The sequence below is a fragment of the Canis aureus genome, chromosome 13 (genome assembly GCF_053574225.1).
Source record: "Canis aureus isolate CA01 chromosome 13, VMU_Caureus_v.1.0, whole genome shotgun sequence".
Lineage (NCBI taxonomy): Eukaryota > Metazoa > Chordata > Mammalia > Carnivora > Canidae > Canis > Canis aureus.
Window position 1 is genome coordinate 19,681,404 of NC_135623.1, and position 134,466 is coordinate 19,815,869.

The 134,466-nt window shown below is 52.2% G+C and overlaps 4 long non-coding RNA genes across 9 annotated transcripts; 1 reads left to right on the forward strand and 3 right to left on the reverse strand.

The window, feature by feature from the left end:
* Positions 1-53,403: 53,403 nt before the first annotated feature.
* On the reverse strand, positions 53,404-97,540 carry LOC144282002 (uncharacterized). Of its 2 annotated transcripts, none has more exons than XR_013350381.1 (3): positions 97,074-97,540; positions 57,793-58,030; positions 53,404-54,335 (listed from the first exon to the last, which is right to left on the reverse strand). It is a non-coding gene; the product is annotated as an uncharacterized LOC144282002 (long non-coding RNA). The 2 variants fall into 2 exon arrangements; XR_013350380.1 differs by lacking the exon at positions 97,074-97,540 and adding an exon at positions 63,206-63,442.
* Positions 94,971-95,528, reverse strand: LOC144281561 (uncharacterized). Its single transcript, XR_013350025.1, has 2 exons — positions 95,409-95,528; positions 94,971-95,091 (listed from the first exon to the last, which is right to left on the reverse strand). It is a non-coding gene; the product is annotated as an uncharacterized LOC144281561 (long non-coding RNA).
* LOC144282000 (uncharacterized) lies at positions 95,977-107,248 on the forward strand. 4 transcript variants are annotated; one of them, XR_013350376.1, is made up of 5 exons: positions 95,977-96,254; positions 97,055-97,126; positions 97,511-97,732; positions 97,894-98,890; positions 105,909-107,248. It is a non-coding gene; the product is annotated as an uncharacterized LOC144282000 (long non-coding RNA). The 4 variants fall into 4 exon arrangements; XR_013350377.1 differs by having other exon boundaries at positions 97,511-97,724; XR_013350374.1 differs by having other exon boundaries at positions 95,979-96,254; positions 97,937-98,890.
* Positions 107,249-116,339: 9,091 nt separating this feature from the next.
* Positions 116,340-121,173, reverse strand: LOC144282001 (uncharacterized). 2 transcript variants are annotated; one of them, XR_013350378.1, is made up of 3 exons: positions 121,027-121,173; positions 120,224-120,334; positions 116,340-119,605 (listed from the first exon to the last, which is right to left on the reverse strand). It is a non-coding gene; the product is annotated as an uncharacterized LOC144282001 (long non-coding RNA). The 2 variants fall into 2 exon arrangements; XR_013350379.1 differs by lacking the exon at positions 121,027-121,173 and adding an exon at positions 120,421-120,759.
* Positions 121,174-134,466: the final 13,293 nt, after the last annotated feature.

Sequence of the window (134,466 nt, forward strand, 5' to 3'; positions counted from 1 at the left end):
TTCCCAAAGTTTTCGTTTAGAAGATAAACTATCCCTTCCCCCAGATTGCCACCATAAATCTCCTTTCCAACATGCACTCAGAATGGCACAGCAAGGCATAGACTTGCTTCTCCTGCCAACTGGAGGAGTCTTATGCCCAACCACCCAACGGATGAGTGCCCAGGAGCTTCTTGCAGGCCGGGGCCCCCACCAGAGGAGCTGGGGGAGATGCCTGGCCCATGCCATCTGCTCTGGAGGGGGACCAGAGTTTCTCACCAGGAACAGGGAGGCATTTTCCCAAGCAGCAACAGGAAATGTTCATTTTGTCAACCTGAATAACCCTTGCAAGGCCAATTCCAGAGCACAGCAGACTGGAGGCTACAATTTGATCATCATCCAGGGCATCTCTCAGGGGAAGGAGCATGGAAATCAAGAGAAACCTGCAGAATGAAGTCATCATGCCACCCAGGCAGGCAGCAGACGGGGGTGGTTTCACACAAAATAATGTCTGTAGCCCACCAGGCCCTGAGCAGGTGCTTCATACACGATAATGTTGTCATTCGTCCTGATTCATTCCTCTGCCTTGAACTTACTCAAGAAATTCTCTGAGCACCCTAGGTCAGCTCCACTGTGAGTGCTCCCCAGGGTCTGGGGCCTGCTAGCCCCACACTAGTTACCAGTTTGAGTTTACAGAAATTGAAAGAAAGCAATTACAAGTAGTTGGCATTGGTGTGGCAACTTTGACTATATTTCACAAAAGTATCTGTGATCAGTGAAAGAATGAAAATAAAAAATAGTGCTTCACCACAAATAGAGTTTGAGAAGAAGCAGCTTAGAAGCTTCTGAGGCGGGTCCTATTATTACCATTTTATCCGTGAGAAGCTGAGGCTCGAACATGCCCAAGACCACCCATCCAAGTGGTCCAGCTGGTCTTCCAACCCAGGTCCTACTCACTCTGAAAGTCAGTTCCTTACAGTCATTCTACTCCAGGGGCAAAGAGAAGCACATATATGACCTCCATGTGCTGCTAATAAAAATCCACAATGATCAGAGACAAAATCATGGGCATCTTGTCTCACCTCTGCAGTCAGCTCACACCTCTGCAATTTCCTCTTTGGGGCCTTAGTTTCTCCACATGGACAATGAAGGAGGTAGCCCTGAATTATAGGGAAGGCCCCTTCCTGCTCTGACATCCTAAAAGTGATCATAGACTCCTTCAATAGAAAGGGACCTCTGGAGTCACGTGGCCAACCTCCCTTCCAAAGCAAGCTGGGATTCCTACAGCCCCTCGCACGCTCTCGGCGTGTGGCCGTGATTAAATAGCTCCGATTTTCAGGCTAGCATCTTCCTTCCAAGGGCTTCTCCATGAATGTTGGACAGAGTCTCTTTGTGGTCCTCAGGACGCTGACCCCATCACTCTTGCCCTGGGGATTGCCTCCCAGACAGGCCTGTCCTCAGTCACAGATGCTTAGCCTCAAGCCAAACCAGATACCCCTCGTACCTCAAGAAGAAACCCCACCTGCCCAGGGCATAGCTCACCTCTGGTGCAGGAGAAGGAGGGGACCACCCAGAAGCCACTTGTGCTTTTTCCTTGGAGAAAGCAACGAAACTCCCTTTTGCCCTCAAACACCCTTGAGGGACCAGAGACCCGGAAGGCTCCCATCTCCTTTCACGAGGGGTGGAAGGGACGCGGGGAGAACCTAACAGCTCTCCCAGGGCCTGTGCTGGCAGGAGATGCATTTGCGCTGTGTCCCTCCTGAGACACGGGCTGCATGGGACAGTGCGGGTGCCACTGGAGCTGCAAAGGCTGAGTCCCGCCACAGCCTGGCAAGTCCCCAGCCCCGCGCCACCAAAAGCTGACCCCAAAGACTGTCCTACCGCCCGCCTCTAAGTAGAGGAAATGAGCTACGAAGAAACTGGCCCAGCTCTGTGGCGTGCCACCCTCCCCACGACCTACCTCCAAATAGTGACTCTGCCAAGCTGTGTCTGCCACAGCTGATTAGAGAGAGGGAAGCTCAGTCTCTGTCTGTGCTGGGTCAAGCAATTAATTACAAACTCAGGGAGTCCTAGAAATCGCGATATACACCAAATTTCAGAGTAAGGGAATCACATAGCAAACATTTCTTGAGCATGTATTGGGGGGGCAGGGGGAGCCCTGGAGACTTGTAAGTGCGGGGCAGTCTGGAGTCGGAATCCTACAAACGTGGCATCATGGACTCATAAGATAAAGGAAATCCTGCACGACAGCCCCGTGTGAGGGATCCACAGAAGCACCAGGAGTTGTCGGAGGTTCCCATACTCCATGCTCTGGTGCAAGCAGGCCAGCCCAGCCCTGCGGCGGCAGCCGGGTTCAGAGGAGCACTGTTCCCATCACAGCGCAGGTGCAGGTGACCACCAGCAGGTGCCGAGGAGAGGAAATTGGCCTGAAGGCTGAGAACGGGGGCAAACGGCCGGAGCTCTGGCGAGGCCCGTGGGTGCCTCCGAAATACAGGTGGCAGAAGGACTGCTGATAGGACAAGGAGAGGCCACAGCAGGAAGCAGACCTTCTGGACGCGCCCCACTTCCTACTCATGGAGGAGTTCCTGGCTATGGGTGAACCTGAGGCAGGTGGCCCACTGCTGGGCAGCTCTGATGGCAAGAGTTGGCTTGGACGGAGCTGGAATCGACCTCCCCACCCTGCCCTCGGCAGACACCTCACTGATGGAAGAGGATTCCTGACTCTTGTCCCACACTGGCCAGGCCACTCTTGACAGGGACAAGCGTGCAGCAAAGGCAGGAGACCAGAGGTGTAGGGCATGTTCATAGGAGGTAGACACTTCAGGTGTCAAGGACAGGGAGGGCCCCTGAGAGAGAGAGACAGAGAGAGAGAGAGAGGATGGTGATGATGGCGATGCTAGAATGTGATGTGCTGTTAGGATCATGTGATAGAGGTCCTAGGGGGTCGGGGCTGGACCCTGCACATGTCTGCTGCATCTCTCCATAGTGTGGCCCGCGGCACAGCCAGAGGCCGAGGGTCGCTGATCACATGGTCCCCAACAGGGTGCTGGTAGGGACCTCTCATTCTCCCTGCGGTAGATCCGTAGGATGCCCTTTCTCTGCCCCTGGGTGGCTCAGAGAGGCCCTGGAGGAGCCATGCGGTGGGCTCAAGGTGTAATGTGCAGGCTTAAGTGTCTCTAAAACAACTAGTAAAAACCCTGACCAAATCCAAACCAGATGCCCCCGGGCGTGCAGGGTTGAGAGCTGTCAGCACCTCTGCATTTTCACCTGCTCATGTGGGTTGCACCTGTAGGCGGCAAGAACTCAGGACGGCCTCAGGCTGTCCACCGAGCTCAGCGCCACCGGTCTGCCCAGCCCGGAGGCACGGAGGGGCCGCAGGGGTGAGGTAGCAGGCCTCTCTTGGGCCAGCGCCCCACTCCCGTCTTCCTCCCCTTGCTCCCACTTTCCAGTACAGGACCTCAGGATTATTAATGCCCGAGCTAGGCTCCCTAGCTGTGAGAAGTTGTGCGGGTTCGCCTCTCCTGTGTCCCTATAAGCAACATGGACACATTAATAATGACCCTCGAATTTACTGGACGGTTCACTCGGTTGGACAAATATTTTCTAGGCATTTATTGTATGCCAAGCACTGGAATATAGTGATGAACAAAACTGACATTACCCTTGACGTCATAGAGTTTACAGCCTGGAGGTAGACAGGCAAAACAATCCTTCAGACAAGTAAAGGAAAACAATTTATGAATTGGGTTAATGCCTTGAAAAGAATATGCTTTGGGGGGCGGGACAGGGGTGAAGGAGTCCTCTCTGAAGAAATAATAGTTAAGCTGAGACCTGAATGCTGAGTAGGAATAAGCCAGAGGGAGGGCTTGGGATAGAGTGCTCCGTGCAAAAGAAGAGCATGTGCCAAGGCCCGGAGGCAGGGAATGCTCAACTCATTTCCTCCTTATGGGCAGAGAGAGCAGGCGACCATGAGAGTTTAGTCTGATGACAATGAAAAGCCCCCAGAGTGTCTTCAACAGGGCTTCTGCTCAATTGTCTACTTACAGCTTTAAAAGATGATCTCTGTGGGGAGCTCAGATCATGGGTGGAACCTCCTCACCACGAGCCTGCAAGAATCTAAGGCCCCAGAAATGAAGGGCTTGGCCATGGCCAGGAAGTGCCGGGGACCAGGATCCATGCAGCTCCTTCCCTGGCCCGGGCTGCCTCTAAAAACTAGGTCCCACGTGCCTGCCACCATCCTTGTCTTCATCCAACCTTCCCAACCCTTGGCGCACCAGACAGGCACCCTCCGCTCAAGAAACCCAGACCCAGAGAGGTAAGTGGGTTTACCATGAGTCGTGCAGCAAGTTAGTGACCTAAGTCCTCAGACTTAAAGCTGGGTCAGGTTGTTCCCAAGAACCTGCACACCCTCCAGAGATGCCTGCCCTACTGGAACGGACAGCCTCAAAGGGGGAGGTAAAACCTTGGGGGGCAGAAGGGAAGCTTTAGGGACTGAAGCCACTGTGTGAGGACGGGTATGAGGCCCCGAGTGCCACACAGAGGTGCCAGACAGAAGATCTGCAAGTGATATGGAATAAAAGGGGATGGCATAGGTGGGAACACCAAGGCAGCGGCTGACCACCATGCAAACAGCAACGAGGACAACCTCGACGGCCCCGTGCTGGCCCCAGGCCCTCCCTTGGGGCCACATGCTCCGGCACATCTCGTCCTTCTGCCCCAGAACATACCAGACAAGGTTTAAAGGCAGCAGCTTTGCCCTGAGCCTGAGCAACACCCGGCACAACCAGCGACTCTCGCAGCCACCACTGTGGGGACAGAGTCCTCAGGCCCCCCACCTAGTGTGGTCAGGGCAGCTCCGAGTCCACAGGGGCGGTGACCCTGTGTCTCGCTGATCCCCTCCCTGGGTGGACATCTCTGTTGGTGCAGCCGGGACTCAGCTCTGCTCCCCTGACCCCCCGAGGCTGCGGCAGCCTGGCCTGCCGTGCCCCCCTTGAGGCAGCCTGTGTCCTCCGTACACATCCACTTGGAGACTCAGCTCGGCCACCTCCTCCCCCTCATGCAAAGCTCAGAGCAGGTGTCCAGCCCTCCAGGAAGCCTCTCTCCTCTGGGCTCCCGCAGCCCCTGTCCTTCCCTTGCTTTCCCGGCTGGACTGGGAGCCTCCTGAGGGCAAGGTCTTCCTTGATCCTGTTCCCAGAGTCCAGCGCACAGTAGGTCAATAAACATCTATTGTCTTTTCTTATCCGGGAACAGAGTCCGGCAAAGGGTCTTGGGGCATGAAAAAATTAGAATTTGCATAGCGGCTGTTTCAGGCCTCCAGGGTCTACTAGAACCAAGTCCTCCTGACCTGGGTCACTGCTGTCCCCGCTCCCGCTCACACCGAGGCCCAGACCATCGTGGGCCATGCGTCCCGCCCCCACCCCCCGGGGGGCCCACAGGCTTCCGGCCTCCCTGTCTCCGCTCCTTCTCTTCCTCTTGGCCCGTGGGGCCAGGTGGGTGCAGGTTAGTGTCACGTCCTTCTCCGGGTGTCTCGGGGGGCCACGTGGCCACTCTGCAGCCCACCGACGACGCAGCCAGCTAGGGATCAGAGCTTTGGAAAAAGTCAGTTTCCCGTTTCCTGCCTTCTCTCCCTCTGCAGGAATAGTCTCTCCCTCCCGAGCCTGCGGCTTATGCGCCCCGCAGGAGCCTCCTGTGGCCCCGTCGTGCTCCCTCCTTTGGGGAGCTCGGAGACTAGGTGGCCTGGGCCTCGCCCCGCGCCCCGGACCCTGGACGGCAGGGCAGGATGGAGCCGCCCCCAAGCCCGGATGAAGGTGAAATCCAACAGTCGGGAGAGGTTATTTTTGGACCTGACACAAATGCTAAATGAAGAGCCCTCAGCCTTCCAAGCCATCTTTGCTTTGTGCTCCGAGGCCCAAAACTAACATTTTCATAATAATTTTCCAGTATCAAAGTGATAGTTTTGATTCAAGACAGCTGAAGCCTGCAAAACTGTGCGGCGGCCTCTCCCGCCCTCGAGCCAAACATGTGCCTCTGTCTCTATTTTAACACCTTTGATAATCATCGAAAAATGCGCGGCCCAAGCAGTTTTCTGGGTCCATGAGCGGCGCGGCCGCCCCTGCGAGGCGCGCGGGGGGCTGTTTCCCAGTGCGCGAGCCGGGCTCCCGGACAGGGCGGCCTCGGCTCGGCGCTCCACCAGCCGGGTCTGAGCGGGGAGCTGCCTTTGCAGGGCTATTAACCAGGGGGGGAGCCCAAGAAATACAGTAACACAATCTCATGGAAAACTGATATAATCTTTTCAAAACTATAAAGATCGCTCACCCGGAGGAACATCTGCATGGAAAAAGAAAAAGGTTTTAAACACATTGGAGAAGGGTCGGGTAACTTGTAAAGGCCGGAGTGTCAGGAGACTGCTGGCTCGTCCATGGCCCACTGTCACTCTGCGGGGGGAAGGCCATCCTCCGAGGAGCCAGCTCCCTCACCGAGAGCTCCCGCCATCTGGAATTCATTGCAGGAGGGAACACAGGCGTTTGTAAAAAGAACCTCGGCCTCACAGTAATTGTTCCTTAAATCATTGATATGGCCCAAGTTCCAGATGGAGAATCAAAGGACAGTAGGGACAGGCCGGGGGGCCTGGGGCCGGAGTCCTGCCTCATTCCCGCCCCGCCCCCTCCCTTGGAAGCCCCGACCACCTCCTCCCAGAGACAGGCTCAGGTCAGATTCTAGGCTCTTCCCCTAGAAGAGGGCTCTTCCCAGCTCTTCTGCTGCTCTGGAGAAGAAGCAGCTGGTGAATAGTTATTTGGCAAAGATTCTTGGGGTTCTTGGTGCCATTTGAGTTCAGGGGCTCCGAAGAGGCTGTAAAGTCCCTGCTGGAGGCCCGACTCCCCGGGCACCCACATTCCCCAGAGGACTCCAGGGCACCATGGGTGGTGGCAGTCTGCAAAGGAGCGTCTGTCACCAGGAGATCTGATGGGAGATGGGCTCACACAGAGGCTCCAGACAGAGCCAGCGTAGGCAAGGCCCCAGTGCATGACTCAGGCTGTTCAACTGCCAGAGGGCCGAGGTGGAAGAGGTTCTTGAGGGCCCCGGCCACGGGGTCTTAGGGTAACGCATCTGAAGACCTGCACCGAGAGGCCTGAATGTTGACCTCGTCGCCGCCCTCGGACATCCTGATTTGCTGAAAGGTAATGGGCGGCCCGCAGGCCCAGGGAGACCAGAGGGGATTGGGACCCAACCAGGTCTCTGAACATCTGGGGCCTGCAGAGAGGCCCTCCCCCCTGCACAAAATTGCCTCTGGGCAAGAGTCCCTGTCCCAGAGCGCTGGGCCAATCACAAAGTGCTGCCCTTGGGGTACTGGTGCTTCTGCACCTCCTTTGCTCTCTGCCCAGAAACTATCTGAGGGCCCCTGCTCTGAGGGAGCTGAGCAAGCTCTCCGCAGGTGGCTTCACTTACCACCTCTGTGCTTCTGACCCTCAGATCTCTACTCCAGCCTGTCTCTCTGTCTCTCCTGAGTTAGACCCATACACCCAACTGCCTATCAGACACCCCATGCGGGTATCTCACAGCCTCTGAGACCCAGCACATCCTCGCCAGAGCTCCTCATGCCCTGAGGTGATTCCTCCTCGCTGTCCCGACCTCTCGGGGAAGGCACTGCCATCTGCCAGGTGCCTACCCTGCAACCAGGGAGTCATCCCTGACATCTCTCTTGCTTTCTCCTCCCAGGTCCCAAGCCCCAAAGACCCATTCGTTCTTTCTTCTACAGATTTCTCAAAGCCATTGACGTCTTTCTGCCTCCACTCTCAGGCCTCACCGTTTCATGCCTGGACCACTGCAGCCTGTTCCAGACTCGTGTCCAGATCCCCCACCAGGCAGCTAGGGTCATCTTTCTAAAACACAAATCTTACCTAGTTTCTCTCTGCTTAAGACACTTGAGATAAGTATCCATAGGATACACTCCCGCTCTCACTGTGCTGGTCCGGATGGGTTAAGTTATGCTGCAGTTAACTAACATCTCAGAAACCTTAGAAGCTTAAAATATCAATATTTCTCACTCACAGAGACGCTGAGGGTTGACAGAGGGCTCTACTCGTCCTAGACTCCCAGGCTCTCAGGGTCCCTGGCTATTGGGGCAGCCACCATCCTGAGAGTTGCCAGTCAGCCACTGTGCTGGAAGGAAAGACTGCCATGGAAGGTTTCACACTGGTAATTAAATGCTTGAGCCTGGAAGTGGCACATGCCACTTCCTTTCACAACTCATTCTCCAGAACTAGTCATATGAAACCCTCCAACCACAGGGTGACCAGGAAGGGCAACCCTCCCATGTGCTCAGACGGGGAGAGCCAGAAATAGTTGATAATACCACAGTCGTGCACTTCCCAAGTCGTGCCCAGGCTTTCTCTCACGTCTGTGTTTCTCCAAAAGCTGTTCCCTCAGCCCGGAACCCTCATCCTCAGACCTCACTTAACCAACTACCACCCATCTAGGATCTCAGCTTAGACATCACTGGTCTTGAAAGGCTTATCCTGAGCTCCCCATTCTGGTACGAGCCCCTCCTCTGGGCTCTCAAGGCTTTGTTCATTTGCACTCTACTACCATTATCCGTTTGTTGTCGTCTCTTCCTTGGACTGTGAGTTCTATGAAACCAGAAGCTTGAATGTTGTATTTCTTACTGTATCCCCAGTGCCTGCCCAAGTGCATCCTTCCATGGAAGGATAAGCAGAATTATTGAATGAATGAATGAATGAATGAGTGAATGAGAGAAACATCAAGATCTCAGAGCAATCAGGAGTGACAAGGAGCCTGAAGTCTTCAGGAATAAAGCACCAGCCCACGCTGAGGAGTTGCAAAGGCAGACATCCACGGGCCGGTGGCGCGGAAGGAAAGGAGGTCTCTGGTAGTGCCCACGGGAAGGATGTGCCCCTTGGAGAATGTCAACTTACAGCTAACCCCCCAGCAGCCCATGGGAACCTCCCCTCCCCGGCAGTCAAGGGTGAGGAGAGGTTGGGGTGCAGGCCTGGACCCAGCTGAGAGAAGTAGAGTGCCCACATAAAACCTGAACCAGGGCTGCTCTCCCAACTTTCCTGAGCCCCCTCTCCCTTCCTCTGGTCCTCGGCAGCCTCCATCACCTGCTCTGGGGCTGCTAAAAGCAGAAAGTCTTCGTTTATTTTATTTTCAAAGCTGGGTGCTCTCCAAGGGCAAAGATGTGTGTCTCTCCAACTTCCCAGCAATTAGTACAGTACTTGGCACATAATAGCAGCTCAATAAACATTCAAATCTGACTCTGATCCACTCCCTACTCTGCAAGCCCTCAGGAGAGCTCAGCCTGCCCTGGCGTCTGCTGTCCCTCTGGTTGTCAAGATCTTGGCCTCTGTGGCCTCCCCCACTCCTGGCCCTGACAACCCTAGGAGCAGATAGGGATGTGTACACTGAGTGCCCAGACTTTACCCCTCGAGCTCCATGAATCTCAGCCAAGACCTTCTGGCATGGGAAGCCCCTAGGGCATTGCCTCTGAGGCCTGGAATGCAAACACACACACACACACACACGCACACACACACGCACACACACACGCACACACACACTCTAGCATCTGTTCAGTGTAAATAATATCAGGGGTTCCAAGCTGAGAGCTCCAGGGACAGGGTCCAGGTACTTGATGGGACCTACTGCGGTCTGCACTCAGAGCCCAAAGGCCTAGGAGTTCCACAATCCTGACCATTCTCACCCTGTCCTCCCCTCACCCCACCTCCCACCAACCCTATCAGTCACCAAGACCTGCCTGGCCTACCTCCTAAATGTCTCTGGAATCCACCCACTCTACCGAGTTACCTCTAGCTCACATCCCTGGCCCCAACGTACTCTCCTTCTGCAGCTAGAGATCTTCCTAAAGCCCCAAAGAGCTTAGGTCCTGCCTCTCCTCAAAACCTTCCCCTCTGGAGTCCAGATTAAGGCCCACAGGATTCTCCACTCTCGGCCCCTAGCTCAACTGCCCTCTGCCCCCAGCCTCACCTCCTGCTCCCTCTGCCCTGATACTCTACACCTTTCAGCTTAGCACATACCTTTCCTTCTACCTGGAACTCTTCTCTCCTAGAAAATACCTCCTGCTTTTAAATCCTTTGTTCAATTCTCACTCCTCTAGGAGGCTTTGCCTGCACTCACTCTGCCCCCTAAGAGTCAGATGCACCCTCCTTTCTGTTCCCCCAGTGTCCAGGCTTCCTCCTACCATAGCGCTTGTTACCATGTCATGTTTTTATTCATTCACCAGCATCTCCCTAAAAGTATTGAAGAAGGATGAGAGGGAGGAGGAACTAAATGGCTGAATCCAGCTGGGGCAGAGCTGAGCAGGACAGACAGGAGGGCTGGAGCAAGCGGAAGAAATCTCTGAGCACTGGGTGGGCTAAGCAGACTCCCTGGAAGGGGGGTGGCTGGAGTAGAGCCCAGAATGACAAGCAAGGCTCAGTAAGTGGAGAACGGAGGCTGGGCCAGTTTCAGGTAGGAGAAGGGGGGTGGCCTGGGAGTTGATACCAGGCCCCAGATACTAAGCTGGGGAGCTTGGACTCTCTTCTGAGGTTGACAACAAAAGGTTTTCAAGGAGATTATAAGGCAATGCTTAGAATTAAAGCATGATTCAATCTGCCTGTTTGAAGGGTCTCCCTGGCTACGCTGTGGTACGCAGAGACCAGTTAAGAGGCCACCCCAAGCCCCGCAGGGGGATGAGGACGGCCTGCATGGGAGATGCAATGAGATCAAGGGCTGGATGCGAGGCCTGCCGAGAAGGGCCAATGGCCAGGGCTTGGGCCCTGCCTGAGGAGGCAGGGAGGAGGGAGTGGAGAATGCCTCCGAACTGCCCCACCTGGATGACGACTACGTGCTGCACATGATTTGTTTTTCTCTGTACACATGACACATTGAAACCTCGGGGAGGACAGAGGAGCTGAAGGTGGCCATTAAGCAGCTGCTTCTCCTGAGCACCCTGCAAGGCCGGAGCCCAGGGCAGGAGGGCAGTTAAGGTAAGCCGACCGCAGTGGTGCCTGGGGTCCTCACTGCAGTAGAGCAGAGGCATTCCCCGCGCCCGAGCATCAGGTGGGCCTGTGGGCCACGTGGGGAGGAGGACCAGCCTATGCCCGGGCTGGAGGGGGGCACCCCCGGAGCGGGAGGGTCAGGTCGGCCATCCAGAAACACAGAGTGGACCGGCCGCCCTCCTGAGGACCCTGGCTTCATCTGATGGAGCACTGGGCGTGTTCCCAATCTGCCTGCCAAGGAAAGGGGTCCGGTGGCCCTTGCAGACAGAGAGCAGGCAGGCAGGGCTGGCATCCCAGGGCCGACCCACGGCATCCAGGCTGACTCCCGGAGCCATTCGGTGGCGGCTGGTGGGGAGCCGGTTCTCAGATCACGCAGACCTTTCTTTGTCCCGTGAGTTCCAAACTCCCAGCAGCACCCAGGATGGAGAGAAGTAGAGACCCCCCATCTGTGCTGCTCACCTCCCACCCTCAGCTCCAGGTGGTGGAGCCCTCACACTGGCCTGGGCCCTCCTTGCCTCCTCCTCCTCCCTGGCTTTTGCTCTGCTGTTCCTTCTTCTAGAAACCTATCCCTTTATCCAGCAGATTGTCACCTCCTCCAGGAAGCCCTTCCTGGTGCCCCCAGGCTGCAGTCGTCTTTGTGCTCTCACAGCCCCACTGCAGACCCCCGATCCACAGTAAAGATCACCCGACATGCCTGCCTTACTACCTCACCAGGGCCCCTCGCCTGCTGAGCCCCAGCTCCGGGCTTTTCAGCGCGCATTATGCCCCCCATCCCTGGGCCTCACGGCCGCCCTTCCCATCCCAGAGGCCCCCTCTTCTGATTCTGATTCACTTGGGCAGCACAGGGCCATCCCTCCTGGCTCAGGACAGCGGCTCCGTCCTCGGAGGCCTTTCTCAGCTGTCACACCATCCCTGGCGGGGCCCACTACAGCACGTTCCCTTAGCCCCTTGGCCACCGCCACCATGCTTTCCTGTCATTCCTGTTCCTCTGTATGCAGTGAGGCCCAGTGGCCGAGGGCACGGACCCTGGAGCCAGACGACCCGGTTCACATCCCAGCCCTGCCGCTCTCCAGCTCTGTGGCCAGCGATGGTCCCTTGGCCGCTCTGCACCTCGGTTCTCTCATCAGCAAAGGCAGGGGTGCTCCACGGGGCTCAGGGGATGCCTAGAAGTACACGTGGCCCCGTGGCCCTCAGCTGGCTGTCCACCAAGAGCCCCGTTACCGCTCCTCCGGGCTGTGGCGGGACTGAACTTCCCCACAGCCTCTGAAGTCCAGCGTGGCCATGGGGCCTGCCTTGGCCTGTGAACGACAAGCTGCGTTACGTGTGCCACTTCCAGGAGGAAGCCTCAGGAGTCACTGTGGAATCCGTCATGTCCCCTCGCCCTGGCTCTCCTCGTCCTGCGTCCCTGAGCAAGGAGGGTGTGCTGCATACCTCCGCTGCCCCATAACCAACATGTGACGTGAGTAGGGAATGAGCCGTGGTCACTTCAATCCACTGAGTTGGGGCTGACTTGTTTCTGCAGCCCACCTGTCCTACCCTGACCGACGGAAGCGTTTAGAATGGGACTTGGCGGAGAGTAAGCACAACGGTCACCGCGTCCCCACGTCTGCGTGCTAGACACCAAGAGCAAGGCCCACTTTCTCCTGCTCGCGGCCACAGCCCCAGCTCTAGGCACAGGGCACATAACAGTTGCTCAATAAAATAGTTGTTGCTGGTGAGGCAAGGGGCCCCTGCAAGCACACTCCCCCACCCCCACCCACTTGACCCGTCCCTACCAGTGGGTGACAGGGATCCGGCCACGCTCAGAATCACCCTCCCGCTCGGCCGTTCATTCCCAACGGCGTCATTCCTTTTGAACAGCCCCCAGAGTTCTTCCATCCTAGCAACGTCTGTCAGTGTGATGGAATAATCTGGTCTCGCCAAGGCTGTGGTCTGGCCCATCCACTGTGGCTCCCTTGTGGATATTCTTCCTGGCCTGGCATGGTGGGCGGCCTTTCCCCCTGGTAATTATTTGCCAAGCAGTTCCAGGTGGTTTCACTCAGCAAATCCAAACCACCCAGAGTCTGAGAAAATTCTAGATTCTGATAAAAGGAATATGTCTAATCTCCATCCAGCAAACGTCATCCCAGGAGGCAACAGTCACTGCTTGCACACCTCTGTTGATGGGGACCTCACTTCCTGAAGACTTCTAGCTCCACCGCTCTTCCCAATGTACGGCTGCCATCTGCACGTCTGTGATCTCACAGGGGGACAGGGGACACACTGATCATGGCACCTTCCCTGGCCTGTGATGACACTATCAGGCAGGAGTACCCTTGCCCCCTCACTCTCTTCTCCAAAGCATGATCAACTCCCTCTTTCTCCACATTTTTTCTTTATTTGAGACTTTATAAGGACATTCTCTGAACTTCCCATTTGTGGGATTTTTTGGTCAGAGTTTATCGTTGGTCCACTTCATTCATATTTTGGCCTCAAAATAAGGGCTGGCCCTCCATGCAGCCACCCACCCCACAGCCTGGGGGACTGGATGACAAAGCCTCAATACAAATGCGCCTCCCATGGTCTGTTCCTGGGCCCAAAATATTCACCAGCAACTCAAATCCAACCACAGAGAACTCTTGGTGCAAGATATTAATAGTTGTTCCTTTAGGAAAATCATAGAAGGCCTCAAAAATATCTCCAGAAGGATGGCCACTCATGAAAACCGTGGATGGCATTCAAGTTCCAGCCCTGACACTAATTGTGGGTGATCCTAGGTTAATCCCTTCCCTTCTTAGGGCCTTAGTTTCCCCACATCTTCACAGTAGGGAAGTGGCCCTCAGTGATCTCTGAAGGCCCTCCTGGCTCTATCAACCAACCGCTTCTTAGTATGAATTAGTATTAGTGTCTTGGCTTAGAGACAGCAATGATTAGGCCTTCAAATAGATCCATTGTGGGTGGTAGTTAGTTGCAAGTAACAGAAACCAACTCTGGCTAACCTAAGGAAAGATAAAGAAGGAGGAAGAGGAGGCGGAGGAGGCAGAGGGAGAGGGAGAGGGGTTTATTATGAAGCTTCTAAGTGAACCACAGAATTACGGGGAAAACTGAAGAACCATGCTCACAAAATGAGCAGAAGCCAGGGGAGAGAAAAAAGGCAGAGCTACAGCCAAGGTCGTTCCCCCAAAACAGCCTGGTTGGGGCGGCCTGGCTGCTCCTGCTAGGCCTGGCGCTGTTGGCCGTGCCCGCTTTCTTAACAGCTTCTCTTACCTTGGTTTTTGAGACTCTGCTCACTCCAGTCCTCCCGCTGTCCTCTTCATTGGCCACTTCCTTCTCCAACTTCTGAATATATTCGATTCCCCAAGGTTCTGTCCTCGACTCTGATCCACCTGCTGGCTGAGCTGGGTTCACGGCCAGAGCTGAGGGTAGCCTACGGGACGGCTGTCCTCTCTCCGGGGCCCGCTGTCCTCGCCTTCCTGACCTGGGACAAGTGGCTTCAGCTTTCTGAGCTGGGCCTCCTCATCATTAAACTGAGGACTGACCTGTCCCCTGGGCTGGGGAAATTTAGGGAGCACTAGGACAGAGGTGCTCAGGACACCAGCCTTGCCACCAGCTTCGTGCCCCCGCTGAGGGGTAGCTGAGAGTGGGGCACCCCCTCCCCTGTCTCGCCCCCTCCCCGCTATGGGGGCCATTTCTTTGACAGCTGGGATGCGGAGCTGACTTCGTGGCCCGGCCTTTAGCTCCTCCGTTTGAAGGTGGCCGCTGAGTGGGTAGGTGTGGTGGATGAGGGGGGAGTCTCACTTTTCAATCCCTCTTGGCATCTGAGCTAAGAACCCCTTCCTGAGGGCAGCTGGGGCTGGGGTGAGACCCCCTATGTCTGTATCACACTCTCCGTCTCTACCTGTGGCCCTTCGTTGAAGGCCTCTTGTGCCATCATCCAGCCAAGTGGGTGTTTTCCTGGCAGGAAGGGGGGCAAAGGAGCAGGGCCTTCCAGGCGGGTTTCAAAGAGCCTCTGGCTTATTGCGGCCTGTCCTCTCCCCTTCCCCTTCTCATCCTGGAGAGCCCATCCCCCTCCCGGGCAGAGGGAAATTATACCAGGTTGTAAGAGGGGGTTGAAGGGAAAGCGTCCCCTCTCTTCATCCCAGCGGCTGAACGGGCCTCTTGAGCACCCATTGTGTCCATCCTGCCGCCTCTGCCTCCATTGAGATCAGGTGGTCTGGTCCGACCCCCTCCCCCTGGCCTGGGACAGGAGGGGGCTCAGGCGATGGGCTGGCCCACAGACTTCTCTGTCCCTCCTCTCAGGGGGCTTTTGTTGCATAAAATAGCACCCGCCACTGGGCCACTTGAAACCAAGGCCAGGCACTTGAATGTGAAAATGGGGCCCAGGCACCGGGAGCGCAGGGACAATGGGTGCCCTCAATTAGCTCACTGAGGTGCCCCAAATGGACTCGAGGAGGGGCCCGGCCACAGCCCATTCATGCATATTTATCACAAGCTGCCGCACAGCGGTGTGCGCTGTTCCCATGGCAGCGCTGGGGAAGGGCGGAGGGCAAGGGGCTCCCCGGGCCCTGCAGGGGCCGGGGTTCAGGGATGCTCTGGGCCTCACCCCAGAAGACTGGAGATTGTCCCCAACTCCACATCCCCTTGCCTTTACCTGGCCCTCAGACTCTTGAACCAGCCTCACCTGGAAACCCTGGAAAATAAAAGGAGGTTTGAAAAGTACAGAGCACACCCACTGGACAGGTGGAGAAGTAGAGGCCCAGAGCAGAGGAATATGGATTTTTTCCTTTTTCCCATTTGCATCTAGGATGAGAGACAGCAGCAAGAGAATACATACGTATGTATGTGTGTGTGTGTGTATTTATAATAAAAGCATTTGTTGAGTGTTTACTGGGTGCCAGGGTCTATGTGTGGTGTGTCTACTGTCCCGTCAGTGCCATGAGATCAATGTTGTCCTATCTTCACTCGAGAAGACTGAAGCCCATGAGGGCGTAGGTCATTTTCCCAAGGTTACATGGTGGGTCTAAGCCGCAGAGCTGGGATACGTGCCATCGCTGTTATTCTCCACAGCCCACAGCCTGGCCACTGGTGAGGAAGTAAAGGAGGAGGCTGTTAGCTGGTCATCAGCTGCTGGATGCCAGGTGCTCTGCTAGGTGTCAAGTTCAAGTTCCCTAATTGGACATGAACAACACCAGTGAGAGCTCCATGTACAGAGGTGGAGACTGAGGCCTGGAGACATAAAGTGCCCTGCCCCAGCCACACAGCTGCCGAGTAGCCGGGCCAGGATGAAGCCGTGCGTGGAGGGATGGCTGTCCCCGGCTTGCTCTAGGGCACTCATTTCCTTCTTTTCTGGAGCTTCTGGAAATGGAAGGCAATTTGGCTTCCAGATTCTGTTGAGCTGTGAGGAATCTCAGTGTTGCCCTGTAAGAGCCTGTGTGGGAGGGGCCACGGCTGGGCCTGCCCTCATGGGGCTTCCTACGAGCCCATCTGGGGTTCAGGCTGGCGGAGGCTACTCCTTGTGGCTCCCAGGTGGAGCTCTGAGGCTCTCCTCTCTCTCTGTGTCTCTCTGTCTCTCTGTCTCTCTCTCTCTCAGGAGTCAAGCTCTTCCAAAGAACTGCAGCCTCAGCTGGGATGCAGGCAGGTCGCACACGTGGGCAGAGCTGTGTCCCCAGCCTGCATGGCAGCTGTGGCAGTGAGGCCCCGGGGCGCTCCCAATCTGTGTCATCTTAGCGCCGTCTCGCCCAGTGTCCCACCCTTGTCGGCCCCGTGCCCATCCCCACTGGTCCCCGGGCAAGCACCCCGGCCACTGTATCTGCTCACGCTCCTTGTCCTGCTTGGATTGTGATTTGAGTCGCAGTGAGTTGAGGTGAGCTGGAGAGGGGGGGCATGGGTTTGGTTTGGTTGGAGGGTGTCCACTGGGCCTGGTCTGCGGCAGGCTGAGCCGAGCTGAGTCCTGGGGCCTGGAGTTAAGCTGAGTTGAGCTAAAGTCCATTGAGCTGAGCGGAGTAAAAAATGAGCTGAAGCAGCAGTGTGGGTCAGCCTCAAGCTAGGAGCCTCCAAGGAACCCCCAACTCTGAAAAACTAGGATTCTGGGAATCACAAGTCCCCAGAAGCCGAGAGCCTGCTCATTCCCCTCATTTGCTGTTGGACGTGACTTCCCTTTGGGCTAGAAGTGGACAGGGGCCTCTGGGACCGTCTCATTCCTCTCATCAGCTCCTTTCAAGGTCGGAGGAAGCAATGATTGTGATGTCTGGTAGAAGTCAACGCAAAATCCTCAAACGCTGACTCTGGAGAGAACAGATTCACTGGAGTCCAAGACCTGCAGCAAACAGCACGAGAGACTCAAGTCCTCTCCCCACTGTCCCGTGTGCCCAAAGCCAGGGCCTCTCTGCAGCACCCCGGAAGGGGCCTACCAGCCTCTGCTTAGGTACCAGAGGCAGGATGCCCACCACCTCGAGGGACCACAGTGTCATCTAGTGGTAAAGAAGTCTGAGTCTGGCTTCATACTGGCTCCTTGGCGGCAGCATGGAACTAATAACCTTCCTTTTCTGAGATTTCTGTGAGGATGGGGATTTGTGGACGTGACTAAGACAAGATGTGTAGACCACTTAGCATTACACTGGGTGTTCAGTGGGGTCTTCGTCAAAGGGACTTCCTATCACTACCCCTATCCTGCTGCCCCTGGCTCTCTTATTACTGACAGTACTGACCACTGACTAGCAGCCTGTCAGAAAATGCTTCTGCGCTTTGAGCCGGACGCCCTAGCCCATTCCCTCACCCCTTCCCTTCCCCACAGTCTCCTCCCCACCGCACTCAGCAGCCAGGCACAGCACACTCCCTCTGCTCGGGCAGGCCCTCCTCCTGGCTTGGACATCACTTTGCGGGGTGACCTTGTACACGTCCCTGCTCCTCTCGACTTCAGAGCACACAGCTGTTCAGGGGAGGATCAGCTAAGCTGTCTGGAGGTCGTCCCAGCTCGCACCCCCCAGCCCTGTATCTGAGGCTCGTGTGCCTCCCTTCTCCTCCGGTGACCCGGGCCGGAGTCTGCATGGTCCTGCTTCTCTTGTCAGCCCCGAGTGCCTCCTCTGGCAAGGTGTGCACAGATACCCCAAACGGTCCTCACAGTAGGCACCCAAGGAGAGGTGTCAGACCTGGCTATGCCCTCCGCACCCAGAGGCTAGTGCTGGAGGTCTGACTCAGCATTGCTGTTTACTTCCCGAGAGCCAGCTGTCCCCAGGCGGGTATAAGGCCCCCTCAGGGCCACCCAGCAAATGGAAGGCACAGATCCAGGCCTCCTGACTTCCAGTGCGGTCCTCCTCTCCCCATCAGCATCCCCTCCATCCAGTGCACAGTAATTGAGCATCGACTGTGTACCAGGCACTGCTGGGCACTGAGAATATCAGGGTGAGAGGAACTTGGCCTATGCTCTTGAGGAATTTCCAGAAAGTTCCTGGAAAAAGATTCAGTCGTCCATCCACTCAACAAACATGCAAGCGCCTGCTTTGTCCAGATCGAAAGACCAGCTCGGACCCGAAGCCCGGCTCCCACTCCTCGCACGGCCCGGCCCCTGTGGTGGGGACGAGGCCTGGTGGTTTGGCAGGCCACCCACCGCCTCCCGGAGGGACTGGCAGGCATGAGCTCATGTCTGCGGAGCCCCGCGGCTCTCAGAGCAGCCTCGGAGCACAAGGCCTCCTTGTGATTCAGAGAGAGATGCGGCGGGGGCTGCTGGGCCCCGAAGCCCTGGGCGCTGGGGGGGCTGTCAGCAGACACTCCCGAAGCTGAGGGTGCTGGGCTTTGATACGGCATTAATGCGCTAATATCTTAATCCGGCCACCACCCGCCAGCTGCCTGGCCACACAGCGGGGCCCTGGGGAGCGGGCTTTCCAAATTACATTATTGAATGTTTACCTAGTGAGCTGGCCAAAGAGTGTTTAACACCAGCCGAGGGGAGCACATGTGCACGGGACAGCCCCACACCCACGGCCCTCGCGCGTACCACACACACTCACACGCCCGCCGCCCCGGCGCAGACAGACAGACGGATGGCAGGGTCCTCAGAAACACACGTGCGTGCACACCCAGGTGCCCGCGCCTCACGGAGGACGCACAGGCTGCGCACAGGCCCACGCGCACCCCCGTGCGTGCACGTAGTGCTCCCGCACGTGTCGCGGCCACCCGGGGGGGGGCCTGCAGGTGGCCCGGGCGGGCTGCGGGCTGCGGGCAGGACGCCGTCCCTCACTGGGCCAGGCCTCGCCGGGCCCCGGGGCCCAGTTTCCAAGTTCAGACACCAGCTGCCGCTGAGGGTGTCTCCAGGGAAGCAGGACAGATGTCCCCGCTGGCGCTGCCCAGAGGGGGACCCTCCTCCACTCCCCTCCCCCTGGCCTTCTCCCGCAGAACCTTCTCGCTACCTGCAGCATCCCCCTCCCGTTACATCCTCCAGTCCAAGCCATTCCCCCTTCACGGCAAGCTCACTGTCCCTCTTCTGGAAATTACCCCTGCTCCAGCGGAAGGAGGAGCCCTCCCGTCCAGGGTCCCCTCCTGTCCAGGGTCCTCTCCCCGGGAACCGACTGCAGCTCAGAGCAGGAGCTGCCTGGCCGTGAGGACGGTCGTTGGGCCTCAGGGGAGGCCTTGGCGAGAAGCGAGCGTTGCCTCGGGCCTGCCACGCAGTAGTCACTCAAGGAAGCCAGCGGCTGCGCTGTGATCAGGGGATGACGGTGCTGGTGATCGTTGCAACGGCGGAGGCTGCGGCCCCCTGCCGCCTGGGTCCCGTCTCTGCCCTGGTCCTGAGCTCCAAGAGACAGACCTGACGTCCTCTTGCTGCAACTCAGTTTCTTCGTTTATCAAATAAAAAGTTTGCGTGGCAAGGTTTCCAAACTCCTTCCAGCTCTGAAGCTCTGGAATTCAAGCCCTGGGCACAACCCTGCCACAAGGGCGGTCATCAAGTGGGGAAGCCTCAGAAGTGGCCAGCATCGGTCAGGGCCATCTGGAAGGAGGAGGAGACAGCGGAGGGGAGGCAGAAGGGGACGGCAGCGGTGGGCATAAAGGCTGCATCTCCCATGCGCTAGTCAGGCACCGGTGACTAGACCAGACAGGACGGAGGGTTGGCCCAAGGGACGTCCTGGATGGAGAAAGCCGGGGGGCGGATGGGGGCTGCTACATCCATGGCCCTGCAGGCTGCACTGAGTAGTTGTGGTTTCATCCTGTAGACCACTGTATTCCAAACTTGCCTGATCTTCAGAATCAGAATGTGGCAATTGTTAAAAATACAGATTCTTGGATCCCTACCTCAGCCCTGCATTTGCAAGGGACTTAGGGATCAGTATTTATGTTAGATGCTCTGGGTGATTCTTATGAATCCGGAGAGTTTGGGAAATACAATGGGATGAGAAGCTGACTCACTGAACAGTCCTATAGGTGGGAGGGCTTGGGCTCTGGCCCCACAGTCATTGCCTGGACTTTCTAGCACTGGCCTTGGGCAAGTGACTTGACCTCTCTTCTCCTCCCACCTGTAAAATGGGAATGATCCAGCATCTATCGTAAAGGTTGATCATTGTACATCAGATGAGCTCATGGGAGCCTGACCAAGGTCAGGAATGAGGAGGTTGTTTCAGAAAACAAATGCAAATATGCCACCCAAGAGACTTGAAAGAGGAAAGGCAACAGAGAGGCATCTGTGAGCGGAGGGCTGGGCCACGGTCAGCTGACAAGGAGATAACTGGAGAGTAGAAGCATCTGTAATCTGCCTCTGGCTTCCAGAGACTCCCTTTGGGCTGTGTGGATTTCATTCGTTCATCCAACAACACTTATGGCATACCTGCCACGTCCCTGTTGAGGCTAGGTGCTGGGAATACAAATAAGAAGCAGAGAGACACTATGTGTCTCCCTGCAGAGTTAACATTCTAGAAGGAAAGGTTAAATATGGACAAGAGATGGAAATAATTCCAAGTCATAACCAATGGCATGAAGGAAACCAACAAGGGGGTGATCAGAGAAGACCTCCCTGAGGAGGTGACGTTGATGAGAAGGGAGAAGGGATCCCCTGGGGAAGAATGAGAAACAACTGTTCTAGGCAGAGGGGAGAGCATGTGCAAAGGCCCTGAGGAGGAAAATTGCTTGGTGTTCTGCAGGAACAGAACAGTCTGGCTCGCATGGTGAGTGAGGGGCAGACAGCACAGATGACGTTGGAGAGGTTAACAGGGGCCAGGTCGTGCAGGCCATTCCAGGCCATGGCCAGAAATCTGGATTTTATTTAAGTGCAGTTGACAAGTTTTAAGCTGAAGAATGATGCGATTTGATTTATATTCTAAGAAAATCCCCCCAACAGCTGTACAGAGAATGGATTATAGGTGGGGTGAGAGGGGAAGCAGGGAGACCTACGAGAAAGCTATTAATCCAGCAGGGAGGCAGCAGGAGCAAAGAGGTGGACAAACGCAAAGGGCGTCCTGGTACAGGACTGACTGGACTTGCAGGGGGACTGGCTGGGGGACAGGAGAGTGAAGGGACAGAGGAATCGGGGATCAAGCTCAGGTTTCTGGCTTTCAAGGCTGGGGTTGACAATGCCACTTATAGAGCTGGGGAAGCCTAGGGAGGCTGGGGGTGCTGTGCTCTTGTCCACTGCACAAGACATAGGACATCCTCCAGGACCAAGAGACTCAGGCCAGCCCGATGCCGGGGCCCAGAACTGTTGCCTTTCCCACCACAGGCCTCGGGCCTTCCAGCCTCCCTGCCAAAAGCTGATCTCAGGAAAGAATAAGATAGTCATCACATGCCACTTCCTTCCAGGAATTCTGCAACCCCCCCGCCACCCTCCCACCCCGCGTCATCCCCTGGCCAGGCCTGTCCCCAGGGAATTTACATACAGCCAGTGTTTAAGATCATGGATTTTACCCAATATTGACTGGATTATTTGTTCTTTGGGTGTTGAGTTTGATAAGTTCCTTATAGATTCTGGATACTAGCCCTTTATCTGATAGGACATTTGCAAATATCTTCTCCCATTCTGTAGGTTGTCTTTTGGTTTTGTAGACTGTTTCCTTGCTGTGCAGAAGCTTTTTGCCTTGATGAGGTCCCAAGAGTTCATTTTTTAAAATTTTGTTTCCCTTGCCTTTGGAGACATGTCTTGCAAGAAGTCGCTGTGACCGAGGTTAAAGGGGTTGCTGCCTGTGTTCGCCTCTAGGATTTTGATGGATTCCTGCCTCTTTCATCCATTTTGAGTTTATTTTTGTGTCTGGTGTAAGAAAATGGTCCAGTTTCATTCTTCTGCATGTGGCTGTCCAATCTTCCCAGCACCATTTGTTGAAGAGACTCTTTTGTCCATTGGATATTCTTTCCTGCTTTGACGGAGGTTACTTGACCGTAGAGTTGGGGATCCAGATTGCAACGACATGGATGGAACTACAGGGTATTATACGAAGCAAAATAAGTCAACCAGAGAAAGACAAATATCATACGATTTCACTCATTTGTAGAATTTAAGAAACAAAATGGAGGATCATAGGAGAAAGGAAGGGAAAAGAAAATAAGATGAAATCAGAGAGGGAGATAAACCAGAAGAGACTCTTTAGGAAATGAACTGAGGGTGGGGTGGAGGGGCGTTGGGTGGGGGGTGGGGTAACTGGGTGATGGGCATGAAGGAGGTCACTTGATATAATGAGCACTGGGTGTTATATGCAACCGATGAATTACTGAACTCTACCTCTGAAACCAATAATATACTATATGTGAATTGAATTGAATTGAATTGAATTGAATTGAATTGAATTGAAATGAAATTTAGGGATGCCTGGGTGACTCAGCGGTTGAGCATCCACCTCCAGCTCAGGGTGTGATCCTGAAGTCCCAGATCCGGCTCTCCTCAGGGCTCCCCTCTGCCTATGTCTCTGCCTCTCTCTCTGTGTCTCTCATGAATAAACAAATAAAATCTTTTTAAAGAGTTAAATTAAATTAAATTTAAAAAGAAGGGATGCCTGTGTGGCTCAGTGGTTGAGCATCTGCCTTCGGCTCAGGTCATGATCCCAGGATCTGGGACCGAATCCCACATTGCGCTCCCTGCATGGAGACTACTTCTCCCTCTGCCTGTGTCTTTGCCTCTATCTGTGCCTCTCATGAATAAATAAATAAAATCTTAAAAAAAAAAAAGAACATGGATTCCAGAGCCAGATTACCTGTGTTCAAATCCAAGCTCTACCATTCCTGGCTGTGTGACCCCCCCCCCCCCGGCAAGTTATTTACCTTCTTTTCCCCATAAAATGTGGGATAATAATAGCACCTACTTCATGGGGTTGATATGAGGACCAAACGAGTGTAATGCTCCCCTTGAAAGTACTTAGAAAAGTGCTCTGGCACCGAGTGGGTGTTGGGAGATGTGAGCAGGTACTATGAAGTCATACCAGCGCTGTAGCGACGACCACCCTGATTTGTTAGGGATCCGAGGGTCCTAGGGGCCAGAGCTGGCCTTGCAAGTCTGGACTCCAGATCTGCCTCCTGCACTTGGCAGCTGCACGGCTTTGTGCAAGTTGCCCCGTGATGGTATAAACCATCCTGCCCCGTCGGCTTCCTCTGTGCGGAGAAGGACTCCGCGAGGTGGTGGACAGACAGGAGGTGGGACACGGAGCGCTGCGCCCGTTGGTTGGGCACATCCCCACGTGGGTAGATCGGTGACCATCGTGGACGGTGAATCCAGGACAGGCGCCCCCTCAGAGCTCCAGGACGGGCTCGGGCCGGGCTCACTCTGGGCCAACGGTGTCCCAGGGCCCAGGACCCAGCTTGACTGTCCCTCAGAGTAAGAACCCCAAACGCTTCCCTTTCTTCCTGAGGCTATCGCAGGGTGTTGCGACACCCCATAATCTCCTCTGACTCTCACAGCCAGGGCGCAGGTCAGGGAGCAGCCTCCGAACTGGGGGGGCTGCTGAGGACCCTGAGGGTGGAGGCCCCGAAAGCCCTGCAGAGTTGGCAGCGGGCCGAGGCACTACCCTCCCCCCCAGGCCCAGCCCCCACCATCTGCCCTCCTCTTTCCCAGCCCTGCTTCCTGCGGCCCTCCCCCTCTGGCTGTCTCCTTGGCTTCCTCCACTTCTCTTTCTTCTCAGGAACGTCCTCAGAGGCGGGAGGGCGGATCTAGACTCCCAGGGTCAGGGTCGGCTCAGCTCGCCCTCCCGGAGGTGCCCACTCTGACCCAGCCTTCCCAGCAGCGCCTGCCCGTGATGTTCCCTCCCCGCACTTCTCCCGCCCTTGCTGGTGTTCCTGTCTCAAGAGTTTACCGGGCGCTGGACAATTCCAGTTTAGTTCTTGGAAGACAAAGGCAGAAGAGAGATGGAAAAAGAAAAACAATTTCCCTACCCCCAGCCACACGTCTCTATAACCTGCTCCAAACTCCTCTGCTATAAACGACTTAATTTTGACTGTTTTACAAGCCATTTGGCCTTAAAATGGCTGGGAGAAGGGACGCGAAGGGGTGTCTCCGGAGACCCACCAAATCCCAAGAAGCAACACAGTGCTCACAGACCCCAGGCTCCACCAGCCGGCCTCCACCTCCGGCCTCCGCCTCCACCTGCACCTGCACCTGCACCTGCACCTCCACCTGTAACTGCAACTGCACCTCTACCTGCACCTTCACCCTCCCCCTGCACCTCCACCTGCACCTCCACCTCCACCTGCACCTCCACCTCCACCACCTCCACCTGCACCTGCACCTCCACCTCACCTCCACCTTCACCTGCACCTTCACCTGTACCTCCACCTCCACCTCCACCTCACCTCCACCTCCACCTCAACCTCTCCCTGTACCTCCACCTGCACCTGCACCTCCACCTGCACCTGCACTTCCACCTCCACCTGCACCTCCACCTCCACCGGTGGCTCTGGGCTCCAACAGGTAGAGCCTGGGGTGGGCAGAGTCCCCGCTGGGAGTCGGAAGACCCAGACTGCAGCCCTAAATCTGCCTTTCTCTGGATCTCAGTTTCTCCATCCATTAAATGGGGGTTTGGACCTGATGACCTTTAAAGACTTGTCCTGCCCTAGGGGACATGGTGTCTGGGAGGACTAGGACCTGGAGGCCACATGGGAATAAAGTGCATGCTGCGGGCACTGGACTGGCTGTGAAATACCCAGAGAGAAATTGCAGTGGCCCCTGGCCAGACCAAGGCCTGCAAGAGGGCGCGTTGCCAGCCACTCCCCTGCTTAGACCCTCAGCGGCTGCCCCCCCCCCCGCCCCCCGCCCAAGGCAGGGGAAGGGCAAACTCTCCTGGAGGCCTGCAGCACCTCTCAGCCCCTCTGCTCTGCGCCTCACCTCCCACCGTGTGGGCCTCAAACAGCAAATGCTCCATCCATCTGCACAAACTTCCCCTCTGCAGCCTCAGCCCGGCCCCTTGGCCTAGAATACCCCCTCCCGCCCCCCAGGATGCACCCTTGCTCCCTTCTCAGCCTCCGCTCAGGCACTACCCCGGTGGGAAGCACTCAGGGTCACCAGGCCAGAGGCCACAGGCCAGCGCTTATGTGCCAGCGCAGGACCCAGGAGGGAGGAGGAGGCATCCAGTCATCACAGGGACAGGGAGTGAGCAAGGGAGCTAGAAAGGTACACATCCTCCTCCCACAGCCCTCTGAGGGGAGTGACCTTGCCCGACATCATCACCCGGCTGCGGAAGTTTCGGGACTGGGATGTCCCCCTCAAGGCCCACACTCTTTCTCCTCCAATGTAGGACAGAGAACAAGGGAATCCTGGCCTCAGGTTCGAAGGTGTTCCGGCCAAGAGCACACTCTGTTAACCCCAGTAGACCCGGACTGGTTGACAGGGAGGCAGAGAGATAACCCCATTCCACAGATGGGGAGGTGGAGGCCGGGGAAAGCGAGGCGACTTGCCCCTGGTCACACCGCACTTGAGGGCAAAGGGTGGCGTTTCAAGGAGGAGGAATGCTTTAAAATAATATAGGCCTCTAAAAATAGTGCGTGGCCTGGCTGACTCGAAGGGGTCAGGTTTTATGGCCGCCCCCCTCTGCTTTTCTGGGACGGTGCAGCCCAGCCTGCTCTGGTTATAGTTTTTCCATGAGCTCGGCTTGAATTTCCCTGTCCCAGTGGTGAGCCCACGGGTCAGTGCCTAATTTTCCAACGTTTATCTTTCCCATTTACAATTTCCCCATGTAAACAACCAACTCCTTCGGTCCCCTGTGTTTCAGACTGCAGACCTAGAATTAGGGGTAACCAGGCACGCAGCGCTCCCACACTTCTCAGAAAGCCCCAGAGCCATTTGCAAGGGCTGCTTCCACCGGGACTGGGCCCAACAGGCACTGCCCCCGCCCCCCGTGCCCACCGAGGTGGCCCCCGGCCCCCCACGTCTCCGGGGCCAGGGCCTCGGGCTCTCCTCCAGCCACTCCTCTGCGGACCGGCTCCACGGTGAGCTTTACTGCCCGTGCTAAGGCCGCAAATGTGAATTGGGCGTCCTGCCTGCCCTCACGGCACCTACAGTCTAGAAGGAGGGGACAGAGAAGGTTGGCAGCTCTCGCCACACAGAAGGGGCAACAGGTGTGAAGGGAAGGCGGTGGGCTCGGCTGGGCCGCATGGACTCGGACGCTCCGTGGAGACATCTGCCCACAGCTGGGTGGGAGGGCCTGGGCCCCCCCGAGGCAGCCTGGGCTCATGTGCCCCTGGCTGTCTCTGTCCACTGTTCACCGGCCCCTGCCCAGAGGAGGGGTCCTGGTTGCACCCTCCAGGCCCACCTGCCCTTGGACCTGTTCCCAGCTGTATCCTGGGGGTCGTCCCCCTCCCCAGAGCCCATCCCGGGGTCTGCAGGGAGCAGAGCAGGCACAGGTGCACCTCACAGGTGGGCTGAATGGAGACCCCAGCGAGATCTCTCTGGCCAGCTCACCAACATCTTCTGGAAGGAAGACAAAGGGGTGGAGAGAAAGTAAGGGCCCCCAGGGCTGTGGGGTTGGCTCACCCACGTGAAAATGAGCACAGACCTGGCAGCTAAGAGGCCAGGCTGCCCGGACAACCGCTGTGGGCAGGCTGGTCCCTGAGACAGGGAGCACTGAGCTGCTCAGGCCTAGCTCCTTCTCCCGACCCTGGCACGACGTCCCCGCCGCCGCCCCGGCTCCCTCCCCCAGGGAGCAGCCCAGAGAGTCTCAAACGAGGCCACTTACAGAGGGGTTTGACGTTGCTTGGGATCTGCAGCTGGCAAGGTCTATTGAAATCTAGAGAGAAAACAGTTTTGAACCTGAAATCAAAATACCTGAATCACCTTGCTTCCTTCTCAGCACATACCTAGGGCGACAGTAAGGTCCCTCGTGCTTACGTCGTTTACGCCATCGTCAACGGCCCCCTTTCTATAGTGAACATTCTTGTTCCAATGAATAGATAAGTAAACTGAGGCTCCGGAAACTTCGGTCCCTGTAGTTAGGAATTAATTAGAAATAACAGAGCTGGTCTCCCTGGAGGCTCCAGTGTCTTCCCCACGGTTGCCCGGAAAGTTTCACATGAGGCTGCACTTTGGACTTGCTGGTTCTAGAGAGAACCATGCCCGACTCACGGATGTGCATCTGGTTCCCCGGGGCTCATTTCATCTCCCAGGTGATCTCAGCTGGTCTCTCAGCTTCAAATGTGGTCCACGTGCTGATGACACCCAAATCTAAACCCACAGCCATGGGCTCCATATCTTAGGTGCCCCTCCCCCACCCCACCCCACCCCACCCCACCCCCACTGCAACGAAAACACAATCCAATCTTCTTGTGCTGGTCTACCAGGCCCTATTATTTTTTTATTTTTAATTTTTTTAAAGATTTTTATTTATCCATTCATGAGAGACACACGGAGAGAGGCAGAGACACAGGCAGAGGGAGAAGCAGGCTCCCCATGGAGAGCTCAGTGTGGGACTCGATCCCAGGATCCCAGGATCACTACCTGAGCCAAAGGCAGACGCTCAACCACCGAGCCACCCAGGCGCCCCCAGGCCCTAATATTTAACCAGGCACCTGCCCCATGATCTTGTGTCCTCGCCTGCACCTCCTCCCCAACAATTTCTGGTCCTCAAACGCACCAAGACCGTTCCACTCCCAGGACCTTTGCCCTGGCCGCTGCCTCTGTTGCGAATGTTCCTTCCCAGGAATACCACCATGTGGTTGGCTTTTACCTTTGTAAATGCTTCCCCTTCCTACCAAAGTACCCATTCCCAACCAGCTTGGAGCTCCCTTGGTTTCTTAATTGAACCCCTTTCTGTCTGTCTCTGTCCCCAGTCCCTGGCCAGCAGAGACCTTGCCTGTCTTGCTCTCTGCTCCGACTTCCTGCAGACAGGTGTTCTGAGCACCTCCGACAGGCCAGGCCAGGGCAGGTGTTGAGTGACCAAATGGATGAGTGAATGAAGCAGCTCACACCTCCTAGCATGGGCATTAAATGCAATATGATGAAGAAATAGCCACAACCCACCCCTCCCTGCCACGCATACATGTGCAGACAATATATGCAATATCCACCAAGAAACAAGGGCTTGGGAGTCAGAAACATTTATTATTGATGTGACTTCGGAGGATTTTTTAAAATCTTTCTAAACCTCAATTTCCTTATCTGAAAAATGGGGATAATACTACTTCCCTTCCTGAGATCGTGGGAGGGTTTGACATCGGTTAATCCCAGTGACAGCACCTTACATGCGGCAGGTGGCTCCCTAGGTGGTGTCTCGCGTTATTAACAGCACGTGCCTCTCCGGTCCTTGGCTCACCCGGAGCCCAGTGACTCTCCTCTCCGGCCTATCTTAATCCCTCACTGTGGGTTGCTTTGAAGTCAGAAAGGAGCCAGATCAAGCCCCGCCCCCGCCACTTACAGCTTCCTGATCTTGGGCAAGTGTCCTGACTTCTCCGGGTTCTAACCGCTTTACTTTGAAATGCTGCTCACCGTAGCCCTCACAGCCAAGGGGTGGTGTGACCCCCGAATGCAGTCAAGTCGGGAAGCTGCCTAGCACCACGACAGGCACACGGCAGGTGTTTGGGAAGTGTTGTTCGTCCATACATACCTGCGTGTGCACACGCTCACACACACGTGGACTCACACATGCCTGCGCACAGAAGACTCTTCTCTTGGCTGGGTCAGAGAGCTACTGATTTGAACTCTAGGGATGGAATCAATTAGAATTATTTTTAAAACCTCATCTGTTTTTATTTAACAGGAAGCTTCTGTTCAATGAAATGCCGCATTAGTCAATGAAAAATCAAAGGCCCCAGATTTGGGGGCTCAGCTGTCCATGAAGGCAGATCCCAAAGACCTCCCAGGTCCAGCTCCCATTTACGTGGGTGCCTCTCCCTACAGCTGCCACAGGTGGCCCTTGGTGAGTTCCCAAGAGGAGACGCTCATCTGACCCAGGCCAGGGGCCTCTCTCTGCTGACCCTGAGCCATGTCCCACTGAGCACTGGGTGTCCCTCCCCGGGGATTCAATTACTGATATCTGTGTTTGTCTGCCCTGATCCCTGCTTACGTGAGGACGAGGGTTATCTGATTGATACCCATGACTCCAGTGCCCAACCCAAGGTCTGGCACAGAAAAGGCACCAGAGGAAATTTTTAGGGGGGAAAAAAAAAAACAATGATTGAATAAATGATAAAAGAACAAATGATTTGTTGCAATAATAATAATGATTAACAACTAATATTTCCCATTCCACTCCCCACGTGCTACGTCCCATTTTGAATGCTTTTCATATATGGACTCACTGAGTCTCCAGAACAATCCCTTGAGGCAGGCACCGTTCAGCTCCACTTTCCAGATGAGAAACTAAGGCACAGGAAGATCAGTAGGTGGAATAACTGGGATTCCAACCTAGGCAGCAAGAGCCCACGCCGGCCTTCATGACCAGAACGTGGAGTCACTCATTCATTTATTCATTCATTCATTTGTTCATTCATCAAACATTCACTGGACACCTACATTGTGCCCAGCCCTGGGTGGGGCTCTAGAAATGCATTCATGGACTGGACTCACTTCTCAAAAGAAGGTCACAGTTTAGGGTAAGAATCACAGACACAAAAATGAGCAATCACAGTGGGGAAGGAGCATGGGCGAGTGAAAATTTTCACTATATACATGGCAACACATACATGAATATACCCCCCCCATGAGTACACACACCCACCATACACATATGAGTGCACACATACCCATTTGGCACAAAAGTCAGGATATGGAAATTGTGGACTACAGATAATGACTTTAAACAGAATCCGCTTTGGCTCTCTGGAGCACGGTCCCTTCTAACTGAGGGGTGTGCCCTGAGCCCAGAGACATGTTCCCTTGCCACCATTCACCATCACACTAAGATATTTCCATCCCCACCTACTGAGGAAGTGGGCCCTAGCCTGCAAGGAAGAGTTCAGTGTGGGGATCCCAGTTGTCCAAGCCTGTGGTTAGTTAGGGTTAGCAGTCATGCCCCAGGCCAAGGTTCAGGTCCCAAAAGGTGAGGATGGTTGGAATGTGGAGGATGCAGCCTTAGATGAGGAAGGGATTCTCCAGGGAGCTACTGGGCTTAAGCATTCACAACCTGGAAGGAGAACCCGGAGACGAGACCAGATGACCCACTGCCCAGAGAGAGTTGGGAGCCTAAAGCAGGGAGCAGGCCAGGTCACTCCTGGAGGACCCTCTCCGTGCGGTCTCTGGGCTGCTGCTGCAAGATTCCACCACTGGGTCTGTGGCAGCAGCCTTTTTCCCTGGGTTCTGCACCCTCTTTCAGATAATAATTCTAACGTGATTGCAGCAGGGCACATTCGGGAATATTAGCAGGAAGAGCTAGTTTCGCAATCAGATGTCTCTAGATTCGAGGCTTGACCCCATCACCCCGGGCCCCAACTCTGTTTCCTTGCCAAGTTACCTCTCAGGGTCTCACTGTGGTTCTGTGAGCTGGAGTCAGCAATGCCCACCCTGTAGAGTAACTATGAAGATTACACAACACAGAATTCAGGACTCTGAAGACAAACCCACACTCTTCCCTACTGTCTGGCCTATCTCCATCTCACCGGTGAGTGGATCCCCAGGATCATGGATGGTGACGTATCTATTCTCCGCGTATGATTCTGTGCCCTCAACAGGGATGCAGTGTTTTGCATTAAGGAGTCTTTAACCTCATCCTAAAAAGCGCTCTTCACTTCCTGTGAGTAGAGATGCAGCCGATGGGGCAGGTGAAGCGGATGGTGTGGATGTCTACAAGGGCAGGGTGGGGAGCCCTCCCATAGCCTTGAGATCCTTGATCATCTGTCCCCAGGTCTGGGACCCTGTTCTCCTGGGGCTCAGCGTCTCAGCAGGGACTGGCCTGGGGGGAGCCTCAGACCTCATCAAACTCCACGGATTCTCCTGATTGAAACTTGCAGGGCCTGACACAATACTTGGGACTATTTAGGAACCTGTGGTTTTCCATGAGAATGCAGAGAATGAAGTCAGAATTGGAGGTGCCCAGCGAGCCAAAGGATGCCACTAGATTGGGAAAATGAAACAGTGCCTTGAAGGCTGACAAGCAAGTTCCTCCAGAAGAGGACATCGAGGTGCGCTTGGCTGAGTGAGGGAGAACAGGCGCTCTGTCCCTGTCCCAAGGAAGCCAGCAGACAGTCCCAAATGGAGCCATCTCCTCAGCGCCTCGCTATGCCCCTTCCCTTCTCTTCTCTTCCTTGCCAGGCCCTTTCACCACATTCCCTCTTCCTTCCCTGCCCCATCCCACCTTCTAGTCTTGGCTCAGCCACTGACTTCCTGGGCACCGTCGGGGAGACCCTTCCCTCTCTAGGTCCTGCTTTCTCCTTTTATAAATAGAACACACACACACACACACACACACACACACACATATACACACACCTGGTAAATAAATAACTTACTGTTAATTCTATTAACATTCGCACTACCCCAACCTTTTAGAAGCCCCCAACAAAGGCAAAGTGCAAGAGGCCACATCATGGGGTGTCTATTGAACCATCATAATTGATCCCATTTAATTCGTGTTTGCTATGTGTGAGATCCGTGCTCAGTGCTTCATAGCATCAGCTCATACAATGAAGAAACCATCAATCCAAGCCCCTGAGCACCTGCCTTCGGCCCAGGGCCTGGTCCTGGAGTCACAGGATCGAGTCCCACATGGGGCTCCCTGCAGGGAGCCTGCTTCTCTCTCTGCCTGTGCCTCTGCCTCTGTGTGTGTGTCTCTCATGAAAAAATAAATAAAATCTTAAAAAAAAAAAAGAAACCATCAATCACCCTTATCAAAAACTACAATGAGGGTCGCAGAGGAGATCATTTTGTTGGTACTACACTTGAGTTTGGCAGTATATTCTTTGTAGGTTAATTCCTAGATACTTAATAGTTTTTGCTGCTATTGTAAAAAAAAAAAAAAAAAAGGTATCTCACACCCTCTTGTATTTTCTAGCTAGTTATTACCATTATTAGGGAACATTTAATCTTTTCCAATTACAAAGTATGTCTGACTTCAAGAAGGCGTAAATAATGAGAAAACCAACACCCACATACCTACCATTCAGATGGGAAATAAAACAACATGCATAGGGCTGAAGACCTCTGAGCACCTCTCCCAACCCCACCTATTCCTTCCCCTCTCACAAGAGGTAAGTATCCTCTTTGATATGATATATTCTTTCCACCATCTCCTATGAATGCTCTTACACTCTTATTCTGTCCCTGACACGTTACTCAAGTTCCTACAAACATAAACACTGTATAGTGTCATTTTGCCTGCCCCTAAATGACACACAGATGTTATCATACTATATATCCTTTGGCAATTTGCTTATTTGCTTTTTGGGGTTTGTTTGGGTTTTGGTTTGGTTTTTGCTGTTTTTGTTCAATACCGTGCTTGTGAGATTTACCCACACAGATTTATGTAACTCTGCTTCTTTCGTTTTTCACTGTTACATATAGTACCTTTCAATGTGGCCACCACTTAGTCATCAGCTCTGCTCTTGAACATTTAAGTTGCATCTAGTGTTTTTTGACTCTTTCAGTGTTTTGCAGGGAATATTCCTGTGCATGTCTCCTTGTGTGGAAATTTCATATGCAAATGAAAGTGGTATGTGTGTGTGTGTGTCTGTCTGTCTGTCGGAAATCACCAAAACTTGTTCTTCGGGCACAATCCTCATCGGCTCAGGAGCTCGTATTGCTCCCTGTAGCTCCTGTAGCTCTTCAGCACTTGAAATTGTCAGACTTTCACATTTTTGCAAATGTGATGTGTGCCTAATGCAACCACAGCTTTTCACTAGCTAGCAGTATATGGAGTGTTGTTGCAAGTATCTACTGGCTACTCCATTTTTCTCTTCTGCAAACTGCTTCTTCCTATACCTTCTTCCCATACCTTGATTTTTCTGTGAGTCCTTTGTGTTATCTAACTGAATTGTAGGTCTTTTTATATATTCTGAATACAAAGCACTTTTTTTGGTTATGTGTTGCAAATTTCCCTCTCCGCCTGAGACTTCTCTTTTTTACTTTGTTTATAGTATCTGTTGATGCACATAAATGTTTACATTTTAATGGAGTCAAATCTATCCATCTTTTTCCAGTCTTGTTTCTGCTTTTTGGTGAATTGTTTAAGAAATCCTTTCATACCCTTAAGGCATAAAGATATTCTGTGTTTTCTTCCAAAACTGTTAAGTTTTTGTTTGCCATATTTTTCCATATTATTCTAAATTAGTTTTTGTGCAGTCAGAGTTAGCAGTCCAATTTACTTTTTCCAAGTAGATAACAATTTTCCTAACCCAATTGATTGAATCGTCCATTTTCCCACTGGTTTGGAATGCTGCCCCCACGGTGTTAAAAGTTTCCATATACGTAGGGGTCGCTTCCTAGTCTCTGTATTCTGATCCATTGCTCTGATCCAAGTATTCTATTTTTTCACTTATGAGATTTTCATAAATTGCATTACATTATTTGAATAGGTAACACATTGATACAGGACAGAATAAAAAGTATAAAATAAAAAATATCCCCCTAACATCTGTCCTCATCTCACTTCTAAACAGATAAGCATGTTTTTTGTATACTCAAGCAAGTATAGATATATATTCTTTCCTGTATCTTTTACACAAATGATAATGTACCATATACACTACATTTTTCACCTAACGTAGGTCCGGGAGATCTTTCCAAGTCAGTACGCTGAGAATCTCCTCATTATTTTGTACAGTTTTATGGTTTTCCTTTGAATGGAAACCATGAGTATACCCTAGTTTTTTTAAAGCCATTTCTCTGTTGATGGACACTTAGGTTGCCTCTAATCTTAGCTATTACAGAGAACTCTGATACGGCATTTCCTTTATGTACATACTAGGTTTTAGAGTCAATTCTTAGAATGGGATTGCCAGGTCAAAGAGTGTGATGGTTAATTGTATGTGGCAACTTGACTGGACTAAGGGACGCCCAGGGAGTTAGTAAAACATCATTTCTGGGTGTGTCATGAGGGTGTTCCTGGAAGAGATTTGCCTTTGGCTCAGTGGACTAAGGAAAACCGCCCTCTGGTGATTATGTGCAGGTTGCCAATATCCAATCCACTGAGGGCCCAAATAGAACAAAAAGATGAAGGGAGAGCAAATTCTCTCTCTCTCACTCTTTCTTCGTCTTTTCTTCTTCTTCTTCTTCTTCTTCTTCTTCTTCTTCTTCTTCTTCTTCTTTCTTCTTCTTCTTCTTTTCTTCTTCTTCTTCTTCTTCTTCTTCTTCTTCTTCTTCTTCTTTCTGTTTTTAAGATAAATTTAATTTTATTTATTCATGAGAGACAGAGAGAGAGGCAGAGACACAGGCAGAGGGAGAGGCAGGCTCCGTGCAGGGAGCCCGATGAGGGACTCGATCCCGGGTCTCCAGGATCACACCCTGGGCAGAAGACAGATGCTCAACCGCTGAGCCATCCAGGGGCCCCTCTCTCTCTTCTTGAGCTGGGACCTCCATCTTTTCCTACCCTGAGACATCAGTTCTTGGGCCTGCAGGCTTGGACTGAATTATCCCACCACTTTTCCCTGTTCTTCAACCTGCAAAAGGTAGATTGTAGGACCTCTTGGTCTCCATAACCACATGAGCCAATTTCTATAATAAATCTCCTCTTGTGTCTATTTTTCTGTCCACCTATCTATATCCTGTTGGTTCTGTTTCTCTGGAGAACCCTGACTAATACAGAGAATATGTACACTTATAGTTTGAATACATTTTTGCCAGACTGTCCTCTCTAGAGACTGTACCCATTTATACTCTACCAGCATTGTTTCCTTGGCCTTGCCAATGAAGCATGTTTTCAAACATCATTCTGACAGGCCAAAAAAAAAAAAAAAAAAAAGGTATCTTGGTGTAGTTCTAAACTGCATTTCTGTTATTATAAGTGAGGTGGGATATTTTTTTGTGACCCACTTGTTCACATCCTCTGCCTATTTTTCTATTGAGCATTTGGTTCTTCACTGATTGCTAGGACTGCTTTATAACTTAGAGAAACCAACCTTTTGATGAAATACAAGCATCAAGTATTATTTCTCATTCAGTTATCTTTTTTAAAGGATTTTATTTTTTAAGTAATCTCTACACCCAACATAGGGCTCGAACTCACAACCTCAAGATCAAGAGTCTCTTGCTCGACCAACTGAGCCAGCCAGGTGCCTCTCATTTAGTTATCTTCTGACTTTATATTTTGACACAAAGATTTCCTTAATGCAGCTTAATTTTTTTCTGTAATGCCTTGTCTACTTTGAGTCATAATTTGGAAGATCTTCCCTAATCCAAGATTACAAAAGGATTCTCTCATGTTTTCTTCTAGCGTATTTGTGGCATGATTCTTCCTTTTAAATCTTTAATCCATTTGGATTTATCCTTGTGTATGTTGCAAGGCCTGAACCTAACTTTATCTTTTTTCCACATGGTCAACCAGTGAGCCCAACCACATTTATTGAATAGTTAATCATTTCCCCCATTGATTTTAGAGGCCAGTTTTTCATACTAAACTCCCATATGTGTATTCTTCTATCTCTGGACTTTCTATTATGGTGGATTGGCCCGTCTTGCTATTCATGCATCGGTTCCTCACTGTTTGAATTATTGAAACACTTTTAATATGTTTTAATATCTGGTACAGCTAGTATCCTGATATTACTCTTCTTTTCAGAGTTTGCCTGAATGTTTTGTTGCTGTATTTTTTCATATGAACTTTGGAATCAGCTCGTCTGGTATTTTATTGGGATGGCATTAAGTTTCAAAATTAACTTAGGGAGAATTGACATTTTACGATGTTGAGCTTTCCCAGCCAAAAACATGGTCTTCTCATTTATTCAGGTCTTCCTTGTGTGCTCAGAAGTGTCACAACGTTGTCTTTGTTCAGGGCTCGCTGCCACATGTGAATTTCACCACAAAGTAGTTTATTTTGTCATTGTCATTACCCTTGGGAATGGACCTTTTCTTTCTTTATCTCTTCCAAATGATCATGTTTACGCATGAAAGTAATTGATTCTTGGTCATTAACTCTATATATCCCTTTTAGCAGATCTTTTTACGGTTTCTCAGTAGGTTCTTTAGGTTTTCCAGGAACATGATCATCTGCAAATAGTGGCAATTTTATGTCCTCTTTTCCAGCTTTTATACCTCTAATTATTTTTCCCCCAATGCATCATCTAGTGGCATTGGGGTCTTCGAGAATCCCAAGAAATAATATCTCTCTTTGCCCAAATTCTACACAGTTGGAGCATAACACAGAGGCAAAAATATCACTTTGTTGCTGATAAAGGTTGGGTCTTCGAAAACGGGTCAGTCAGTCTACCTGACGGTAGGTACTGACCCACTCATTCACAAGGAGCCTTGGCCTGAGAGCACCACTAACTATAATACCATGAGCTCAGATATGCAGTGTTTTCATCAGAACTAGTATTCTACATATCCTGCAATTTTAGTTTTTATCCCCTCTTTGACTCCAGGCTTTTGTTATCATTGTTGTTTGATTCAATTTTGAGGTAGAGGGACCCTTCTGTTTTCTGAGTCTAGTATTAAATTTCTAATTTAGACCAGGGAATATTGTCCAAAATATTTTTACTTTTTGTATTTTTTCAATGTTTTCTTTGCAGCCTGAATTAATATCCATGAATATTTTATGGGCAATTAAATAAAACAGGGTGATTATCTGTTTTTGGAATATAGATTTTATTTATTTACTCACTTACTTATTTAAAGATTTTACTTATTTATTTGACAGAGAGAGAAAGTGAGCACAAGAGGGGAATGGCAGGCAGAGGGAAAAGGAGAAGCAGACTCCCTGCTGAGCAGAGAGCCCCATGCGGGACTCAGTCCCAGAACCCCAGGATCATAATCTGTGCCTGGGTGGCTCAGTCAGTTAAGCCTTCAGCTGACCTGCCTTCAGCTCTGCTCATGATCTCAGGGTCCTGGGATCAAGCCCTGAGTTGGGAATCTCTGCTCAGCGGGCAGTCTGTTTCTCCCTCTCCTCCCATACTCCTCCCACTGTTCATGCTCTCTTTCTCAAATAAAATAAAATAATAAAATAAAATAAAATAATGGTTAGTCTTCTAAATCCTTAATTATTTCTTATCCACTTGCTTTATCATGTACTGAGATCACTGAATTAAGTCTGCTGTTACTAGTGTATTTATGATTTATTTCTCCTCATATTGCCTATAGTTTCAGTCTTATGAATTTTGATGCTGTATTATTTTGTGCATGGATAAGCATTTGTAACCGATATGGACAATGCTTCCTGGTATTCACATGCTTCTGTAGTCCTCTCCCATGTTACGTCAGGGATATGTCTACAACCAATAGGATATGGAAAGAGTGATGAGATGTTATCACTTCTGAAAACAGGTTATACAAGATAACCACCACTTTCATCTTGGGCTCCCTCTTTTTCTTCCTCTCTCTATCCTGCCACCGACCTGTCATTTGCTATGGGGGAAGCCAGCTGCCATATTTCGAGAAGGCCCACTAGGTGAGGTCCTGGAGCTTCCTCCCAGCAGCCAAGTGAATGAACTTGGAAGTGAACCTGCCAGTCCCCACAAAGCCTTCAGCTGCCTGCCACCTGGGCCAACAGCTTGACTGCAACTTCATTAGCTACCCTGAGCCAGAGCCACCCCACTAAGCCGCTCCAGGTTTCCTCATCTTCAGAAACTATGCGGTAACCAATGTTTATTGTTTTACACTGTTAAATATCAGCATAATTTGATATGTAGCAGCAGATAACTAATAAAAACGTTAATTGTAAGTTGCAATATTTACGTGATAATGTGTCTGTCTCCGACCATTTAATGCTTTTGGAGTCTGAAGCCAAATGAGCCTTCTTGTCTGATTATGTGTACCTTGTCTGTGTCTACATTTGGCTGATCTATCTTTGCCAAAAATTTTATTTTTAGCCTATCTCAATGGCTTTGTTTTATGTATTTCTTTTAGGTGGCATAGAATGTCTTTTCTTTGTGATCCAGTCTGAAAATCTTTTTCTTCCAACAGGTGACTTTAGCCTATTCACCTTTATTGATAGGACTGATATGTTTGGTCTTGGTTTATGCACATTTTTCTTTTTTTTTATGCACATTTTTCAATATTGAAGTTATTCTCAAGTTCTTTACTATGTGATCTCTTTGCTCTCTGTGTGTGTTTGTGTGTGTGCATGTGTGTGTGTGAAGTTATTCTGATAGCTGAAAAAATTATTTTTGTTTTAGTAATTACCTTCATAATGATAACTCAATAGGACTCCTTTAGTTCCCTATTTTTTTAGACAGCATCTATTAATGTCCTTCCACAGACAATGATAAAATTGGTGCACGTCTTCCTTCCACCTTCCCCTCTTCTACTTCACCTCTCAATTTCTGTCAGTAATATTACCCTTTTGGTACATACCTCTGCACTGTTAAATATGCATACACTTTAATTGCTTGAGTTGTCAGCTTCAAAATATATGTTTTTGCTCTCAGTTCTGGAGTCCAGGCACACAGCAAATGCTCTACCTCTGACTGCCTTATTCTCACCTCCCCCCCCAAATTTTATTATTTGTTCCATTTCTATTTCTTTGGAATGTAATTTATTTTCTGTTCTTCAACCCAATCTTCAGTTTTCACTTTTAAAGTCTTTTTGCTGTAGTTTCTGTTATTCACTGTTGATTGATTATCCTGAAATCATGCATGTCAAAATTGCTTGTCTAGAAGCCTTTAAAATTGAAAGGCTATTAATTGAAGGGCAGTTGGGATGGACATATAACTCCTTGGGTCTCATTTTCTTCCCTGGAGAGTCTTGTAGATACTATTCCACTAATAACACTAAAGTTAGTCTGAATGAGTCTGAGTCTGTTTGGATCCTTCTTCCTCATATCTGTGACCCAAATTTACCTGGGTTACCAAAAACTCCTTTCTTTCTCCTTGAAGTAGATTAAACTTACTAAGCTATGTCTTGGAATTACCATTCTGGATAAATATATAGAGTCAAGTCCACTTCGTTTCATAAAAACCCTTTTTGAATCCAGCCTTTCAATATTTATTTGGTGCTATTATTTTGGTATCTGCTTTAGGGACTCCAGAAGTACATAAGTTGGATCTTCACTATTTTCTATATTAGGCATCTTCTCTCAAAACCTTTTTTAAAACATCTCTATTTATGTTTTTCGTTTTTCTCATGTGTATTCTCTAGGTCATTTATTGTAGATTTTTTTCAATGTCCTTTCTCTTTTGTGCTCTAAGGTCTCTTCACTTCTAGGTGACTCTTTCTCTTCTACTCCTTTCTTGAATTTTACCAGCTCATGTATTATTTCCTCCAATGATCTTAACCTTTCTTCTCTAGGTTCTTTTATCTTTGCTTTGTTGTCTTACTTTATAGAGAAAACTTTTTCATTAGGATTTTTAAATTCATGGCAAAATGTTCCCAATTTTCATCAACTCTGTGGCAACCTTTCTCTCTTTTGCATTTTTCTGAATATTTTCTCCTCTTTTCCTATAGTATCTTTCTATTGATGCTTTGTTAAATCCTTGCTTATTACTCCTGATAATGGCACCAAAGATCCTTGTTAGCACTAAATGAATTGGGTTCGGTTTTCCTGGACAGAAAGGTGCTTTGGTCAGGAAAAGAAAGGGGGTAGTAAGAGAAAATCCCAGGGTGGCTGGTTTTCACAAAAGAAATTCTCGTCTGCTGTCACAGAAATAAATTGCTTCCACAAAGGAGTACACCCTCAGGATTCTTTCTGTCACCCTGGCTCCTCAGCTTCTCTCAACCAAATCAGATCCAGGAAGGCTTTCCGTGTAGCCCATCCATTGCACCTGTTTTTAAAAACAAGCGATATAGTTTGTGCATCTCTGCATATACCCCTTACCTTTTGGAAAAATATTTGTGCCTGGCTATCACATCAAAGAAATCTTTCTCCGTGCTTCTTTCTCTTCATTTCCTCCTATTTGTTTTCATCCTAATCTCAGCTTCTTTGGACAGTTCTTACACATATTTGGGAGTCTTGGATAATACCTGTCCTCAAGTTTTGCCAAAAATAGAGTTTATTTTTTCACTCCTTTTGTTGCTTTTGGATGATTTCTAGGAGAAAGAGAAAAATGTTGATTTATACAACCATATCTATTCCAGATGTACACAATGTCTTAATTACTAAGGTTTTCAAATAAGTCTTGCTTTTTGCTAGGGCAAATTTCACCACCCTATTCCTTTTCTTCACTTGCTCCTTAACTGTTCTAAGTCTGAACTCTTCCATATAAATTTTAGGATGCACTTTTAAAATTATACACACATGGACAAACAGACAAAGACATACATATAATGTTGAGATTTTTATTTTAATCATCAGATGTATTATTAATTTAGAGAAAACTGACATCTTTATGGCACTGACTCTTTCTATCCATTCATATGATATGTCTGTCATTTACTTGGATCTTCTTTAAAACCTTCAAGTTTTGGGTGGTTTTTTGGTCTTGTTTAATATTTGGTTCTTCTAATAATCTTATTTTTTATTGAAGTAAAATTGACATATATCAGTTTCAGGTGTACAACATGATGATTTGATATTTACATATATTGCAAAATGATCACCATAGTGAATCTAGTTAACATCCATTACCTCAAAGTTACCAAAAAAAAAAAAAAATGTGATGAAAACGTGTACAATCTACTCTTTTAACAACTTTTAAATATGTAATACAGTATTGGTATATTAAGTATAATTAATAATATGGTCACCATGCTGTAGAACCCCATAATTTATTTATTTTATAACTGGAAGTTTGTATCTTTTGAACCCCTTCACCCTTTTCTCCCACCAACAACCCCCCACCTCTGTCAACCACTAATCTGTTCTCTAGATTTGAGTTTGTTTTTGTTTTAGATTCCACATATAAGAGAGATCATATGGTATGTATCTTTCTCTAGCTCATTTATTTCACTTAGCGTAGTACCCTCAAGGTCTATGCATATTGTCACAAGTGGCAAGATTTTACTTTTTATGGCTGAATAATATTCCGTGTGTGTGTGTGTGTGTGTGTGTGTGTGTGTGTTTTGGCTATATATTAGTTGTTGTCTCTCAATTTATTTGGATTTCCTTTAATACCTTCAACTAAAGTCACCACCCCAGACTTATCGGGTCAGAATTTCTAAGGATGGGGCACAGAAGTCTGTTTTAACAAGCCCTCCAAGAGATACACACTAAAGTTTGAGAACTGTTCTATATTATCTCCTTTATCCTCATTTTCCAAAAGAAGAAACTAAGGCTTTAAAAAATAAAAAGATTCAGGAGCTCGCCCAGGTTTTGTTTTTGTTTTAAGATTTTATTTATTTATTCTGAGAAAGAGAGAGAGATTGAAGGGAGGGTCAGAGGGAGAGAGAGAGAGAGAGAATCTCAAGCCAACTCCATGAGGAGCACAGAGCCCGATGTGGGATTGAATCTCAGGACTCTGAGATCATGACCTGAGCCAAAAATCAAGAATTGGATGCTCAACTGACTGAGCCATCCAGGGGCCCCAACACTTGCCCATGCTTTGGAGCTAGGAAATAACAGAAGCAATGTTCCAATATGGGTATCGCTGCCTCTGGTTGCCCATCTGTGATGTTGAATTCCTTGGCCTACAGGTAAGCAAGTGGGAGCTGGTGCCCCCTGCTCATGGAGGGTCTTCCTGCCTCAGTGGTAACCAGCTGAGCTCAGCTTCTGGCCTAGGACTACACTGGAAGACAAGCAAGGAGCTCTTACTGTCAGGGAGTTGCAAGTGCCGAGGGCTAGGTTGGGGACATGCCGAGGAGTGTGCCCACAGCAGCCCCTGCCAGCTGCCCTCAGCACCGCCTCTCCTGGGGCTCCTCTCCCTGGCAGATCACTGCTCCTGCCCACAGTCCAGAGATGAAGTTCGTTGCCCTTCCCACCACACCAGAACTTCCCAAGTGTGTGGCTGTTCTGGCTCTTTCTCTGTCCCCAGTACCTACCTCAGGGCTTGACACCAAGAAGCTTCTCCGTGAAGCTGTGTGATCAAGTGAAGGAATGAATAGGTGACCCTCCTCTGGCTGAATGGCCACAGAAGACACCATGGAAGGCCTTGCGGACTTTAAGTGGGAGGTCGTGGGAAAGGTGTTCCCGGTGAAGGTTACAGGCTGAGGAAAGGCATAGCAGTGGGAGAACATGGAGTTTGTTGTTTCAGCTTCTCATGTTCTTGTGAGATAGGAAGCCGAGAGGTAGATTTGACAGCCATCGTGCCAGGCCTGGACTGCCAATAGGGGCACTTGGGGTTTCTTCTATGGATGCCCAGAAGCCACAGAAGACAGTGGAACAGGGAGGGCGGGGTCATATGGAGTCCTGAGCTGGAGAGGGATGGTTCAAGAGAGCACAGCTAGGGCGCAGTGGCACTGAATCTGCACCCAAGTCCCTCTGACTCCAGACCCAGGCCCTGGCTCCTCACCACCGCCCCACCCCTGTCTGGCTGCCTCCAGGGGTTGAGGTTGAGATCACTGGAGGCCGAGGTGCCCTGACTTCTGCCTGGAGCCTGAAGTCGGCCCTGGAACCTGGCCCCTCACCGAGATGCTCGCGCTGTGAATCTGGGGTGTGGAGGGGGGAAGCAGGTGAAGGTGCTCAAGAAACGGGGTCGGGAGCACGGAGGAGGAGAGACCGGCCAAGGCGTCGAGCACATGGCCCAGGCCCCTGCCATGCCTGCTGGTGCAGGCGCCCTACGTCCCGCGGGCGCAGTCCCGGGCTTCGAGAGCCACTCTGCTCCTGGCCAGGGGGCCGCCCCCCCGCATGGACAGGGGCGCGGTGTCCTGTGCAGAGGCAGAAAGTGGGGGGCCCGGCCAACCGGCAGCCCCCCTTTCAGAGGAACCGGGGAACTCGACACTCGACGAGGTTCTCGGTTCCGCGAGATAAGGAAGCCGGGACGGGTGGGGGCCCGGGGCCCGCGGAGCCCAGACACGCGGGCAGCGCAGAGGGGGCACCGCGCTCCGACGTGCACCGCCTTCGTCGCCGCGCGCCCCACGCGGTCCAGCCGGGCGGCAAACTGGAAACAGCTGCGGAGGTTTTGGGTTTCCGCCGGGCCTCCCCCGGCCCACGGCCCACCCGAGCAGTTCCCCCTAATCCCGCTCTCTCGGGAAGCCGCGCTGCGAAAATCCCCCGCCCCGCCGGCGGAGGTCAGCCCCGGAGGGAGGGGCGCGGCGAGGGGGGCGGGGAGGGGCGCGGGGAGCGGAGCAGGAGGGGGCGCGGGGAGGGGCGCGGGGAGCGGGGCTGGAGGGGGCGCGGGAGGGGCGGGGAGCGGGGCGGGGAGGGGCGCGGGGAGGGGAGCGCGGGGAGGGGGCGCGGGAGAGAGCGGGGCGCGGGGAGGGGCGCGGGGAGCGGGGCGGGAGAGGGGCGCGGGAGGGGCGGGGAGCGGGGCGGGGAGCGGGGCGGGGAGGGGCGCGGGGAGGGGAGCGGGGAGGGGGTGCGGGGCGGGAGGGGCTCGAGGCGCGCGGGCCGGTGGGTTGAGGCGCAGGCGGCGCGGGGTGGAGCGCGGGGCTCGGGGCTCGGGGCGGGAGGTCAGGAGGGGTTGGGGCGCGGGGCAGCGGGGGCCCAGGCCCTTGGGTTCGCAGGTGGCGTCGGCGCCCCCAAGCCCCCGGGATCTGGGCTGACCCTGCCTCCCTGGCAGGAGGGCCGAGGGAGGGAGGCTTTCAGGGAAGGTGCTGGAGGCCCGCCCCGCCCCGGCAGGTGCTCCCAGGACTTAGGGCCCCGCGTCGCTGCGACCCGTCCCCCCACAGGGGGCGCTTTTTCTACTTCTCACAAATCCTAGGGGCTGGCAGTGGCCCTGCCCCCTCCTTCTCTCCCGGAGCCTGGGGTTGGGGTGTGTCGGGCGGCTCCTCCGACCCTGGCTGAGGCCCCCTGGGTGCCTGGCCTCAGGAGCCTCGGACAGAACCGCTCAGCCGGCCTCGGGGACCGGGCCTGGCGGTGGGGCCTGCGGCCCACAGAGGCCTGGGGTCCCCTCCGAGCTTGGGCGGAGACAGCGTCCAGGCCGACCCGTCCCTCATCCCGAGGGGGCCAGGGCCTTTCCGGGGGTCACACAGCAGGCCTGGAACAGGGCCCCCTGGTCAAGGCCGGTTTGCTCGGCGTGGGGCGCTGGGCCGGCTCCTCCTCTGCGAAGCCACACTGGGCTTCAGGCCTCTGGCCACCCCACCGGAGGGCTGCTGCGGCCCCAGAAGGCCCCCACTCGGCAAGGCCCTGTCCTGAGCGTCGCCCCAGGCCTGGGCCTGGAGAAGGTGGGGCCAGTGCCGGTAAGGGGGCAGGGGGAGCCCACACCGGCTGCTGGGACCCCCCCAAGCACTGCCTGGGCCCGGGTGAGCATTAGTCAGGAGGGAGGAAGGTGGCAGGAGATGCAGGCTGGGGGTGAGGGCCGGCTCCCAGCCCAGAAGCCCTTCTGGGTCGGGCCTGCCAACGGCCCCCACTTCCAGGGAGTCTACATGTACCTGCTGGACAGAGAGAACGAGGTGTCTGCTCTCCATGACCACCTCCCCACCTCTACATGGCTCCTGGGTGTGCAGACACAGCACAGACGCTCCCACACCACACACGGAGTGACACACACATGCTCACGTTCACCTCCCAGTCTCACCCCTACACCCGGGAACATGCACACGTAGACATGGTCATGGCTGTGCAGCTGCATGGTCACACACAGCCTCACACTCACCTGCACGCAGTTCCACATGTGTCCTCTTGTGCTCACACACACCTCTGTCAGCGGCCACGCCCTCACATACACACACGCTCCACGTAAAGCTCCCCAGGGGCCCGCGGCCAGCATGGTGGGGTGACCTTGATCCTCTGACAGCTGCCCAGTGCCCAGCAGCCCACGGGGCCTGGCCCCACCTGGCCTTCCCCATTCCCCACACTGGCCCAGCAGACACAGCCCCGGGTGGGATCTGGGGCAGCAGGGTAAGCAGCAGCCCCATCCCGGGCCACAGGCTGGCCTCCTGCTTGATGCTCCCTAAATACGAGCTCCTTGTTGTCCCAAGGCCGAAGCCTGGTGATGATCCTACAGATGGTCCCCACTGTCCCCAATCCTGCCCTACCCAGCCGCCGGCCCACCAGCCCCCAACAAAGGAGAGAAATCATCCTCATGTCCCCATCCCTGCCTCAGACTCACACCTGCCAACCCACCCTCACTCGAACCGGAAGGGCCTTCCCAAAACCCAGTCTGAGCATGTCACACCCTGGGCCACACACCATCAAGCTATGTGCACTGCCACAAGGCTGTAACTTCTGACAAACAAGGAGGGGAGGGGGCTCCTCTTTCCAATTTGCAGGAAGGTACCATCCACTGTCCGCCAGCCCAACTGCTTACAGGCTGGGCTGTGACTGCTCAGGGGCCCATTTTCCTCATCTTCACAAGGTGGGTGGGCGCTGCAGGCTCTGGGAGTGAGTCAGGAAAGCTAAAGACGCACCCCCTTTCCAAAGATTGTAAGAAATGAGGAAGTCAGACCTCAAGGCAGCCAGGCATCTCCCTTAGGAAAGAGGCGCGAGTGTAGGCCGGAGGCTTTCTGTAGGAAGAAAGCTCTTTGGTACCCAGGATGAGGGTCAAAGAAATACCAGCCCAAGAAATCCTCCAGTTTAGAGTCCCTGACAGTTAAAACTGGGAGGGACCACTAGGCCATCTTATTTTGTCTTCTCATTTTTTCACATGAGATAAGAGGACCAGAGGTGGCTCCTCTCAAGTCACACAGCAGCGTTCAGACAGTGCCACAAGTCTTAACTCCCAGAGCTGAGTTTCTCTACTGCATCCCCCACCTGGCCCATCCAGGGAACCCCAATTTGAGGCTCCTGAGTAGGGTCAGGCCTTTGCCTTCCAGGGCCCAACAAAGGCACATACACACACACACACACACACACACACACACAAGTCTGGTGGCCTGGTGACTGCCACCAACACAGGATGAGCGCTGGGCTCCCTGCTACCAGCCTGTAACCCTTGGAGCCACTGAGTGGCCTCCAGGACCTCTCCATACCATCCCCTTAGGGATTTCAACTTGATCTGGCTTTTAACTAAATATGTTCTTGTGCCTTGTGTCGCAGGACACTTCTTAGCACCTCACCCAGGAGGCCGAGATGCCCAAGGGAGAGGCTGAGCTTCCCCAGGCCATACTGCCAGGTGGTGAGGGCCCATGGGATGGAAGGATGAGACGACCCCAGACTCTTCACACGCCTCCGGCTCCCTCCTCGGCATCTCCCCCTCTCCCCAGCCTGGCCCCACACCAATCCTTCCCCAAAGAGGAGCTGGTTAGAAAGCGGAGGTGGGCGGGGGGGTGGGGGTGACTGGGTGATGGGCACTGTGGTGGGCACTTGACGGGATGAGCACTGGGTGTTATTTATATGTTGGCAAGTTGAACACCAATAAAAAAATAAATTTATAAAAAAAATAAAATAAAATAAGAAAGCGATGCATCCATCTAGCTGGAGACCTGCAAACTCCATGGACAAGTTGCCTCCGTGGTGTTATTTTATCTGCTGGGGTTTTCAAGCAATGACTGTTCTCTGTCTTGGCCCCTTTTCTCCATTCTTTATCTCTTTATCTCTACATCTCAGAGTATCTAGGAGAAAGACCCTGACCTAATTCAGAGCAGACAACAGGCAGCCAGCACACACATATTGGCGTTTAAGAAGTAATATCAAAACCTTACATATGTGACTTCATCTTTTTCACGTTTTTATTATAAAAGCACAGGAACCCACACAAAGCGAACCCACAGTGGAATGGGTCCTTATAGGGGGAACACCCTTGCAAACATACCACGATCAGGAAACAGAGCCAGGCAGCACCCTACCCCACAAGCCGTCTGGGTGCCTCGTCCCAATCTCCACCTTCTCCCTTCGCCAAAAGTAATCACAATCCTAACTTTTATAAGAATCACTTTCTTGCTTTTCCTCGTGACTTTATCCCTGAAGATGTATTCCTGGATGCTGTCATATAGTCACACCTGTTATCTACACCTGAGCTGTCCTTTAGCTCTTTCCTAATCCCCAGCGTTCCCCACCCTCCCTTACTTTTCCTGGTGACGTGTCTGTGGAAGAACCCTGGCTCTTTGACCTGTACGTTTCCATAGTGTGGGTTGTACTAATCGCATACGCACGGTGCCCTTCACCGTAGGGATCTGGCCTCTGTTTTTCCTTCAGATTGGCAGCTGGATCCAGAGCACAGATCGGGCTCAGGCTCAGACTCCCTAGGCAAGACGGCGGGTGGGACTGTGCGGTCTCATCAGCAGCTCGAAGTGTCTGGCTGTCTCCCTCTGGGCCTGTCAACACCCATTGAAACTCAATGTCGAGATCCATTCATTCCTCAAGTATTACAAAATGACAGGTGATACCAGCCTTTGTCTTTTTTTTTTTTCCATTCATTCTTTCATTCATTAGTCGGAACACTTATTATGACCTCTTCTTGATGCCTTTCTTAATTTCCATCATTCAAGGTCGTGGATTTAGGTCCTGGGGAGGACGTGGGTTTCTCAGGGTTGGGCAATTATATGACACTGTAATCTCAACATCTTTTAGCAGTTTATGATGTGAATCCTGGAGTTACCTCTACGGTGGAGTCCACTCCAGTTACACCCCCCAGAACAAGAAACCACTCAGGAGCCTCCCTAATAGTTGGCCTTTCAGCCTCTGCTGCACACTTTGTGAATCATGAGGCTCACTACTGGGACGCCTAAGTGGCTCAGCAGTTGAGCATCTGCCTTCAGGCTCAGGACGTGATCCTGGGGTCCTGGGATCGAGTCCCACATCGGGCTCCCTGCATGGAGCCTGCTTCTCCCTCTGCCTGTGTCTCTGCCTCTCTCTCTGTGTCTCTCATGACTAAATAAATAAAATGTTTTTAAAAAATAAAAATTAAAAATAAAGGAGGCCCACTACTTTCCAACTGGACCTATTCCATCCTTGGGAAAATCCAACTTTGAGAAGGTCCTTCCTTCTGCTCAACAAGTGCCTCCTCGCCTCTCCCTCTGGGCCCCACAGGGCTGGTAGTGCTCCCTCCACCGGGAACCGGCCCTCTAAAAACTCCTCCCCCAGGAAGTCTTCCAGCTGCTCTTCTCCCTCTTTATCCTCTTCTGGCTATAACTTCACTTAAAATCCATAGCTGCAGAGCTGTGACTGATGTTTGCTCAAAATTCCAACAGGCTTATCTATAATTTTCAAATGGCAAATGATCATTTGGAGGTGATCGGGGCCAAGCGTCAAATCCTAATGCCTCAACTCCCAGCCCCATCTCACCACAGCCCGCCGGCCACAGCAGAGGAAAGCCTACAGGCAGGCCCTTCTCTGCATAACCCCCTCCACCTCCACACCAAGAAACCACATCTCATAGACACCCAGATGTAAGACAGCAGAGATGGATGAGGCGGCCAAAACGCCCTCTTCTCCTGGCGCTTGGCAGGACCAGACAACATGAATCAAAAATAAAATCAACACAACACAAAAAATGTGGGTCAAATTGTAATTGAAAGTTGCTTTTGAAAGGGAGGTCTTGAAGCCATCGTCTTTCCTTCTTCTCTTGAAACCCCCAATGTCCCCCCTCGGTTAATGACATCATTTTCCACCCCGACTCTCCAATGCATAAACTGACTCATCCCCAAAGCTTCCCTCCCCCTCAGCCTCCACATTCAATTACTCAGCAAACCCAGCCGTTAGGCCTCAGAAACATCTCTACAAACAAGATCTGCACTTTTCCACTTGCTTTGCTCTGGCTGTCCGATCAGCCTAGAACATACTACCATCAGCCCACATCTCTGCTAACACAAGCATCCCAGCCTTTAAAGCTCAGGCCACAGGCCACCATCCTAAGCAGCTATCCTGCATCCTGACTCCCTCCAAAAGCAACCTTCTCTCCACAAGACTCAGGGACTGGATTGATGGAATAAATGAGTGAGTTCACTAATTCCATAAACATTTCTTAATCTGCTCATGTGCCAGACACTATGCTAGGCACTGAGGACCTAGTAATAAAAGCTATAGACACAATCCCCATTTATTGGGTGCCTGGGGGGCTTGTTCAGTTGAACATTTGACTTTTGGTTTTGGTTCAGGTCATGATCTCATGACAGGCTCTGTTGTCAGCGCAGAGTCTGCTTCAGATTCTTTCTCCCTCTCCCTCCCCGAGCAGACTTGCTTTCTCTCTCTCTCTCTTGCTCTCTTTTGCTCTCTCTCGCTCTCTCTCTCAAATGAATAAATAAAATCTTTTTAAAAATCCCCACTTATTATAGTCAGCAGAGTCAGACAATGCATAAAACAAGTCAGAACATTAGACAGTATATTATGAAGGTGCTGGGGAGACAAGTAAAGAGAAAAATAGAAGGGCGTTGGAATGAGGAGCCTCTCTACAAATGTGCCATTTGAGAAAAAGGCTTAAAGAGGGGGAGAAAGAGGACATGCAGGTATGTGGCCAAAAGAGGAAATGAATGCATGAACAAATAAATACAGTGATGAACCACTGAATGAATGAATGAATGAATGAATGAGTGGATGAAGAGCTAGGAATTGTGTCTAGTGTATTTGTTATAATGAATTGAAGGGAAGCAAAGTGAAGTGAATCGGTCCCAGTACCCCGGCTGGAAATAAAGCACCAGCTATTTCTCTGACTTTCTGGAGCCCCTTGGGGCCTTGCCACCATGCCTGTGGAACTTGGGAACTTGGGCCTTTCTTCTCTTTAGAGGCCTCCAGGGATGCTGCAGGCTGCACCCAACTCGCTCATGGGGGCCGGGGCGCACGCAGGCTGGCGGCCTGGGAAGAGCGAGCACCTCCTTGGACGAAGCATGGGGCAAGGCTGCAGAGCCCCAGCCGGACCTCACTGTGTCCTGCATCCGCTCCTCCCAGGAACAAGGAAGTGGCCCTGCATACCTGCTCCGGGCAGCCGAGCTCCGGGGTGGACAGGGTGTCAGGAAAGAGGAGGTCCTGCATTAATTTCTTCCTCACACTCAAGAGGAGGTGCAACAAGGCAGTCCTGACTGACCAGAAGGATCCTTACCTGGGCTAGACACAGCCTGGAGTGCCTTCTAGAGATCCTATCCCTGTGCATCCCTGCCCAGGGCACGACGTTGTCAGTAAAGACCCAGGGGGCAGGCTGGAGACGCTACGGGCAGCCCAGAGTTGCAGAGGGGCAGCAGGGCTGTGGGATGACAGAGCAGGGCTGGAGTGCGCTGTGCCCTCCACGCCACACAGCCCCACCCCTGCGGGGGACACTCAGCAGCCGGCAGGAGAGCACACAGTACAGGATCCCAGGCTTCGAAGCCCCGCAGCACTGGTTTATACCCAAGCTTTGTGGCTTTGGGTGAGCTGTTAAACCTCTCTGAGCTTCAGCTTTCTCCAAAAGGGATATAATAATGATGCTTAATAAAGGATCAAATGAGACTGTTTATCGAGCACTGAGCAAATATTCAGTGGGTGATAGTCATCACTGTTAACATAAACAATGTGTTAGTGGCAATACTAGTATATTGTTACTTATAACATTGTATCATATATATTATGTTACCTGAGTAGGTGGTGTGTTGGGGCTACTTTTTTAAAGATTATTTATTTATTTAGAGAGAGAGAGTGCAAGCAGGAGGAGGGGCAGAGGGAGACAGAGGATTTCAAGCAGGCTCTGCACTGAGCTCAGAGCCCAGCACGGGGCTCGATCTCATGACCCGGAGATCATGACCTGAGCCAAAATCAAGTGTCAGATGCTTAACTGACTGAGCCATCCGGGTGCCCTGAGGCTAATTTTTAAAAAGCTAATGTGAACTCAGGTTAAATTAATAGAGGTCAAGGGTGCAAAAGAAGGGAGAGAATGAACTGCTTTCCTCTGAGCTGGCTGGTTAGATCCCAGAAGGTAAACTGAGTCGAGTCCTGGGCCTGCTCTTTCACAGAACAGTGAGGAAGCAGCTAGAATGTGAGGAGCTGGAAACCCATCCTGTGAGGAGTGGGGGCTGCTCAGCCTGCGGGAGAGGAAGCCACACTCATCCTCCTTTACCACTTCCAGGGCCGACCCAGAGTAGATGAAGCTGAGTGCCGGCGGGGGTCCAGAGCTGGGGCTGAGCAAAGAGAAAGAAGCTACAGGAAACGGCGTCAGCTCTGTGCGAGGAAGACCTGTCAGGTCAACAAGACCCCTCCCCAGAGACTAGTTTTGTAAGGAGGGAGCTCCCCACCACCAAAGGTAGGTCAAAAGAGGCTTGGACAAGCTCTGTAATACCAAGAGGGGGTTCTCCTCAGAAGGAGAGAAAGGAGGTCCCCGTCCACAACTAGCCCTTTTATTGACCTGACGCTCAGAGTCTCTGGCTCATGGCACATGAGTCTTAGGAATATAGATATTAATCATCCATCATTCATTTCTGTGCTACTGTGCTTAGTGCCAAGGACATAGCAAACCCAAACGCTGCCTTCCTGGGGTTTACATTCTAGAGCAGTGGCTCTCAGAGTCTGTGTGCCTCACTCCGGGGGAACAATTAGATAGTACCCACAAAAAAAAATGACGTTGGACCCTTACCTCATACCACATAAACCATTAACTCAAACTGGATGAAAGACTTACATGTAAGAATCAAAACTATCAAACATAGGATAGAAAACACAGGGTAAATCTCCCCAACCTTGCATCTAGCAATGAATTCTCAGATCTGACACCCAAAGCACAAGCAACAAAAGGAAAAAATGGATAAATTGGACTTGCTCAAGATTAAAAACTTTTGGAATTCAAAAGACAGTATCCAAAAACCTGAAAAATCAAGCCACAGAATGAGAAAAAATATATGTAAATCTTATGTCTGATAAGACACTTATATCTAGAACACAGAGAACGCTTGAAACTTTGTAATAAAAACAAATAACCCAATTTTCAAATGAGCAACGGATCTGAAAAGACCTTTCTCCGCATAAGATACACAAATGCCAACGAGCACATAAAAAAAATATTCAACGTCATCAGTCATCAAAAACTATAATGCAATAGGGCTTCACACCAACCAGGATGCCTGTGCTCGGAAAGTCAGACACTAACAGGTGTCGGCAAGGATGTGGAGTAATCAGAACCCTCACACGCTGCAGGTGCAAATATAAAATAGTGCAGCGAATATAGAATAGCGGAGAGCGGTCCAGCAGGTCTTCAAAAAGTTAGACACAGAGTTACCACGTGACCCCACAATTCTGCTCTCAGGTAAATACCCAAGAAAAATGAAAATATGGGTCCACCTGGAAACTTGAACACGGATGTTCACAGCAGCGCTACATAAAATGTACCTCAGCAGGTGAATAAACAAAATGTGTTCTATAGATTCGATGGAATATCATTCAGCCATAAAAAGCACCGAAGGACTGATACTTACCCCGACGTAGATGAACCTTGAAAACTTTATGCTAAGTGACAGAGGCCAGTCACAAACACCACATGTTGTATAGCTCCATGTGAGATGTCCAGAATGAGCACTCGAAAGAGACGGGAAGTAGATTCATGGTTGTTTGGGACTGAGGGGATGGGTACGAGTAGGTGATGATAGGAAACGGGTACAGGGCTTCTTTCTGAGATGATGAACTGTTCTCGAATTGATCGTGGTGATGGTTAGTTACACGATTCTGTGAATATACTAAAAACCACTACTATAAATGAGTGAATTATTTGGTAGAGGTACGATGTCTCGACGAAGGTATCACCAAAAACAGTCACCCAAGGAGCATTTTGAAGCATCGCTGCCAGAGCCACAGGCCCAGCTTAACTTAAAGCTGCCTGGATGGGGTCCGGGCAAAGCCCCTTGGGTCATTCCAATATGTAGCCAGCGATGAGAACCCCTGGCCTAGGGGAGCTGAGACCTCCCGTGCCCCAAAAGTCTGCCGGCTGCCTTACTTTCAGTGTCTCTTGCCATCTTAACAACCACCATATCACATTGATGTTACAGGTGCACAGTCTTTAATCCATAGTTCTGAAATCCAAGAAGCTCGGAGAAAGGAGCTTTTCCACAAATTTGCAGAAATCCATATCATGTCAAAAAACCCTAACTGAACCTATACAAGGGTACTTATGGTCTTTACTCGTCTCACATAATATGAATATTCATACACTGCACCACAGAAATCATTATGTGTTTGTTTCCCAGGCCATTCTCCTTAGTAGGGGTTTTATAAAGTATAGCATGCATCTTACTTTCTTTTTTTTTAAGATTTTATTCATTTTATTCACGAGAGACACACACAGAGAGAGAGAGAGAGAGAGAAAGAGAGAGAGAGACAGGCAGAGGGAGAAGCAGGCTCCTCCCCATGGGGAGCCTGATGCGGAACTTGATCCCCGGACTCCAGGATCACAACCTGAGCCGAAGGCAGAGGCTCAACCACGGAGCCACCCAGGCGTCCCTGCACCTTACTTTCTAAAAATCTGAACAATTCTGATTTCCAAACCACATTTGGCCCCAGGCATGTCAGCTAAGGGTCTATGGACCTACTTTTGTTTCTATTTTACAGAGAGGAAACTGAGTCTGAAAGGTAGAAGAACCTGCCCGACGTCCCGGAGAAAGGACCCGCTCGCCTTCGTCCTTCCAGGTTGCCCGGAGCCCCCTGTGGGCCTGGGTACGCCTTCCCTGCCATCCTCACCGGCCCGGGGCACTTGCTGGCTCCTCCGTGCGCCGCTCACCCTGCTGCTCCAAGCCCCTCTCCGGCCAGCTCCTGGCAGCTGTCGCCACACAGGAGGGGCCTGCCCTGCCCGAGCAGGAGCTGGAACCGGGGCCTGCTTTGTAATTTGCTCTGCCAGCCACCCTCCCAGCTGCAAACGGAAAATCCAAGAAGGTGGTCTGCTTTTCTGGCAGATGTCAGCCCCAGCCGGCCAGAGACAGTGCAGCTCAGCAGGGAAAGGCGGGCTGCGAAGTCTGGCAGGGGGACCGTGGCTGGGTTGGAAACACATTGTGGGGGAATTAGAATGTTCATTCTGCAACACCAAGACTGCCACGGGGTATCTCGTCTGCAAGAAACAGCAGAAAAGGTGACAGATTGAGGGCCCCTCCTTCCACTCCTCCCGCCCCCCCAGTGACATTTGCTAATATAACTAATGGCCTTAATAGGAGCCTCTCTGTGATGAGTCCCTGCTCTGGGCCTGGGCCAGGGCCAGACTCAGCCCTTTTCAGGCCTTGGCAGGCCCCGGGGGGGTGGGTGGTATTACCGTGCCATTTCTCAGAACCAAAACCGAGGCTCCAGGAGATGGTGTGAAGTGCCAGAGGTTACAAAGCAAGGCCACAGCCGAGCAGGACTGGATCCACTTCCTCCTGACTCTGAAGACCCAGCTGGCTTCCCCGCCCACACTCGGAGGCTGTAAGGAAGCTGCTCCATGTCTCCCCCAAGTCAGAATTACCCAGGGTAAGCCGCAGGGCAGCTGTAACTCAGTTTGCTCCTTTCCCTCGCCCAAGAGCATATGCTCCTCTGCAACTTTCCTCTCAAGAAGCTTCAGAGAGGAGTCGCCCAGCCCATTTCACAGATAAGGAGACTGAGGCCTACAGAGAGAAAGTAGTTACGCCAGGCCACAAACCCAGGTTTCTCTCCCCCCCAAGTGATGCCTGTGTGGCTCTCAGCTGGATGCCAGCGCCCTGCAGCTCAAAGCGGGGAGAAGCCTACACTAGAAGAACCACAGTCCCTTGACTTCGGTGGGCAGAAAGGCAGGCTAAGACTACAGGAGTCACACGTAGGCACTGATGTCCACGGATCTGCCATGCACTCGGTCATTCATCCAGGGAGCCTGGACGTGCCCCTTTTCTGGCTCCAGCTGGGCCCTGGACACAGGGCAAGGGGGCGGGCTCCCACTGCCACGAGCTCAGAATCCAGGTGTGCAACCTGCAAACCCGCGATGCCAACCCGACACAGTATGCACGGCAGCCGGGGGGCCTCTAACACAGAGGGAGCCCCCCCCCGACGGCCAGCAGGAAGCAGGGATGGCTTCTCAGAGATGAGGCATTGCAGCTGGGAGCTGAAGGATGGGAGGACTTTGGTCAGATGCCCGCGGAAAGGCGCCCAGGCCGAGGGCACAGCCTGGGCCATGGTCCAGAGGTGGGAAAGACAGCGGGGTCTCCCCGGGCAGGTTGGGGTGGCCCAAGCAGAGAGCAGAACTCCACCACGATGTGAGGACAACCCCCCAAAGGGCCGCGGGCAGCCGTGGCCGCAGGACCCCACAGGAGGGGCAGGTTTTGAGGGCGACTATTACCCGCAAAGCACCGACGTCAACGGCCCCGCCGAGGAGGAGACCCTACCCCGAGCCCTGAAGCCCGGGCAGCCCCCATGGCTTGGGACCAGCCAGTGACAACTTCCTTGGTCATTAATGGCAGCATGTGCTAATGTTTGATGAATTGCCCAACAGTTGCATTAGCTAATAACTCCCCGAACAAAACCAGAGAGTTCATCTGTTTTTATAAGACGCCCAAGAGCATCCTGGGAACAGGCACGGTGGTCGTGAATAAAAGAGAAACATTCATTTATGGTAATTGGTTTCAGCTCCTCACTTGGCTGCTTGTCCTGACCTAAATGTATCCAGTTGTTCCCTTTGCCTGGCTCTGGTTTGGGGGTCACTCCTAATGGTTTAATTCAACAAAAAATGTCTGCCATTTCCTGTAACCTCTGTCTTTTTTCACCCTGCTCCCAAACGGTTTTTCTTGCAAGCAGCATCTCCGCAAGGCCCTCCCGGAGCTGTTTCCTTCTCAGGGAACAAAGTCAAGATTGTTGACAGAGAAAAAAGGTCTTAACTCCAGGCCAAGAAAAGAAGGTGGGGGGAGGGATAAATGAAGGTAATAATCATTTGTTTGTCTTTTCCCCGGACTTCACAAAGCAGGTTTTGTCCGAGGCCGGTGGTCAGGGACTCTGACACAGAACATGGCCCTGGTGACCAGGGGCAATTTATGGGAGGGAACGAACACAAATCCTCATTCATGGAGCGGGGCGCGGGGGCAGGGAGCGGCCGGTGGGTGCCGTGGGCGCCGCGGCCTGGGGCTCCTGGCGGGGGGGACAGGGGGACAGGGGCGCAGGGCCCGGACCGGGATGACAGCCCGTGAACCTTGTTGGGATGCATCTGGTAGAAAGGCGGTGTAAATAGGAGATCATTGTCGGCGGATTGTGCTTCCCGCGGGCGGAGGAGGGGCTGGCGGCCCCAGGTGCCCCTCGTCCAGGAGACGCCGATGGCTTCGGGGAGTCCTCGGAAGGTCACCGCCTGCCCCCCGGGCCCTCAGGCTCCGAACGGCGGGGGCTCCGGGCCCCAGGCTGAAGCGGGCGCGGGGGCCGGACAGGCTCAGCCAGCGGCTGTGGGCCGCCGGGGGCCACCTGGTCACTGTGACAACTTGTCCCTCTCTGTGGCTCCCTTTCTCCGACTGAACGGCCACGGGGGGCCCTGATTCTAGGATATCTGTGCGTACCCGCTCAGTGCCACCTTCTCCCAGGCACGGGGCACATAGAGGCGGACACGGCCCCACAGTGGGAAGCTCAGCAAGCTCAGGGCCCTTCCGGGCCGGCGGGCAGGGACAGGACATTCTTGGGTGCAGAGCACCGAGTGGCATCACTTCCCAATGTCTGCACGTCCTGACCCGTGGAGAGGGAGTATTTACAAGCCAATTGCAAGCTGCAGTCTGTGGGAAGCAGGGTCTGGACAGTGCCACCCACAGCATCAAATCATTGTCACATCATCATCGTCATCGTCATCATCAGCAGCAGCAGCAGCAGCAGCATCAAAACGCTGCCGGGACACCTGGTGGCTCAGGTGGTTGAGCATCTGCCTTTGGCTCAGGTCGTGATCTCACAGTCCTGGGATCGAGTCCCACATCGAGCTCCCTGCTCAGCGGGGAGCCTGCCTCTCTCTCTGCCTCTAACTCTGGTTCATGCGCTCTCGCTCTCTCAAATAAATAAAAAATAAAAATAAATAAAAAATTAGAACATGCTGCCCCTCCTGTGGGGTCTTGTGGCCATGGCTGCCCGTGGCCCTTCAGGGGGATTCTGCTCTCTACTTCGGCCACCCCAACCTGCCCAGGGGGACCCCGCTATCTTTCCCACCTCCAGACTATGGCCCAGGCTGAGTCTGGGTGCCTTTCTGCCGGCACCTGACCAAAGTCTTCCCATCCTTCAGCTCCCAGCTGCAATGCCTCATCTCTGAGAAGCTGTCCCTGGTTCCTGCTGGCTGTCGGGGGTTCCCTCTGTGTTAGAGCCCCCCCCCCCCCCGCCACGCGTACACTGTCAGGTTGGCATCATGGGTTGGCAGGTTGCGCACCTGGATTCTGAGCTCGTGGCAGTGGGAGCCCGCCCCCTTGTCCTGTGTCCAGGGCCCAGCTGGAGCCAGAAAAGGGGCACGTCCAGGCTCCTTGGATGAATGACCAAGTGCACGAATGTCATCCTCATCACGACAATGGCTACCGTCTGTTTGACACGTTCTCGATATCAAGTCAAACACTTACTTTATTTTCACTGCAGATCCATGGGATTGAGTCTGTTGGTGCCCATTTCACAGTGGAGAACACTAAGGCCCAGGTTCACACAGCTGGGGAGGCATTCAAACACACATTTGAGCTCCCCACCATCTGAAGAAGAGTTTTTCCGGCAGCAGGCATCACAAAGCGCAAGGCAGTCAGAGAAGGGGCCAGCGCTGCTTGCGACTCGAGGAGGACTTCTAGACGCGGCCCCTTTGTGCCAGACCTGCAGGATGAGCAAGGATTTGACCTGGAGGGCCGCTGAAAGCAGACGTTATTCCCGGCCCTCTCCAGGAAGCCCTGTGCCTTCCCCGGGACTCTCTCGGGCCTCCCTGGCCTGCAGGCCCCATGCAGGCCTCCACCCCGTGTGATCACATCCGATTCCCTCAGCAACCGTCAGGGCACAGCCTTATGGCACATGACAGGAGAACTAAACACGGAAGCGCAGAGCTCACCCCAAGGCCACAGCCGGGAGGTGGTGACACTCAGACTTGGGTTCGTCATCGTGCCGTCAGACCCCTTTGGTCCCTGCCTGTGCTCCAAGCACAAGGCTGGACACCAAGAAACCTGGCTTCCAGCTCAGGCTGTGCCACTGTCTCATCTGTGGCCCCGAGCCAGTCCCCTCTCCCTGGGCCTCCGCCTGTCCTCTCCTCAGTGGGAGAATCGCTGGAGGCGAATTGGGCTTCGTGGCTTCTGAGGTGTCTGTGCATTATGTCATTGTCCCTACGTGGCTCAACAAGGCTAGAATCCCAGGCATGGGCATCCCCATTTTGCAAGCGGGAAACTGAGGCACCCGGGGGGCTTGTGTGCCTAGAAAAGGAGGCCCAGTGTGGCAGGGACTGGACCCTGGGCCCTGAGGGGCAGTGGAGGTGCTGAGGCTGTCTATCCTAGAGCACCGCGGAAGAGCCAGGGGTATGGTGTCGGCCTCAGGCCTGGACAAGGCACATCCATGGTAGAGGGAGCCTGTGAAGCATAGCCTCTGTAGAGAGATGACTCCCGGGATCACGCCCTGAGCCGGAGGCAGACACTCAACCACTGAGCCACCCAGGTGTCCTGGAAGGAAGCATTTTCTATCAAGAAGCAACAGAGAACATCTAGAAGAGGCTGAGGGCCACAGGAAGGCATTGGAAGTTGTGAACCCAGCAGAGAGCGTAGGCCTGTCCCAAACATCCAGAGATTGTCATGAAATCAACCTTCCCAGGGTGCCCTCCCTTCTGCGGTGACAACAGACATGTAGGCAGCACTTGACAGTTCACGTTCGTCTCCATGCGTCCTCCTAGCCCCCCGGGGCAGATGGCAGGGCAGGAATTACCAGGCAGCCAGGGTATGAGGAACAAGGGTCCAGAGAAGGTGTGGCTCTGCTCACACTGCTCAGCCAGGACCTGACCCTTGATCTTCCCAGCCCGGTGCCACTGCCACAGGGGAGCCACCCTGTCACTGAAAAGCCACCCACGTAGGGCGCCTGCTACAGAGAACACTCCGGGCCACTTCCAAATTTGGAATGGGGCACCCTAGAGCCCCTAGGAATTCTAAGCTGTGCTATTTTTAGGCTGATCAGCTGTTCCACCTCTGCGTCCCTACCCCAGGCCCCCCAAGCAGATTTCCCAAGCAATCAAATCCATGTGTCGCCAGTTCCGGCCCCAGAGCTTTGTGAGGTGAGTGCTGGATGTTCTAGTGCCATCGAAGCATGCACGCCCTGCCCAGACCGGGACAGGCCTGCCCTTCCTGATGCTCCGGACCTAGAATCTCCTGCCCTACCCCATCTTGGGGCCAGGCTCCAGGTACCCCAAAGCCCCCACCATACCTCCCAGAAATCTCCAGAAACTACCCTACTGGACAGAGAAGCTGATCTCAGGTGCCCTGCGGCTCTGACCCATTCTCTCCCGTGCCCCCTACGAGCCCATCTCATTGCTTCCCATCTGGGCTGGGCTAGGCAGGGCTGCTGGTGGCTCCTGCCCCCTCCTGCTTCCCAGGAAGGTGCCAAGAGAGTATCACAGTCCCGCACTGCCCTGGGGTCAAACCGCTGCTTGGCCACTTGGAGTCTGAAGACCTCGAGTCAGGGCCTCCACCCCATGGAACCCATTGCCCTCATCTCTAAGGTGTGGATGATAAGAGGACCGCGTGCACAATGTGGTTTTGAGGTTACAGTGACAACAGGAGTATGAAAGGCTGACCCAGGACAGCCGGGGTGGCTCAGCGGTTTAGCACTGCCTTCAACCCAGGGCGTAATCCTGGAGACCTGGGATCGAGTCCCACATTGGGCTCCCTGCATGGAGCCTACTTCTCCTTCTGCCTGCATCTCTGCCTCTTTCTCTCTCTCTGTGTCTCTGTGTGTGTGTGTCTCTCATGAATAAATAAATAAAATCTTTAAAAAAAAAAAAAATGAAAGGCTGACCCAGGGCACAGCAAGAACCTGGCACCCTGGACATTTTTAGCTACTGTGACTCCTGATAATAGTTGAGTTTCCACAAAATGGGAGAGAAACAGCAAGTTTGTTTCTACAGTTCTGCAGGGTGGGGTATCGACATGGTCCTCATCCCCCTCAGCACTGCCCTTGTGATTCTTGTCCCACTCCACGGCCGTGCAGTCCTTGGGGACTCAGGCTGTGCCCACCCCCACAGGCACGAGACCCAGCCTGGGGGTACCGACTGCCTGGGTTCAATGAGGGCAGGAACCATGGCCCCCACCTACCCCCCAGCCCCACAGGGTTGGGCATACAGCCCAAGACTTGTAGAACACTGGACTTCTAGAAGGGCACAGAGAAGCTGAAAGATCATGGGCTTTGTAACATGCCAGACCCACTTTGTAGCCATGTGACTCCCAGCATGACCTTTATTCTGAGGCTCTGTCTCCTTATCTGTAAAATGGGTATGAAGATACCAACAGAACCTGGATGTCAAGGGTAAAGAGAGCAGACGTGAGGCTCTTCACACTCGGTGAAGATCTGCATGCAGGAGGTCGACCCAGTGACTTCCAGGACACGGCAGCCCCGTAAGGAAATGGGAACGTGGAGACGAGAGGGTCACACAGAGAGTCATCGATGGAGGGCCCCAGAGCTACACCCCAGACTTGACCCTTTCCACACACAGTGAGCAGAAGCCATAACAAATGCAAAAAAGAAAAACACCAGAGGCTTCTCCCTGGTCCAGAAAGGCCATGAGGCCAGTCGGGGAGAAAGGCTGTCTGGGCAGACAGTGGCCGCAGAGTCCCCAGGACAGCGTCCGCGCAGCCAGAGCCCACTTCCTGCGGGCAGCGCACACACGCGGTGCCAATGTGTTAGGACTTATGCATGGTCCCCGCCATGGGAACCGGCCGCCTCCCTCCGCCAGCCGCCCCTAATTCTTCCAATGTGGCTGAGAGCTAGCAGGGCTCCGCGGAGGGAGGGGGCGGAGCCGCGGAGCGAGACCACCTCTGCTGACAGCTCGTTTACAGGCCGCCCATCAAGTGCACTTTCCCTGCGGGGTCTGGCCCCTGGGAGGAGAGAAGCTGGGGGGCCAGCTCTCAGCTACCAGTGACACGTTGCAGGCACCAGGGGAATGCCTGGTGCCCTGTCACTCAGAGTGGCCCAGGGGACCGCCGCAGCTGGCCAGGAAAGAATGGGCGAGCCTCACCAGCCAGAGGAGGCCTGGTGGCTCTGGAACAAGCCCGAGTCAGAAACTCCCCATGCTCCACCCCCCACCCAGCTCCCGTGTCTGGCCAGCACAGCCCGCAGGCCTTGGTACAGCCGGGTTAGCTGCGCTGGCTAGGTAGGTCGAGGGAGAGAAAGACGGACAGGGAAATCAAGGATTCAGAGCCGGCTGCCCACGTGGCAGGTCTCCCGGAAGCTCCTGAGTGAGTGAGACCATGCGGGTTACCAGCTGGCATCAGAAGGTCCGGCTTCTGGTCCAAAGTTCCCCTCAGTCTGCTCTGGAACCCTGGGTCGGGTGCAATCTCTCTGGATCTCTGAAGAGGGAGGAGGGATGTCTCTCTCTTAGGAGAATGAGACTACGATTCCAAAGAGGCCACCAGAGGCAACTGTTAGCTATGCAGATGCCCAGGCTCCTTACCTGGTTCAAACTATCCTAGGAAGCTGGGGATGAATTAGGATTAGAGTGGGGATAGGCTCAATGCTGTGAACTCAGAGAACATTCCCTGATGCTGAGGGCTGAACAATGTTGAGGGCGCTGACACCGATCAGGTAGAGTCCTTGCCCTTTGGGACCTCCCTGTCTGGTTAAGACTCATTACAACAAAAGGTAGACTGGTGAGTGTGGTACCAGAGGGTCAGACATTGTCCGGGAAGAAATAGGGATGGGAAGGTGGGATATCACCTGGAGGTGACTAAGCCAGGCCTTGAATGGTAGGGTCCTTCTCTTGTGCATGGCACAAAGCGAGGACACAGAAGGTGGATGGATGGGTGGATGGAAAGGTGGATGGATGGGTGGATGGAAGGGTGGATGGATGGATGGATGGGTGAGTGAATGGGTGGATGGAAGCGTGGGTGGATGGGTGGATGGATGGTTGGATGGAAGGATGGGTGATGGGTGGATAAATGGATGGGAGGATAGATGAGTGGAAGCAGAAGGAAGGAAAGAAGGAAGGAAGTGGGGAGGGAGAGTGTTAGATGGTCAGATGGGGGCAGGCAGATAAGAGAACAAAGAAATGTTTCATTGAACTGATTCTTACAATAAGTCTGCCAAGTAAAAGGATGGAAGTGGCAACCGCCTTCCCCAAATTATTAATATGAACACCCAGAGCTGAGAAGGGAAAAATGACTTACATAAGGTGACCCAGTAAATTAGTGACACATCCAGGTCCAGAATCCAAGTCTCCTGACTCCCACCCAGACATGTCTCCAATGCATAAAGCCCGCCTAGCCTAGCCTCCTACTCCTTCCATCCTCCACATAAATACCATGGAAAGAAGGAAGGGAAGGAGACGAGAGGGAAGGAGGGGGAAGGCAGTCCCCATTCTGTAGGAAGGGTCCTGAGCTCTGGCCCTTGGTCTTGCACAAGCCTGGCTCGGCCTTTTTCAGGCTGGACACACGCCAGGACACGCAGAGTCATCTGTAGGATGCAAGGAGGGCAGAGAGTCACTTTTGTCATGGCTCCTCCAGACTGAGTGACGCCCCCTGGCTTCCAGGCAGAAATGAATCGCACGTCAGGTCAGAAGACCCAGCCCAGTAAGTCTCCATCCAGGACCCTGCACCAGCTTGGCGACTGGGGAGACTGAGGGCAGGAGACTGGGGGGGCAGGGAGACCAGAAGAAGCCCTGGCATGGGACCGTGTGCCCCGCGGGGAGGGCCGGGGACAGGGCTGAGCAGACGCCACCAGCTCCCGGCTGCCCGGGGGACAGGAGGGCACCCCCCCTCCCCCGGCCTGGGTGACTTCTACACTCACTCCCTCATTCACCTGCTCACTCACTCATTTCCTGAAGGAAGGGAGGGCAGTGTCCGGCTTCTGAGCGGGTGCTGTGAGCAGGCCTGGCGCTAGACGCTTAACAAAGGCTTTCCCACCAATTGTGACCAGGTAGCAGCGCCCGAGTCGCCGACGATGGCCGTCACCACCGGCAAGGAGACACTCCGGCCTCCGAGCCCAGATCTCAGCCTCCAGTTGCCATTTTGGAGACTGGCCCTTTATTCTTCCCTGGGTCACACTTCCCTCTCCTGCAAAGGGAGAAGAATGCCTCCCTGCTTGCCTCAGAGTGACCACTGTCGCCGGAGCAACACTGGAACCCAGCCCCAGCCGCCCAGACAGGGCCCCATCACCCCGGCTGAGCAGCAGGCGCGCCCCACACAGAGACAGCCTCCCTGTCCTGGGGTGGGAAGAGCCGGAGCCAACATTTCCCCACCTGAGGGGATGAGGGCACCCAGCCTTGTTTTGTTAAATACGGTGACATTTGTCCTAGAGTGTAAGTGGGCCCTGGCCTCCACCCCCAGCGCCCCTCCCCTTCCTGTAACAGCAAGGTGGCTAGGGTGTGGGTGCTGGGGCCAAGTGTTTGCGTTGAACCCAGGCTTTGCCCCTCCTTAGCTGTGTGACCCTAAGCAAGTCACCTAATCTCTCTGTGCCTCTGGGTACCTGGGCGGCTCAGTCAGTTAAGCATCTGCCTTCTGCTCAGGTCACGATCCTGAAGTCCTGGGATTGAGCCCCGCATCAGGCTCCCAGCTCAGCAAGGAGTCTGCTTCTCCCTCTGCCTCTGTTTCTTCTCTATTTCTCAAATAAATAAATAAAATCTTAAAAATATATATATATAAAGAATAAAAATCTCTCTGTGCCTCAATTTCCCAATGTGGAAAATGGGGCTAGTGAGCCTCATAGAGCCATTACGAGGATTAAATGGCTTAACACGTGCAGAGGGCCTGGAGCAGCACCCTGCACACAGTCAGCAGGCAGCAACATCATCCAGGGCTCTCCCTCGGTGGTAGCCCTCCAGGAAGCTTCTGCGCCCCACAGGCCGCTTGCACGCCTGCTCAGAGCCCCGCCAGCCACTGGGCTGCCCTCTCATCCACTGTCTCTTCCTACAGTTAGGTCTTATTCTCCAGCCCACTTTACAGAAGGGGAAACTGAGGACCACAGAGTAAAGTGATTTGTCTCCCTGCCCCAATCTGGCATCCTTGCCTCCCCCACCCCCTGCCAGCCTGGGGCGGCACCATGTGCGCCGAGTTTTGCAGAGGAAGCCGGGCTGGGCAAGGCGGCATTGGACGCAGAGGCTGGCCAGATAGAGCCATGAGAGGAGGAACGGCCTGCGTGGGAGGAACCTCTGGACGCTCGGGGTGGGAGCACAGCGCGAGGCAGGCCGTCAAGGATGCAGAGGGAGGCTCTTCCCCACGGCGAGGGCCCCGAATCCCGGGCCGGGAGGCTCAAATGTGAAGCTACAGCCACAGGGAAGCCATTAGACCATTTTCAGCAGACATGGAAACGGCCAGATTTCCATCTGGGGCCCTCGGTGGGCTATAAACACCGCGCAAAGCTAACTATCATGGCTAATAATGGTTTCGCACCCTGGGCCATAATTGCCGTTCCCGTGTCTGTCTCCCACTAGATCACGAAGCCCCACTAGAGCGGCATCTATGCGTCTCCTTCACCCCTACGTCCCAGTGCTCGGCACAGAGCAGGTGCTCGAGACGTGTTCGGTGAAGTTAATTGATCACAATGAAGCACATGATGCCAAGTGTTGTGAACTCTTGGCGAAGGAAACCCTTGGAGTCGGGCAGCCCTCGGCCCAATCCCTGACGCCAGCTCTCACGGCCAGCAGGCTTGGCAAGTCACATGATGGCTCTGGGTCAGCTTCCTCCCCCTCAAAATTGGCTCAGCGATCCCTCCCCCTGGGGTTGAGCTGGAGCTCCCAGCGCCGTGCCCCACGCGCATCAAGGCCCTCAATACACAGCAGCTCAAACGACACCACGAAGATGCCTGGGCACAAACTGCAAGACTGCTGCTGGGTTCAGACATAAGCAAGACAGAGGGAGAGTGGAAGGGTCCCGAGCTTTAGACCTGAGGCCCTGGATTTGAATCCTGGCCCTGCCCTGCTGTGCAACCTTAGGGAAGTAGATCACCCTCTCTGGTTTCTTCATCTGCTCAGTCGGAGTATTAACAATAACACCAATGTCGAGGATTTGTTGCGTGGACCAGAGGAGATAACAGATGCGAAAGTGCTCAGTGTATATAAATGTGGGCGATGATTATTATTATCATGACAGCTCATAAAACCCGGGTGGAGCTTCCTGTTATAAACAAGCTCTCCCTCACCCCCTCCCGCAGACCAGGGGCTGGCTCGATGCTTTGTTCCCAGGAAGGGCATAGCTGGAGGGGCCGGCTGGGCTGGGGCAGAGGCCAGGGCAGGCTCCCCGCTCCCACCATCTGCGCTGCGGGGACGGCCCATCTGTCCAGCAGTGGGCACACATGTGGCCTCATCTGAGGGCGCAGGGTCGTTGGGGTCAAGCAGGAGAAAATTGGGGGCAGATGAGGGGAAGGTTCCAGCTTATTTTTAGAAAAAGGGGAAAGAGAAGAAGACAGGAAAGCCCTTGTTCCTTGGCGTTTCTACCATGTGGATGGCAGGCGGGAGGCCGGCGGGCAGGCGGGCAGCCAGGGGGACCAGAGACAAAGATGCAGCCACTTGGGCGGCTGTCACACGGTCAGGCCTCGGATGACCGCACAGCCCAGCCGGTTTGCAGAGCGCTCTCGCTCGCAGCGCTGGCCGCCCCCAGTGGGAACCCTCACGGCGGGAAGCCCAGGACCCCGAAGGAGACTCGCAGGGCCCAGAGGGACTGAGCCCGCAGGGCCACATTTGGGCATTAGGAAGGGCCCTCCAGCTGCAGGGCAGAGGAGAGCTTGTGGGGTAATCTGATGGCAGAGGGGCCAGTGGGCACTTCCAGGACACGGCCTGGCACACAGTAGGCCCCCAGGTCCTCTCCTCCTGGTCTTCCCTGGGGCCTGAGGTCCCGGCACCTCTCCAGGTTACTCTGCCCTGTGTCTCAAGACGCAGCACAGTGGAGCGATTAAGATGGTGACTCTGGCACCATATTGCTGGGACACGAGTCTTGGCTCTTCCACTTCCTGGCTGTGTGACTTAGGGCCACTTGCTTTAACATTCTGTGCCTCGGTTTCTTTGTAAGTTGAACATAGCCATAGTTCACCCTGCAAGGTTTGTTGTAAAAATAAATCAATATATGCAAAGCACTCGGAACCCTCCGCCTACACTCGGGGCTTGGCACTCAGTGAGCACTCGGTGGCAGATGTTGTCACTGTCAATATACAGTAGGGTGTGTGCAGCTGGGGTGTCCTTGTCTGGGGAGGAGCAAGCTGAGCGTGCCCAGAGCTCTCCAGCAGGACCCCTCGGTGGGGATGAGGCAATGAGAGTGTGGGGGGCTTGGTGTCAGCAAACAGGCTGGGCCGTACCGGGGGAGGCAGGAGGCCGCTCCGCAACCATGGGGCCGGCCCAAGGCTGGACGTCGCAGACCCCGCTGCGGCTCCCATGGGTGTCTTTGGAAAGAACTCAAAAATGACAAGAATTTTCCAAATTGCCTGCTTTTCCATTCTCGGATCCCCCAGCCCCCCCATCCTTAGATCTCATTCTGAAGAGAACTTTGAAATGTCGGAAACACAAAGGTGAAGGCCTGAAAACCCCGGTGAGGATTGTTAATCCCCAGTCTGGGTGGCGGCTCGCCCGCCAGAGCTGCCAGTGGAAACGTCCAAGAGCGTCTGCACGGGCGGGGCTGTGCATCCGAGTGTGCACGCGTGTGTCCTCTGACAATGGCACACCCGAACCCAAGGGGCTGGTGTGCATAGCGAGTGGCTACAGGTATTGAGGGACACAGGCGCCTCCTGCCCCTGCACACACGGGACGGCGTGCTCCTATGCACGTGTGTCCTGCACCTGCCACGGATGGGCTCCCATGGGAAGAGCAGGCCGGCTACGCGGGGCATGGGAGCCAGCGTGTGCTCACCCTTACAGCCTGACGCACAGTAGGTGCTCATCAGCTGTCCTCCCTATGTCCACTCACCTAAGCACGTAAAGGCACGAAACAACCCTCCAGGGGGACAGTTTGGCAAAGTCTGACAAGTGCCACGGCGGTGGCTGGGCTGGGGTGGGACAGGAAGGAGAAGCGAGAGCTGCCCTGGGTGAGTCCCTTACAGAGCATTTAGCAAGCCCTGGGCTTGGCCCAGCTCTGGGTCCGCGTGGTCCTGGGCAGAGGGCTGGGGACGTGCTGAGGGCTGGGGCCTGAGGCGTGACATTCCGGTGATGTCAGGCGGACAGGGGGCAGGGCAGGCCTCTATTTAAGGGCATCTGGGCCCTGGCTCATCCGCAGTGGCGGGACTCTCAGGTGGGCAGCAAGCTCAGCGTCCCAAGAGCCCAGAGAGCCTAGGAGACCACCCACAGCAGCCCAGAAGGGCAGGGACCTGCCTGGGGTCTCACGAGAAGCTCAGAGCGAGGGCTGGAAAAAGGGCATGAAGCAGAAGCAGCCTGTGAAATCTGAGAAGCCTGGGCTTAATCCTGGCTCTCTCCCACTGACCAGCTGAGTGGCCTTGGGAGAGTCACCTCACCTCTCCTAACCTGTTCCATCACCTGGAAATGAGCATTCCACAGACTCGAGAAGAGGGGCCAGGACCCTCTGCCAGGGGTGGGTTTGATGATCAGCTCCCCTGACTCCTACTCCAGTGCTCCTTGACGGGTCCAAAGGAACCTCCACGCGGGCAGCTGAAGGCGAAGGGGCACAGCCCCAGGTGCCACTTGAGGGTCTCTCTTGTCCAGATCACCTGGGAGGGGTCCAGAGCCCGGTCTTGGGAGGCTAGAGGCCAAGCTTCTAGTCCAGTCTGGCAATGGCCACCTGGCCTTAAGCAAGAGTCCACTCTGCTCTGGGCCTCAGTTTCCCCATCCCTGCCAGGAGGGGAAGTTAGGGGATCTCTCAGGGATCTCCCCACTCCAAAGACCCCTGGCTCCACAGGGGACGGTAATTGAGAGCAGCTGCCACTATAGCGAGCATGCGGGCAGCGGGGAGGGGCGTCTCTGGGCTTCGCCAGCCACGGACACTGCCCTGTGGTTTATGTCAAATTGTCAGCCCCAATCCTGCTTTCCTCCTGGGCAGGGCTGCCTTCAGCGGGCCTCAGAAGAGGTGGCCTGTCCAGCCGCTGTGTTTACAGTGCTCAGACGCCGCCGGGAACCCGATCTGGGCAGAGCAGGGTGGGCCGCCCCACTGGGCCCAAGCCGTGTCCACACTCATTTCCCGGAGACTGAACACCACCGGCCCGCCTGCCTCGCTGAGTCCAGCTGCCCGGCGCCCGCCCATCGAGGGCCCAGCTTCTTGCAGGCAAGCACCCTGGGAAGCTGTAAAATGCAGCAGGGCCCAGGGAGCCGGGGCAGGGCTGGCAGGAGCTGGGCACAGAGTGGGGAGGACAGGGTGTCCTCCCTCTAGACAGGTCCATGCTGTGCTTCCCGGGCAGGTGTGCTTTGCCTCCCCGCTCGGCCAGGTGCAAGTACCCCCCCGACTCATAGTGATGCCCTGGCTCATCCACTCGCTCATCTGGATCGGAGTCAGCAAACCATGGCCCACGGGCCACATCTAGCCACACTTGCGAGTGGAGATTGCCTTCTTTTTTTTTTTTTTTAAGATTTATTTATTTATGATAGACATAGAGAGAGAGAGGCAGAGACACAGGCAGAGGGAGAAGCAGGCTCCATGCAGGGAGCCCGACGTGGGACTTGATCCCGGGTCTCCAGGATCGCGCCCTGGGCCAAAGGCAGGCACTAAACCGCTGAGCCACCCAGGGATCCCCGCCTTCACCTTTTGAAGTGACTGGGGGGAAAAAATCAAAAGAAGAACATTTTAAGACACATGAAAGTCATATAAAATTTAAATTTGTGTCCATAAATAAAGTTTTATTGGAACTCGGCCACACTCCTTCCGTTATGTATGTCTCTGGCTGCTTTCACATGACGGTGCAGAGTTACAGAGTTATGACGGAGACAGCATGGCCCACAAAGCTGAGACCCTTCACAGAAAACGTCTGCTAACCTCTGACCTAAATCCTGCAGGAGTGGCAGTATAAACCTCAGGTCTCCACCCGGGGAATTTCTTACCCTGAGGGTCATTCCACACTTGGGGTATCCTACATGACATTAAGGTACGGGGTCGGGAGCAGGGCGCTTAGTCCTAAGCGCGGGGCCTCACAACTGCACCTGAAGGTCCCCCCCAACACCCGACCCTGCCTGTCTGGCCACCCTCTGCCACCAGCTGCACTGTGTCCTGGGTGTACCCCACGGCCCTTCCTCCCATCACCTCCCAGCAAAGCTGTGGAGGACATGTAGGGCTGACTGCACCCCTTCTCTCCTACCCTTTACGTCTTCAAGACACTCAGCCCAGCCTTCTTCTCCCCTTTACTTGCTCCGGAAACACTTTCAATTCCAAAACCTTGGAGATTTGGAGGACGAAGGCTAGAAAAGCTCACAGGCCTTCTGTGTTCCGTCCTGTCACATCCCTCCCCGGAGACACTGAGCACAGGGCCAGGGGCCTGGCAGCAGGTGGAGGTCCTGGGAGGAAGAGCAGGCACAGGTGAGCACTCCAGCCCAGCCCGACAGGCATCCGCTCGCTGCTCTAGCCACCACGCCAAGTGCATCCACACTCAGCCAGCCATGCCTTGTGGAACAGCCTCCAGCAGGCCCCGTGGGAAGACAGATGAGCGCGGCGCATCCTGGCCCCCGTGCTGTCCACACAGGGCAGTGGCTGGTGGCCAGGGATTCAAACTGCCTCTGAGGAAGGAAAACAGCCCTTATCTGTAGGGCTTGCTGCCTTCTGGGATGTAAACACTCCTACTGTGGCCGATTTTCAAGTTGCCCGCATGAAGCCCCTGAACACAGAACCGGGAAGAGCTGGACACCCTCACGTCTCACGAGCAGATCGGAGCCAGATCCAGCGTCCCGCTGCTCCCTGGGAAGTCGGGCACATAAGCAGACATCACATACCATGAAGTAGGTGTGAAACATGAAAAGCAGAAGGGCTCGGGGGCACAGAGGAAGAGCACCAAACTTGGCTTGGAGGGTAGATCTTGAAGGGCTTCTCAGAGGTGGCATCTAGATTTGGACCGCGAAAGAAAAGTAGGAGTGTGCCGGGCAAGGGACGGGAGGAAGCGTCCCCTGAGCGGCTCACCTCCTCCTGCCCTCCTTCCTCTGCACTCCTACGTAAGCCCCACAGCCTGAGTCACACTTTTCAGGTCCACTTTGGGAGTCTGTTTTCTCTGTAGGCACCGCGGATTCTCATGCGTAGAAGGCATGTCTCGGGCCACACAAGGTTGGCGGAGTGGACGGTGACTCAGTGTGTTTCAGTCCTCAGGAAGGTCCTGACCTGTGATGGATGGTGTTCTTGCCCCTGATCCTTCACTCCCCCTTCCCTGCAAGAGGCTCTTCTACGTCCCCAGCCCGTGGGAGGCCTTCACATTGGACTCCACCATGGGTCTTGCTTCGGTTGACGGGACATGAGTGAAAGTGACATTAAGAGCTATTGTGTGGCTCAGTCATTTTTCTCTGTGCTGTCTGCCCTGAGTACATGGTGTCCCAAGTAGGGACAGCTCCCTCGCAAGGATCCTGGAATAGAGAGGACACATGGAGCAGAGCCACAGTCAACCCACAGCCACCACAGACAAAATATAATGTGGGGGAAAAGTAAACTTGTTATTGTAAAGCCCCTATTTGGGGCACGCTATGGTGTGTCTGTTACCACAATATAACCTAGAACAAACTGACGAATGTTCAGCCCGTCCCATCCAGTACTGGCTCACGCCCCAACAAACCCCCACGAGCCCCCAGAAATACACTGACTCACTGTGCCTTCCCCAGTTTTAAGCAAAGGTTTGCCCAGGCCAGGCTGATGAGGTGAGCCGAGCCATCCCTGAAATGTCCAGAATTCTCTACAGTTCTAGGGTAACCCTGTGGTCTTAAGGAAAGCAAAAGGAACCACTTGTTAGCAGCGTCCCCAGCTCAAATTCTCCCCTCACATAGCAGCTATTTGGAAGTGTCTCTCTTGGCACAAAAACAAAAACCAAAAAAAAAAAAAAGAAACCTCTCAATCTCAACCCAAAGTCACTCCAGACACTGAAATTCTCTCTTTGAGAAACAGACCAAATTTAAGAATCTTTCTATGTAGGGACGCCTGGGTGGGTCAGCGATTAAGCATCTGCCTTCGGTCCGGGCATGATTCCAGGATCCGGGATCGAGTCCCACATCGGGCTCCCTGCGTGGGGCCTGCTTCTCCCTCTGCCTGTGTCTCTGCCCCTCTCTCTCTCTGTCTCTCATGAATAAATAAATAAATAATTTTTTAAAAAAGAATCTTTCTATGTAAAAGAAGAGTCAGGGTGAGGTGGACAGGGAGCAGAGTCTGTGTCAGGCAACCCCGGGGCCGGAGAGCATCAGGCTGCCCTCGGGGAGCTCCCAGGCTGGGTGGGCCGCCAGGGGAGGTCAGGGTGCTGGTGCTGGGCTGCGGACAAAGTGCCGGGGACCACAGAGGAGGCGGTGACCAAGCGCCCACACAGCCAGAAATCCCTGTGGCACAAGTGAAGGGTAAAGGGATGGGTGGTGGACGATGGATGGATGATGGAAGGAAGCATGGACAAAATAAAATAAAACCTGGGAGGGTCAAGGAAACTTTCACAAAGGACATATGAAGCAGACCTGAAACAAATGAGAATTGGACAAGTAGAGAACACGGGCAGGAGAGCTGGCGTCGCTGACCGGGAGCCCGGAGCGTGCAGATGAGGAGGGCCGTGGCTCAGCACATCTGGGAACGAGGGGAGGCAAGAAACGCGAAGAGCCAGAGCGGCACGCTGCAGGGCAGTGACGGCCGAGTGCCCCGGGCTGAGTGCTGACCCGAGCGCACACCTGGGGCTGGGGCCCAGGGCCGTCACCTAACCTCTCCGTGCCTGGGCCTCTGTCGCCGCGGCCAGCCGCAGCTAGGAACGGAGCTTCCCTCCGAGGCCGCGGGGCACCTTAGCGAGCGAGCACAAGCCAAGCTCCTGGCACTCCGGAGTCCTGCCCTCTTGGTCCCCTCCCACCAGGACCAGTTCTCCCAGGGTCTGGGCCCGCCCCGTGCTGACAGGGCTCTGTCCCCTGGCTAGGACACCGCCTGCCCCCTGTTCTGGGACTTCCCTTCACAGAGCTCTTACCTCAAGGGACTTCTCTGCCCTCCTGCCCTTTGACCACTCACTGCAACCTCGGCACCCACCTGGGCCCTGTGCACCCACCGGGCCCTCGCGCACACCCTCTCCCCGGCAGCACACCCCCAGACAGGACACTGGCCACGGAGACTGATGAGGCTCCTGGATCTCGTGTCCCGAGGGAGAGTGGCGTCCAGGGGGAGGCCAGCCGGCCGGGCCGAGCCTGGTCACCCCTCCCTTGCTCTCTCACCTGTCCTGGGCACAAAATCCCCGATGCTGTTCCCAGTCCCGAGGCCAGTTTCCCGTCTCAACTCCCTTGAGCGTCGCTATCTCCATGGGAAGACGGGAGAAGCCAAAGAGCGATTAACTAAATTTAGAAACCAATTCCTCTTATAAATGTTTTGGGCACACGGGCCAGAGCCCAGGAAGGAAAATGATTTGGGACTTGGGACTGCATTCAAGGTCTTCCACAAGCTAGCCTGGTGTTCAGGAGAGGGTCAGCAGACATTTCCGTGTCAAAAGATGCTTGCCCCTGCCCACCAGCCCTGCGGCCACCGCAGCGCCTGCAGTCCCCTACCTGGGGGCCACTCAGTCTCCCACCCCTGGGGCTTTGCCGGTGCCGTTCCCTCTGCTTGGAGCATCCATCCCGCCCCCCGCCCCTTCGCCAAGCTCTGCGTCTTCCTTCAGAACTGGGCCCACACATCACTGTTTTCCAGGAAGACTTATCAGGAAGGTTCCCCTGCATCCCCATGGGACCACCACTACCCCAGCCACGGCTCACCCTGCCTTTGGGCTCTCTGCCCTCCATGCATTTTTGTCCCCTCACTGGAATGTGAGCTCCTCCAAGGGCAGAGATGGGTCCCCAGCATTCAGCAAGGGGACCGGCCCAGAGGAGGGACTCGAGGTGGATCTGGCAAGTGAATACGCATGTTTTCCCATGAGACAATCCCAGGGAGCTGAGTAGGGCACCCCAGAGGACACAGGAAGTCAGTCAGGATGGCAGTGACCCTCCAGGCCACCAGGGGGGTCAGAACGGAGGGTAGCAGGAATCCTGCAGAATGCTCCCCCTCCCCCTGGTGGTCCGGGCGCATTACTGCAGCTTCCCGTGGCCTTGCCTCCCTCCAAGGAGCAGTGGGGTCTGGGGGAGAATCTGGGCTGAACTCTGGGACCACAGAACCCTAGGCTGTCAGAGCCAGAAGGGATTGCACGCCTCAGAGAGCGTGAGCACCGTGCCCGCCCTCGCTTACAGACGGAAAACCTGAGGTACAGAGGGAGGATGCACACTGCCGAAGGAAGGATCTAGAACTAGAGCCCAGAAGTCCTGAGAAATATAGAAAGTATTTGAGGACAAGAATGTTGAAGGTGGTGGACCAGCAGCCTGCACTGCTGTCTGACAGCTCCCTGGGTTCTCTTTGATCTCTTCTTCCAAACTCCATGCGGTCAGAGCCAGGCGCGTGGTTCTGCACTGCCAGATACAGGTTAGGTAATCCGTGCCAAGTGATCCCCTTTAAACTCCACGCGTGCTCTGGGAAGGTGGGTGACTGGTGGTGAGACTTGAGACGAGCTGCCTCACTCTCCCTGCGCTATCAGTTTTCTCAGTTGCAAATGAGCAGGCTTCGAGATCCGCAGTGGCAGTTAGGCTTCCTGTCGGGGCTGCCCCGAGGGGCCAGCAGCGAGTAGGGCTGGAGCCTGTGGCTCCTTACGGATGTCGTCGTCATGGGCTGGGAAGCAGACGTCAGAGGTCTGCAAGCTCCCTCCCACCCAGGCTCCAAAGCCCCCAACGCCTTTCCAGTTCCAGCCACCTAGATCCACTGTTTTCCCTGTCCCTGCGGTGACCATCAACAGCAGCATCAAGCTCCGTCCGGGGTACAAGGTATTCAGAGATCATCAGACAAGATCCCGGCCTGTGAGAAGCTCACAGTTTGGTAAAAGATAAATTGTCCAGATTCACAGACGCGCGTGCACACGGAGAAGTCCGAGCAGTGGTCTTAAGGAGAAAGGGGCTTTAGAGGGCAGGGATCTGATGCCTCTGGGGCTGCGGGGACCCTCCTGGCCAGCAAACCGCCCACCGGCACCCCGTCACAGAGCGCCGAGGTTCACGTTGGCACCCGCATCGCCCAACGCTGTGGCGGCGAACGCTGCAGGCCCTACAGCCTGGATCCCAGTGGCCCTGCCCTGCCGGGATTGCTGCGGGAGGTCAGTCAGTGCAGGTAAACCACCTGGCAGGCAGCAGCCCCAGGAAGGGCGAGCTGGAGGTAGGGCTCGGCATTGAAGTCGGCTCCTTAACATGCCCCTGGCTTTGCAGGAGTGAGGACACCGACGGGGCCCCAGCAGGCCTCCCCTCCTTGGGACCCCACTTGGGCACGTCCGTGGAGCAGCCCCGTCCTGGGAGGGCCCACATCCCCCAGGCCCCTGGCAAAGGACCAGGGCCTGCTCCCCACCTCCTGGCCGCCGCCCACACGCGCAGAGGCCTGGCCGGGGCCCTGCCCCTTCCCACCCGGGGTGGCGGGGGGACACCGCGACACCCCACTCTGCACCCACCCCCACTCGGGGCTGAATGTTTGCTCTTCCACCTCTCCCGGAATCATTAAACCTTCGGCAGTGGAAACACAGCCGGTCACGTGGCCAGCACAGCCCGCCAACCTTGGCACTTCTCCTCTGATCCCGTTTGTTTTTCTAATATAAAACTAATATGACATAATGTATAATCTAATTTGGAAATTACCATTTGCTTGGCTGGCCCACACTGCCAGCCAATACCAACAGCAAGAGAAATTATTTAAGAATGTTTCTTTTCCTTCGGAACACTGCTGATAATTTATTTTTCCGTCAGAAGATTACTTTTCTCTTTACGACATTTCCTGCCCCGGTGATCTGCGTTAGCGTTCAATAAAATGGTCTGTGCCTAATGTGGGGAGTGAGTCAACATGACTTTCCTTGAATGAAGGGAGAGTGTCAATTGTGGTCAATGGTGGGCTCAGACCTGCCGCCCAGGTACCGGAGGCAGGCGCCGAGGGGGCTTTTAGTGGGGAGGGCTGAGCAGATCTCAGGAAGTCGCCTGCCCCCCTGTCCTATCAGCCAAACCTCAAGGCTGCTGGAGGGCCAGGTACCCCAGGGCCCACTGGCCTCTGGGGGAGTGAGTAATACCCATCTGGCATTCCTGGGCAAGAGGGGTTAGTTAGCACCAGGGTGGACTCGAAGGTGAGGGTGTGCTTTCCTGAAATTCAGGCTCCCAACCTGTCTACACTGGAGTCTCCACCAGGATGAAGGGCCTCTTCTCTTACAGCCACCGCCAAGACAGACGCGTACAGGGGCTTCTTATGCACCGCCACACCTTCAAGCGTGTGACACCATCACATCACCGGTGTCCTGCAGTGCAAGCCAACTCAATCCTTCCCCTCATTTTAACAAGCATTTGGAAGGGACGGTTGGTCCCTAAAGTCTGAGCTGGCTTCAAATTCTGGCCCTGCCACTCAATAGCTCCATGACCCTAGTCAACTTTCTTTACCCCTGAGAGCCCCCACAACCTCCCCAGTAAGATGGAGGTAATAACAGCGCTGACCTCACTGAGTTTTGTAAAGATAGCGTGGGCTGAAGTCTGCAAAGGACTTCTTAGCTCAGCGCTGGCATGCAGGAAAAGCTCAGCAGGGTCACTGGCATTAGTAAGCCAGGCACGAGAGATGACCAGCGCTCTTGGAATTTGGTAGGAAAGTTTTGGTCCCCATGAAGGGCTCCGGCCTTGGAAACCAAGCTCATGCCATGTGGTGAGTGCCTCCTGGCACTGCGAATTAACTACCGCAGCCCACGGGGCCATGGCTCACCACTAGATCACTGCTGGCACTGGGCAGCCTCACCCCTCGCTGGTCCAGTCTCTGGAGAAAAGTATCCACATCCCAAACATTTTGCAACAAGGGACATTGGCGGGGACTCTTCACATCCTACTGCCGCCAAGGGGCTGGGGGCAGGGACGGAGACAGTCTTCTCAAGTCTTCTCCCCTCCACCCATTCCTCTCCAAGAAATCCAACCTCCACGTTGGAAAGTTTATTTATCCACTTGAGACACAGGTCTGATTTCTCTCTGGATGTTCTGAGACTGAGCGGATGGGCGTCGTGGTGAAGCACAGACAAGTGAGCCGTTGGCTTGGCAGCGTCCACCCTCTCTCCTGGCGTTGCCTGCCTGGGAACGCTGGACAGAGCAGAGGTGCTCTCTAAGTACTTGGCCTTGTCATTAATTCAACCGAGCTAAGTGGTTGTTTTGGTTTCACAGTATCAAGACAACTAGCTCTTCAGAGAACTGACTGAATGTTTAGACACAGCCTCTCCTGCTTGAGAGGTTGTTTGACAGAACGGAGTGGGTGTTTTGTTACTGCTTGGTGACCAGTGTGACCTGTTGCTTTTGCTTCATTTGGGTTGACTGCTTGTTTGGCTGTGGTGATTGGTGGTTTCACCAAGTTGACCAGTTGTCCTGTCACCGTTAGCTCCATCTGACTGACTGTTTAAGTTGGATGGGTGTTTTGGCATCCATTAACCGAGCTGACTGGGTTTGATTGAACTGACTGGATGTTTGAATGAATTAATCCAAATATTTTGACGTTGTGTGAGGCAGTGGATCAGCTGTTTACAGCGGACTGGGTGTGCTGCTATCATCTGACCCAGCTGACCTATTGTTCTGGCATTGTCTAACCCAATGGCCAGATAAGGAGTTGGTTCGGTGTCTTGGCTTCATTTAGCTCCAAAGACAGATTGTTTGAGCGTTGTTTGATCAAGCTGATTGCTTGTTTGACTAAGTTGAACAATTGCTTTGGTATGATTTGGCCAAGCTGACTTGTTATTCAAACTGAATCAATGTTTTATTATAGTGTGGCCCAATTGTTTTGAAGGTACCCATTTCTGGGGCCACATCGATGGGTTCTTTTGGCACCGTATGGGCCAGCTGCCTGGTATTTAACTAAGCTGACCAAGGGTTCGGGCTCTGCTTGCCCAATTCAGCTGTTGTCTGGCCAACCTGACTAGCACCAACTGAATTAGGCATTCAGGCCAGGCTCCCAAAGCCAACCAGGCTTTCACCAAGTTGCCCAGCTGTTTGGTCACAAAAGGACAGGAGCTGCAGCGGCCAGCACAGACCTATATTTGCCAAGAAGGGACACTGGGCAACTCCCCAGGTGGGAGCGAGAAAGAAAGGGCCCCGGGGGACCTCAAGTCTCAAGCTCACGTTCGGGCAGGTGACAGCAGGAAGGCTGGTGGTGATGCAGCTGCGGCGTGCAGGAGTGCTCAGGAGCTGTGGTCTCCCCAGCCGGGAGACGAATGCGTTTGGCAGAGCACTTCAAGAATGCAACCTCTGGGTTAAGTGGTTGAAATTAGGCCCAACGGGGCTGTTTTACTGAGAATTTACAGTTGCTCGTAGAACTCAGCCCCGATCAAGTAAGAGTCCCTCCTGCCAAGATGGAGATTTGCTCCCAGGCCAAGGGGATTCACCAGCGAAAGCACATGTCCCCCGCCTTTGATTAGACCTAATCGCTGCTCCTCTGAGGGGTGACCACATGGATGCTAATGTTTGTTCTCCCTGTGGATGGGTGCCTCTCCCTGAAATCTGCGGGTGGCAGGGGGAAGACCTGTCCCCCCACTGACCCTAGGGAGCTCCTCTGCCAGGTGTGATGTGAGTGGTGCCACCAAAACCCTGATCCTACTGGTGGGTCATGGGAGTGGAAATGCCCACAGCTCACACAGCCGGCACATCAGATTTCAGGGCCAGAGAGGATTCTGGATGGGAGCTGGACTGGCCTCCTCATTTTACATGTGAGGAAACTGAGTCCTAGAGAGAGAACGTGACTTTCTGACCTAAGTCTTAGGGCACTCCAAGTAATTAACTCTCTTCAATGTAGACAGGTTAAAATTGGAAAGCCCTGATTGGGGGGGGGGGGATTGGTTGGAGGGGACAGTTCTGGTACAACAGCAAAGAGGATGGGGAAAGGAAAAGCTGAAAATGGAGCCCAGCTGTCTAAATCAATCACTGTATGATTTAATGCAGGTCCCTTCCGGAGAGAATGAATAAGCCATTGCTAAAGAAAAATCTAGGGTCACAAGCTCTGGTCACTGAGACTTAGGGATTCACAGTACCTGGGCCTCCCACCTCTGGTTGCATCAATAGGAGTATCATCATCAGAACAACCGAGGCGCTGATCTCACCAGACTCCATTTGGAGTTCCTGACAAAGATTAATAGGAGAATGATAATGTGGGTCACAATCAAGAAAGATCCTCTAAGCCTTGTCCTGGGAAAAACTGGTGAAGGAGGAAGGGCTGTCCTCCCTAGAGAAGAGAAGTCCCGAAAGATGGGATCGCTGTTTAGAAAACAGAAGACTTTCAGAAGGTCGGAGAGCAAATAAGCTTAATGAGCGCCAGAGAACAAAGGTAAAAGCAGTACAGCACCCAGTAGGTACTTGAAAAATATTATCGAATAAAATCACAAGGAGGTAGAAGAGAAGAAAGAACTTTCTCCCAGAGCCCGCTCAAGAGGGTAGAGCTCCCCACTAGTGGAGGTTTGCACGCAGAATTCCCGTGTCGGGAGGAGTCCGGTGAGTCAGCAACAACAGACTGGTTACCTCCTCGCACAAGACACAGCACCTACGTTAATGCAGCCGCAGCCGTGCTGCCTTGCTCTGGCCCGGTCAGGCCGCACCGTGCGTGGGTACCACGAGGACCTCCAGATTCTTTTCATACCAAGAGCTATGAACCATACCCCACCGCCGTACACTCAGGCAATCACTTTTCAAACCCACACTTTCAAACACTGGACCTTTATGAGTTCGGTTCTGCCAACCAGCATCTCTAGCTCCATGAAACGCACAACTGAGAGGAGCCTAAGCAGCACCGGCTGCGGACGGAGACTCAGAGGACCTCACTGGAGACCTTCCCTGGACATGGTCTTCAAGGCCCTGAAAAGCAGGGAGCAGAGAAACACTGTGCAACCATCTGACAATTGTAAATTGTTGTTTTTAAGATGCTGCTGTCCATTTGGTGCTAAGTGGCCTGAATCCCTGGGCTGGCTTTCAGAAAGCATCGCAGGCGGGGGGGTGGGGAAGGGAAGTCAGAAACACAGCTAGGGCATCAAACCTCCCACTAGAGACCCCAAGAAAACATGGGTGGGGCATGTAATCCTCAGCCTCCACGGTCCTCAGAAGCCCCAGCCAGACAAAGACATACTGTGCCTCTGCACTGGGTGTCCAGGGGTCACAGGCCACCCATCCAGGCAGCCTGAGGAGGCCACGCTGGAACTCACAGGACACCAGTGGGGCCTATTCACTGCTCCCTCCTCCAGGAAGGTGCCTCTCCAAACAGCCAGGCCTCCTCACACACACACAGCACCAAGGCCACCGTGGGGAGGGGGCGCTGAGGAGAGAGCATCAGAGGAGGGGAGGTTAGGCTCCCTAGGGACCCTGTTAGGAGGTACCGAGGGCAAAGGGGTGATCGCCAAGCCAGAAATGAAGGCTGAGCTCTCAGGCTCACTCCCTGGGGCACAAGGGCTGGGGCACCCGGGCTGGGCCGCCTCTCACTGCTCCCTGAGAAAGTACAGGCTACAGATCATGAGCCGCCACCCCTTTGGTTCACAGGCAGAAAGATCACACCCAACAGAGGGTGGCAGACTGGGGACCAGAACTCAGATCCTGTCCCCAGCCCCCTCCGTCCACCACACCGTGCGGCCCCTTCAAGCTTGCCCACAGTAGGCCCTCACCTCTAAAGCTCTCGAAGCCTGCACACCGGGGCGTTTGTTAGCTCCCCCAGGCTGCCACAACAAAACACCACTAACTGAGTGGCTTAGCCAACAGAGATGTATTGCCTCGTGGTTCTGGGGTAGAGAAGCCTGAAATCAAGGTGCCAGCACGTCCTCCTGACGGCCGGGAGGGAGAATCTGTTCCGGGTCCCTGTCTTGGCTTCTGGTGGTTTCCTGGCAATCTCGGCGTCCCATGGCCTGTGGAAACATCACTCATCCTCTGCCTTCAACTTCACAGGGTGTGAGTCTTTGTCCCTAAATGTCCCCTTTTAATAAAGACGCCACACAGATTGGATTAGGGCCCACCGTGAGGACTTCATTTTACCTCAGTGACCTCTGTAAAGACCTCATATTAGGTCACACGCCGAGGTGTGTGAGGCTAGGCTAGGACTTCAGTATATGAATTTTTGGGACAACACAGCTCAAGTCACAGCAGAAGGGTTCTGCAATTGCCATCAGGACACACGCTGACACCTCCATCAGAGCCGCAGTCCTCAACTCCATGTGGCTGCCTGGCGCCCTCACCGAGCCCTGGCCTTGTGCAGGCGCTGAGGGACAGCGGTTAGACGTGGAGATGCTCGTCCTGTGTGCGGCCACAGACAAGGCACACCCTCCCTCCGGCCTTGGCGTCCGGCTGGGATAGGAGTGGCCATTTCTCCAGCCCGGGTGATGGTGACAGGAGCTCAGGGATGAGGAAAGTTTGTTCCTGCCCAGAAGGGCATGAAGCAGCCACAGGTGCCATGCTGGCTCGGGGGGTGTCCTTGGCCTCCCACCACCTTCTCAACCTGCTTGGGCGCTCGTGCTTGCTCCCCTAGTCTCCGACGGTGCCCCATCGGGTGCCCCCTCACTGAGGATAGAGGGGACGGCGTAGGCTCTGCTGGACGCCCACAGCGCCACGGGAGGATCCACTTTATTCACCAGCCCCCAGGGGAGCCCCAGCCCCTCGAGTGCGGCGGCTGGGTCTGGCTCACTCAGCACAAAGACTTCTCAGAGGAGCCGGTCAGCGATGATTTTTTTGGCCGTGTGAGCGACTATGAATCTGGACTCAGGAGCAGGTGGCTGACAGGTGTGCCCTTCCCAGGAGACCTTTCCAACAGAAAAGGCTCTGGTGGGAAAAGGAGTGGCTTTGAGGCAGAGAAGCCAGAGTCCAAAACCAGAACCTGCAGGCGCCACCCTGTGGGGCCGAAGGTCCGTCCACGCTGACCTCCCTCAGGAGGGGAGGGTCTGTGCTAGCGCTCACGCGGCCTGGCCACAGCCTTCCAGGCCTTCCTGTTCCAGACACTCCTGGAAACCACTGGGCTGCCCGTTGGACGTGCAAAGAAGCCCACACGCCCGTTCCTGGAGTCACTCACTAACTCCTTGCCTCCCTCACACATCTACCCATTCATTCATTCATTCCATATTTGCCAAAAATCCTCTCCCCCTTGAAATTCATTCAGATGATTGACTTGCCAATCCCTGCACTCATCTATTTACGCTACTTAATGTGAACATGAAATCCATCTTATTTATAAATTCAATAAACATCTGTAGTACGTGCCCACTCTGCGAGGCACTGTCCCAGGCCCCGGGGACACAGAAGCAAGCAAGGGAGACACAGGCCCTGCTCTCTCGGGGCTTCCCTGCCAGAGGAAAAAGCCAGACGAACATTTCAAACCCTGGGAAGTACAATGAAAGAGGTAATTCAGGGTCAAGGGACTGAGACTGACCAGTGAGAGCTTCCCCTTGACTAAAGCTGGCTCCTCTCTAGGGAAGCTTCTCTGAGGAGGAGCTGTCAGGCTGAAGACCAGAGGGAAGAGCGTACCAGGCGGTGGGAACAGCAGGTACAGAGGCCTTGAGGTGGGTGGTGCATCGGTCAGGCCGCCACGGGAAAGAGGCAGCACCCGCAGGACAGGAGAATTCCAGGAGGGTTTCCTTAGGAGCAGGTGTTGGGGAAGGAGAGGATGCAGGGAAACCTAAGGAACAGAGCAATGGCCTGGGAGCAGGGGCCTGAAGGGAGTGATGGGTTGGGAACTTGAGAGATGGGATGGCCTTTGGTCAAGAGAGCCGGCCAGCACCTGACACCTGCGGGGAGAGCAGCGGGGACAGACGGCCCGATGGGCTCTGCTCCCTCCTGATCTCCGGCGCCTCCCGTTGGACAAACCCACCCGAGGCCCCGGGGCCCAGGCAGGGTGGCCAGGCAGGCGGGGGGCTAAGGGCTGGCGGCCTAGGATCAGGTGAGGAGGGGAGGGCCACTAGCCAGATGGCAACAGGCGGTGACCAGGCTGCTCTCAAAAGGCTCCGCTGGAAGCGGCCACGGGAGCTGTTTAGTCATGCTGGTGTCTCATGGGTGCATCCGCCACCTGTTCACACGCCGGCTTACCTCCTCTCAGCCCTGTCCCCTGGGAGCGGCCCGCCCGGCTCAGCACCCAGGCAGTCAGAGACCCCGAGACGGTCCTGGCCGCTGCCCTCTGAGGGCCGCCGGGCCCCAGGTCACCCCTAATGCGGTGGAGCCTGAGGCCAGCAGGTCCGGGGAGGGCTGGGGGAGCACAGGTGGCCTGGTCTCTGCCACCCACTCACTACATGGCCTTGGGCAAGGTGGGCAGCTTCTCCAAGCCTGTGAACAGGGGCGCTGACTGCCTGCCCAGCCCTCAGTCCTGCCAAAGGTCAAGTCCCTGGAGGCCGTGCAGGACTGACTGGTTCGGCAAACTCCGTGCCACCTCACCCGGAGCACCCGGCCAGACTGCATCTCCCTGCCTCCCGGAAAGTTCGATGTGACCACAGGACCAGGTTCCAGTGGATGGAATGCAAGGCGAGTGGTGTGTGCCACCCAGACCTGGGCCAGAGACCCACCTGGTCCCCTTCACGCCTCTACTCCCATGGACCAGGTGAGTGCAGAGGAGCCCAGCGCACTAGGAATGGCTGAGCCCCTGCGTGGAAGGCTCCTGGGCTCCTGAGTCACTGCGTGGACCAGGAGACTGTGAGCAAGAAACCAGCCGATGGGCTAAGCACGGAAATCTGGGAGTGCAGTCAGTCACGGCAGCCAGGGCCGCCTTCAGTGACCGGGAGCCACAAGGGCTGTCTCCAGGCGAGGGGTGCTGAGAGCAGTGTGAGTGGGGGGACAGTGGAGGGCAAGCAGGGCCCAGTCGTGTGCACGCCATAAGGACTCTGAGTGGAGGGTTGAAGCATGAGCCTCCATGCCCGCCTGCGGAATGCTGGTACCAGGTCCCCCTAGGCAGTGAGGCGGCAGGGAGAGGCCCGATCTGGGCACAGACCCCGAGGCATCCAGGCAAGGGGAGCCTTTACCCAGAGAGTGAGGGTGAGGAGGATGAGGAGGACAATCTGCAGTATTTAGGGCCAAGCCAGAAGCAGTCCCTGTGCCTGCTCCTTGCCCCGACCCCGGGCGGCAGAAGAGGGGGGCTCAGATCTCCACAACCCCAGGTGATACAGGTAACAGGACCCTCGGGGCTACCTGGCCCTCAATGAGCAGATGGGGAAACGGAAACCCAGGCCCACAGCCAGGCCCAGGATTCAGGAGTGCGGGCCCATCCTGGACGAGCTGGGAGTCCACGGACCTGGTGCTCAGAGCCACTCTGCCCTGGTCGCCCGTGACCCTGAGATCAAGATGCGCCACCTGGATGGGAGGTTGTGAGGTGACCCGAGTTAGGGAAGGACGTTCCCAGCTCGCCGCCCACATCTGGCGCATGCGCGCTTCGGAGGGGCTGCACCTGCTCCCGCCCGCCCAGCGGCCTGGGGGACACGTCGCCCTGCACCCACCGAGTCGGTGCCGGCCCGTCTCCCCACTCCAAGCGCCCTGCCGGCTGCCCCGGGCTCAGCCTGAGCGCTTGTGTCCTCGGACCGCTTCGCTAACCGGACGGCGTGGGGAGAAGAAGGTGGAAGGAAGGGAGCAGGACGAGGAGGAGGAGGGACAGAGGCCGGCCTAGGCTGCTCCGCAGCTGTGGCGGCCACCGTTGCCCCGGGCTAGGACGTCACGGGAGACCTTCCTCCCAGGCCTCAGCACCACGGGGGTTGGACTCCTTCTAAGCAAAGGGCCTGTGTTCATGCCCCGGACGCTCTAAGTGGCCTGCTTGCCTGTGTCCGCTCTGCCGGGAAGCCAGGAATGAGATGCGGGCAGGACCTGAGGGCGGGAGTCTCTCCTGATTCCACCCATCCCTCCTCCACTTGGCTATCTCGCCTTGCGGCTTATTGCTAACTTTATTTTTTCTTATGTTAGCGTCTTCACCTGCCTTCACGGAGAATGCTTTCTGCCCCTCCTGGGAAAAGGGCATGAGGGGAGGAGGAGGGGGCTCCAGCCCTGCTCCCACCTGCACGACTCCTCCCTGGACTGGGCCTCCAGGGAGGAGGACGCAGCCGCCGAGCTGGCCCACAGGCTCCAATGCGTGTCTGGCTGTCGGCTTGCTCTGGACCAAGGTGCCCAGGCCATCGGTTGAGCTCAGAGAAAACCACACTGCAGGAGGCTTTCAAGGAAACCTTAGGGTAGAGGGGTGGGAGGGGAACGCAGCCAGGAAACCAGAAGCTCCCCATTCGCCTGTTCACCTCCACAACCTCCAAAGCCAGCCCCATACCCTTACCTGACACCCAGAACCACACACCCACCACCACCTCCCCGAGTGCCCAGGGCCTGGGGCCTAGAATTTAGCTGGGCTCCCCTGTCCCCCATTTTGGGGTACTGTCTTAGTCAGTTTGGGCTGTTATAACAAATTACTAAAGAGTGGGTCACTTAAACAACAGAAATTTCTTTCTCATTGTTCTGGAGGCTGGGAAGTCCAGGATCAAGGCGATCAAGGCACCAGCAGAGTCAGGTTCGGTGAGAGCTCTCTTCCTGGCTGCAGACAGCACCTTCTCACTGGGTCCGCACCTGGGGAGGGTGGGCTAGCTCTCTACTGTCTGTCCCTTCCTAGAAGAGCATCAATCCCATCAGGAGGGCTCCACCCTCGTGACTCATCACCTCCCAAAGGCTCACCTCCTAATACCATCCCACTGGGGATTAGGGTTTCAACACATGAATCTATGACCTTGCGAGAAAGTCCCTTCCCCTTTTTGGGTCCTAATCATATCCATCAGAAAATGAGAATCTCTAAAGAGACTTCCAGAGCTAAACATTGGTATGTTCTATATCCCTGCCTGCTGAGTCATGAGTCTGAAAGACCAGATGAGACACTGGGAACTGAGCAAATCAACTACTATAGAAAAAGTCTTATTTCTTTCCTATAATTTTGGCAAACTTCTACTCATCCTTCAAGGCCCTGCCCAGGTTTCCCTTCTTTAGGCAGCCTTCTCCGATCTCCTAAGCAATCTGTCAAACAAACATGCAGACCGTAACAGGCGGGAAGGTGACAGCTCATAGGAAGTGTTGCACCTGACCCTTCCCAGAAAGCCTGCAAAGCCCTTCTTCATCCCTTGAACTCCACTGGTGCTGATGGGCAAGCCTGGGCCGGTCCCTTCGCCACTCCAGCTGAAAATCCTACCTTCGAATGCAGGCCAGGTGATGAATAATGTCTAAAGGTCCCAAAAGTCTGCTCCTCCCCATCCAGCATCCAGTAATCTTGCCCTGAGCTACAATTCTGTGCCTGGCCTTGGTGACAGAGATATGGGAACAGCACAGGCTGGTGGGGGTCAGAAATATAATAAGGGACACGAGGATGAGGTACTATCACAGCAGAGGACTCACTGACAGTTTGCTTAGGAGATCGGAGAAGGCTTCCCAAAGGAGGGAAACCTGGGCAGGGCCTTGAAGGATGAGTAGAAGTTTGCCAAAATTATAGGAAAGAAATAAGACTTTTTCTATAGCAGTTGATTTGCTCAGTTCCCAGTGTCTCATCTGGTCTTCCAGGACTCAGCAGGCAGGGATATAGAAAACACCAATGTTTAGCTCTGGAAGTCTCTTTAGAGATTCTCATTTTCTGATGGAGATGATTGGGGCCTAAGGAGGGGAAGGGACTTTCCCAAGGTCATACAGCAGGAGATTCATGAGCAGATCCTGAAATCTGAGCCTGGATTTCTAGTCTAATGTTGTTCCCGCTACACAGCTCACTCACACCGCCTTTTCCTTTTCCAACCTCCATCTGGCCTGACCAACTGCCCTGTCCCTCCCGGCCAGATTCAGGACGGGATTTCTAGGGAGTTAACTGACAGAGCTGGGGGGTGGGGAGGAGGAGGGAGAGTCTAACCCCACAATGTTTTCATACTTGAGATCTGAAAACACGATTTCCCCAGCAAAGAAGCTTAGCGTTAAGCGGAAAATCGGCTTGGAAGGATGTGATATCATTTATAACAGTACATTAAATGCAAGCTGAGAAGCTGATATATTTTAGGAACGTTCAGCACACTCTAGACTAATAAACATTTTACAATATTATTGCACATGTTCATTTCACTTTGTACAAATAATCATTCCCTTCACATCTAATAAGTCTGTTTGACACATAAGTGGTCTTGGGCAAACACCTCAGAGGGCCTTGTTTTTCTGTGCATTGATCATTTATTTGTGTAGCCCGCCGGGACAGTGACTAATGATTTTGAGGGTTTAAATGTCCTCAAACATCGTCTTTGTCTCCTTGCCTGTTATCGTATAGACGCAAAATCATTTCATTTTGGCCTCAGAATGTATTGTTTTTCATGTATGAAAAATGCCTGCCCCTTCCCTGCCTGGCGTGGCATCAATCAGTTTAAAACAATATTTGGAGGAGCCCTGGTCTGCAGGTCCTCCAGCAAGCTCTCGAGGTCACTGGGTGACAGGCCCAAGAATCCCACTTACTGGAGAATTTCCAAACAAACCTGCCGCCACCACTGCATCAGCCCAGAAGCCTCCTTTCCCTGCGAGGTGAGCCTGAGTCCTTCTCCGTTGACGGCCCAGAGAACCAAGATTTGCTACTCATAGCCTTCTTCTCCTCCTCTCTCTCCTTCTCCTCCTCCTTTCTTTCCAAGAACATTCACATTGTTCTCTGAGACCTGGCGCTGCTACACTAGGAGCTGGGGGAACTGAGAACCCAAAGTGATCCTTAGTGGCCTCCAAGAACTTCGAATCAGCTCAAATAACTCCTGTGTAGGATAACAGAAAAAATACCCCCGGTGTGTGGGCTCAGCCACTTGAACCTATCACTTGGAGAGTAGGTACCTTTGTATGAAATGGGGGAGGGTGAGGAGGGGAACACTCTTTCCTGTGAGCAGAGGCGACCCCGATCAGGGCACAGCCCTCAGCTGGGTGTTCTGGTGCAGCCTGCAACCTAAATAACTGTACACAGAGGCCACCCTGGTAGAGTGGAGGTGGAGGTCAGTGTGCCACAGAAAGAGCCAGAAAAACAGTGCTATGAAATATAGGTCCCATAGTGAGACCAGCCATTAGGAATGGAAACCCAGAGGGAAGACTGTTGACAAGGCTTCATGGAGGAAGTGACCTTGAAGAAAAAGTAGGAAGTAATAGGCAAGGAAGGGGAGCAGCAGCCTCATCCCAATGCAACAGGAAGAGCCTGCCCACACAGGCATGAGGCCAAGGAAGTTGGCCATTTAGAAATACCGAGCACAAAGAGAAAGAAAAGAAGTAGGAGAAGGTAAGAAAAGACATCAGTGTTTGTTGAGTGAAAAGTGGCTGGATGGACAGTTGGATGGAGGATGGACACGTGGATGGATGGATAAGAGACAGACATTCTGTTAAGAAGTCTGGGATTTCCTGATTGCCTTACTAACAAATCTGCACCTTATTCCATAAGCAGTGAGGTGCAGGCATTCCCAAAGGCTCTTGAGGAAAGGATGACACATTCAGAACGGTATCATCGTCCCTCTGACCAAAATGAACTGGAGAAAGTCAGTCTCAATTCTGAGGGGCATCTCCCTGGTGCTCAACTAGAGTGACCTTAGACTCATAAGGAAAAGGGAGGGAAGAAAAATAATGTGTATTGAGCATTAGCAGCGCTTTAGGATAAATGATATAGCCCCAACAAGCCACAGGAAAATGAGACTGTCCATCCTACAATGGGCTGCTCAAGAGCAGGGAATCTATTTCATTTCCGGATCCTCAGTTCCCAGTGCAAGGCCTGGCCCAGAGTAAAATCAGAGAGTACTGGAAAAATAAATAAGTGGATAGATGGATGGATGGATGAGTGGATGGGTGGGTGGATGGATGAAAAGACAAAGAGCTCTCTCTTCAGGGATATAAACTTTAGACTTAACTCCCCTATCTCCAGGAAGGGCCTCCTGACCTGAGTTGAGGGGGGAGGTCAATCTTAAAAATTGAGGCTCTTGATGGCAACATAATAACTGAAGAGAACAACTTACAGGTGCACAGACCTGCAAATCTGATTCATTCAAATTCACTGAAATGAAGGTCAAATGATCTGGGACATTATTAAGGAGGCTGTGGTTCAAGGAGAACCCCATTGGAAGTAATGAGGTCACAGAAAGTCTCATACACATATTTAAGGGGCTTGACCTTTATCATGAGGTGAAAGGGGAGCTGGGGGAGAGTTCTCTGGACATGACAAGGAGCCAACAACATCCCTGAATCTTCTAAGTGAAAATGAAATCGAAGAATCAGGTACATTAACCAAGGTGCTTCTCCTTGTTCTTTCTACAAAGGCTGATGGGAAAAGCAGATGTTACCTTAGGTCCCATTTTGGGGCAGAGACAGGTATTGTCATAGTGATGGGACCCTGCATCCAAGCCACCCAAAACTTACCCCACAGCCCCAACTATGTTCTCCCCTGCTCCCTCTGGCTCCCTCAAACTCCACTTGGACATAATTGAACATGCTGCATCCCTGAGGATGAGGAAATATAGGGTCCTAGAGTTTGGACCTAAGTCCTTCTTCCAGCTGCTTCGGGCACGTAGAGACAGATGTCCATAGTGAGTACCACATATCAGAGCACCAGTCATATAAATCATTTCTTAATTCATCTAATAAATATGTATTGATACCTATGTTCAATCAGGACTTGATCACAAGAGATACATAAAGCAGCGCCTGGGTGGCTTGGTCAGTTGGACATCCAACTCTTGCTTTCAGCTCAGGTCATGATCTCAGGGTCATGGGATCGAGCCTCAGGTTGGGCTCAGCATGCTGGGTGGGGAATCTGCTTGAGATTCTCTCTCTCCCTCTCCCTTTGCCCCTTTCCCACCCCCACCCCCACTTGCACATGCACAAGCTCTCTCTCAAATAAAAAATAAATATTTTTTGTAAGATTTATTTATTTATCTATTCATGAGAGACACACAGAGACAGGCAGAGGCACAGGCAGAGGGAAAAGCAGGCTCCTCACAGGGAGCCCGATGTGGGACTCGATCCCAGAACTCCAGGATCACGCCCTGAGACAAAGGCAGACACTCAATCACTGAGCCACCCAGGCAGCCCAAAAATAAATAAATCTTTTTTAAAAAAGAAGCAGAAGATACATAGATTAAGGAATTTATTTTAAGGATTTGACCTTACGCAATCATGGAAGCTGGTTAGATATTCTGCATGCTTCCATGTCTGGTCTAGAACCTGAAGGCCACAGGGCAGGCAGTGAGGGGGCGAAGCTACTGTGAGTTAGGAGAAAGAAGGACAACTAGCGCCACGAGGATTGTCAGCATCCTAAGCATCTGACGTCAGTGACCGGATGTCCTCTAAGAAAAGCTGGTGCTTCTCCACACGAAGCACCACACGCAGCAGGTCCAGGAGTCAGGGACGCTGAAGCAGGAGATGGGGCAAGAGCTGGAGGAGCCCTGGAGCCCACAAAGCCCAGCCAGCAGAGAAGTGAGAGAGCGTGAGCTTGGACCCTGCACACACGCACAAAATATGGCTGCTGCTTCACTACCACCTTCCACATCTCAACCAAAGTATCTCCTAATCTAGAACCATGCAGGGAAGGGAATTCTGGGAAATGGGGCTTCAGCATAGTTAAGCTGTCGTGATTGAGAACCACCAAAGCAGCTGAGTGCCTAGCAGGAACCAGTCAGTGGAGACCAGCAGTGAGAAATCAGAATCCCTGCCATCACGTGGCTTCACCTGGGGACAAAGACAGATCATTTTTAAAATGCCACAGTCTAGGGGGATCCCTGAGTGGCTCAGTGGTTTAGCGCCTGCCTTTGGCCCAGGGCGTGATCCTGGAGTTCCAGGATCGAGTCCCATGTCGGACTCCCGGCATGGAGCCTGCTTCTCCCTCCTCCTGTGTCTCTGCCTCTCTCTCTCTAAGTCTATCATGAATGAATAAATAAATAAATAAATAAATAAATAAATAAATAAATAAATCTTTAAAAAATAAATAAATAAAATGCCACAGTCTGATCACTGTTATGGCAGGAGACATTTAGTTATGACAGTCCACCAATGAGAAGCAGTGAATTCATTAGGATTATGTTCAGACTCAAAACAAGAGTGGCTTAAGCAGAGTAAAGTTTCTCTTTGGCTTCAAGAACAGACTGATATGATGGATCCTAGGTTGTCAGCGACCCAGTTCCTTCTGTCCGGTTGTGATACCATGTGTGGTTTCATTCTCCTGCTGTCACTTCATGATCCTAGATGTCTGATGACTAGTGCTATCGCTCCTCGGTCGTAATGCCAACCATCAGAGAGGATGGTGGGGAAAGGATGCATCTGCCCACTCCTTTTCAGGACACTTCCGGGTAGTTCCACACAGAACTGCAGTTATTGGCCAGAACTCCGTGACACGGCCACCGCTAGCCACAGGAGAGACTAGAAACAGTAGTCTATTCTTGCTGGCCACGTGCTCAACTAAAATTTGGAGGTTCTATGACTCCTAAATAGGGAAAAAAGTAGATGCCGTGGGTCAGTCTGCAACCTCTACTTCAGGTGACATTCAATAGTGGTTATTATCTCAGAGTCTAGAATCAGACAACCCTGAATTTCATTCCTAACCCTGCCACTTCCTAGCTGTGTGATGTTGAACCTTCACTGAGACTCCACTTTTCTGGGTCCACGAGATCATCATCAGTATACACCAGGCACTGCCCTGAACACTTTCTGTGGATTGTTATCCTTAATCTTTACAAAGAGATGAGTTAAGTAGTGCTATTATCCCCATTTTACAGATGAGACATGGAGGCTCCGAGAACTGAAAGAACTTGCCTGGGGTTGTGTTCATTCATAAACACGTACTTAGTGGTGCCGATCGGTTCCAGGCTCTGCAGATGCAGGGCGAGGTCAGGAGGGCCCCGCTCTACCAGAGCTCCTAGATGGGGGAAGTGGAGCCTCCTCTCGGAGCTCCCAGCCTGTGCACACAACTGTTTCAAGATCATCTCCCTGGCCCAAAGTTAGCACGGATTGTTCACAGAGTGGGCAAGAGGCTGGGGCGAGGAGAAGCCAGTCAAGTGACAGGTCACTCCGCAGCAGCGCCCGGCCAGACTGGAAACGGCAGCAGTGGCAGTCACCTGCCTGCCGTACATCAGCTTGGACTCATGGTCACAGAGCACAGGCCCCATGGCATAAGGGCCCCCTTTTGTAAAGGACACTGAAATCACCTGCCCAAGGTAACACAGGAAGTACCCAGAAGGCCGAGCCATAGGTGTGGGAATGCCTAGTCCGTGTGACAGGGACGTGGGCACGGAGGCCGTTACAGGTTTGATTTCTTCCAGCAGGCAGCAGACAGCCCACCTCAGGGGTGGATAACGTCCAGTGCGAACTAGGGGGGCTTTGGATAAAAATTCAAACATTCGAGTCTGACTTCTGAGGCCGTCCCCCAGGGGACTGGCTGGGGCCCTCCCAGCCACAGGCCTCAATTCGCCCATGAGTGGCTAGCTGGCCCCTGGGTAGCCATGAGAAGCTGGTATAAGACTGTCACCTGCCAGTTCTCAGGCTCCCCCTCTGCAGAGCACCTCTGTCACCTCCGTCCCAGTACTGGGCAGAAAAAGACAGGCCACATCCCAAAGTAGGACTTGCACTCGGCCCGACAACAGTTCTCTGCCAGGAGGGGCCAGGAGACAGAGGGGGACCAGCCCGTCCGACCTGGTGTTCCTACCCTGGCCTTGGATTCCTCACAGGGAGGAAGTCTCAGAGCAGTTGCGACAAGTACGTGAGCCCATCTCCATAAAGTGCCAGACACAGTACCGGCCACACAAAATGCCCTCCATAAATGGGAGCTCTCCTCTTCCCCTTGCTTGGTCCAAGAGAAAAGTCTAGAATGGGCATTATTCAGCGGCAGAGTGTGCCCAGAACTGGAGCTCAGCCACCTCTGTCGTCCCACAATGGTTGAAGCCAGAGAGAAGGGACTTTTCCAAGCCCACAGACCCAACCAGGCCTAGCATTTGAGAGCTCCGACGCCTAGTGGGGGACCCCTGTCCCAGCCATGACGCTCTGGTTAGTGCTGGGGGGCCGGGGCCTGAGTTGGTCACGTTGGTTCAAGAAAGCCACCCAGCCACATCCCCATCACATCTCCAGCGCCTGTTGCTTTGAGGAGCAACTGTGTTATTTGTGATTGCTGACATTCGCCCCCTCCCCGAGCTCCCACCCCTTTCCTGTTTGGCCCTCGAATTGGAAAGGGCTGTAAACAGGCAGGCGGGCTCCTCGCCCCCAGGGCGGGCCTGTCAGCCAGCCAAGGGAAAGGTGGGCCCAGGAGACCCCCTACCCCCACCGCCCCACGCAGCCCAGCTGAGGAGCTTGTAAAGATAGGATTTGTTTGTTTTTTTGGATCTGGCTCAGGATCTGGCTGAGGCCGGGCCCTTTGGGGAAAAGCAACTTTTAAATAAATGCTTCAAGATTGTGCAAACATTTCAGTAGTATTGGAGGCCTGGCGTTCTGGGTCAGAGAGGGAAAAAAATACCCGTCAATCACTCTAGAGATGAAAACCTGATAGAGCGGTTGGCGAGGGCTGGGGCTTGGGTTGCAAATCTCAGCTGTGGCTGGCTGGGACCAAACTACACTTAAGCCCTCTCTCAAAAAATCATTTGCATGTTAATCAATAGAGCAGCCCTGCTTGACAGGCCCAGGGAACAGGGAAGCCAGCCGCTAGCAATCTGATCCGGGTGAAGCCTGCAGAAGGGACCGCCTCCCACGCACACAGGACTGGATCTGGGCCTGGCTCTGCCACTGCGAGCTCTGGCCCCCCGCTGTTACTTAGCTGTCCTTGGCCTCAGTGTTCTCATGGGTAAAATGGGGCTGTAACATCAATCCCATAAAGACGTCGTGAGAATTCAGTAAAAGACTGATTGCGACATAAAACCTGGCCCAAAGCAAGAGCTCGGTGATAAATCATGACGATATTACGCGCTGCCATTTTCTGCACTCTTTCTGTGAGTGGGGACTTGCACACATCTTCAGTGATCCTCCAAGCCCGCCCTGCATGGCCAGCCATTCACGAGCTCTCTCTGGACCCAGAGTGGGGCTCAGCCCCGCTCTCAGGGGCTCATGGTCTTGGGACAGGGATCTCAGAGAGACAGACTGCAGGCTGGACCAGAGAGACGTGCACGTGCATGGAACCTTCTAAAAGAGGGTTCTGAGCAGAGTCTGGCCAGCTTCTGTGGACAGGGGAGATCTGACCCAGGTCTTATAAAGGATGAGTAAACGTCCACAGGTGGGCATCGGGGAAAAGCATTCCAGATGGAAACCAGATTAAGCAAAGGCTCAGAAATAAGCCTTGCACACAGAAAGTTAGGATGTAGGGAAGAGGGTCATTTGTGACACAACACTGCCAAAGTTAGGTCAACCGTAAAGAACTCTGCAGTGAGAGGGTCCGACCGGCTCCCTGGGCCAAGGGAGCACCTCCTCCAGCCTCCTGGGCATGCCTCCTAGCAGCTGTGTGTCTGTCTGTGTCTATACATCCTTATCACCCCGTCCCCCCGCCTCAAGGGGCCCCTGGAGATAAAAGAGTTTAGAGAGGGGTAGAGTGAACCACCAACCCTGAGTGCCATTATTTTACATGTGCACACCCAGACATGCACATCCACACGTGTGCACACGTGCACCCAAATGCGCAGATGCACAGGCTCAGGGATTAGAGTTCAAATCCCAGCTTCTCTGTTTAAGGCTCCCTAACCCCAAGCAATGCACATATACAAGTCATAGAAAGTGCCAGGACGATGCCTGGCCCGTGGTAGGCACACCCGTACAGTTCCCACCCGACACATCCACCATCTAAAACTGTTTCTACTTCAAGAAGAAATTAACACCCAGTCGGGTCAATTCATGAGATGATGTGGCCCAGGAATCAGGACCCCTGCCCCCTCGTCAGACAAATAGGGAAACTGAGGCTCAGAGACGGAAGAGCCTATCCAGCTTGGAAATGGCAGGTGGGGTGAGGAGAAGCCCAGGAGGGCTCAGAGAGAAGCCTTCCTGGGGTGCCCGGGACTGTGCTGAGGTGCCCAGAGCAAGCAGGACTCCAAAGGTGGGCCCCCTGCAGGAGGGCACTTCATGCGGCAGGAGTGGAGTGAACAAGCGGCGCAGAGCTATTCCTGGTAATGACCTTGCAGAGAGATGAGCCCCCTAGTTCACAGGGGCTGTGCTAGAGAGGGAGACAGAGCTGGGGAGGTTGGGGCAGGTCCCTGGGCCTGGGGGAAGTGGGGGCAGGTCCCTGGGCCCTCCTGGGGGAGGCAGGTCCCTGGGCCCTGCTGGGGGTGGGTAGGGGCAGGTCTCTGGGCCTGGGGGAGGACCCTGCTGGGGGAGGCCCTGCACAGCCTGTTTGGGAAGCTGGACATCCTGAGAGCAGCAGAGCCCTGAGCCAACCAGCAGGATTGGGGGGCATTTTAAGAGTCCTGAGGGCTTAGGAGCAAGACTGGAAACTTGCCCCTGGCCATGCAGGGGTGGGGGTGGGGGTGGAGAGAGTGGGTGGTTATGAGAGAGACTCTGAGGAGATAGAAGACTCCTCCAGGAGCCTTTATTTTCTGGAAAAGAAAAGAGAGATGGAGACGGAGGAGTCACAGAAGAGCTGCTTTTTGGTCTGAGTTTGTCGCCTTTCCTTCAAGGGCCTGTGGCTACAGAATTTCCAAGAGAGAGTACTCAGAACAGGGGCCTTCTGGGCCCGGCCTCCCCAGCAGCCAGAGTGCCCCACCTCCCCGGGCCCACACCACCTCCTGTCCCCATGAGCCTGCCCACTCTCTGCTCCATCCCAGTGAGGAAGACAAAAGCCTCAGACCCAGGCCAGGTGGCCTATATAACATGGGATGGAGAGGAAAGCCCAATTTTGGGGGCAGGTGGGGGGAGCCACGGGTAGTGGCCCAACTTTATGTCCTTCCCCATTTCTTCCTGTCTCCATCTGGTTCTGCGCCCACGGCTATCCTCAGCTTCTCACTGTGTGCCTTGGAGCCAGTCTGTCACCTCTGTGACCCTCAGTCTCCTCCTCTGTAAAGGGAAGGTAACAGAACTTCAGCAGCAAGGCCGATGAAATTGTTGGCAGGTGCTGCGGCCGGAGGGGCTGCTCAAAGGGCATCAGCTCCTTTGTCACAATAAAGAATTCCATTTTTTCCATATATGGGATGCTGCCCTTTCCTATTTACAAATCCACTTCATTTGTTTCAGCACAGCAACCCCTTAAGTATTAGGAGGCAAGGGGATCACAGGGACAGCCAGGGCCAAAGCAGGATTTGAACCCCCAGCTGGCTGCTGGCTCTCCAGCCAGGCACTGGCTCTGCCTCTGGCCTGCGGAATCTGTCTCCTTCTCCCGCATCCCGCTGTGACCTCCTCCCTCCCTAGTTTCCGCCAGGACCGCCCCCTCCCAAGCCCCGCTGCTCCCTTCTCCTCCTCCCCCTCCTCCTCTTACCCCTCCTCCTTCTCCCTCCTCCCTTCCCCTCCTCCCTCTCCTCCCTCCCCATCCTTCCTCCCCATCCTCCCTCCTCCCCCCTTCCCGTCCTCCCTCCTCTGCTCCTCCCTTCCTCGCCCTCCTCCCCCACGCGTCTTCCCCTCCCCTTCCTCCTCGGCGCCGCCCCCTCCTCCTCGCCGTCCGCGGAGCCCAAATACGCGACACCTGGAGCAATAGCAGCCGCCCGCGGCCTGGGCCTCATTACGGCCGGCCCTTATCGCGGCGTGCATCACATTATTTCATTTCAAAGAATCCGCAGAGAAACCCGTCCCCGGCCGACAACAGAAAGTAAAAACACAGCTGACTCCCATTAGGGCCCTCTCACGGGCTCCGCGTGAGGTAATGAAATATGGAAGCGGTGAGATATGTAATGCTTTATTAAGCGGTCTCAGCTACAACGGCGTGCATGCCAATTACGCCTGCAGGCTACCGCCCGCCCCCGGCCCGGACCACCCAGCGCGCGCCCGGCCCGCGCCCCGGCCGCTGGGGGGGAGGGAGGAGGGAGGAGGGGCGGGGGAGCAGGGGACGGAGGGGAGGGGGAGCAGGGGAGGGGAGCAGGGGAGGAGGGATGGGGGAGCGGGGAGCGCCAGCGGCTCCCGAGAAGGGGAGGACAATGAGCAAGGAGAGGAGCCCGCGGGGCAGGGAGGAAGAGCACCGGGGAAGAGGAGGGGCAGTGGCCCCTGGCCAGCGCCACCTCTGGGTCCGGGCAAGTTAGCAGAGGCGACATTTGGGCCGCGGGAGCAAAACCCAGATGGGGAAGGGAGTGGCCAAACACGGAGGCTCAGAGAGGGAAAGACACTTGCGAGGGCCCCACAGACCCATCGAGGGCAGCCCGGCCCCCTCTTTCCCAAACTAGATGGTTTCCCCTCCGCCAACCGGCCTCCTCCTTTCCTCTAAAGCGGCCTAAAGGGCAGAGTGCCCACGGTACTGTGCGGATTTCTCACCTCTGACCCTCTAAGGCTCTGAGCCCTCTGTGCCCTCTAGCTGGCCCTCCACGTCTGCCAACCTTTGCCCAGTTTTCGGACTCTGGCCCTGACGGGCCTGCGCAGCCTCCCTGAGAACCCACCGCCTCCTGGGTGCAGAGCGCAGCCCGCGAGCCCTCTGCCCCACAGCCGCCCACACTGTCCCTCCTCCAACAGGCGATTCCCAGGTACCCACCTGGTGCCAAGGGGCTTACGTGCTAAGGTCCCTGAGCAGAAAAGGCCGGCAAGGTAATCGGACCCCCATCAGGAAGCTCTAGGACAGGCTCAGCTGCAGAGAGGGAAGTGAAAATGACTGGCTAATATGGAATTTGGGATTATCTGGGGATTTGCATTATCCATTCCAGGAGTTCTCAGCCGTATTACTACCTCAATACAAACAAGCAATGGTTCACTGCCTCAGGAGGGGGGTTGCTGGCGCAGATAACCTGGGCTGAGGCGTGCTGCGCAAACCCTGGTGCAGGCTCAGGGCCCGTGCCTCTCCCGGATGCCCAGGCCGGCATTGCAAAAGGCCAGGGGAGTTGGAGAGCTGTATTTTGGAGAGGTCATCTAGAATTACACCGAGTCTCTTAAAAGAAAGTCATTTGCAAACCTGGGTTCTTTCATTAATTTTAGCAGCAAATTCCTTGTGAATCCAGCAGGCAGAGATTCCCAAGATCTGAGGAGAGCATGCCCTCAGGGCCCCCCACCTCCCACTGGGCCTCCCCTTCTGTCAGGCCCCCTCTCCTGATCTTCTCAGATGCCTGCTGCCCTCCTGCTACCTACCTCTCTCTACCAGGAGAGAGGTCAGACACTGACGAATACTGATGCAGCACTTACCTCATGCCAGGTACTACTGTAAGTTGCAGATCTATATAAATACATCCTATATATGATGATGGTATTGTCTATAATGCAATATATTATAGATAATGTAAAATGGGATATATATTTCATTAATATTAGAAACATTAGTAAAATAATATATAAATATGTACTTATACATCATGTTCACTTAGTCTTGACAAGAACCCCTTAAGGTCAGCGCTCACCATTTTGCAGATGAGGAAGCTGGACCACAGAGAAGTGAGCTGACTTGTCCAAGGTCAACAGCTAGTGAGTGGCAGTAACCCAGAAGGTTCGATGCCTAACTCCACACCGTTGATCACTGTACAATCTGAACCTCACAGGGAGGAAGCAGGAACAGGGGGCAGCTAACAGCTAACGGGACACAACTGAGAGCACTCAGATTTCTGCAGAAGCCTACGGAGCTGCTCTTTACACATGGATTTGATCCTCCCAACACTGTTGTGAGGCAGGTTTGGGGGCCTCATTTTAACAGCCGAGTGAACTGAACCCCAGAGGAGAAAGGCCTCTGCATTTCAGCAAGTTTCTCCAGCAAGTCCGTACAGAGCTGAGGTTAGAACCGAGGCCTGAGTACCCCAAGCCGGTGGGCTTCCACCTTCCTGACCACCCACCACCGCCAAAGAGCGTTTTCAGAAGGCCGGAAGGACTCACGTGCCTAAAGGACAAAGCTCGGGCACTAACGTATGAATGAGAAGCATGTTCTTTTTTTTTTTTTTTACATCAGACTTTCTAACATCCCTAAAATCTCCTCCTGCCCCCACTGATCCTGTGTCTTTGCCCCAAAAACATCTTACCCATTCAGCAAAGTTGAACCGAGCTCCTACTCTGCCCTGTGGGGTCCCGGGGCAACAAATGTGACCCGCTCCTGCTCCCCAGCCTGGAAGAGCTCACAACCGGGCAGGGAAAGCGGATGCTGCACCAGTAATAGGAGGGAAGGTAAAGCTTGCTGGAGATGCCTGTTAATCCAGAGAATCAGGTCTGCCCAAAGGTCTCCGCGAACGTGATGTTGGTGCAGAGCCTCGCAGGGCCAGTATGAGGATTTATCTCAGAGGCAGAAGCACCAAGAAACCCACCCATGGAATATGGAACTCCTTCAAGGACCTGCTAATGCTTCTAGGGCCCACTGAGAAGGATCCATGTTAGCTAGAGGTGAGTCCTAAAGAGCACTGGAGATTTTGTTAAATTATTGAAATCAGTGGGAAGGCAGAGGACTCCGGCATTTCTTAATAATTATTTTTCTTTTAAATCTTGCTCCCAAAAGAATTTCTCCAAGTTATTCATACTGTCTTAAAACAGAAAGGTCCAGGGGCAGGTGGGTGGCTAAGTGGTTAAGGGTCTGCCTTTGGCTCAGATTGTGATCCCCGGGGTCCTGGGATCAAGTCCTGTATCCGGCTCCCTACATGGAGCCTGCTTCTCCCTCTGCCTGTGTCTCTGCCTCTCTCATGAATAAAAAAATAATAATAAAAAAAAGGTCTAGACCTCCGTTTTCATCAGGTGACATTACTCCTATTTTATAGATGTTGCCCTAAAAACCTGACCTCAGACAGGAAAAAAAAAAAAATGATCTTCATTTATTGAGAACTTAACATGTGCCAGGTACTGTACTAAGCAATTATATACATTTCCCTCATTTGGTCCTCAAAAATATTCTGTGAAATATTTTCCTAAAATTTTCTAACTTCTAGGGATCCCTGGGTGGCGCAGCGGTTTGGCGCCTGCCTTTGGCCCAGGGCGCGATCCTGGAGACCCGGGATCGAATCCCACGTCGGGCTCCCGGTGCATGGAGCCTGCTTCTCCCTCTGCCTCTGTCTCTGCCTCTCTCTCTCTCTGTATGACTATCATAAATTAAAAAAAAAAAAAATTTTTCTAACTTCTTTCACATTTCATATCTTTGGACATACTCTTGTGCCCTATGAGTATTCCTTATTCTCCGCCCGCTGTACTCTTTAGTGTTCAGACTAAGAGGTTTCAGATAAGAAAGCCAACAACACAGTGGTTCAAAGAGGGTAGCAGTTTATGTCTCTCTCAGGTGATAGTTTGGACACAGGCATGTGATCCAAGGTGAATGGGATAGCTATGCTCCCCCAGGTCATCCAGGGACCCAGGTTCCTTTTTTTTATTTTATTCAGTGACCAACTTCACAAAAATCTTAATTATTTTTTATTTAAATTCTATTCATCAACATGTAGTGTATTACTAGTTTCAGAGGTAGAGTTCAGTGATTCATCAGTTGCACACAACGTCTTAATGGAGTTATAATTGACATATAACATATTAGTTTCAGGTGTGCAACATAAGGATTCACCATTTATATATTGCAAAATGATCACTACAATAAATATAGTTAACACCTGTTGCCATCCATAGTTACAAAAAATTTTTTCCTTGTGATGAGAACTTTTAAGATCGACTCTTAGCAACTTTCAAATATGCAATATGCCATTATTAACAATAGCCACCATGCTGTACCTTATATCACTGTGATTCATTTATTTTATAATCACAAGTTCGTACCTCCTAACTTAAGACAAAAAAGCTTTCAGCTTTTCACCACTGAATATCATGTTAGCTATGAGCTTCTCATACATGGCCTTTATCATGTTGAGATGTTTCCTGTATATCCCCTTTGTTGAGATTACTTATCATAAACGGATGTTGAATTTTGTCAGATACTTTTTCTGCATCTGCTGAGATGATGATAGGATTTTTATCACTCATTTTGTTAACGTGGTGTGTCACATTGATTTGTGGATGTTGAACCATCCTTGCATCTCTAGAATAAATCCCACCTGAGCATAGTATATGATCCTTTTAATATCTTGAATTTGGTTTGCAAATATGTTGTTGAGCATTTTTGCACCTACATTCGTCAGGGATATTGGCCTATAATTTTCTTTCCTTGGGGGCATCCTTCTGGTTTTGGTATCAGGATAATACTGGACTTGTAAAATGAGTTTAGAAGCATTCCCTCCTTCATAGTTTTTAGAGGAGTTTAAAAATGACTGATTCTTGGGTTGCCTGGGTGGCTCAGCAGTTAAGCATCTGCCTTCAGCTCAGGTCGTGATCCCGGGGTCCCGGGATCGAGTCCCACATTGGGCTCCCTGCGTGGAGCCTGCTTCTCCCTCTGCCTGTGTCTCTGCCTCTGTGTGTGTGTGTCTCTCATGAATAAATAAATAAAATCTTTTAAAAAATGACTAATTCTAATTCTTCTTTGAAAGTCTGGTAGAACTGACCAGGGAAGCCACCTGGCCCTGGAGTTTGGTTTGTTGGGAGATGTTTGATTACTGATTCATTCTTCTTTCTAGTAACCAGTCTGTTCAGATTTTCTCTTCTTCTTGATTCAGTCTTGGTAGACAGTATGTTTCCAGGCATTTCTGTCAGTTTCTTCCAGGTTGTCCAGTTTGTTGTTGTATAACTGTTCACTGTAGCCTCATATGATCCTTTGTGTTTCTGTGATATCAGTTATAACCTCTTTCATTTCTGATTATATTTATTTGAGTTCATTCTTTTTTCTTGGTGAGTTTCTCCCTGTATTTTGTTGCTCTGTTATCCCTTCATGGCCAAGCAAGTTCACCCACACTACATTCCCACCACAGGAAATGATGGCAAGCAATTTCACTTCCACTCACATTTAAGAAGTAGAAACTCAGTCCCATGGCTTCACTGGCTGCAAAGAAACATGGAAATCATCATCTCTAGCTAGGTGGCCATGTGTCTTGCTAAATCTGGGAGGGGTGTTCCTGTTGTTAAGAGGAAGAAGAGAAGTGCGGTGACTGGGTGGCTCACTCAGTTAAGCATCTAACTCTTATTTCGGCTCAAGTCATGATCTCTGGGTAGTGAGATGGAGCCCTGTGTGGAGCCTGCTGAAGATTCTCTCCCTCTCCCTCAGCCCCTCCCCATTCCAACTGGTGCATGTGCACTCATTCTTTCTCTCTCAGAAAGAAAAGAAAAGAAAAAAGAAAAGAAAAGAAAAGAACCAAACTAGGAAACAAGCAACAACCCTGCCATCCCTACTCCTCCTTTATTATCCAGCTGACCTGTCACCTCCTCGGCAAAGCCTGCCTGGATCCCTCACCAGGAAGAATTAACTGTCCCCTCTCCTGTACTTTGCTGCTTTATACCTCTCAGTCTGCAGGCCTGTCTCCCCTCATCTGTAAATAATCACTATAAATAACGAGCGCTTGCTATGTCCTAGGCACTGTGCTAAGCAGGTTTTATTCATTAGTTCATTTAAATTTCCTATAACCCTGGGGATTTCCCCTTCTGTGAAATGGGTATAAAAATGATACTGATCTTATAGGGATGCCATGAGGATTCAAACAACTGGTTTTGAGAGGGATACATGCTCAATAAATATAGCTACTACTCCTGGGTAAATATGAATTGATAAATGTGCCAGTGTAAGGGGTTGGTCCAGTAGAAATCATGCTCCCTGCCCCCCACAGCTCATAGTGGAGCTGTAGTACATTAACCTCATGCCAGGTTGTGTAGGCACCTGGAGATACACGTCAGAGGACACCTGGTAAGGTGGGAAGTGCTCTACAAATACAAAATGCCCAAGTCCTGGAAGGCACTACTTTATCCCTCTTTCCTCAGATGAGAAAGTTAACTACCCAAGACCACACAGCTAGTTAAGTGCCAGAATCATGGCTCAAACCAGACTGATTTTAGTGGGTGATGGAGCAGTGACTGGCTCTATACACCTGTGAGTCTCTGACACTTAATAGACCACGGGGAGAAAGTTCAGACTCTTAGGCCACTGGAGACACTACCACCACCTGGCAGCGGCTACAAGCATTGCAGGCATAGCCTCTCCCTCCTTCAAAGGAGGCAGAAGTCCCTCAAGTATCAATCCCGAATTGTTCTAATACATTAGGTATAATCAAGCCCTGCTCAAGACCTTTGGTTTTCTCTCTCGTATCAACAAGCTACACCAGGCCACTTCCACTGTTCTCAACCACTAGCACAGCCGAGATTTGTTCTTTACAGTTTAGAATTTCTGGGTTCAGAATGTACATTGCAAGAAGGGGTCCAGCCTCCAAGAGCAGGAGCAAGTCGTCAGACAGTTGTCACGTTGAAGCAATGTGACTTCAGGTGTGTGTTTTATGTTAATAACACAGACTTGGTTGTTAACTTAAATTTGGATCCCTAATTACTGCTGTAAATGAAAAAAAAGATTTCATTGTGATGCACAAAACAAGTTAGCGTTTGTGCAGGACACGGCCCGCCATGCACCAGCCAGTGCCATGACTGGCAGTAAAAACTGCCCAGTCTTCCTGAATAGGTCAGAGAATCTCCCGTGTGGTGTGAGGTGGGTCTGACAAACTGATCCATCAAGTCCTATAACTTAGACACTAAGCACCTACCTGTCAAAGGCTTTTTTCTAACTTTCAAGAAAAAGCTGTTTAACCTCCCGCGGTATAGATGTGGTTAATGGAGAAATGAGGAGAACTGTGTGTTTATCCAAAGCAAAAATGCACATGAAATGCTAATATGCTTCGGTATGTCTTGAGATCATACTTTAATCTTAAAGAAATAAATTTCGTATGCCTGGGATGCAAAAAAGCAGCACTCCGACGTTCTGCATAATTGCTGATGACCTTCAGGGCTTCCACAGATGTAGATTTTCCAGTAAACCCTCAGACCCTGACTGTGATCCTGAAGGCAAAGTGAGCAATTGTGCGAACAACTGCATGTTATCAGTTATCTTTCTCGATTATGTACCTGCAGTATGGCGACTCTCCCCCCACCCCAATAATTAGGTCAACGAGGCATCTCACATGTCACCTCTTACTACCAGGAAACTCCAGTTTTCACTTGACACAAAGCTGCTCATTAGAGATGGGGGGTTACATGTGTCATTAGCACCTGTTGGGGCGCAACACCCTTTCCCAGCATTAGGTTCTCCCACCGTGACCTAATAATTGTAGCACTATCAACAGCATTCACGAATATTGGTACAGCACCTAACAGTTTCCAAAGTACTCACACGTGTTTTCTCATGCCATCCTCACAACCACTCCATAAGATGCCCCCTCTTTACTGATGAGGAAAGAGGGCTCAGAGAGATGACCTGACCTGGCTAAGGTCACACAGCATCACTTAAGACCCTCCTCCTCCTCCTCTCTGTCTCCCTCTCTGTCTCTCCTCCTCCTTCCCTCCCTCCCCTCTCCCTCCTCTCCTGGTTTCTTAGTGCCTGAAGATGAATGATTTTTTTTTTCCTAATGGCCAGCCTCTCTCTCTTCTCTGAGGACAGACACAGGCAAGGAAGGCGGCAATGGAGGAACAGAGGGCGGCAATGAGAAGGCACCTTGGCCTTTGTCGCCCCCTAGAGTCTGTTCATTTTGCCCAAACCTCCTGCCCCAGACTGATCCCCTTCGGCGCCAACCAGCAATCCCAGAGCAGGGATTCCTGGGGGAGAACCCAGCCAGGGACCAGTCTCCACAAATCCTGCCTGTGTGTGAAAAAGAACAAGTTAAATAGAAAGTTCTGGGCACCCTGATAGGGAAAGTAAAACTAACACCAAACTTGGAATTCCTTGACCTGGGTTTGAGTCCTGGCTCTTCCAGTTACCAGCTTTATGACTTCGGACCACTTGATCTCTCCGAACCTCCATGCCTCCCCGGTGAGGTAGATTTCCTCGCGAGGGCTGCTGTTAGCGATGAATTAGAGCCGTGATGGGGAGGCCACCTGCCGCATAGCAAGTGCTCAATAAATGTGGATTCAGACTCAGAGGTTAAGAGCGAGGAAGTGGAGAAGGATGGGGTATTCAGGGCAGTGGGAGCTCGCACATGAGCCTCGCATTCTGTAATTGCAAAAAGTGGCCACAGATTCCTCCCCAGGCATCAAGGGATGGAGCCTGTTTCCTCACCCCTTGAGTCCGGGCTGGCTCCGCAACGTGCTTTGGCCAATGGGTTGTTAGCAAACATGATGCAAGCAGAGCACCACATGGGGGCTTGACTCCTCTTGCTCCCACCATATGAAGAATCCAGGCTGGCCTCCTAAATGATGAGACATGTGACTAGGTGCCACTGTGGCCTCAGGCCTCAGCCAGCCACCAGGCCACCCCTGCCATCTGATCCCAGACGCAGAAGCGTTTTAGTAACCTATAGCTGCATAACAAATCATCCCCCAAGCAGCTTGAAACAACATTTCTTATCCCACTCAGTTTCTGAGGTCCAGGACACTGGGAGACGCTCAGCTAGAATGGGAGTCTGGGGGCTGGCAAGAGCAGGGGGAAACTGAGTCAACGCCCACCACACCCTGCCTCTACTACAGGCCGCATGCTGCAGCCGCCGCTCCACACACGTGCAAGCCTGCTTCCCCCACCCAGAAAACTGAACATCAGGACCCAGAGGTTCCTCGGCAGTGAGCCTCCCCAGCCCCTCATTAAACATCGGGGAAGCTTGCCCAAAGTCACACCAGGAACCCGCAGCAGCAACAAGATTAAACCTGGCACCCTTGCTCCCTGCCCTGGGCTTGTTCCCTTGCAGTGTATAAAGAGCACGTTGCAGCCCTGGTGACACTTCTGTTTGGAATCGAATATATTTTTAAGTTAGGCATGCCTCGTTTCGGTGCGCTTTGCTTTATTGCTCTTTGCGGACACTGCATGTTGTACAAATTGAACGTTTGTGGCGACCCTGCACCGAGCAAGTCTACCAATGCCGTTTTTCCAACAGCCTTTGTTCACTTCTCATCTCTGTGTCACATTTTGGAAGTTCTCAATATTTCAAATTTTTCCATTATGATTATATTTGCCATGGTGATCTGTGACCAGTGATTGTAACCTGCTGAAAGCTCAGATGGTGGCTAGCATTTTTTAGCAATGAAGTATTTTGGGGCATCTGAGTGGCTCAGTGGTTGGGCATCTGCCTTCAGCTCAGGTCATGATCCCGGGATCCTGGGATCAAGTCCCACGTCAGGCTCCCTACATGGAGCCTGCTTCTCTCTCTGCCTGTGTCTCTGCCTCTCTCTGTGTGTCTCTCATGAGTAAATAAGTAAAATCTTTTTTAAAAAATATTTTTCACTAAGATACCTACATTGTATTTTAGACATAATGTTATTGCACACGTAACAGACTATAATATAGTGTAAACATAACTTTTATATGCACTATAGCCAAAAAATTCATTTGACTTGCTTTATTGTGATATTTGCTTAATTGCAGTGGTCTGGAAATGAATCCACAGCATCTCTGGAGTATGACCTGTTGCCCATCCTGGACTCAGAGGGCAGCCCCGGGCAACAAGGAAAAAGCTGCAAGAACAGGAAGGGAAGAGGTGAACTCATTACCTGGTCGCTGCCCCCAGCGCACCATCCTCTTACCCTTCTCTGCACCCCTGTCGCCCTCTCCCCACCCCCACCCAAGGGCTAGACCTCACTGAGGTGCCCGGGCCAGCCACACTTCCCAAGAGGCTCATGCCAATTAGAAAATATCCAAATCAGGGATGCCTGGGTGGCTCAGCGGTTGGGCATCTGCCTTCCACTCAGGGCCTGATCCTGGAGACCCGGGATAGAGTCCCATGTCGGGCTCCCTGCATGGAGCCTGCTTCTCCCTCTGCCTGTGTCTCTGCCCCTCTCTCTGTGTCTCTCATGAATAAATAAATAAAATCTTTTTTAAAAAACAGAAAGAAAGAAAGAAAGAAAGAAAGAAAGAAAGAAAGAAAGAAAGAAAGAAAGAAAGAAAGAAAGAAAGAAAGAAAATATCCAGATCAGAACCTAGACCTAGCCAAGACCTAGTCCTAGAATCTTGGAGGTTCAGGACAAGAAGGAACATTCTCCTTGGCCATGCTCTCTCCGTGACAGGGGGCCGTGCAGCCTCTGCTTACTCACCTCCAGGGCCCAGGGACCCACTACCTCCTGAACTGGTTGGAAAGAGCTTTGGAGACTGATCTGCCTAATGCAATCTCTGTGGCAGACAGCTCTGCGACCTTTAATGTCATTTGGCCTTTCTACACCTCAAATTTCTCTTCAAAATGGAGAATAATGCCTCCCAAGCAGGGTAATCGTGATAATTAAATATGTGCAAAGTTCCCAGAAAGTAGTTGGCACGTGACAATTTTTATTACATGGGCAGAAGGTGAGACCAAGAAGGAACTCAGGTGTGCCACCTCTCAGCAGTGCCTGCTTCCCACCTGAGCACCCATCCCAAGCAGTCAGGGCTGCAAGGGTTTAGGATCCCCTGAGGATTCACCCCGGATGTAGAAAATCAGAATTCACCCATCACCTGGGGGATGCAGACAGGCCCTAGGGCAGCAGGATATCAGACGGTGCGGAGGGAAAGCTCTCAGATGGCCAGGCTGGCCCTGGAATATTCAAGGGTATTGGGAAGTAAAAGGAGGGAGAGAGAGATCCCATGTGTGCGGGGTGATGGGAGCTGCGGCAGGAAGCCGGTCCCACGGGCACAGCGAAGATGCCACGGCCCCGGGGGGTGCGGGAGGGAAGTTAAGACACAGATACCTCCTCAGCCCAGCTGTGAAAAGTTCAATACAGGCCGCTCTGCCTTGCTTTTTCTTCCACATCCTGGGTACTCTGCATCTCTGGGGGCGGGAGGGCTGGCCCAAGTCAGGGACGCTGCCACACTGGGACATCAGAGCGGCACAGGCCACCTGGAGGGAGGATCTGACACCGGGGAGCACCTGGCAGCGCGCAGATCATGTGCCACAAAGCAAAACAAATCTGCAGGCAAATCACTGAGTGTGAGAAGTTGCTAGAGGGCAAGGGACAGGAAACGGCCGTCCACTACCCCCTCCCACGGCCATTCACATACCACGCACAAAGTGCCACGGGAGCGTTTTAAGTTTCGCTACCTCCCTGGCTTATTTTAGCACAATTCCGCAGTTCTGAGGCTCCCAGGGGCTTGCCTTGGAGCTCGCCCTCTTCCGTGGCCCTTCCCACCCCGTACCCCGGGCCCCGCAGGCCGCTCCCCGCGTCCCCTCGGCGGATCTAGGGCAGGCGACGGCCTCTGGGTTACCAGCGCAGGCTGCTCCCCCTAAACCTGCGCACACCTGGGAAAGCCCCACCTTGTGCCTGGGCTGGGCAGAGGGAAGTGGGACCCCCCGGGCGGGCTCGCGGCGGGCGGGCCATGGGCCGTCAGCGTCTCACCAGGACACAGCTGCCGTCCAGGAGGAGGAAACGCTTCTGGACGTGGAGAGTGGGGATGGCTGCCCCACAGGGTGAATGGACGTCATGTCACCGCACTGTACACCTAAACATAGGTGAAATGGTAAATTTTATGTCCATTTTAGCACAATTTAAAGAAGCAGCTCCTCACACCTCCATTAACGGGCCTGAGGGCGCCCTCTGTGTCTTCCTGGGACCCTGCCTGATAGATACCCCCCCAGCAGCGTCTTCCCCAGTGGTCTAAGGGTGCCGACTCTGGACGGCTCCTCCTCCCTTGGGACTTTCTGGAAGCCGACCCCCAAGGTTGGGCAGGCAGCTGGATGCCCCCCGGCGATGCTCTTGCTGACTGCCCATGGAGACCCCTGTAACTGCACTGAAGCAAGGAAGACTCTGGGGGGCCCCCCACACACCTGTACAGGATGCTCACGCATGAGACACTCCTGACCCCGCGCACCACCCGCACACTTGCTTCCAGAGCAGTGTTTCTTGGTCTCTGATGGTTTGACCTCTGGGATCTGCTTCCTCACACCCCTGGGGCCCGGGGGATGGGTCTCTACTCTACCAACATCTGGTGATCTGTCTCTCTGGGATCTCTCTGGGCCTCAGTTTCCCCTTTTGTACAACAAGGAAGTTAACCAGCGGTGCTCAAAGTTTTCTTTTAACCAGCAGAATCGTTTCTTCAAAGAAAATCATACAAAGAAACCCAAAGGGAAGGTCAAACAAAATCATGGCTGCCTGGTCTGAGGATGCCACCAGAGGCCTAGAGTGTCACTCCTTTCCTACCTTCTAAGGCACCCTAGGGTTCCATGAAGCACAGTTTGACAACCACAGTTCTAGCTGCGCCTCAAAAGCCTTTCCAGGTTCTGGCCACGTATACAGCAGGGACGAGGCCCAGCCCATGTGCTCAATACAAAAGTTTGCTAAATTAATGAAAGGATAACCCAGAAAAATATCCAGCCTGCTTCCCTCTGCTACTTTTCCTCATTTCTGTCCCCTTGGCACTAAGTAGAGGGACCCCAGCCCCAGGCCTGCAGTTCACTAAAACCAGCAAGACTCCCTCCCTCCTCACCCCGCCAGTAACACCCCGACGGACTAGAAATTGCTGAGCCTTTGTGCCCGCCACCCCGTTGGTGGGAAGTTCGCCGTTCCCTGGCCAGGCCGGCCTGTTGCCTCTGAACACAAGCAGAGGGTCTGAGCTGGGGCCAAGAATAATATTGTGTCAGTGAGTCTATTATGAAAATAATGGAATAAAAGAAGCCACCCTCACTAAGGGATGTGCAAGCTTCCCTCCGACCCGCCGCGGCCTGACAAAGGCTGAGGTGGCCCTTCCAGGGTGGGCACTCAGCCAAGCGCTTTAAATAATCATTAAAAACACCGTCGTGGTTTATCACTGGGGATCAGCCGGGCAGGGGGCTGCTTGCAGCCTGGCCTCTTCCCACTTCGGCCCAGGCATGTGGGGAGCTGGGCATGGCCACGTTCTCCCCCTGCGGAGCCCCCAGGCTGTGGACTTCCCCAAGGCCAACCCCACTGTAAAGCGTTTGTCTTCCTCTCTCCCGGCCAAGAGGAAGTAAATCGTGGTCATATCTAATGTTTCCTGGGTATTTAAGTGGATTATTTCATTTGACCCTCTTGATAACACAGTGAGCTAAGTACTGTTATGACTGTGCCCATTTTAAGTCTGTGAAAACTGAGACACAGAGAGGTACCTTGCTCCCGGTTGGGGCTGCGGGAAAGGGCGTTGGAACATCCTGTGCTTGGCTCGAGGGCCTGAACTGGCCCCAAGACACTGCAGTCCTGACTTAGCCCGGCTCTGCTTGCACAAAAGCTCAATTGCAGACCCCTTCCTGAGGCTCTGCTGAGTTGAGGGACACAGGAAAGCCTCCCAAAGGAAGATGGCTCAAAGAGTGGAGGGGTAGCCTAAGAGACGCGGCCTCCAGGGCACCCGATGCTGGGGCTCTCCCGGAATCTGGAGGCAACCTCATGTGCCTGCTTGGCCACAGACAGCCCTCCCATGGGTGCAGGGCAGAGAGGCCTGGCCCGGAGTCAAGGCGAGGGAGTCCCGGAGCCAGCTCTGTGCTTGTGAGCTTAGGCAAGTCATACTCCCTCTCTGGACCTCTGCGTCATCTTCTGACAAATGATTATAAAAATGCTATTTAGGGGCGACTGGGTGGCTCAGTGGTTGAGCATCTTCCTTTGGCTCAGGGCATGATCCTGGAGACCTGGGATCGAGTCCCACGTCGGGCTCCCTGCATGGAGCCTGCTTCTCCCTCTGCCTGTGTCTCTGCCTCTCTTTCTCTGTGTCTCTCATGAATAAATAAATAAAATCTTTTTTTTTTAATGCTATTTACCTCTCAAGGCTTGTGAAGGAGCTGGAGTGGGCAATTAGTTATTCACAGGCACAGGTGGCTCACTCTGTTCCTACGACCCCTTGCACAGCTAGACACAGTCCTGTCTCCCCAGACACTGACTATCCCCTCAGAGGATGGGGGGCACCGGCAGGCGTGAGGGGGTGAACTCTGGTCTGCTGTGGCCAACAGGGTAGAGAGGAAAGCAGGGGCCTGCAAACCTGGGAACCAGAGAACTGGAGACTCAAACAACTCTGGCAGTTGGCCCATACTCCTGGTCTCAAATCTATGAGCCGCCGACAAGGAGACAGCTCGTGTACAGCTCCCGAAAGTTCTAGAGGCAGATGGAGGCTTACAGTTGTCAGCCCACAGACTGTGACTGAAACCACAGGAGGTCATATGACCCCCAGGTAGAGACAAGATGTATAAGGACGGGGTGAGGAGGAGCTGCCATTGTAGGCTGGCCATTATCTTCCAGCCACTACTGTGGGCCAACTGCTTTACAACTCTGAGAACTAGGGGTGTTTATGCCCATTTTACACATGAGGAAACTGGGGTTTGGAGAGATAAAGCCATATGTGTACAGGCACCGGGCTGGCTGGGGTGAGCCTGGGATTTGGCCCCCATATACGCATTATGCACAGTTAATGGGCTTCAACACTAACCCTTCAACACTGACCCACTGCTGGTCAGAAGAGAGGGCCATTTGAGACACTGGGTCTTGGCACGGAGCTCATGGCACATGAGGAGGGAAATGGCCTCTCGATGGCTTCCCTGACCTTCTACCAATCCATGTGCATCCCTCCATCACCTCCAGGTGCCTCTATCCTGGGAATTCTTCCAGAAAACACCACCAGATCATCCTCCAGTGAGGTAGCGAGCTCCTCTTCACTGAAAGCAGAGGCACGCACCTTGGGAGAGGCTGGGAGAGATGTCTAGTGAAGCTCCTTCCGGGGCCACACCAGGAATCTCCATCCCCTGCCAGCACACGTCCCCACTGCCTGTCTCACCAAGCCTCAGTGTGTTTCCAGCTGCGGCTTATGGCTCCCAACTGTCAGCCTCGAGGGGCTCCACTCCAGCTGAGTAGGCCTCTCGGTGGCTCCCATTCAGCCTCTGGCTTCCTTCTTACCCCATTTTTCAAGGCAAACTCAGCTCCCATCTTTCAGTACACGTCCTGATGACCCAAGGAACACCCTGGACACTCACCATCGGGACCCTTCATGGGGCCCTTACAATATTCTACACTAAGGGCCTCGTTGTTCTAGTTAATCCAGTGCTCACCGAGCACCTCCTTTGGAGAACAGCTCAGTGATGAAGGCAGGAGCCCTGCCCTTGAGAAGCTGGCAAACCGTGGAGTCAGACACGTAGATGAGAAATAAAAGGGCAGCATGAGCAAGAGCCACGGTCTGGGAGATAAGTGACCTTTAGGGAGGTGGGAGTCCAGCAGCTTGGGTGTGGGTATTACTACCAGTCAGACCCAGGTGTGAATCTCTTGTCTCGAACTTTCTGGGGGTGCGACCTCAGGCTTAGGGCTTCAGTATCCTGATCCACCAGAGGACGACTGTGGGAACTAAATAAGAGGATGCTAGTGTGCCGTGTGGTGACTTCACAGTCAGCAACACTGGACTGCGACCTTGACAGTGGCTAAGAGAATAAATCTTAAAAGTTCTCATCACAAGGAAATATAAACCGTGTAACTCTGTGTGGTGACAGAGGTCAACCGGGCTCACTGTAGCGATCATGTCACAACACATACAAATATTGAATCATTATGTCATACAGCTGAAGCTAATATTATATGTCAATTGTATCTCTATAAAAGGTGAAGAAAATTAGGAATGAAGGGGGGTTATAATTAAATATCCTACAGACATTAAAAGAAACTATTGTGACAAAATTTTGCACATAAATGTAAAAATAGATTTGAAATAAAGAAATTATAATTTGCCAAAACTGCCTCAAGAAAAAAATAAAATACCAGGGTGCCTGGGTGGCTCAGTCAGTTAAGCATCTGCCTTCAGTTCAGGTCATGATCCCAGCGTCCTGGGGTCGAGCCCTGAGTCTGGCTCCCTGCTCAGCAGGGAGTTTGCTTCTCACTCTCTCTCTCTGCTGCTCCCCACTCCCTTCTTCATGTGTGCGCTCTCTCTCTCTCTCTCTCTCTCAAATAAATGAATAAAATATTTAAAAAGAGAGAGAAAATATCTAAGTAGCCCTATAGTGATGAAATATTCTAAATTTGTAGTTTAAAAATCTTCCCTAAAAGACATTCCATACCCAGAGTTTTTACTGAAGGAACAAGCAATTCCAGTCTTTATTTAGCTATTTTAAAATATAGGAAGAGGGAATATTCCCAACTTCCCACATGAAGTTATCACAAACATGATATCAAAACTTGATGAAGAACAGTATGAGAAAGGATCATTGTAGGCCAATTTGGCATAAAGGTAAAAATTCTCAACAGTATTAAAAAGCTGAATGCAGAAATCTCTAAAGAGGATAATCCATTACAACAAGTTGGGTTTAACTTAGTCATGCAAAGACAATTCAACACGCAGAAGTGCTTACTGCTAATTTTCCATATGAACAGATGAAAGGAGGAAATTGCTCTGCTCATCTCATTAGATGCCAAAAAGGTATTTGATGAGATTTAACACCCGTTTGTGATTAAAAACGAAAAACTTCTGAGCAAATTAGAAATAAAGGAGAATGTCCTTATTCTGGAAAAGAAGACTGTCATTCTATTAAGACCTAGAATAGTTCTGTTCACAAATGCTGATTCTCTGGGCTAACTGATACATTGAGCCAGGACCTCCTAGAAGCAGTGATTTGATCCAGGAGTGAGTGTAATGATGGAAGTTTCTGGAACCACTGTGTCAGGCAGAGGAAATGTTTTGGCTAAGCCTTGTGGTGCTTTTCAAATCTCATTAATATGCACAGACTTGTTTATAAATTTTCATTTACCCAATAAAAACTTATTAAACGTAAAAAAATGAATAAAATGTCAAACGTGGTGTACATTGATTTCTCATCTTAGAGCCTCAAAATGATGATAAAGAGTCTATCCTTATATTAGAAGAAAAATCTGCAGAATGAATCCTCAGAGTCCCTATGTGGTAAGATTACAGGTAAATTTTATTTTCTTATTAGAGTTCTTCCTTCAACTGATTAAATATTTTTTGAACATACCTGTTTGGTGCAAGACATTGTGCAAGGTCCTGGAATAAAAAGGAAATACAGAAAATGGTTAGCAATGTGGCCTTCGGTGCCAGATTGAGCTCGTAGTTGACTCTGCTACTCACTAGTTGTTCAAATTTGGGTAAGTTGTTTAACTTCTCCATTTCTCAGTCTACCTATCTATAAAACAAAGTTTTTTTAAACATTTTATTTATTTATTCACGAGAGACACAGAGAGAGAGAGAGAGAGAGAGAGAGGGGCAGAGACACAGGCAGTGGGAGAAGCAGGCTCCATGCAGGGAGCCCGATGGGGGACTCGATCCTAGGACCCCAGGATCGCGCCCTGGGCTGAAGGCAGATGCTCAACCACTGAGCCACCCAGGGATCCCCCACAAAGATAGTTTTTTAAAGGAGAAAAAAAATGCATGTAAATTACCCGGCCTATAGTATATGAACAAAAATGGCAATTGTCACCTGAAAGGAAAACGTAGTATGTAGCAAAAGAAGGGGCAGAGGAAAGGCTCTCAGTGCTCAGAGAAGGGGGTCAGAGGACATCAGAGACAGGAGGAGGAGGAAGGAAGGCTTCCTGGAGGAGGCAGCCTTCAACAGGCAAAGAAGAGATGGAAGGAGAGTGCAGAGGGAGTGCAGAGCCGGAGCGAAAGCCCACGGGTGAGAAAGTGTTCGGGTTCTTCGGGCACCAGTCAGGTGTAGCTGAAGCACAGGCCCCGGCGTGGGGCCCGGGGCCACTCCAGGGCCTTCCTGCGCGCTGTGCCAGGCGGCGCGTGGCAGCCGCCCCCTGCCCTCAGTTTCGCCACCTGTAGAATGAGGCCCTGGACTCAGCCACCCAGGCCCCCAGCCCCTGAGGGACATTTCAGTCTACAGGGCCCAGTGCCGAGACTCCTAACTGCTTCCACATGTCCTCCCCGCTCGGCTCCTTATCTGCGCTTGCAGAAGGCGGCCCGCTTCCAGGCCTCCCCCGGCTCCGGGCGACAGCGATGCCAGGGCCACCAGAGGTGTGGCCCCCGCTCCTCAGAAACCCACACCGGGGTGGTAGGCCCTATGGAAACACTAGCCTCCCTCCCCTCCTCGGCCTCTGGCCCGGCAGCGCCTGGGGGCGAAGTGGGTTTATTTGGGGTCTGCGGGGTGCAGAGAATGTTATCATTCTCAGGGAACTGCGAGTCCCCTTCTCGGTGCTTGTTCCGGCCCCTCCACGGGCGCTGCAGGCCCATGGGGCACGGAGGTCTCCCTCCTGCGCCGGTACCACCAGCGGCTCCGGTGCCAAGAGAGGTTTCAGGTTTCAGAGAAATGAAGTTAGGGCCTAAAGGAGCCGCTGTCCATAACCACTGGAGCAGAGGACTGAGCAGGGCTGAAGGTTCCAGCTGTGTCATCTTGTCTCCTGACCCCCACGCCCACAGATGGCAAGCATTTGCTTTTTCAACCTGGAATCTGAGAATTCTAGAATCTGGGAATCTGAGAATGTCAAAATCTTCAAACTGATGGAATCTTGGGCAACCAGGGCCTTAAGAGTTGTGGAATCTTAAACTTACTAGAACCCTGAAATTCAAGAAGCTCCAAATCAGAATCATTGTGTTCAGGGAAGACACGGGTTCCAGCACTTCCTTACAGTGTGACTTTGGGCAAGTTATTCAGCACCTCTATGCCTCTGTGACCGCCTGTGGAAAGTGGGGGAAGAATAGTTCCGACTTCCTAGGGTTGTTATGTTGAGTTATTATGTCAACATGTTATATGTTAATATGTGGAAAGCACTTACAACAGTGCCCGCATGTGGAAGGCCCCACAGAAATGTGGGCTGTAGTTCTAATACCACACTACCAGGTAACAGCAGAGTTGGTGTTACAGTCCAGGTCCCTGGCTTTCCTATCTAGAATCTTCCCCCATTCAGCCATCCTACCTCTCAAGAAAATGAGGAGGGGACCAGCCTTTGGACCAGAAAGACCCCTCGATGATGGCACACACACACACACACACACACACACACATACACACACACACACATACACATACACATCCTTGTAGAGACATTACTGTGGACAATTTCCAGGCAAGAGACAGGTTTCCCATTACCCAAAAATATAATGGGCAGAACCATGTTTCCTCCTAGAACAAGGAGCTATGGCAGGTGGAATCAGTGAAAGGCTCCGGGATCCTTCACAACTCTCTGAGTTGACTGCCCTCAGCTGGGGCTGCGGCCTTTGAGGGGCTCAGTTAGCCTGGAACATCCAAGGTAGCTCACTTGCAGTCTGGCATCTTGACAGGGTTGCCGGAAGGCTGGACTAAGCTGGGCCCCATCTCGTTTCATGCCTCCCCCTCTCCGGGTGGCTTCTCTACCTGATTTTTCTTTAGGGGCAGCCAGACTTCTTATATCATAGCTCAGGGCTCTCAAAAGGACAGCCAAGCTTGGGCCAATGTGATCAGCAGAAACCTAAGGCAGCCCCCAAGATTCCCACCCACTGGTGTACATGTTGCGTCTAACCTCTTTCCCTTGGGTGTGAGCTGGACCTGACATATGATAGGTTACACAGGTTAGGCCACACCGTATAGTAAAGACGGCGAAACGAGATGGGGCCCAGCTGAGTCCAGCCTTCCGGAATCCCTGTCAAAATGCCAGACTGCAAGTGAGCTACCTTGGATGTTCCAGTCTAACTGAGCCCCTCAAAGGCCACAGCCCCAGCTGAGGGCAGTCAACTGGAGAGTTGTGAATGAGCTCATGCTCAGCAGGGAGTCTACTTGAAAATTCTCCTCCTCTTCCCCACCCCCACCCAATATGCTTCTGCTCCCTCTCCCTCTCAAATAAATAAATCTTAAAAAAAAAAAAAAAAAAAAAAAGTAAGCATGTTCTAACTAGAAGGATTCACAAGGGCCATCTAGTTTAAATTTATTTATTTATTTATTTATTTATTTATTTATTTATTTATTTATTTAAAGAGAGAGCATGCATGAGCAGTGGAGGGCAGAGGTGTGGTCTCACAACCCTGAGACCATGACCTGAGCCAAAATCAAGAGTTCATCGCTTACCACCTGAGCCACCCAGATACCCCTAAACCCCTTAATTTAGAGTGAGGGTCTCAAGAGAAGAGGGCATTTTCCCAGGTCCCATAGCAAACCAGAAACTACAGTTTCTAGTCCAGGGTCTGGACTCCCAGGCTAGGGCCACCTCCATTCAGCTTTTGTTCTTATGCCCAGTGCGTCATGTCCTCCTCTGTCTTGTCCTGGCCCTCCACCTCTCCCACCCTGCCCTGACCCCTTGGGAGTCCTAAGACTCACCATTTCTACTCCCTGGGGTCTGAGAGATTAAGAAGAGAAATCAGGATTCTCCAGGTACCAAACCCCAACATGCCTTCACCTCCAGAAGAGGACAGGGTGGGGACCCTCCCTGACACAACCCACCCAAGGCCCAGAGCTTCAGAGGGTAGGTGTGCTCCAGGAGCTGGCCTCCACCCTGTGTCGGGGTGTGGATCTCCCCCTAACCCACACTGGGGTCTTAGGCAAATCACAGGCTGTGCATTCTGTTCTGTTTCCTCACTGTAAATGAAGACAGTGCCCTGCCAGGTAAGGAGAACTAAGTGAATGCCCTTCAAGGGCCACAAAGGCCACAAAGGCCCTTTCTCTTTCACAAAGAGAAACCCAGCTCCTGCTTCCTGATGAACCATCCCTCCAGCCAAGGGTCCAAGCCTCCCTTCATTCCACTCCTCTTGGCCATCTCCTTCCCTTTCTCTGGGGAAAAATAGGAAGCCAAAGGCCGAGGCCTCCATCCCTAGGAATTCTCAGGAATTCCTAACCCTGCCCATATGTCTCCTCCTCAGGGAAGGCTGCCCAATTTTCTTACCTAAAATAGCATCTCCCTTCTCCTCTATCCTTTCTTCCTCTTCTTTTTTCTAGTGGCACTTGTCACTGTCAGCAATTACATTAGGCACTTATTTGTTTACTTGTTTATCATCTGTTTCCTACACTAAATGATAAGCAAGTGTCTGTCTGTTGTTTGCCACCATGTCTGAAGAGTTAGACAGTAATGCACAAAGAGTACTTGCTGAACCAAGGAATGAATGAATGGAATCCAAACGAGCACAGTACTAAACTTCAGTGTTCATCCAGGATCATGGTTGAGATACCAGTTTGGAAAGTAAAGAAAATAAAGTGCAAGATGACTGGTCTGAGCAGCCCACCCCACACTGGCCCCTCTCTCCTCTGGCTCCTGGTTATACTTAGAGCCTGAATCCTCCACTTATCACTGATTTACAAATTGCCAAGACAGTCATTGACGTTTTGAAGTGAGCAAGTACTGTAGGTGTGAGTCTGGTCCTTCTCCCAAGCTTACTGAGGACATATTCATCTTTGTGTCCACCCCCAGAGTGCCTAACAAATGCCATTTGGTTTGCTGTCTCTCAATAAATTAATGAATGAATGAATGAGTGAGTGAGAGAGTGAGTGAGTGAGTTTATAAATGGGTGAACGGACTATCAGATGGATGGATGTTGGATGGATAGTGGATGGATGGATGGATGGATGGATGGAAAAAAGGAAGGAAGGGTCAATGTACTGATGGATGGATGAGGAGTGGAAAGCAGGGGGATAGAAAGGTGATGGAGAGGTGGATAGATAAATGAATAATTAATGGATGATGGGGGAAAATGGATGGATGAATGGGTGAGTAAGTAAACAGATTTGATTTACTGTCTCAAAATCTCCAAAGGCAAGAAGCAAAGGAAGCAGATTCGCTCTGTGTCCCTACAAGATAGAAATAGGATCCCTAAAGCTATAGGAAAGCAGTTTTCACCTCATAAGAGGGTAAAAGCTTTTTGTCCTAGAGATACGCAAAGAGAAAATAGGCACCCCTCTCCCCCATCAGGGAGCTGGCAGGCCAGAATCCAGATCCTATGTCCTCATTCTCTACCCTGAATCTTGGGGGTTTTCTACCTGGATACCTTTTCAATGACACCTGGGCTCACAGTGTGAGCACTAACCATAGGCGCCCCCCTAACAACAGCCCATGAGGTTGGGAGTGCTTCTCACCCTGCCATCTGTCTGCTTTTTCCACTCGGTCTAGGCTGCCTTATGGGCGAGAAGGCTAAAATCCCAGAATCTTAAAACACAGAGACCGATTGTGTAGCCGTGAACAAATTGTTACCCTCTCTGATCGTCAGTGGCATCATGCGTAAAGTGGAGACGCTGATTCCTCCCTACAGAGCTGCCGCTAAGGCGAGCTGAAAGGATTATGTAATGTGCCTCGTGCGGTGCTGGGCACGTTGAAAGCTTTCGGTAAATTACAGTATTGGGATGAATATTGGTTTTAGCTTTGATGTCAGTATTCAAATCCACATCTGTATTTGTATTCATATGCATTAGAAATATGATCCTAGTATAACATGTATTACATATCATTGTCAGAGACTCATAAATCTAGAACCACAACTCAATTCACGGATTGAAATAACAAAGTATTAGAAACTGACCATCTCAGAAGTTCAGAACTGTAGAATTACCAAAGCTTAGAGCCAAGGATGGTTCATTTCATTAATTTCCAGAATCTCCCAGGACCTCTGAGGTCATGAGTCCAGCCACCCCAACCAGCCTCTACCCAGGGCAGGTGCACTCTCCAGTGTTTTTCACCCTGATCTGTAGGCCAAAACACGCTCCGAGCCCACCTTTGGGTGCCTGGCTGGACCCCTTGGCTCTTCACTCCTGTTCTCAGACAACCCAGAATCCCAGGAATTTGCGGCCACAGCGAGTGGGGGCCTGAGATTGGGCCTGGGGGACGGTGAAATATGGAAGCTCCCAGAGTCGGGCCTGGTGGGGAAGGCCACATTTTCTGTGTCATGTTCTATTGCACGCCAATCAATTACAGTGCGCCCTATATAAACACATCATGAGGGCTTTGACAGGGGGCCGGGGTGAAGTTGGGTGTCAGGGTAAAACAGGGGATAATAAAATCACTGGAGATTTATTTCTCTAAATTGGAAACTTCATGCTTACACCTGACTAAATCATCAGGCTGAAATTGGAGCCGACTCCCACGGAAAACACATGTAACCTTATCCCATCTTTGTTTAACGGCGACCCATCAAGACGCCTGATGGATTCTGCAGATGCGGCCAGCGTCGTCCTTTGGCTCCTGGAGTTCTGGGGGTCTCAATCAGAACTGTCTTCACTGTGCCCACCCTGCTCTCGGGTTGCTCTTCCAGGGCTGGCCAAAGCCGCCTCGTTCCTACAGGCAGGTGTCCACGTGGGTCCCCTGCCCCTCAGTAGCTTCCCTTTGTTTCTACGCCCAAGGGGACCCCATTTGTGTACCTAGGATGCCTGCACGTAACATCCTCTGTCACTGCAGAGGAGCAATGTTGAAGAGGGGAGAGGCAGCTGGGACTTCAAGAAAAGCACTCTAGGCGAGAAACTGCCCTGGGTTCGGAGTGCGGGTCCCTGATCCAATTCCTTTGTCTCTCTGGGTTAAATGACTTTGCTACTTCCTTTTATCCTGTCTCTTCTCTCATAGAACTTTTATGAGGATTTGATGAGTTAAGGGATTAACAGCGCTTTATAATTTATAAATCGATGGCCTGTATTTGTATACAACTCTCCTCGTGACCCAGGAAGCACTGCATGCAGCACCAGGAGAGGGTATGAGGTCATTGTCCCTTCACCAGGGCGGGTGAAGAAGTCCCCCCTTCACCAGGAGTGACCAGCCGGGGGCGGGAGAGGAATTTGGGAGGGCAGCTAATCAAGAAGCCCCCTCTGTGCTTTGTGAAGACAAAGCTTTCCAGCGGTGCCCCATCCTAGGTAAGAGTCACACCCACTCCCAAGGGGACGGATCAGGGATCAGAGGGGTTACCTGGCTCCCCCAAAGCACACAGCCAGCGGGGACAGAGACCAGGCAGGCCATCCATCTAGGTTTGTCCGACTCCAAAGTCCATTAAAATGTATGACAAGTGCTCCTTGAGGCCTGAGGGAGGGAAGACGGGCAGTGGGCTTCAGGCTCAGGGTGGGGGCCCCCCTCGCAGCCCCCCCTTCAAGTCCATAAATTCTTACACACACAAACACGCGCTCCGCAGGTGGCCAGGGGCGGGGGGCTCAGGGGCCAGGGCCCCACCTCGCCAGGGCGGCCTCGGTGGAGCAGGGGGCGGGGGAGGGGGGAGGCTGCGGGGGGAGGCAGGGGGCGAGGGGGGGGAGGCAGGGCGGCCGACGGGCAGGAGGGCCTGGGTCCTTAGCGCCCGGCGCAGCCTCGCCAAGTGCAAGAGGCTCCTCAGCCCCGCATACGGATCTAGTTAAAAACCAATAAATCAGCAGTGAAATGTGCAGAGCAGCCTTCTCCGTAAAGTCAACACGGCCCGCTCCGCGGCGGGAGCCCTCTGAGCGCCGGCTCCGGTGGAGGGTCCAGGCCGAGCCCGCTGCGCCCACGGGGGGGGGGGGGCGGGGGGGGGGGCGCCCCGGCCCCGGCCCCGGAGAAGACGAGAGCCGGGCACCCCGTCCAGCCGCGCGGGCGGCACCCAGCTGCCCTCGCCCCTCGCCTCCTCCAGCCGCTGCCCTGACACAGAAAATCGAATTAGGAGATGGATGAGCTGGGGAGTGGATGGGGCCCCCCGGGCGTCTCCCCGGCAGCAGCGCGGGCGGGGGCCCCGGGAAGACGGCGCTGACCTGGACGGGATGGGCGCCCGGGCCGCCCGGGGTGGGGGGTAGGAGGCCCCGGCCCCCCTCAGGGCGTATTTAATATCTGTAAAACTGCCACTCGGGCGGCCAAGGTAAACAGCGTCCCCGGCGGTTCAAAGGTGAGCGGGTTGAAACGTTTCCCCTCTGCCGGCAAGGAATCCGCGCGCCGCGGCTCGGCCCGGAGCCCCCCCCACCCCCCCCCGCCCCGGGCATCTGTGCGCCGGGGCCGCGTCTCCCACACAAATACTCAAAATTTCTCATTAAAACTTATGACTGTGTCAACAGCGCAGCCTGGGCCCCTAATCTGGAAAAGCCATTTCGCCACCCGGCCGGCCCGCGCCGCCCCTCCGCGCCCCGCGCCCCGCGCCGCCCCGTGCGCTCCCCCCAGCGAGGGGCGGCCCACGTGTGCGGGCGCCGCCGGCAGGGGAAGCGGGGGCGGGGGGAGGAGCCGGGGGGGGGGGGGCCCCGAGGGGGTTGGGGGGGCTTCGCTCAGCCCCGCCCCGCGCCGCAGGGCCGCCCGCAGGTGGGGCGCGCCGAGGATGCCCACCCCGGCCCTGCAGGCGTCGCCGGGAATGCGTGGAAGCACCTGCGCCCCAGGCGGGAGGACACGGGGAGGCTGCTGGCGGGGGGAGGAGGAGGAGGAGAGGATGCACCCCACTCTCGGTGCCTGCTAGGCGTGCAGACCCCAGGGGAAGAGGGAAAGCACAGACACCTGGGAGTGCAAAGGGTCTTCCCTGGCTTCATTTTTAAAAAATATTTTATTTATTTATTCATGAAAGACACAGAGAGAAAGAGACAGGCAGAGACACAGGCATAGGGAGAAGCAGAGGGAGAAGCAGGCTCCATGCAGGGAGCCTGATGCAGGACTCGATCCTGGGACCCCAGGATCAGCCCTGGGCTGAAGGCCGTGCTAAACCGCTGAGCCACCCGGGCTGCCCTCTACCCTGGCCTCAAATCCCAGCTCGGACACCTACCATATTTCCCCTTCCTCCTCTACAAAATAGGGTCAATAATAAATAGGAAGTTAATACTTGCACCACCTACTCCACCTCCCAGCACACCAAAGTGCTCCATTCACAGTAGGTAGTCACACCGTCAACCTGCTTATCGGCGAAGGCCCTCCTATGTACAGCCATGAACAAAACAGCGGGCAGTCTAGGGGGAAACAGGCAGGTAAGTAAAGAGGCTGAGTGTTGTGAAAAGGGGTACAGGGGATCCTGAGTGGGTGCCCAAGGAGGTGTCCCAGAGGAAGAAATACATACACTGTGACTGAAAGATGAGGAGTGGCAGAGGTGGTGGCCCAAGACATTGTAGGAGAAGAAACAGCCTGCGTAAAGGCCCTGAGGCAAAAGAGAGCATGTGATGACTGGTAAAGGCCCAGAGACAAAAATGAGGCTGATGCCAAGGGGAGGGGCTGGAAGAGCGTACATGGGTACAACTTTCAATGAGCACTTTTGGATTTGAGTCTCTGGGGGTTTGTGTGTGCATGCGCATAGACTTCATGTATGTGGATTTGCATGTCTCCAAAAATGTGCACCCATAATGGGTAACTTTATGCTTTTTAAAAAATATGTATGTCCTTTTGGATGTGTGTACAAGTATAAGTAGGTCAGCCTGTAGATATGTCAATGAGTGTATTCATGGGTGTACCTATACATGTGATGCTCCATTCACACTGTGAGTCTGAGTGAGGGCTTGGATATTAGTGTTTGCACGTGCATCTGTACCCCTTGATGTCTTTGTGTAGGTATGCACTCGTTTCCCCACTTCCCACATCCCCACTGCCACCGGTGGGCGGGAGCTGAACATCCCTTGTCTCCCACAGAGAGCAGACATTCCCACAGGCAGCCAATGCCTGCAACGGGCACTCACCAGCCCGACAGACTCACTTCCTTTTGGGGCCACAGACATTCTGTTTGCTCCACCCCAGGGAAACCAGAAAAGAAAAGCACATCAAGGTTTTCCCCAGAAAGCTACAATCCAGGCACCTACCCCAGCACCCTATCTAAGGCAGGGTTTGTGCAGACACTGCTGAGTAGAGAGCAGAAGCAACTGGGAGTGGGAAACTGCCGCCCGGCCCGGCCCAGCTGCTCTGCTGTCATGCTGTGTGACCGGGGATAAGCTGACTTGCCTCTCTGAGCTCCTGAAAATGAAGACCATGCTCTCAACTCCTTCATCTTGGGCTGAACTAGAACACAAACAGGAATGTGGCAGGTGATGACCATCCCTCCAAATTTTTCACCGGACTGGGTTAAGCTGCCTAAAGAAATAAATAAATAAACAAACAAATAAATAATTTTTTTTAGAAAGCAATCCTCAGAAAAGCCCCATGAAGTCCTAAAGGTCCAGGGCACAGGTTGCTTCCAAAGGGACAAGAATTTTGTCTTTGTCATCTCTACAGAGTATTCTCTTCCTAGAACAGCACTTGGCACACAGTGGGTGCTCCATAAATAGTTGTTGAACTGATAAATTTGTTTGTTGAGGTATTTATTCATTTGTTAACTCAGCAAAGAACCCCATGCCCTTGTCCTATGCTAGGCCTCACCTGTCTCCCACCAAAGAAGAAGGACTTCTCTTCCTTAGGCTTTACTAAAATTACAGAAAAAGCAGGACCACTCTAAATGCATAGCTGCCCTCCTCCATGGAGCCTGCAAACTGCTGGGAAATGCAATTTTTTCCCTGCTCCTTCTGCTCTCACAGTGGCCGTTCAAATCTTGCCCTCTCTCCTTGGCACCTCCAACCTTGCTCTTCCTCAGCCTGCCCTTTCACAGTGGCCTTCATGGAGAAATCACCTTTAAAAAAAAATTCTCTACTTATTTGACAGAGAGAGAGAGAGCACAAGCAGGCGGAGAGGCAGAGGGAGAAGCAGGCTCCCTGCTCAGCGGAGATCCCAACACAGGCTCCATCCCAGGACCAGGGGCATGACCTGAGCAGACACTTGACCTGCTGAGCCACCCAGGCGCCCCTTCATGGAGAAATCAAAAGCTATCAGCTTTCAGCCACAAAACCTCCATATTTAGGTGTGCCTCCTTCGAATCTCATCTCCTCCCCCCTGGTGGAATGAGTCCTCCCGGATGGAAACCAAGCCCTCCCCTCTGCGCCCACTCCTCCCCACCCCGGGGAGCTCACCTGGCCACCTCTCCTCCTCTCTGTCCCAGCCTCTATCTCAGCATCTGTCTGACTGGCTCTTGTGAACGATTTAAGGGTGACAAATTCCATTTGGGGCGTTGTAACCAGCAGTTTATGAAAGTAAAACAGGAAAGAAAACATCAGTAAAGGTGCGTAGGTGTCACAAAACTTGTTCTGCATGTGTGTCCGTGTGTCCGTGTGTGCAGGTGTCCCAGGTCGGGAAGGAACCGCAGGCGTCTGTGGGCTGCCGTCAGGAGTGTGAACAGCACCCTTCTCCTCCTCTTTTTCTATCGCCTCCTTCTCCTCAGAGGTTCTTCATCCTGAGATTCTCACAAGCGATCTCTCCCTTAAGCCCGCCTCCATCCCTGCGGCCCTCCATCCCTGTAGGGCAGATCTCTTCCTTAAGGAGCCTCTACACTTAGCTCCTTCCCTCACCTCCCATTCCTGGACAAATCAGCACCCCCCTCCCAGAAACCACGTGAGCTGTGAGCGGGCCGCTAAACCCAGTGAAAGCATTGCCCGTGGGGCTCCCACACGGGGGCACTGACTGTCCCCTGAGGTCCCTCTTGGCTCCCCCTTCTCTGGACTCTTCTGCTCCTTCCCAGCTCTCTGTGTCTGTGATCCTGGGGGCTCACTCTTAGGCCCCCTTCTCTCCCCACCTCCCCTCAGTGACAGTGGACACAGGCACCTACCCTCTGCACCCCAGCTCCCTGCCCAGGGCGCCTCTGCTGCGTGTCCCGCAGGGCCCTCCCACTCAGCACCCCCAAAGAGTACCCAGCTGCCCCTGCACCCTCTCCCGTCCGTGCTCCTTGTCTGTGCTTTGCCAGCGCATCACCCGAACTAGAAAGAGACGCCATTTGGGACCCCTCCAGGGCCCGGCTGTGTGGCCACGACCTCCTGATCCCTCTGGCATCCCTTCACTCCTCTCCCTCTGCCACCACTCTCAGAGTCAGAGCTGCTGTTGTGCTGCCCCAATTACTTCTGAGTGTGCTAAGGACATGTCCCCCAATGCTTCGAAGAGCCTGTCCTGCTCTCTGCTCCAAACCAGTATCTCTTCTCGGCTGCAGGATGGGAGCCTTGGAAAGATGTGTCCATGCTGACCCTCCATCTTCAACCCCTCTAATTTTATATGTTCACCTTAACTGGGGCTCCTTGGGGGCGGTGGGGGGCCCCCCTCCACTTGCTCGGCAGTGGGGGGGCTGCCCCCTCTACTTGCTCGGCCTCCCTAAATTCTTCCACTCTCAGGTTCCTCTGGCCAAGGCTGGGCTGACCCAAGGCACCCCAAGCTCACGTTCAAAGACTCAGGCCAGACCCAGCTGCTCGGCCCCATAAATGAGGATTAGGCGCCCCCCTTTGAGGCGGGCGGGTGGGCTGTGAGAAGAGTTGGTTTGGTAGAGATTTTATGGCAGATCACATTTCGTCATCAGACCCCCCTCCGAAGCCGGCCAAGGGCAGGTCAGGGGCAGGAGAGTGGGAACCTGAGCTGTTCCATCAGCTCAGAGCACAGAGCTGCTGCACAGGAGGGAGCCAGGCTGGGAATCAGGGGCCAGTGTTCCTGCCTCCCCTCTGCCGCCCCCCACTGTGCGAACTTGGGCACATCCTTCCACTGTCCGGCAGTGGTCTATAGTGTGGGGGCCCTAGACCAGATGGGCTCTCGGGCCAACTCATTTCCAGGCTCCCAGGCCTTCTAGTCTGAGCCACAAGAGCATCCCCTTCCCCAGAAGGTTACAGAGCTATTATATGCATATGAACTCACACACCAGAGTTGCCAAATAAAATACAGAATGTCCAGTTAAACTTGAATTTCAGATAAAAAATTAATAATTTTCAGTATAAGTATATCCCAAATATTGTGTAGACATACTTATATTAAAAATTATTCATCGTTTATATGAAGTTCAGTTTAACTATTTTTATCTGCTAAATCTGGCACTCCTACCCAGGCGTGATAGATTTAAGGGCCATGGCCTCATGGTCCAGCTAACCAAAACAGGTTAGGTTTTGACAGATTAAGTGGTCTTGGAAAAATCATCAAGTTGGGCAGAGATCAAGAGCCAGTGGGGATTTCGTGGAAAGCTGCTCCAGATAAAGAGAACAGCATTGGCAGAGGCCTAGAGGTGGGATGGTATTGGGCACATTCCAGAAAAGGCTGATAGAAGACCGAAGTGTGAGATGTAGGCTTTAAGTGGTTGAGATGAAAAGATCAGATGGCGCCAGATCACACCATAACCAACCTATGCTGCCGCTGCTATTAAGGAAGGGCCCCAAAAGAGGTCTGAGTAGAAGCAAGGCACGGCCGGACACTGGGGTATGGGGAGCAAAATCAAACCATCCAGAGGAAAAAAAAATAAAATAAAAACACCCAGAGATTAGGGGAAAGGCAACTGGTATGGCCTAGGGAGGAGGGACCTCCAGGATCCAGCCAGGAAATTTGGGCTCATATCTATCCTATGTACAGAATAAATGATATATAGTAGTCAGTAAACAGTAACTATGGGGTTGTCATTATTATTAACTGCTCAGTAAATGCTGTGATTTGGTATTAACTGACCTCACCCCCCAGATGTCCCCACGGGGCCAGAGCCATTTCTTACCAGCTGGGAGCCCAGCTATGATCCAACAGTGGCAGCTGAAAGAGCTCAAACTCTACTTAGCTCTGCTGTCCTTTCCTCTCTCTTTTGTCTAATGTCAATGAGAGGTAAACCATCAAGGGAAATATTACAAACGCAAGGACATTTCAGGGACCCAGCGAAAAATTACATTAGAGACAGGCTCTGCTTTATAGGAGCCCTTACAAGATCCACTTACATGAATCTCTCATTTTGTTCTCACAATTCTAAGAGGTGTTTAAGCCCCATTTTAGAGATGTGAAAACTAAAGTCCAGACAGGGAAAGCCCCTCACACAAGATCCTTACTAATAGTATGGAAAGGCCAGGTTTCAAATTCAAGAACTCTTCTCCTATGTAAGACTGAGTCTGTGGATCAAAGCAACAAAGATTGAGCCCAATGCCCACATCAGCCTGTGCAGGCACCCTCATGCTTGCCAATCCCATCCAGCTCGACAGATACCTAATCTCCTACAACCAAGTCCACGAGGCGTTGGAACCCATCTTGCCTCCAGGTCACAGACTTCTTTTATGGTGCTGTGATAAGACTGGAAAAGTCAGAAATCTTGTATCCAGTCTCAAACTCCCCAGTTCTTTTTTTTTTAATATTTTATGTATTTATTCATGAAAGACACAGAGAGGGAGAGAGTCAGAGACACAGGCAGAGGGAGAAGCAGGCTCCATGCAGGGATCCTGATGTGGGACTCGATCCCGGGTCTCCAGGATCATGCCCCTGGGCCAAAGGCAGCACTAAACCGCTGAGCCACCCGGGCTACCCCTCAAACTCTCCAGTTCTTGAGTATATGTACTGAACTTGTACTTCCTCACCTGGAAAGAGGATAACAATGTCTTCTTCCCAGAAACGTTGTGAAGGTCCAATGAGATAACGTATACAAAAGTGGTTTCTAAACTGGAATGCATGATGCAGACTTCTTTCATTGCCTAAATCAGATAAACAATATCATGTTATAAACTTCAAAGCTTTTTATACTTGAAATCTTCCAGATTCATGGAGTGGCCTCTGGTCTACAGACAAGTCTAGCTCACAGCTGATTTGCAAGGCAGGAGTGATTGGTGACACTTAATTTACTCATTTGTCAAACATTTGCTAATCTCTTCTGTGTCAGGCCTTATTTGGGGCACTGGTGAATTGAGACATAGTCCTTACCCTTGGCAGGTAGTCAGTGGGGAAGACTGAGATAGACAATAAAATATAGTTATAAACAGTGATAAAATATGAGCAAGGATAGGGGCACCTAGGTAGCTCAGTGGTTGAGCATCTGCCTTTGGCTCAGGGTGCGATCCGGGGTCCTGGGACTGGCTCTCCCACAAGGAGAGCCAGGCTGGGAATCAGGGGCCTGATTCCTCTGCCTGTGTCACTGTCTCTCTCTGTGTGTCTCTCATGAATAAATAAACTCTTAAAAAAAAAAAAAACAGTATGAGCAAGTATAAAAACATTAGAAACAAGTAAGGATGGGCAGCCCGGGTGGCTTAGTGGTTTAGCACCACTTTCAGCCCAGGGCCTGATCCTGGAGGCCTGGGATCGAGTCCCACGCCAGGCTCCCTGCATGGGGCCTGGTTCTCCCTCTGCCTGTGTCTCTGCCTCTCTCTCTCTCTCTCTCTCTGTGTGTGTGTGTCTCATGAATAAATAAATAAAATCTTTAAGAAAAAAAAGAAACAAGTGAGGTGAATTTGTCTGAAAATTAGAAGAAGGCTGTCAGAGAAGACTTCTGTGAAGGGGATATTTGCACAGGCTCTTAAATTATTTATTCCTTTATTCAACAAATATTTATGGGTCTCTTCTAAAGTGCTAGGATGCATCAGTGAACAAAATAAATAGTCCCTGCCTTGCAGAAGTTAGTGGAGAAGACAGACAATAAAAATATGAATAAATAAATTATAACAATATAATATCACATCATGTATAATATAATACATTAATACATTATAATATAATGTCAGATGTTATGAAAAAAATAAGGCAGGGTAAAGGAATAAAGACTGATAGGGATAAAGGTGCATTGTATGTAAATTGATCAGAGAAAGACTCTAAGAAACTGACAGTTGAGCATAGACCTAAATGGAGAGATAGCATTCAAGCATAGAGTGATAACATAATACAACATAAAATTAGTAGGATGTAGTTAAAGCAGTGCTTAGAGGAAACTGTATAACTTTAAATATTTATATTTAAAAAGAAGAATGATTTAAAATAAGTTATTCAAGTTTATATCTTAAGAATCTAGAAAAAGTGGCACCAAGTAACTAGAAGAAAAAATTATCAAAGTTAAGAGTGTAATGCATTGAAATAGAAAATAGGGATACCGGTGGCCCAGTAGTTGAGCATCTACCTTTGGCTCAGGGCCTCATCGTGGAGTCCTTGGATCGAGTCCCACATTGGTCTTCCCTCTAGGAGCCTGCTTCTCCCTCTGCCTGTGTCTCTGCCTCTCAGTCTGTGTCTCTCATGAATAAATAAAGAAAATATTTTTTTCAAAAATAAATAGAAAATAAACAATAAGGAAAAGTCAATGAAATAAAATATGGCCCTTTGAAGAGATTAAATAAAATTGATGAGCCCATAGCTATACTAAGAAGAAAAGAGAGAAGACACAAACTGCCAGTATCAGATAGAAAAGAGAAGACATCACTATAGATCCTACAGACATTAAAATGATATAAGGGAATATTATGAACAATTTTATGCTAATTAATTCAACAACTTGGATGCAATGAACCTTCTTTAAAAGACACAAATTGGGCAGCCCCGGTGGCCCAGCGGTTTGGCACCCCCTCAGCCCAGGGTGTGATCCTGGAGACCCGGGATCGAGTCCTATGTCGGGCTCCCTGCATGGAGTCTGCTTCTTTCTCTGCCTTTGTCTCTGCCTCTCTCTCTGTGAGTGTCTGTCATGAATAAATAAATAAAATATTTTAAAAATAAAATAAAATAAAAGACACAAATTGCCAATATTGACTCAAGAATAGAAAAATCTGACGAGCACTATCTATGTCTTTAAAGAAACTGAATTTGTCATATTTTAAAAATCCCCACAAATAAAACTCCAAATATTTTCATGGTGAATTCCTTCAAACACTTAATGAATAAAAAATAGAAAACTAGGGCAGCCCGGTGACTCAGCAGTTTAGTACTACCTTCAGCAGGGCGTGGTGATTCTGGAGACCCGGAATCGAATCCCACTTCAGGCTCCCTGCATGGAGCCTGCTTCTCCCTCTGCCTGTGTCTCTGCCTCTCTCTCTCTCTCTCTCTCTCTCATGAATAAATAAATAAAATATTTTTAAAAAAATAGAAAACTCTTTCAAAAATATAGAAAGGAACACTTCCCAACTCATTAAATGAGATTAGTATAGTGCTGATACCAAAACCAGGCAAAGACATTATAAGAAAAGAAAATTACAGACCAATATCTCTCTTTAAAATCCTTAGCAAATTATTGTCAAATCAAATTCAGCCATAAAGTGTATATGTATAGAATCAATTGTAACCAAGTTGACTTTATCTCAAGAATACACTTTATCTCAGGGTACCTGGATGGCTCAGTTGATTAAATGTTTGACTTGACTTCAGCTCAGGTCATGATCTCAGGGTCATGAGATCCAGCTCCACTTCGGGCTCCACACAGAGCTGGAGGCTTCTTAATATTCTCTCTCCCTCTCCCTTGGCCCTTCCCCTGCTCTCTCTCTCTCTCTCTCTCTCTCTCAAAAATAAATAAAATAAAATAAAATAAAATAAAATAAAATAAAGAATATACTTTACCTCAAGCATATGCAATTATTCACATTAACATAATAAAAGAGAAAATCAAATGACCATCTCAGTAGATACTGAAAAATCATTTGATAAAATTTAATACACATTCATAATTAAAACTCTCAGGAACCTAGAAAAAAACTTTCTCAATCTGATAAAAGATATCTGTGAAAAAAACTATAACTAACATAGTTAATAATGAAATATTAAGCCCTTTTCCCCCTAAGATAAGGAAGAATTCAAGGATGCTGCTCTTGCCATTTTTTAATCCAACATCATAGAGGTGATCCTAAACAGTACAATAAGGCAAGAAAGAGAAATAAAAGTTATAAATATTGCAAAAGCAGAAGTAACAATGTCTTCATTCACAGATTACATAATTCTGAACACAGAAAAATCCTAAGGAATCTATTTAAAAAGTATTAGAACTTATTAGTTACTTTACAACTTTAGGAAGAATGCAAGATACAAGGTCAATGTAAATATCAAGTATATCTGTGATATGTGTGTGTGTGTGTGTGTGTATGTATATAAAACAAATGAAAAATGAAATTTTTAAGTATTTAAAACATCAAAAACATTAAAACTTAGGGATAAATTAGCAAAATGTGTGCAAGACCTTCATGTTGAAAAGTAAAAAATGTTGCTAAAAGAAATAGAGATCCTAAAGAAATGGAAAGGTGTACCATTTTCATGGATTGGTAGGCTTAATATTGTTAAGATGTAAATTCTCCACCAAATAATTAATATTTTAATACAACCTTAGTCAAAATCACAACAGCCCTTTTTGGAGAATTTATATGAAAAAGCAAATGACCCAGAACAACCAAAATGATCTTGTCAAAGAGCAGAGTTAGAGGACTTAAGGTTACTTGATTTCAATAGGTATTAGAAAGCTAAGGTAATCAAGAAAAGTTGGAAGTGGCATAAAGATAGACAAGAATAGAACAGCATAGAATCCAGAATAGATGCCTACATATATCATCAACTGATTTTTTATAATTCAATTCAATAAGAAAAGGAAAGTCTCTTCAACAAACAAGCCTAGACTAATGGGGAGAAACTGAACCTCAACCACTACCTCATCCCCTACCAAAAATAATTAATTCAAAATTGCTGATAGAACTAAATTTAAAAACTAAAACTATGAAACTTCTAGAAGAAAACAGAGAATATATTTGTAACTTTGGACTAGGCAAAAATTTCTTATGATATAAAAAAACACTAACAAGGTAAAAATTGACAAACTGGACTTCATCAAATTTTAAAACTTTTGTTCATCAAAAGATATTAAGAAAAATCAATATAGCTTTCCTGTTACTTATATTCAGAATATATAAGGAATTTTTTTTTCTAGGAATCCTTAATAATAAGTGATAAACAATCCAATAAAACTGGGAAGCACTTGAACAGTCACTTCCAAAAGAAGATATAGCAATAAGTGCACTTCAAAGTCCTCAATAATCACCTGTAAATTTGAATTAAAACTACAAAATGATATGACACACCCAGCAGAATGGCAAAAATTAAAAAAAAAAAAAAACTGACAGCAGCAAATATGGCCAAGATGTGAAGCAACCAAAATGCTCATCCATTGTTGATAAGAGTGTAAAATGGTACAACTACGTTGGAAAACTTTTTGGCTGTTTCATATAAAGTTAAAAGTATGTCCTCTCAGGCAGCCCAGGTGGCTCAGCGGTTTAGCGCCACCTTCAGCCCAGGGTCTGGTCCTGGGGCCGGGGGATCGAGCCACATTGGGCTCCCTGCATGGAGCCTGCTTCTCCCTCTGCCTGTGTCTCTGCCTCTCTCTCTCTCTCTCTCTCTCTCTCTCTCTCATGAATAAATAAAATCTTTAAAAAAAAAATATGTCCTCTCTGTGACACAATTCCACTCTTAGATACTTACCCAAGAAAAATGAAGACACATGCCCATTTCTTACTCAAGAGATGTTTAAGGAAACTTTATTCATAATGGTCCCACACTTTAAATAATCCAAATAAATGAATACACACACAAAAAAAGAATGTATCCATACAATGAGGTATAACTCAGCAATCCCAAAGAACAAACCACTAATCCACCCACAACATGGATGAAACTCAGAAACATTATGCAAAGCAAAGGAAAGCATAAGCCTTAACTTTGAAAAGTTTTTTTCTGTTTCTTTTTTTTAAAGATTTTATATATTTATTTGCGGGAGAGACAGAGCATGAGGAGGGGAAATGATGCAGAGAGAGAGGGAGAAGCAGACTCCTCTGCTGGGCAGGGAGCCTGACACAGAGCTTAATCCCAGGACCTGATCATGACCTGAGCCAAAAGCAGATACTTAACCCACTGAGCCACCCACATGTCCCTTTTTTTAAGTTTTTATTTAAGTTCCAGTGAGTTAACACACAGTGTAATGTTAGTTTCAGATGTGCAATTTAGTGATTCAACACTTACATACAACACCTGGTACTCATCACAGCAAGTGCACTCCTTAATCCCCATCACTTATTTCACCCATCTCCCCACTCCCCTCCCCTCTGATAACTATCAGGTTGTTCTTACGGTTCTGTTTCTTAGTTTGCCTCTCTCTTTTTTTCCCCTTTGCTCATTTTTTTCTTTCTTAAACTCTACATATGAGTAAAATCATATGGTATTTGTCTTTCTCTGACTGACTTATTTCACTTAGCATAAGATTCTCTAGCTCCTTCCATGTTGTTGCAAATGGCAAGATTTCATTCCTTTTATGGCTGAGTAATATTCTATTGTGTGTGTGTGTGTATATATATATGCACATCACCTCCTCTTCATCCATTCATCAGTTGATAGACATTGGGCTGCTTCCATAATTTGACTATTGTAGATAATGCTGCTATAAATTCCATAAAGTTCTCCAGAGTGGCTGGACCAGTTCACATTGTCACCGACAGGGCAGGCCGCCCCTTTCTCCACATCCTCACTAACACCTGTTGTTTCTTGTGGTCTTGATATCAGCCATTCTGACAGGTGTGAGGTGATAGCTCATTGTCATTTTGATTTACATGTCCCTGATAATCAGTGATGTTGAGCATCTTTCCATGTGTCTGTTGGCCATCTGGATGTCTCCTTTGAAAAAATGTCGATTCATGTCTTCTGCCCATAATTTTAATTTTGTGATGAGATCCATGAAAAGGAGGCAAAAGGAGCCAAAGGGGCCTGGAGAAAGATGTGACCAGAAGAGGTTGCAAGGAGGAAGTGGCATTTGCAGTGAATCTTGAAGAGTGGGCAGCATCTGAATGGCCATGTTGTGAGAACCAGAAGAAATGTCAGATATGAAGGAACTTAGGAAATCGCTAAGTGTAAGAGGCTGCTTAGTTCAATTACAGATGTCTCCTCAGAGCAAAAGCAGGAAGACCAGACCAATGTGGGGTGGGGTGGGGAGTGTCCACATGGATATCTGTATTGCTGGAGAGAGACTGGTCGGGGCCAGGTCCTGGAGCCCGCGGTATGTGTACTTCAGGGGGCGTGCGGCAGCATGCCAGGGGTACACTCAGCACCTCACCCACTGCTGGGCACATAGAAAGTACTAGATAAATATTTTTCAAAATGAATGACATGTAAATAAAGGCGCCGCTAACAGACCTGAGCCTGAACAATGACGTGGAGCCCCAGAGAGGACCCGGGGCTGGCTCTGGTTCACCCTGCAGAGAAGCCAAGCACAGTCCTGGAGTGCTGATCTTGGACACATTCTATCACGCAGCTCGAGCTGCCCTGGGGGCGCCATATAACTTTATTGTAAGCTCGTGCAATAACACAGGCAAATGGAATAACAATGTAAAGTTGGCTTTAATTAAAATGAAGGGTGTTTGCCTCTCCCTCCTTCTTGTCCTAAGCCAGGGCAGCCTGCTGAGCTGTGCAGAGCAATCAGAAGAATGTTTCCAAAGCAGGAGGCAGCCCTCCCC